The sequence below is a fragment of the Panicum hallii genome, chromosome 7 (assembly GCF_002211085.1).
Source record: "Panicum hallii strain FIL2 chromosome 7, PHallii_v3.1, whole genome shotgun sequence".
Classification (NCBI taxonomy): domain Eukaryota; kingdom Viridiplantae; phylum Streptophyta; class Magnoliopsida; order Poales; family Poaceae; genus Panicum; species Panicum hallii.
In genome coordinates, this window is record NC_038048.1 from 34141677 (window position 1) to 34252263 (window position 110587).

At 47.4% G+C, this 110587-nt stretch overlaps 13 protein-coding genes and 1 non-coding gene across 23 annotated transcripts; 9 read left to right on the forward strand and 5 right to left on the reverse strand.

Annotated features, from left to right (window-relative positions):
• Positions 1-13709: 13709 nt before the first annotated feature.
• On the forward strand, positions 13710-14920 carry LOC112901518 (protein LITTLE ZIPPER 3-like). Its single transcript, XM_025970448.1, has 2 exons — positions 13710-13790; positions 14312-14920. The coding sequence occupies exon 2, from the start codon at positions 14325-14327 to the stop codon at positions 14619-14621; it is 297 nt and encodes a 98-aa protein (XP_025826233.1). The 5' UTR covers positions 13710-13790; positions 14312-14324; the 3' UTR covers positions 14622-14920.
• Positions 14921-22097: 7177 nt separating this feature from the next.
• LOC112899926 (CEN-like protein 1) lies at positions 22098-23850 on the reverse strand. Its single transcript, XM_025968586.1, has 4 exons — positions 23544-23850; positions 23352-23413; positions 23058-23098; positions 22098-22938 (listed from the first exon to the last, which is right to left on the reverse strand). Exons 1-4 carry the CDS (start codon positions 23742-23744, stop codon positions 22721-22723), a joined length of 522 nt encoding a protein of 173 aa, XP_025824371.1. The 5' UTR covers positions 23745-23850; the 3' UTR covers positions 22098-22720.
• Positions 23851-34354: 10504 nt separating this feature from the next.
• On the forward strand, positions 34355-40339 carry LOC112901145. The gene is made up of 8 exons (XM_025969992.1): positions 34355-34539; positions 34638-34891; positions 35036-35509; positions 35600-35821; positions 38993-39154; positions 39249-39460; positions 39570-39831; positions 39926-40339. The coding sequence occupies exons 1-8, from the start codon at positions 34446-34448 to the stop codon at positions 40259-40261; spliced, it is 2016 nt and encodes a 671-aa protein (XP_025825777.1). The 5' UTR covers positions 34355-34445; the 3' UTR covers positions 40262-40339.
• A 2091-nt stretch (positions 40340-42430) lies between these two features.
• Positions 42431-43458, forward strand: LOC112900111 (cytochrome c1-like). Its single transcript, XM_025968853.1, has one exon. It carries the CDS (start codon positions 42650-42652, stop codon positions 43244-43246), a length of 597 nt encoding a protein of 198 aa, XP_025824638.1. The 5' UTR covers positions 42431-42649; the 3' UTR covers positions 43247-43458.
• A 3196-nt stretch (positions 43459-46654) lies between these two features.
• On the forward strand, positions 46655-49796 carry LOC112898857 (ferredoxin-1-like). Of its 2 annotated transcripts, none has more exons than XM_025967162.1 (2): positions 46655-46895; positions 49172-49796. In XM_025967162.1, exon 2 carries the CDS (start codon positions 49189-49191, stop codon positions 49642-49644), a length of 456 nt encoding a protein of 151 aa, XP_025822947.1. In that variant the 5' UTR covers positions 46655-46895; positions 49172-49188; the 3' UTR covers positions 49645-49796. The 2 variants fall into 2 exon arrangements, with proteins under 2 accessions (XP_025822947.1, XP_025822946.1); XM_025967161.1 differs by lacking the exon at positions 46655-46895 and adding an exon at positions 46910-49051.
• A 2022-nt stretch (positions 49797-51818) lies between these two features.
• Positions 51819-56554, forward strand: LOC112898777 (glucan endo-1,3-beta-glucosidase 14-like). Of its 7 annotated transcripts, XR_003229929.1 has the most exons (5): positions 51819-52214; positions 53421-54454; positions 54799-54955; positions 55038-55149; positions 55234-55535. XR_003229929.1 is itself a non-coding variant. In XM_025967066.1 (3 exons), exons 2-3 carry the CDS (start codon positions 53405-53407, stop codon positions 54859-54861), a joined length of 1113 nt encoding a protein of 370 aa, XP_025822851.1. In that variant the 5' UTR covers positions 51819-52214; positions 52394-53404; the 3' UTR covers positions 54862-55535. The 7 variants fall into 7 exon arrangements, 2 of the variants coding, with proteins under 2 accessions (XP_025822851.1, XP_025822849.1); XR_003229930.1 differs by lacking the exons at positions 55038-55149; positions 55234-55535 and adding an exon at positions 55794-56554; XR_003229927.1 differs by having other exon boundaries at positions 54799-55149.
• A 2070-nt stretch (positions 56555-58624) lies between these two features.
• On the forward strand, positions 58625-60733 carry LOC112900375 (alpha carbonic anhydrase 1, chloroplastic-like). Its single transcript, XM_025969206.1, has 7 exons — positions 58625-58781; positions 58879-58914; positions 59018-59115; positions 59324-59532; positions 59661-59870; positions 59993-60175; positions 60276-60733. Exons 3-7 carry the CDS (start codon positions 59034-59036, stop codon positions 60405-60407), a joined length of 816 nt encoding a protein of 271 aa, XP_025824991.1. The 5' UTR covers positions 58625-58781; positions 58879-58914; positions 59018-59033; the 3' UTR covers positions 60408-60733.
• A 1132-nt stretch (positions 60734-61865) lies between these two features.
• On the reverse strand, positions 61866-61937 carry TRNAC-GCA. The gene has a single exon. It is a non-coding gene; the product is annotated as a tRNA-Cys (tRNA).
• Positions 61938-62502: 565 nt separating this feature from the next.
• LOC112900684 lies at positions 62503-63627 on the forward strand. The gene has a single exon (XM_025969514.1). It carries the CDS (start codon positions 62503-62505, stop codon positions 63358-63360), a length of 858 nt encoding a protein of 285 aa, XP_025825299.1. The 3' UTR covers positions 63361-63627.
• Positions 63628-64067: 440 nt separating this feature from the next.
• LOC112901273 (translation initiation factor IF-2) lies at positions 64068-65716 on the forward strand. Its single transcript, XM_025970150.1, has one exon. The coding sequence runs from the start codon at positions 64159-64161 to the stop codon at positions 65488-65490; it is 1332 nt and encodes a 443-aa protein (XP_025825935.1). The 5' UTR covers positions 64068-64158; the 3' UTR covers positions 65491-65716.
• Positions 65717-68586: 2870 nt separating this feature from the next.
• LOC112900938 (protein transport protein Sec24C-like) lies at positions 68587-76073 on the forward strand. Its single transcript, XM_025969709.1, has 14 exons — positions 68587-69098; positions 69189-69254; positions 69869-69922; positions 70033-70205; positions 70322-70508; positions 70639-70778; positions 70850-71004; positions 71645-71726; positions 71817-71932; positions 73083-73175; positions 73474-73597; positions 74275-74546; positions 75163-75374; positions 75476-76073. The coding sequence occupies exons 1-14, from the start codon at positions 68765-68767 to the stop codon at positions 75685-75687; spliced, it is 2220 nt and encodes a 739-aa protein (XP_025825494.1). The 5' UTR covers positions 68587-68764; the 3' UTR covers positions 75688-76073.
• Positions 76074-76217: 144 nt separating this feature from the next.
• LOC112900939 (ABC transporter B family member 29, chloroplastic) lies at positions 76218-81050 on the reverse strand. Of its 2 annotated transcripts, XM_025969710.1 has the most exons (10): positions 80262-81050; positions 79720-79806; positions 79528-79635; positions 79167-79433; positions 78587-78670; positions 77987-78203; positions 77763-77848; positions 77026-77213; positions 76730-76865; positions 76218-76618 (listed from the first exon to the last, which is right to left on the reverse strand). In XM_025969710.1, the coding sequence occupies exons 1-10, from the start codon at positions 80871-80873 to the stop codon at positions 76469-76471; spliced, it is 1935 nt and encodes a 644-aa protein (XP_025825495.1). In that variant the 5' UTR covers positions 80874-81050; the 3' UTR covers positions 76218-76468. The 2 variants fall into 2 exon arrangements, with proteins under 2 accessions (XP_025825495.1, XP_025825496.1); XM_025969711.1 differs by lacking the exon at positions 79720-79806.
• A 2586-nt stretch (positions 81051-83636) lies between these two features.
• LOC112898809 lies at positions 83637-84073 on the reverse strand. The gene has a single exon (XM_025967107.1). The coding sequence runs from the start codon at positions 84071-84073 to the stop codon at positions 83687-83689; it is 387 nt and encodes a 128-aa protein (XP_025822892.1). The 3' UTR covers positions 83637-83686.
• Positions 84074-89124: 5051 nt separating this feature from the next.
• On the reverse strand, positions 89125-91725 carry LOC112900447 (beta-fructofuranosidase, insoluble isoenzyme 2-like). 2 transcript variants are annotated; one of them, XM_025969308.1, is made up of 6 exons: positions 91539-91725; positions 91253-91261; positions 90142-91010; positions 89598-90007; positions 89404-89494; positions 89125-89310 (listed from the first exon to the last, which is right to left on the reverse strand). In XM_025969308.1, the coding sequence occupies exons 1-6, from the start codon at positions 91723-91725 to the stop codon at positions 89125-89127; spliced, it is 1752 nt and encodes a 583-aa protein (XP_025825093.1). The 2 variants fall into 2 exon arrangements, with proteins under 2 accessions (XP_025825093.1, XP_025825094.1); XM_025969309.1 differs by lacking the exon at positions 91253-91261 and having other exon boundaries at positions 91539-91680.
• Between the last annotated feature and the right edge of the window lie 18862 nt (positions 91726-110587).

The following is a 110587-nucleotide window of genomic DNA, read 5'->3' on the forward strand; positions in this document are numbered from 1 at the left end:
GAGCAAGAAGAGTGACACTCCTCTGGTGAATGCAACTGAGTATAGAAGTCTAGTTGGAAGCCTTCGTTATCTGGTGAACACACGCCCTGATATTGCATACGCAGTGGGGTTTGTTGGTAGGTTTCTGGAACAGCCTCATGAAGAACACATCGCAGCAGTGAAGCACATATTGCGTTATGTTGCAGGAACACTTGGTCACGGTCTGTTCTACCGAAGGAAGCAGGAGGGAGGAGATGGAGGCTGTCTGATAGGCTTCAGTGACAGTGATTTTGCCGGCGATGTTGATGATCGGAAGAGCACCACAGGGGTGCTGTACTACCTGGGACACAGCCCCATCACCTGGCAGTCGAACAAGCAGAAGGTGGTGGCTCTCTCATCGTGTGAAGCTGAGTACATTGCAGCTGGGAGTGGAGCGTGTCAAGGTGTCTGGCTGGCTCGACTACTGAAAGAATTGCTCGGGTCAGAAACAAGTCTGCCATTGATCTTATCAAGAATCCCATCCATCACGACAGAAGCAAGCATATAGAGGTGAAATATCACTACATCAGATAGTGCGTGGAGGGCGGGAAGATTGTCCTAGAGCAGATCTCAACAAATGATCAGCTCGCGGACATTATGACGAAGTCACTCGGTCGCGTGTTGTTCCAGGAGCTGCGTGATCGTGTTGGAGTCGTCAATCTCAAGAATCAGCATCAGGATTAGGAGGAGAATTGTTGCGTGTAATCCTGGGCTGACTATGTTTTGTTTCTTCTGAATAAGCTCGCCACAGTGTGATGGTGGAGCAAGTCTTTAGGAAGCTTGATGCACGCTGCGTTCGTGCGGAGCAGGTCTTTAGGAAAGTGGACGACGAGTTCGTGGGGATGTGGGATGGCACGTTCTATTGATCGGCTTGCCGTCTGTTTAGGAGAGTCAGTTAGTTTTCTTAACCTGTATTTAGGGAGATCAATACATCAGAAAACGCTGCCGTTCTTTTGCAACACATATCTGTGTGTCCATCGTGTTCGCGTGCGTGCGTTTGCAACTCGCCGTAGTCCGGAGATCGCCGGAACAGCAACATCCCTAACTCTGAAAGTCGATTGAAATGTATTTAGCCATGGTTGGAGGTAATTCAAACTTTAGAAAAGGAATTTCCTCATGACTGATATACTTAATCATCTCGTCAGACAAACTTGGGGGTCAAATACAAAATGTTCTGCAGAAGGTTTCTTGAAGAGGGTGGCTTGGAATCTCTTTCTGGTAGAAGGATCAATTGTTGGGCAAGCATTAGCAATATGACCTCTTAGACTGCTAGTGCCAGATTTGGTGGTCAAATGTAATCCACAGTACTTACAAACGGCCTTTAGATCACCATCCACATCGACTAAGTTCTGTTCATAGTGTTCCCAAACACTAGACCTTGTACGACGTGGCATTTGAGATGTATAGGCGTCTATGGAATCATGAGTCCCTGAACTACAGGGAGCGTTGAAAGACATGTGTACCTAGTTAACATCCAACAGCAGCAAATTAAAACTCAAATATGATATGAAAACGGAAAGTGGGTAAGCACGGCACATTACAGAAAAAATAGTTGAACACAGTTCATTTAGGTTCAGACACCAAAAAATTGGGTGGACAATACATCAAAGAGATGCCATACTTTTGGAAATTAGTAAAACAGAGTGCTATCTACGTGCAAGTTCAGAGGCAGCAATGCTAAGTTAAAGCTTTCCCTCCTGCATATGGTGCTACCTACTAGATTCTTTCAATCCTTTGTGCACGCTTCTCTACTACAAACAAGGGAAAGGGACAGGGAGAGGGTAAGAGTGTACCTTCTGTCCAAGCTAGCTTCAATTCAAATTGCTGTTTTTCCAAGTCAGTACGTCACTAACAACAAGGATACCCCAAATTCAATTCAATATCTGTTTGACAAACCAAGCATCTTTGCCGGAATTCATGGATAATGACGACCTTTGCAGGCGCTCCAGGTGTTACCTTGAGGGTCACAAAAATCTGATACAAAATTTCGAGTGTCAGAATGATAAGTATGGCATCCTAGATTGTTAGTTTCTCAGGTAAACATGCAGAAATGTAACGGAGAATGATGCTTGCACTGAAGAGCAGAAATTCACGCGATAGATAACAAGAGGCGGTACTTAAGGAATTGCGTACTGCCTCGATCATCAGAAACGCAAAAACTGTAGTGGAACTTGCTGATAGAATTCACAGGATCTCTAGGAATAGATCCATCGGGTTTTCCATTTAATCTTGAGAATAAAGCATGGATTACATCAAGGATTCATATATACGGGAGAGAGAGAGATAGAGAGAGGTAGATCTTCGCGTTTGGTGGAGGAGCTTGCCATGACGACGGTGACGGTATTGTGGTGGCGGGGGCCGCGCAGGTGGTCAAGGTCGCCAACGTCGAGGACGCAGGAGTGGTGGTGTGGGCAACGTTGGTGTTCGAGGGCGCTGGTGTCGAGGCGCAGATGTGGTGTCGGTGAAGTAGTTGACGATGGAGGCGCGGTGCAAAAGGCGGCGGCACTTCCTGTCACTCACAGCACTCCCTAGATCGGATTAGGATTTTGTCGGTGGATTTAGGGGACACGCGAACTTTGGCATGCGTGCCCCTACGGCTCCCACCTCTTGTATATAGCGCCGCGCGACGGGGACCCACCAATCACATCTCAGTTGGGCGCCCCCGATCAGGGTGCGATCAAGGACTCCGACTCGGTCGTTGGACCGAGTCGGACGAGATCAATCCTAACATTCTCCCCCTTGATCTCATCTTACTTACTTACTTCTTACATTCTTAATTTAACCCATTTCATTATAGATAAGTGTATAGAGCATGCATCATCATAACAGTTAATTCCATTAGATTAACAACCACAATACAACATTTTTTTTGAAACAGCTTCTCAACTAGACCCTTACTATCCAGGGATCATAGGTTTTCCTGTAAATCCATACCGGCTAAGTGTTCTCTGAACATATTGGGTGGTAAGCTTTTTGTGAGCGGATCTTCAACATTTCCTTTGTTCTTACATGCTCAAGACTAATAGTGTGATCCTGGATTCTCTCTTTCACAACATAAAACGTTATGTCAATATGTTTGGCAGCACCGCTTGACTTGTTGTTGTGAGCATAAAACACTGCTGGTTCATTATCGCAGTACAATTTAAGTGATCTTTGAATGCAGTCTACCACTTTTAATCCGGGTACAAATTTCTTTAACCATTTTACTGCCTTGTGGCCTCATAACAAGCTACAAACTCAGCATACATCATTGATGATGCAGTGACAGTTTGCTTAGAGCTTTTCCACGATATTGCTTCTTTCGCGAGAGTGAATACATAACCTGACGTGCATTTTCTTTCATCTACATCTCCCGCAAAATCTGAATCCGAGTACCCTTCTATTTCCAGGGAATCAGATCTTCTGTACGTTAGCATGAGACCTTTTGTGCCTTGTACGTAGCACAAAGTTTTCTTTACCATTCTCCAGTGTTCTATTTCTGGATTATCCTGATATTTGCCAAGTATCCCGGTAGCAAATGTTAAGTCAGAGCGTATGCATACTTGAGTATAATGTAAGCTTCCGACAACTGAAGCATATGGAACCGCTTTCATTCGATGGATCTCGTACTGGTTCCTGGAACATTGGAATTTCCCAAAACTATCCGCCTTGACTATAGAAGCAAGTGTTGGCTTACTCGCATACATACTATATTTCTTTAGAATCTTTTCTAAGTATGTTTTCTGCGATAATCCTAATACCCTCTTTCTTCTATCTCGGAAAATTTCAATTCCTAATATGAATGAAGCTTCACCAAGATCTTTCATATCGAAATTCGAGGACAAAAACTTCTTCCTCTCCAATAGCAGACTGACATCACTATTAGCGAGTAAGATATCATCTACATATAGGATTAGGAAAATAAATTTTCCATTCTTGAACTTCGCATAAACGCAATTGTTCTTCTCATTCTCTTTAAACCCAAACTTCCTTATTGTTTCATCAAACTTTAAATACCACTGTCTAGAGGCTCGTTTCAATCCATAAATAAATTTCTTCAAGCGGCATCCCATACACTCTTTTTCTTCCATGACAAAACCTTTGGGTTATGCCATGTAAACATTTTCGTACAAGTCCCCATTAAGGAATGTTGTTTTCACATCCATCTGATTCAACTCTAAATCATAGTGTCCCACCAATGCCATTACGATTATAAAAGAATCTTTGCATGAGACTGGAGAAAATATCTCATTATAATCTATTCTTCTCATTGCGTGAAGCCCTTCTACATTTCTTCTAAAGTCATATTTTATTTTGTAGACCCATTTACAGCCTACTATCTTGGCTCCTTTAAGAATTTCTTCTAAGTCCCAAACTTTATTGGTACTCATTGATTTCATCTCATCCTGCATGGCTTCAAGCCACTTCGATGAGTGAGCGTTTCTCATGGCTTCTTCAAAATTAGTGGGATCACCTTCCATTTGAATTTCTCGCTAACAAAGACTTCATAGCCTTTAGAGATAACTGGTTTTCTATTTCTTTGAGACCTTCTGGGCCTTCACTAATCAGCACTTCTTCTACCTGGGGCTGTTGTAGCTCTTCCTCTTGTGTGACGACGGGTTCTATAGGATCCTGAACGACAGGTTCTTCATTTCCATTCATTGTTGCCATAGGAGAACTAACAACAGATGTTGTCACCGCAGTATCACGTACTATCGGTGCAGCAACAACAAGTGTCAAGAAGAATGGTTCCTGAATCATCGGAGTGGGTACATGCATCCGCTTCTCCACAAGGCTAATTTCTCGTGCTATCATGTTCCCCCTGATCATCTCGTCCTCCAAGAAGATAGCGTGCCTTGTTTGTACGAACTTCGTATGTCTGTTAGGACAATAAAAGCAATAACCTTTTGACTTGTCTAGATAGCCAATGAAATAGCAACTGACTGTTTTTGAATCTAGTTTTCCAATATTTTAGTTAAATACTTTTGCCTCAGCTGGACAGCTCCACACATGTAAATAATTTAATGTAGGTTTTCTTCCTGTCCATAACTCATACGGTATTTTTGGCACCGACTTGCTTGGTACTCGATTAAGAATGTGAGCGGTAGTTTTCAGTGCCTCCATCCACAAACTTTTCGGTAAAGTGGAGTAGCTTATCATACTTCTCACCTTATCCGTTAAGGTATGGTTGAGTCTTTCAGCTACTTCGTTCTGTTGAGACTCGCCCGGTGCAGAGTACTGAGCGACTATTCCATTTTCCTGTAAGAAGGTTGCAAAAAAGTCTAGGAACTTGACCATATGGGGTATGTTGACCGTAGTACTCCCCCCACGGTCAGATCTTACTATCTTAATCTTTAAACTGTGCAGATTTTCTACTTCAGTTTTGAATATCTTAAACTTATCCAACGCTTCCGATCGTTCTTTAATTGGATAAATATAGCCATAATACGAATAATCATCTGTAAACGTTATGAACGAATCCTAACCGTCCACAGTCTTTATGCGAAATGGACCACAAATGTCTGTATGTATTATTTCCAAAACCCGTGCACTTCGTTTGGCTCCTTTCTTAGTTTGTTTAACATACTTTCCTTTAATGCAATCGATGCAATATTCGGTGTCTGAAAAATCTAGACGACGCAGAATTTCCTCTTTGATTAATCGTTCAATTCTCCCATTCGAAATATGGCCTAAACGACAGTGCCATAATTTCGCTGATGTTTCGTTATCGCATCATTTGCGCTTGGATTGTACATTCGTAGTCGAGGAGGACTCATTCTTTTCTTCATTTCATACAACATTCACATTCTCATGCATTGATACCATATATAGCTTGTCTTGTCGGAAGGCAAGACCAACACACTTTTTATTGGACTTAATCAAACATTGTTCTTTGCCAAAATGGCAATCAAATCCATCATCAACTAAGCATGATACTGAAATCAAGTTTCTACTCAAAGAGGGTACATAGAGCACATTGTACAAATAAAGAATGAAGCTATTATTCAATTCTAATGGGAGTTCTCATATCGCTTTAACTTCAGCCTCAACGCTGTTGGCGACTCTAAGTTTTCTTTCTCCTCTTTGTAGGATCCTCCTCATACGGAATCCCTGTAAGGAATTAGCAACATGAATAGTTGCACCTGAATCAATCCACCAAGTAGATTTTGCATAATTTAAATACAAGGACTCATCCACGAATGTAATAGTGTCCTCACCCTTTCTGTTTAGATGCTTCAGGAACTCTGGACAGTCCTGCTGGTAGTGTCCTTTCTTCCTGCACCATCTACATTGGTCTCTTCCCACTACTTCTTGAGTGCCCTGTCTTGGATGGTGAATATTTTGTGGGGCCTTTCCATATGACTTGGAAGAGGAGCCTCTTTCCTACTGAGGTTTTTCTGGTGGTTTAGCATTCTTTTCATGGTAGCTCCTCTTCTTGTCTTGCTTCACATGGTTCACTGAATCACCATATGAGCCCTTAAGCCGTTCTTCTTCTTGCACACATATGGCAATGAGCTTCTCAATATCCCATTTCTCTATGTGTAAGTTATAGTTAACTTCAAAAGAATCATATTCTCTAGGCAAAGAAGTAAAATCCAAGTGAACTAGAAACTCAATTGGAAGCTCCATGTTCATAGGCTTAAGCTTGGATGCCATGTTGCTCATCCGAAGTATGTGCTCTCTTATCCCTCCACCATCATTGTATTTTTCAGTGACTAACCTCTTAATCAGAGTGCTTATATAAGCCTTTGAAGAGCCAGTAAACTGACTCTCCACCTTCCTGAGATATTCAATGGCGGTGGTATTTTCTGGGATTGCTCCCCTTATTGCCTCCACAATAGAGCTCTTAATCACCATCAGGCACTTGCGGTTTGACTGATCCCACTTTGCCTTATCAAGATCGTATTTCATTACTAACGGTGCATGTTCTCGCTGCGGAGCGGTCCATGCTGCCTCGGTCTCATTTTCTCCCCTCACCAAGTCCTCAGGTCTAGTGGGACAGGGTGAAGTCAGTGCTAGATCAATCTCAGACAGTGCAAGTGCCATCTCAAACTTTTCTCTCCATGAGCCATAGTTCCCTCCATTGAGGGGCTCGATGGACGAGATAAATAATATTGGGTTGTAGCCTGAAAACAATTAATTCAAAAGGAATTGAGGAGATTTAATAATAACACTTGCATGCTTTAATTTAACGTTGGTCAAAATTAAAACATACAATGTTTACTGCTACATTAATTCTATATCACCGTTGGGCAGAAATAGAAATAATGTATGAAAAAAAACTTATGAATAAAATTATAATATTGTTATTATCAACTTTGGTCAGAAAAATTACAATATCACAATTAACTTGAAAATTTAACTACTCTTCCAATTAAATTGTCCCGTTGGTTCTAATTTAATTAGAAGATGAACACAAATATAAAAGCAGTGGAAACGTAATAAAATACATTTTCAGAAGCATCATCTTTATATACTCATCTACTCTCTAAAGAATATCACGTTGGTGCAAATAAATTAGAGATGAAACTATACTAAAATTCATCAAAAGAGCTTCTAAAAATAATGATAATTAAAAGATCACTGTTCATGCAGCCCAGCCGGCAAATCCAGCCCGCGGCCCATCTTCGCGCGGCTTAGCCCACCATGCGAGCGGCCCAACAGCCAGTCGTCCCACGCGTGCGGCCTGTCTCAGCCTGCCCGCGTGCGCGCCCCCCGCGTCCCAGGCCGCAACCTGGGCCTGGGCCGGCGAAGAGGCCCACCGCGGCACCTCGCCCTTCCCCCTGCCTAGGCTGGGAGCCAGTCCGCGTAATGGGAGCCGTTCATCTGATCGGACGGCTGCCCGCGCACCTCGCCGGATCAAAACCGGCGGTGGCCAGCTCCCCCCGGCGGAAACCCTAGCTCTCATTTCCTCCTCCCCTTTCTCTGCTCAGCTCGTGACCGAGGCGGCGGCCGCTCGAGGCGGATCCGAGGAGAAGGTGGCGACGCTGCCGCCAGTCCCCTCGCCGGTGCGCGCGCTCACCGTGGGGTGGACGTGCCGCCATCGAGCGGTCTAGCGGTGGTGCCCTGGCCCCGAGCCCGTACGCCGGCGACATGGGTCAAGCCACAGCTTGTCTTCCCGCGCGGTGGCAGAGGAGCGCCGGCGGAACCGGCGGCTCGGGTGTGGCTGCCCGCATAGCAACTGCCGGCGGTGGTGGCGGCGGGAGCTAGGTAGGTCCCGCGGCCTCGTTTCTTGCTAGGGTTAGAGTTTCTTATTTTGCTCCTTCGATTCAAGATCGAATTTGGTTCTTCTTTCTTCTTCTTTTCTTCTAGTAACTCTGGAATTCGATTCACAGGATTGTCTAAAAATTTGATCTCATTGCTAGCTAATCAAACAGTTCATATATAAAAAGCAGTGTATAATTTTTGCAAATGATGTCAAATGCAGCAGTTTCAGAAAGTACTTGTTCTAGCAACAGGCCTATATATAGCTTCATAAAGCTAGTACATAGGATGATTACATTTCCAAAAATAAGAAAGGTAGCACGTGAAACATATAACTGCAACACAATCATAATTGGTTGAGTAACGTGTGTACCTCAATTACTAGTATGCCTAAAGCTAGCTTACACGCATGTTGCAACGAGCAGCCAGCCTTCCCCGCCTCTGTCGGGTGTTCTTTTTTTTTTAACACGGATTCTGTTGGGTTGGGATCATTTCGATCAGAGACCAGAGCTGAGGCTGGTAATGGTCGGCCGAGGCCGGAGGACCCCAACGCCTGGCCGCTTCTCTGGCGAGCTACGTGCCCCGGCCGCTCCCCCCTTTGTCCCCCTGCGTTCGTCGCCGCCTCCATGCCCAACGGCTCAACCTTCACGCGATTTTCTTCCTCCGGCCGTGCGAGCCAGCCGCCCAGTTAATTCCACGGCATCCAGGGCCTGAGGGCCATACTCGACCGCCTTTCGCCGTGTTTTCGTCGGGCGCCATCATGCGTGCGCGCGTGTCCAGCCAGCGGCGGGGCTCTGGCAGGACAAACTGAACCCCGGAAGGCCTCTGAACCTGCGGCCCATCACCAGCTCGGGATCGGGCTCGAGCCCGCGCGTCATCATCAGGTTCCATCGCCCGCGAGACGAGATCGATCTCAGCCGCGTCGCGGCGGGCTCGAATCGGAAGGCTTCTGGCGCGCGCTTGGATTGGATTGGATGCTCGAAGCAAGCACCTACGCGGCGTGAAATTATTGCCCGGCGCCGGCATCAGGGCGCGCGCGCGTGCACGCCCAAAGGAAAAGGAGATTCCGCGCCGCGCTCGTCGTCGCTCGTCCACACGCACCCGTGCGTGCTGCCCGCTGCTCAGGATCATGTCACGCACGCGACGCATGGGCATGGGCACGAGCTACGACCTGCCGCGATGCGATTCCCTCGTGCTAGCTAGGCCACTGTTGCGGCGCCGCGCACGGCCGAAGCCCCATGCATGCCAGGTCATGATGGGTTCAGCGGCAGCCCGAGCGAGCGAGCGACGCGCACGAGCAGTGCGGCGCAACGCGATTTCCATGCACGCAGCACGCCCCTCCCTAGACCCCAGAGTCCCTCCCCTGCCACCATCCAACCCGACAAATGCGTGCGGGGGGCAGGGTCCTTGCCCGTGTCTCGCAGTCGCAGCGGCGAGCGTCGCGGAACCATCCATCGATGGCCATCGGCGCGCCGCGCGTACGTGCACTGACCAGTGACCACCCCAGCGAACCCTCCGCCCTTGTTCACGCCCCTGGCAGTGGCCGGTGAGCAGGTGGCGTGTGCCGAGGTACCGACGCACGGGCCCCCACTGGTCGCGCCTCGTGCCCGGGCCCGACTGCCAGCCTCGTCCGGACTCAGCCGGCGAGAGCGAGTCCGTTTGAGCATGCGCGCGTCTAGGTTGCTTTGCTGCTCTCGGTCTCTTGCCTGTTTCGCCGGCCGGCGCCGGACCCGTACGTCCGCACGAGACTGCGGGCGTGTCTTCTATTTCCTCAGGCTCGGAGGCTCAGCCCAGCACCGCTCGTTCTGTCGCCCTTCCCGTTTACTTTACGACCCAGCGCCCATTGCACCGCCGCACCGGGGCTGGTAGGGCGTATGCCCACGACTCGCTCAACGTTCGGTTTGAAACGCTGTACGCGCCCTACTGGTACTACACCACAGCTGCCTCGCCGCTAGCTGCAACGTCTCTTGCATTGCGTCGCATCCCCACGTGATCGCCGCTCGACGGAGTTAGGCCGGCTGCGTCGCGCGCGCAGCCGAACTTATCCCCGGCCTCGCTCTCGAGTAGTCTGCGCCACGATAATTCCCCCCTGCCTGCCCGAGCCTGACACGCCCAACGTGACGACCGGGTCCGATCGGCCATGACCACCCTGAGCTCCCGCCGCCGGTATGTTTCGCTCGCTCGGCCACGGCCAACCCCGCCGGAAAAAAGTTTTCCGCGGGGCGAATCGATGCGCCGCATTGACCCTGCGCCCTTAGCTCCTGCTCCTGCGCGCGGCCCTTTTCGCCGAACCCCATTGATTGTGCCCATGCAGTATCCAACTTTGTGTCCATGCCCCGTGTGCTCCCCCTTCATTGCGATGCTCCTGCGTCCACCCGGTCTGCCTGCCTTCTTCCATCATGCGTTTCTAGAAACCGTGCAGCTCATTATTCGCCCCTGCCTGCAGGTCTGACCAGCCAGAGCCAGGCAGCAGCCAGCAGCTTCTTCTTCTTGGCACAGCCTTTCATTATTCGAATGATTCGGGCCTGTTTGCTTTGCTTGCCAAAATAAATCAGGGGAGCTTCACCGCAAGTACACGGTAGGAGACTAGGCGGTAGGAACCCATTGGGCGGGTGGCCTCTCTGAAGATGCAAGTGCTAATTGCTGACACCGTCACGAGCCTGTACACAAAGCACAAGCATCCTAGTTGGTTTGGCAGCGCCAGCAAACAGCATCTACCGGTTTACACCCTAATTGCACTACACATGCTGCCATTGCTGGCATGCATCCTCCTAGACAGGTTCCTTTCCTGCGAAACTTGGTTTTCCAGTCACAGTCTTGCTCTAACAAAAAAAATAAAAAACAAAAACAGATGGCCTCTGCTTAGGCCTTGCTAGCCCGGGCCCTAGGGAAAGAGACGCCCACCCAACCTTAGCCCGGTCGAGTAAGCGTGTGTGCTCTTTATCTTTCTCATGCGATCGAGTGCGCTACAGTGCTACTAGCATATGTGTTGGATGGGGGTAGCTAGCTGATGAGGCATCGATGAGGCTTTCGAGTGGTGCAATAAGTTGATGGGCCGAAACGGAGGCCGGTTGGAGACGGGGGGTGGCAAGAGCACACGGTCGAGAAGGGGAAACCCCAACCCCAAATGATGGCTTCGCTTTCAATTGGCTATCATGGCCGTGCACTTGCACTGCCCCCCTCCCCTCGCATCTCTTGAATTGCCTGTCTCCATGGCCTGCGAGCAAGAGGAACCAGAAGCAGTGCAGCTAGCTACATGGAGATGGTTATGGCAGCGGCAAGGATTGGATTGCGACTACTCTCTGTCACAGGGATCATAACTTTTTTCTTTATGAGGAGTCACAGCTGTCATTATTGCTCCTCTGTCTTGGGGTCATTAGGATTGCCGCAACGGATCGAGTTCAATCAGTACGACCATAATTCTCCTACCATGGACAAGATTTGCTTAAGATTCCTTTTTCCTTTTTTTTTTGTTCTCCTAGAAACCATGGCCAAGATTTGCTTAAGATTCCTTTTCCATTCCCTTTTTCACATGGATGCCTTTTCTGGTAGTACTCTGATCTATCCATTGCAAAACTGCACTGGGTTCTAGGAGAATTTGGACTCGACAAAAAAGTTTGTGACAGGGATCGGACAAAATTATCATGTGCCAGCCCATGGAGACATATTGCACAACTAAATTAAGAAAAGAATTCGCAAAAAAAAATTGAGAAAGTTGACATTTATGGGCTATCTTTTATTTATAGAATAGTTTTCAGCCTCTTACTTAACGATGTGGCAACCTAAACGTTGTTAACGCCATGGCCCATAAGCAATTGTTGGACTAACTTAACGATGCCATTTATCATACTTGTTGCTACGAAGTTGTCGGCTGTACTTTGCTAATCAGTCATGGCAAAAGTTACTATGACTAACTTAACCCCAATTACTCTCATATTTGCAGCCTAGGGAGCCCAGGCTGTCAAACATCATTAGTTCATTACCCCCTCTCTTCTTTTCCCCAATCTTCTTTCCATATCCCTGCACCACTTCTGCCGCCACATGGATTTCCTTCGAGGACTCTGTTTCATGCAACAATCACATTTCAGCAAGAGCCTTGCAAAAGGCAAGAGGGTGAACCGGGCCAAAAAGGAAAAGGGTAAAGAAGCAAGAACAAAGGAGAGAGCACGAGATGGCAGGCGTGCAGTAAAAATCGGGCCGGGCTTCTTCTTCAATCGTGAGGCATTCAATTGGTGGGAGAGGAGATCAGGATCACCGGATGGTGGTGTTAAAGGAACGAAGCAGGGGGCGGCGCAGTAAATAAAGCAATGATAATCCACCTGGCATACTGTAAAAAGAAGAAGAGGAGAGGAGAGGGGTAAATAAAGGGAGAAAAAGAAGAAGCGGTGTGGCGCGTGATGATGAGCGAGGACCCGGAGGCGAGCCATCATTACGAATCTTGGGCCGGCCGAGGCCCATCATCATCATCATTTGAAGGGGAAGCCCCCCCTCCTCCCTCCCTCGTCGTCCCCCTCTTGACCTCTTTCCACTAACCATTCTGGCCTGGCCAGCGGCTCCAAATCACTAAAAGCTAGTGCTCCCATGGACCATTAACGCCGAGGTTACTGCGCTTCCCCCGCTGTAAAAGTACAAGACTGTGAGTGTGCAATGGAAGCAGCTGCACGTTGGGGCTGCTCTTGAGATCTTGCTGACTTGACGCCGGTGGACGCATGCATGATCACCTGTTGACAAAACCAGGGCTTAAGCTATGATGGTCCAGGCAACCGTACCCTGTTACGCGAAATGTGGCATGCCGGTGGTTGAGCTGCAAGGAGCCTTTTTCCAGCACCTGCACCTGCAGCCGTAGCCACTGATTAAGCATATATATAAATATAATTTCACACGAAACAGTTCGATTTCTTCACACGCTTTCAACTAAAGAAAAGCAAGTCCTTTGTGCCAAAAATGAACTCGAAGAAAACATAGTAAGCTACCGGCATTACTCCGACCATCACTTCTCTGTAACCCCCCGGCCGGCGACGGCGAGGCACGGCCGGCCGTGCAGTCAGCGTTGCGGTGGCGCGGCCGTCACATGAGGCCAGGCGCCGCGCGCCCCGGCCTCATGATTAGCCACCATTTACGCCGCCCTGCCGCCGGCCGGCCGGCCCGTTCCGTCCGTCCGTCCCCCCACCTCCTCCTTTACGACCGCGCATCATACCATCCCCTCTGTCCCTCCGCTTCCAGTTCAAAGGGCTCATGAGTGGCAGACCCACCCCACACCCCCACCCCCCCCCCCCACCCGCCCCCGTACGTGCGACGCCGCGCGGGGCCCCGCGCGTCAGCGAGGCCGGCGAGGTCGCGGCCGCGCCTATAAATAAGCCCCACCACCCGCCCGGATGACCCAGCACAATCTCATCTCGCAGCAAAAAGCGGCGGTGGGCTTCGCCGACGAACCCAGCTGCCTCCAGCCGCCGCCTCCTCCGCTGCCCCACCAGCAATCTCCACTGCGCCCCCCCCCCCCCCTCCCCATTTGCTACTCGAGTGAGCGAGCTGCTTTAGGCCTCCACATCTCCCACCCCGGCAGGCAGCGAGCGGCGGCTTCCAACGAGGTGATGCTCTCAGTCTCGTCACTTTTTTCCCTTGGTGATGTGCTTGCTCGTCGCATCTTGCATGCATGCACAATCATGGACCTCCCTCTTGGTCTGGAACACTTGGCGCTTCTGCTTCCATACCTTTTTGTTCGTTTCTGCTTTATGCAATCTGCTCTGCCCCCAATGCCTTTGATTTGTTTATGTGTCTTGGCAGCCTTGCAAGTTGCATGTTCTAGTAGGAGTTGTACTGGCATGTGTTTAACAATGGTGTAACTGTAATGATGTGTTTAGAAGTTAGAATCAGGAAGACTTTGTGTCCTGATTTTTTTAAAAAAATATAGAGAGAAGCTTCAGAAGAGATATGCTTCAGTGTCTGCCGCTGCTCTGCTAGCACTCTGTTTCGTTTTGCAGTCTGCATGGCTTAGCTTCGGTCTCATGTCTGAAAATCTGGAGCATGCCCCCCCCCCCCCCCCCCCACAGGGTCCAAGTGTGCAACCACGTCTGCTGCTGCTAACTTCGTTCCCCCTGTTGTGCTGCAGAGGCCAGGCGAGGATGGACAGGCTGAACGCGAAGTTGTACCTGCAGAACTGCTACATCATGAAGGAGAACGAGCGGCTGCGCAAGAAGGCGCTGCTGCTCAACCAGGAGAACCAGGCCCTGCTCACCGAGCTCAAGCAGCGGCTCGCCAAGACGGCGGCGGCCAACACCAACAGCGCCAAGGCCAACGGGAACGCGGCGGCGGCAGGCAACCGCGCGGCCATCCCTGACCTCAACGCTGCCGCTCCAGGGGCGCACGGCGGCCACGAGAAGAAGGCGGCGCCCAAGCCCAAGAAGGCGGTCGCCAACTGATACGCGGCCGGTTACTGTCGTAGTGTCATGAGCTAGAGTTTGTAGTTCCTATTAATTGTTTACTTCCTGGATGTTAGGGCTGTGTGTTTGGTTTCAGCTGATGGAGATCGCATGCCTACTGATGTGTAGCAGAGTCCTCATGGATAGGATGGGTAGCTAGATCAGCTAGGGGTATATAGACATAGTTGGGGTCATTGTGTGCTGCATGGCAGTGATGCTTCAGCAGCTCTTGCTTTTCAGGGGTGTTTAGCACAACTTGCACCAGAGCATATGGCAAATGTTATCTGCTGCTTGTTTGATGATAATGTGCCAATCTAATGCATGATGTTACCCTATTTTTTCTTCAAAAGCCCAGTACAGTAGGTTGGCTAAGGGCAGTGCGAAAATACAAGTACTGTAATTTTTTTTAATACAAGTAGTGTAATGACAAAGCAATGAAAGGTGCTCATCAGGCTTGAGAATTCAGAAGGCTAATGTACATTTGAGATAGCCCTCTTAAACTGGGGACGCGACATGATTCTCATGCTGCTTTAGTACTACAAATGTACAAGTGGCATTCAAGTTACATGAGAGTATATGAGAAGTGCAGTAATTTAAAGAGACAGAAATCTAACCTCCAACATAAGCAGACCACTCTGTTGGCATATCCACAATGAGTCAAAAGCAAGCTCGAAGACAACAGTCACAACTCACCAGCACCATTCTCTGTGAAGCAAAAGGGAAGATCTGTTTGTCAGTGCACTACAATAGGTGAATTTCTCATGGTAAAAGATCGTAGCGTTCACCATTCGATTGGCTAGCTCATCAAGTTCAATCAGAACCAGAACCGAGAAAAAAACATGTATTATGACATGCACTCATCACTAGCTCTTCTTTCCCGTGCTGCACATGCAAGGAGCATCATGCCTATCATGGCCGTGCTTTGTCCCACATATCCAAGAATCCAGGAGCTATCTGACAGCTCCACCCTTCCTCGATCACATCACCCCGATCAGCTGTTCACTTACACAGTTGCAACCAAACATACGCCTGACAAGCCGAACCATCCATCCAGCATTCACTGTAATACTAGCCTAGCAGAGGACATGAACATAGAACTTGTTATATATGATCTGCAGACCTGTAGCTAGCTGTGCAAGATAATCGAATAAGTGTGCTTAAGGAGGGATTTAGATGACACAATGACACTCATGCAAGATGTCAAGATGCATGTTGATGTCAGTCTCAGCAAGTGGTTTGGACTTTCAACCCTTCTCAGAGGACTCAAAAGAATTCTCAAGAGACAAGATGACATATTACTTGACTCATATGTGGGCCCCATTGCTATCATGAGGAATTGTTTGAGCCTACGGTCCCACAAAATACCACATGACAACGTTTAAGAGTTCAGTTAGGGACCATCCGGGTAGCCTAAAGAAAAGGAAAAAAGAAGTATGCAGGCTGGCACCTAATTTCTTTCTTTTGTTCAATAAGAAAATGGTTGTATTTGTCAACACTACAACAGATGCACAGCATGAACAAGGACAAGTGGAATTGAGTACAGTTCTGCAAGATGATTGACACACAGCAATGCATCCCATCACCTAACTTGTTGAACTGTAGATACTAAAACTAACTCTACTGCAGTTATCTCGCAGTAGAAAAAAAAGACAAGTTGGAAACAACAGAGAGTAATAGATTGCAAATAAACAACAGAGGGTAACATATTTCAAATGATTGTGCTGTCTGTAATGACCAGAGTTCCATTTTTCTGGCAGATTATATTTGAACCTTGCTCCTGTTGGCATCCTAATATTGAGCGCAATCAATCCCCTGACTGTATCGTGAAATAGGAGGTATCAGTGTGTAATTTTTATCTACTGTACTAATCACATGCTCCATGATGAGATGTGGACCAACCATGGGAACCACATAACGTATTCACATCCATGTAGACAAGTTTGTGTTAAACTGTTAATTACTGTATGCTACCACTTTGGTCCTGATCAATGAGATCCACGGCAGAGTATGCATGGGGGAGAATAACAGTCAGTACAAAGATATAGCCATTCCGTCAAACCATATGTTAAAGATAGTTGGTTTTCACTGTTCAAGAATCAAAATGTGAAGCCAATTTATCCTGAGAGACGCTAGTCTATTACAAGCACATCTCAGTGAAAGAGCACTATATCAGACTTAGTATTCTGAAACAATAAGAGGTTTCCACAATGTGAGCACAGATCACACTGTCAGTTCTAAATCGGCACATATCAAAAGATCCCTAGTGCAGCAGGCCCAAGCGCCATCCATGTGCCCACTGGCCAGAACTCTAACTCGCCACAGGCCGACCGAGCACGAAGTCAGCACATGAAAGGCTCGCCGCGGGACCAGGAGAGCCTCTGCGGGGCGCGCGCAAGCAGCCAGGTAGACGCAGAAATCCGCATCGGCTGCGAAACCACCTGATTGCCTGTTTGAACGATCCCCGCCACCGCTCGCCCCCACACCGCGAACACAATTATCACCGTACCCGGCCGCGGGCGGGGCGGGGCGCGCACAACTTGAGCAACGGAACAAAAATGGCGGGAGGAGGGAGCGTCATTTATTTTTCTTTTCTGGTTATTGCTCCTCCGCGGCCACGCAGTCGTCCGGCGCGGCCGCGCGGCGGCATCCGGGAAGCGATTCTACTTCGTATCGCCGACAGGATCGCGTCTGGTAATCGGCGGCGCGGGGGGCAGGAGGAGCATACCGGGTAGGCAGGAGGTCCGGCTCGTCGCAGGGGATCGGGCGGCGGCAAACGGCGAGGAGCGATCTGCGATCTCGATCGTCGTCGCCGAGGAGTCCGAGCGCCTCCGCCGGTCCGCCCTTCGGCTTCTTCGACTCCGATTGGCTTCGTTCTCTTGCCGGCCACATCTAGATGGGCCGTTTAATCGCAAGGCTTCGAAGAATGGGCCGCACTAAAACATCGTTGTTCTAGTAGGCCGGGCTAAATACCGTCGCGATTTTATATAAAAAGATACTTATTGCGATGGGCCGATGGACTCTTAAGCGATGGGCTGTTAACTATTTGCCGCACTCAAAGCAGCGCTAGCGTCTCTTCTTGTCCAAAGTGCGATTTTCGTCGTTTGCTTCAGAAGCTCCAACTTTTTGAAACACATTGTTTCTCCAACTTGCGTTATCCTGATGAGAGGCCTCGATCTTCAGGTTTGCCCAGCCTATTGCAAAAATAATAATGCAAATTTTTCCAAAATGGTAACAACAGTATTCCATCTGTTCTAAAATATATGTTGTTTTAGTTTTGTCATAACTCAATTCCTTCTAATTTTGATAAAATTTATAGATAAGTACACCAACGTAATGAAGTAAAACAAGGGACTTTTGGACGAAAATGTTAATGATGAAGATCAAGGGCTCAAAATTCAGGTGTGGGTGGTAGAAACCACCTAAGTACGTACTTAGATAAAGAAAAAGAAACTAGTTTGTGATAACTTAGACCGCCAATGTGTTCTTCTCTTTATCTAATAATGAAAATAATATTGCACATAAACTCTTAATCTACAATTTTTATTACATGAGCCATGCTTTTTTATGATGATCCTGCAAAAAGAAATGGATTGGTAGTACATATCTTGACGTACCCTCTTTTTAGAAAATTGCGAACTGAACTTCCACTAGGTGAGTGGTCGCAGTCATCAGTTCTGCTGAATGCTGATGGGTGAGGAGATCCCCTGCCGTCTTGCCGGGATGCTATCCATAGCACGTGCAACTAGCTGCCGTATTCGCACATGTCCGCTGGAGATTATAATTTTTCAGAATAAAATATAAAATAAAAGATTGGAGGTAGCAATATTTCAAAATATTTTTATCTTTATTTAGTTCCGCGGATCCAAACATGCCTTAAATATTTGAACCGGAGCTTGGCGCCTGCGCCAAAGAGCTGAAAGAAGACGACGCCCGGCCTACATTTGACAAAGCAGGCAAACAGGTTGCCAGGTTGGCCTGTCGCCGATCGCCGTACGATCGAGACTTATCGACGGTACATATCTGCGAGCAATGATTCTTTTGCCTTGTTAGCCAGGTGCAATGGACCGGGATCCCTGCATGGGGCAGCAGCCTCGTCACACAGCATGCCTTAGAAATACTCATTGCATGCACACCTCGCTGCACCGTCTCTCGGAGCGACCAATCATCTATCGCCTGAACCCACAATTCTTTGCCGGGCCGGGGCTGTGCTAGATGCAAAGGCAAAGCCATGGATAATTGTTATCTCCTGTGCGCTGGTACTGGCCGTGTCTACGGGAGAGGACAAGGAACAGGGGAAAGGTATTCCCCGGATGGAGTCCGGTGGGCTGCGAGGGAGTGGGGTTAAAACCGCCGAGGTCAAGGCGGCCGCCGGGGTCCGACACGTCGGCGAGGCTAGCTAAGGCTAACTCCACCAGTGTCCTGTAAAAGGGCCGGTTCTCTAAATTGGAGGAGACTGTAGCTTCGGTAAAGCTCCAGCGGTACCCGCTAAAAGCATCGCTAAAATGGAGGACTCCCACTGCGTCCCGCACAGATGAAGGGGCGACCGGCGTCCTCCATGCCTGTCGCCCCTTCCGCGCGCGCGCGGGAGGAAACGGCCGGCCAGGGGAGGCGGCTCGCGCGGGAGGAGGGGCGGCGGGCCGCGGTCGGCGGGGCGCGGAGGAGGGGGCCGGCGCGGGCGGAGGGGCGGCGCGGGCCGGCGGGGCAGGGGCGGCGCGCGCGCGGGAGGGCGCGGTGGGGCGCGCGAGGCGCGGGAGCGGCGGCAGCGGGGCGCGGAGGGGCGGCGCGGGCGCGGAGGAGCGGCGGCGGCGGGCGCGGAGGGGCGGGCGGAGGCCGAGGGAGGAGGAGGGGGGCGGGCGGCGGCGGAGGAGGAGGGGGGTGGCGGGCGGAGGCCGAGGGAGGAGGAGGGGGGGCGGGCGGCGGCGGAGGAGGAGGGGGGCGGGCGGCGGCGGAGGAGGAGGAGGGGTGGCGGGCGGAGGCCGAGGGAGGAGGAGGGGGGCGGGCGGCGGCGGAGGGAGGAGGAGGGGGGCGGGCGGCGGCGGAGGAGGGGGGGCGGGGGCGGCGGAGGAGGAGGAGGGGGGGCGGGCGGCGGCCGAGGGAGGAGGAGGGGGGCGGGCGGCGGCGGAGGAGGAGGGGGGGCGGGCGGCGGCGGAGGAGGAGGAGGGGTGGCGGGCGGAGGCCGAGGGAGGAGGAGGGGGGGCGGGCGGCGGCCGAGGGAGGAGGAGGGGGGCGGGCGGCGGAGGAGGAGGGGGGGCGGGCGGCGGCGGAGGAGGAGGAGGGGTGGCGGGCGGAGGCCGAGGGAGGAGGAGGGGTGACGGGCGGAGGCAGAGGGGCGGGCGGAGGAGGAGGAGGGGAGGGGGGGCGGGCGGTTGGAAAAAAAAAAATTGAGATTGTGGGGGTACAGAGGATGGAAATAGAGGATATTGTTGGAGTAAAGTTTGGTATAGAGAATGAAGTTGATGTGGAGGAAAAGGATAGGGGATGAGATTTAGAGGACATCGCTGGAGATAGCCTAAGGGTCGCGGGTTTCTGGGCCGCCCAAAGCAAGCCTGGGGAATATGATCCGGCGTATGTGATGGGCTGCCTTTTATCTCCCACATCTTTGTTCCGTGTCAAGTCTGTCTACTATCTTGCACGCATGTTTATTAAAGACTGGCCACAACGAATGCTGCTGCCATGTTCCAAGTGTGACATTTCTACCACGTACCATGTCAATTTCTGCAAGTTGGCCGCCCTAGCATGCATATATATGAGGCTTGAGAGGGAGGAGAGATGGACCTCTGCTTTTGCAAGGTAAGGCATGCATGCTACTCAAGCACAGGAAGATCTTATTAATTAGCAACAATTCCTCGCCCTCCTCTCCAATATCTAGGACCATGCCATATAGTATCAAGTATCAACGGGGGGTATGTAATATAAACTCGATAATTCATACTCCCTCTGTTCTAAAATAAATGTAGTTCATTTTGGCTTTTCTAGATTCACAGTATTTGCTATGCATCTAGATATAATGTATATCTAGGTACGTATCAAAATCTATAAACCTAGAAAAGACAAAATGAACTATATTTTCGAAATGGAAGTAGTAGTATATAGCCATTTGCTTTAATGTCTATAATGGAACAGATGAAGAAAATATCATACATGTATTTCGTTATGTAATTGTATTATTATCACCTACTATCATTGGGATGTGAACTTAGAACAGCAATAACACTACATACATAACAAATGAAATTACCAAGGAATTATCAGAATTTTGGCAAAAAAAAGTAGAAAAACACTGTCTATTGAATTAAGTGAATACCGTCAAAATAAAGAAGAAACATTGCATTATGATCTGATTGCACTTCCAATCAAGTGTATGTCTCCCTTCAGGTTGCCCCATCAATTTTTATTAGGTTGACCGTGTGGCCATACTTAATTTCTAGTATGAGCAATCATGGCATATAGTTTTTTCATGATAATATTTTTTCTAATTTATGCTTTATTTTTCTTAATATTTCTTTAATCCATTATTTTCTACTAATAAACAAAATGTAACTGACCGTTCCTTGTTATGGAACCTGATAACCTGGGTTCAAGTCTCCGACTTAGTATGAGTGCGCTCGTATTTTTACACGAATGTTCTTCAATGGTAGGCGACATGCCCACCAATAGCAAGTGTTTGTATATATCGGGGCTTCTTCAATCTTAGAATCTGAGGGTCCAATCTCTTAGGTATTTATATGATAGCAAGACGCTTGCAGTGACTTTATCATCTTAAGATCTACTAGCCCAATTTCTCTTGAGGCATTCACAGGGGTGAGTGTGTATATATGAGCGTTTGTGTTTGTATTGTGTTTCGAGAAACTAAAAGTAGTATGTATAAATATGCATTGGAATCAAACTCCAGCTCTTTATTCATCCCCATTTTGCGTAGACTCCATTCACATTGTTCTTTTTCTTGTTTTTCTCTATAGAAAACTATTTGCACATTATATTCAAAACTTAGTTAACAGTCATCTCCAATTTTGTATCATAAACAACTCAAAACATGTAATTTAAATTAGTAATTCAATTTTGAGGGTACAGGTTTTAATCAGTTCTTCTGTTGGTTGTGTTGTAAACAAGATAGAGTCTTGCTGCTTAAGGCCGATATAATGTCTATCTTGATTGTTTATATATATGACTATTGCCCATAACCTTTTGTTGGTTCGGACTTGTTCATCTCTCTACTTAGCTAGCTTACATACACCGCGCGCATAATCAGGGGAGTATATTTGCAGGCACATATGCTGATGATCTAATATTACCAAATCAACCAAAAGGGACATCCGACATCCGAATGATGGGCAAAAGGGAGGTCAAGAATTTGATGCCACTTCTCACCAGCAGCCATGTTAATATTATCTTATACAAACACATACAGCAGATACGCCCATCCCTAATAAACATACATCCCCGAGAGATCATCGATCGTTCAAAAGCAGACAAATATATATATACTGTGTCTTGTCACAGGCAAATATATATATACGATCACAAGCAAATAACTTAATTACAGGTTAATTAAAGCAAGCGACAAAAAGATAAAGGATCAGGAGCAAGTACACTGACTGCTGCAAGTTGAGCTGCATGCAGCTAGCTAGCTAGCATCCCACACACACGCGTAACAGGAGGTAAACCGAGGAGAGCATCAGAGCCGAGGCTATAGCTAGAGCCGTGGCCACGGCACTTTCCTCCCTTAACACTCGACACGTTGTCGGCGGTCTTTCAGCTCTCAAACAGCTCCCGGCGACCCGGGCAACAAGGACGATGCCCGATCCTTTCACCTCTCCATGTGTAGGAGCTAGCTGAGCTGTACTGATCACACTAGTGCCGCAAGTACATCACACTACTGAAGAGCTGATGAACAGTCTCGGTGCGAGGCGAGCTATATTATTTGATGGCCAGAGAGATAGGCTAAATAGTAGTAGGAGTAGGCGAGTAGCTAGGTTTATAGCTAGTTTGATGATTTGATAAGCCCTGCATGCGCCACCAGGCATGCAAGAGGATGATGGTATCTCAGTACGTAGGGTTGCGTGGTGGTGCGCGTTTGCCGTGGACGATCTATCGATCGATCAGCGGCGGCGCGCGGCGGTCTCCCGCTGCGCGTTGAAGTAGACGGCGGCTACGGGGAGGCCGAGGTCGTTGTCGGCGGCGAAGCGGCGGGTGCTGAAGTAGTCCCTGGAGGAGGGGGCGCGCACCCCCTGGCGGCTCTTCTGCTTGAACAGCACGAAGACGAACCTGTGGATGCCGATGTAGGGCTTGGGGCTCTCGTACATCACCAGCTCCCTTCCTGCATGCATGCATGTAATCGCGCGTACATACTCTTCACTTAGACCTCTCCTAAAGTTGATTATTTGCGGAGTTAAAGCCGGTCGTGTAAGAAGATTAAGTCCATGCTGAAGGGCTTACCAAAAGAAGCATCAGTTGTTCCAGGAATATCAGTGACGATCCTGTGAGAGGCAGTGTGTCCACCAAAGATTACACTTGTCAGCTACTATATTTTATGCGCAACCATACTATATTTGTGCCCCTGAGTTCCTTCTTTTAGTAGAACTATTTGTGCATCGGCAAAGTACTAGTCGTACAACATGCTCGATATATTTAGTCTACTAATCATGCTTAACATGCTTGAATCATCATTGTCGTTTATACTTTGTTCTTTCTTAATTACTCTCAAACAAAAAACAAAGTGTCTGCGCTTACCAGTGGAGATGCTCTCTCAGGTATGGATCACTAGGCCCTGGCACATCCGGGTCAGTCATGACCTGATGAAGAACACAGAAACAACAACTTAACCACCACCTTTAAGCTGAAAAGCTACAGTACTTCGCACACCACCCTCATAAGCAGAAACCAACTGAATCACATCTTAGAATAGACCAGCAGGCCACGAACCAGTGTGAAGGAGGACCTCATGTCGTCGCCCTGGACCTCGACGCGAGGCGTGGATACGACCCCCGAGGGGAAGAACTCATGCCCGTTGAACACCTGCTTGTTGGAGCTGTAGGTCACCGTCATCTTCACCGTGGGGTTGAAGTTGTCGATGACCTCGCCGATCACCTTGCCCATGACGAGAGGCTCCAGCACCCTGGACATGGCTAATAAGCTTTGGAGCTAGTACTGAAGAGGGCGCCTGTGATGGCGAGAGTACGATGTCTGGAGGTAGCTAGAACTAGAAGTAATCACGAGATAGACAGTAGTCTTGACGGTTGTGGCTGATGAAGGGGAGATGCAGCCCTCTATTTATAGTCGTCTGGGGCTAGCAAGCTAGCTGGGCTGCTGGGGGAAAAAATGGAGTGTGTGTGAATAACTAATAGAATTTTTGTCCCGTCGTCGTTTTCGCCTGAATCATTGGCTTATTATTATTATTGTAAACTCAGGCACAAAACAAAAAGGCTCGGAATCTGATTAATTCCTAAAAGTTCGATAAGGACATACATGTGCTAGCTCCTTTTGATTCCCTTTATTTTACCTTTCTTTTTGTATATGCATTGACATTGTCTCCAATATATATACAGACACCTTCAACCATATATAGCGGCTGGACAATAATAATTATGTGACAAATGATAATGTTGATATCGTATATAGCCGCGGTAAAAAATGTAGGGTTTCATTGCACCAGTTCTGAAATGGCATATATTTGAGAATATATATGGAAAGGGTACGGAATATACGTTTGAAGTGTGACATTAATTTGGGTGAGAGAAGCTTGCTGAACTTATGCGTAGAATCCACATTTGTCAAAAGAAGAAAAGCCTATTGCCATACACGCGCCTACAAGGTCCCAAGTTGGGGTATCGTAGATCAAAGCGTGTGTCTTCATTCTTCAAACGGGTGATTGGTTCGCGGACCGGGGGAGCCTAACTCGCACCAGTACAGCCAGGCTGAGCTGGGACAGGCTCAAATCATGCACCAGCTTAGCTTGATATTTGGTTGTCTGAATTGATTTGTTCAAATTGAGCACAGCTCTTGTTTGGTTGGCAGCACTAGTAATCTAGTATACGTCGCACAAAATTGAAAAGAAGGAATAAGTACTAAAATAATATTTATTTTGTTTGAATTGACTACAAAGTACTTATTTGTAGCTATTTAAGATTTAATTTACTTTATAATGTACTAATATACCTTGAAATACACTAATTATTTGCTAATACCATCATTAGCCGGCTAATACCTGCATCCCAGGAGCCTGGCTCTGGAGAAACGGGTTTCATTCTTGCTTCGAGCGAGCTCGAGCCAGGCTTACTGTTTGCTTTTGCACGTCGTGGGACAGGCTTTAGCCTTCACCCAGGTAACCAAACACGCAACACTTGCACCTATCGAGTCTGGCCTGGGCATATCCAGCAAACCAAACGCGCCGCAGGTATCTTTCGTGTATATCGTTGCAGAAGTCGTTTTGCCCTCTGGAGATTTGATTTATTTGAGATGATGACAATAGCAACGACACCACACCAACTGAACTGTGTATGCCTGTTATTCTAATGCGAGTACTTTTTTAACTTGTAACTGCATGGATTTTTTTCTAAAGGAAAAGATATGGGCTAATTGCATATGCATTCATATAGGAATGTACTAGTTGATTAGCTAATTACTCTATTTAATTAAGAGAAAAGTCAATTTTACCCCTAAGTTGTCAGTGAATATGAAAAACAACCCCGAACTCGAAAATCAAAAATCTTTGCATACCTCAACTTTCAATACCGGTCAAATTTCTCCCCTCCCATTTCAAAGTAGTTTTCTATGGTAGTTTTGCTTATGTGGCACTAGGGTCCACATGTTGGAGCCCCCCTCATTGAACGCATGGCGGTGGACCCCACTTGTCATGAATTTATCCCCTTCCCTCCCCCCCCCCCTCTCTCCTTCCTCCCTCCCTTTCTCTCACTCCAGGACAACACCGGTCATGGCAGAGCCGACAGAAAATAGGCAGCAACACTGGTGAAATCGACAGTGGAGCAAACAAAATTGACCGCGAATTGCCGGTCAGTTGCGGCCGAGCTGGTCGCTGTCAGAGGGTGCGGCGGTCGTGGATGCGAAGGCGGAGAGATCGTCATCAGAGGAGGCGAGGCCGAGGTTGCGGAGGTGCAAGACGGGGCAGGCGAGCAGGGTGGGATGGGGCGGAGGGCGCCCACTTTTGCAGCCACGACACGCTGGTGCTGGGTGGGTAGGGCCACACGGTTGCCGCCGGAGGAGGAAGTGGAGGTGGTCGAGGCGGCGCGGTGGGAGGACGAGAGGAGGCGTTGGAGGTGAGGCCCGGAGGAGTGGTGGAGCAAGACCTCGGGGAGCGCCATGGAGGCGGGGAGCGGAGGGTGGAGTGGAGGTCTGGAGCAGGAGAGAAAGAGGGGGAGGGAAAGGGAAAAAAATTCTAACATGTGGACCCTACTGCCACATAAGCAAAATTACCATAGAAAAATCGCTGGTAATTTGAGCGGAAAGTTGAGGTACGCAAGATTTCTGATTTTTGAGTACAAGGTTGTTTTTCAGATTCAGCGACAAGTTCAGGAAGATGAAACATAACATTGTCTCTGAGCAGCATCGAGAGAAAGACTAGCTGCAAGGGCGTGCAATGTGTGTGTATTTTCTTCAAGATTATATTTGGCCAGAATTGGTTGGCCGATTCCCACGCGTTACTCAACCATTTGTCACTTTATTCTTAACTATTCCGATTCTACCAAATGGAGCCCGTTAGGTCCTGGTCGCCCTAGCTAATGGCACTTCCAAAGGTGGAGCTATTGCCTTTGACTATTAGAAAAACGGAGGGGTAGTTTTGAAGCAAGGGATGAGCATGAAACACATGCATATATATGATTTCTGTCTCTCGTGTAAAGCATAGTTTCATCACTCAATTAGTGTATCAGACATTGCTGGCGCATATTATGGTGTAATTTTGGTGATGATGTAGCAGTTTAGACCTGGCAGACAATGAGTGACAACAGCCAGCCTTTTTACCATCCCTGTAATGGTACCAAGAGGTACCGCTCATTATAATGTGAGAAATTACCCTACTTTCCAAATTTTTACTATCAACTATCAACCTTAGTTAAATCTTTGGTGCCTGTTACGTACACCAACACATACGCTCGATTAATATGTGGTGATCGAACAATGTATAGCTAAATAAATTCAATTATTCCACACTATATATATGGAATTTATTTTGGGAGTGAGTTTAACTGTGGTGATGAGATGTTGGTGAATCTTCACGATTAAGTCAAAGATGGCTGCCTGCCCCAGCTTAATTATGCCAATTGGCACACCCTTGTCATTCATCCTATTTATTTAGTCATATATGCGTACTCCTCTCTGCTGTACCATTTTGCTTTGGAATGCCACTAAGCATAAACAAATGAAACCAACCTAGGAACGACAACCATGAGAAGATTCCATCTAGAAATGATAAATAAATAATGCGGCATGCCGATTGGATGGTTGGGAAGATAGGCAACTCAGCAGGGGATCAAATGATAGGGTTGCTCTTTTGGCAGGTGGTTCTTTTTCTCTCAGTTTGGCCACCACCTATTTCAGCTCAACTTTTTATCTAACCCCAAGAACAAATTAAAGACCTAGATAGCAAGTAGTAAAATTGAGCAAGGGGATCAATAGTAGCAAGCGAAGACCATCTTGTAGTATTTGGTAGGAATTTAGCTCTTGAACAAATACTTTCTGTAAATATCGGCCTGCAAATAGCCTCCCCCCCCCCCCACCCCCCAAAAAAAAAAATAAACCTGGATAATGGATGTGTATGATCCATGACAAATCCATTTGGAACGCCATCTGGGTAACCTCCATCTCATGTGACAGGAGTTAAAACCCTACGAGAATAATATTTTGCTATAGGAATTCTTTGGAGTCGCATGGTCCTTCTTGGCTTGAGGCAAAGGAAATAAAACATCAAATGCAAACAATAATAAATCTAGGAGGCGCTAGGGAGATTTTAGGTCGCTTATCAAAAAAAACACGAGAACACCACTTCTTGCAGCCTTTATTTGGTATATATCTTGGTAGCTTAATTCACTATTATAATTCATCCATATTATATATTTTTTTAATATCTTTAGTCAAAATGATCGTAGAAGAGGGTACGGTGCAGTGTTGATTCATACATTGTGGTGGAAGTGGATGCATTTCTTCTTATGTTTAGTTAAAATACACTAGCAGACACAATGATTCATACAAGCAAACAAAATGGTCACCGTTTAGTATATAGACACTTATGGAAGTGAAAGCCGGGACTTCCCACAAGTGGAAGAAAGCAATACTTATATACTCAGTCTTGAACCACACACTGTCCATGCAGTGCCATGAGGTAACCCGAAGTGTTGTAATCAAATAACGCTTTGTATTATAAACAGAACGCATAGCTCCAAGATGGGCTACTAGGACTTGCTTGTCCACTGTATTGACAATTTTTGAGGTTCCCAAAAGAGCCCAGAAGGACTAGCTAGGTCTTTTTCCACAACTTCACAAAGTAGCCCCTATTGCTTGCAAGTGCTATATGTTCATAATTTAATGACCTCCAGAGAAACCTAACAGATCCCTAATGTGAGTAAAGCTAAGTGCTCTTCAGTTTCCATAAATGCTGGATACACCTTGGTCTTGTTCTTGCAGTGCATCAGCTGGACCAGCTGTCTAAGCAACGGGACTACAGGAGCCAATTTTATATAGCTAGGAATATAAATACAGCCGTTGATGTTAAAGGTGTGTGCCTCCATCCAATTGAGTACTAGAGAGATTGCTATTTTTCCGTGCCTAGGTTTTCTTTTACAAGCTTAGAGAAAAATAGAAGATCAGCACCTCTCATTTTGATAGAGCAAAATTATAATAGTGCAGCCAGGTCAAAATTTCCTTGAAGAAATGGTCATAGTTATTCAATTGTTTACCATGACGTACCGGAAAAGTTCCGCAACCATCCGCTCAATCATGCGACCAGTTCTTTTATTTCTCAATTACTCTCAGTGCTGATGTTGCGTGGTTTCTCTTATAAATAAAGCAGTCTGCACGCCGCAAAGTGTATGACAATATCCCCTCGTAATTAAAAAAAATTAAAAACGGGAAGTGTCAAAAATGTCTGTCCCTAAATGATTGCAGAAAAACTTTGTACTGCTTCCTGTGAAAAAGTTATGTTAATTAAATAATAATGCGTTAGGGGAGCTCCCAGCAAACAATGTCATGGTGTTCCAAGAGAGAGGAATATGTCTTCCTGGCACGCTGAACACGGCAGCAACGCATCTATTTGGAGGCTGTGCTACTGCCAAAGCATGCTCTGTCATTTCCGGACCGGGGCACAGCCAACTTCGCAGAATGTTCCCTTCGTTCCTAGAATGAAAAAGCCCACGCTTTCACTAGAACGAGAGGAAATCCTTTTGCCCGAAAGGAATGAGAAAAACCCCAAAAAAGCTTGGGCCATGCGAATAGTCAAATCAAATAGATTTATCTAGATAGAAGTGCATGCCAGGCGAATAATCTAATGTTCACTTCTGGCAGATTTTCTCTGCGCATGTGTGTAATATTCGGCTCTATCTAATATTCTTGATTTCGTAAATAATAAAGTAAAATAACGTCAGCTTATTATGGTATTTAATTCACTGGTTGCCACGTGTCGCTAAGAAAGTTTTGCCATGGAAAGCTATATAGAACATGGGTGAATTGCTATATTGATTTTTCCTCAAAAAAAAATTGCATATAGATCAAATGTTTATTTTTTTCCCCCGAGTTGGGTCTTATTTGGGCTGAGAACTGGAGCTGATTCGTTTTGGATTTGAGGAAGCTATGCAGCAGCCGTTGGATGGAGAATGAGTGGCATCTGAGAAGGGAAAAGTCACCCATGACTTGGCTCCAGCAAGTCAGACAATGCACGCCGAGCCTCGAGTTGGTTCGCCAGCCCCAGCGGCCCAGGCCCAGGAGGTGACAAAGGAGCCGCTAGTGACAGGCAGGCCGAGACAGGCACGCTTGTGAAGGCCGCCAACCCACGTGTGGCCAGCCCAGATACTGAACATGCGTATCTAAACTGCATCGACTTGTTTTCCATCGTTTAAGCAGGTGTTTCCCTTCCTTTTTTTTAGAAAAAGAAAGTGAGCTTCCCTTTTAATGACAGTCATTATTTTAGAAACAAGGACAAACACGCAAAAATTTATCATTTTAATGAAATTAAAACTTCAGAACCAGGAGATAAAGTGACAAATGGCCGATGCCATTTCGGTCGTTGTTCGGGGATCAGTGAGTGTTGTTGTCGTTACTAAGAATGGAAGCGGATTGGATACGTATGGAATCAAATTCAGATGTTTTAACTTAATTACGGATACGAATTTGAATATTCTCAAATACGAATACAAAACGGATGCTTCGGATTCAAATTCAATTCAGATATTTACTTGATATATAGGATAATGTTTAGTTATTGTCTTTATTGATAGTTTTAGATTATAAAATCGTTATATATGTACAAACTAAAGTATAACAATATAACAAAGATAGCTAGTCAAAATATCTTATTTATCAACAAATATTTTAATAAATAAATATATAAAAAATAAAACTAGAAATAAAAATATATTCTAATAAATATATAAATATTTTTAATTAATATATAATAAAAATTATAAAAATAATTTCACCCATAAATAGATAAAGCAAGAATATTTACGAGTAAACTTAATTTTCTTATAACTTTATTATAAAAAATAATAACATTGATTATGGAAAATAAATATAACTTCTTAAATAGTTCTACTTGAAATGGATACGGATAGTGTCAAATATTGTCGAATACGGATGTGGGATCGGATAGAGAAAAAAATAAAAATCGGATTCGAATATATCCACTTTACTACCACATTAAATTCGAATATGAATATGAATATCCATATTGATGTTTAAGCGGATACGGATATCGGATATTTCAGATATCCACATTCACATTCAGATATCTAGGGTGCTTTGCTCTGCCCTAGTGTGGTAATAAAGGTTTAGTACACACGGCAGAAATGATGTTTCTGTGATTTTTCTTCAGATGCTTACTTCACGGTTACGTCTTTACGTAAATAGAGTTACACCTCTTGCTTAAGCAATTCATCAAAATGTCTATGAAAAATTCCACTACTTGCCTAAGCAGCTCCACCAAGCCACCCGCATCTCTATTAAAAGTAGAAGCACATTGCCCAACTTATGTTATTACTGTATATATTTTTATGATCTGACCAGTAAATATTGCTTAATAGTCCCCCAGTCCTGACAGTAGTAGTTTTAACATCTCCAAATATAGCTATTCGAGTTCCCCTAAGGGTGCTTTGAGCCAATGAAAGGTCAGAACTAGCTCTCTCATCCGTCTGCATCCGCATGCGGCTATGTAGGCCTAATTTGATTGCTCTAGATAAATTTAGCAAGGTGCTTGCGTGCAAATAAATTCGGGCATCCAATCTTTTCTAAAACTAGCTATATTTTGAGATTGGGAAAGATACCACATTTATCTAGTATGGCCCTAGCCAAAAATCAAGCGGTCAGTAGTCAATATAGCTGATAGGGACAGTGACTCCAAAGGTGTCTTTATCAATATTGCCAAGAAAGATACCACATTTGTTTGCTCCCTTTTTATCAACCAGTAATGACTTTGATTGATAGCTATGCGGATGTCGGATGCACTAGAGGGATGGATGGAGATGTGAATATGTGATCAACAATCAGGGTATTCAATCAAACAAACTTGGATGCAGGGTCCTGCCCGAAAAATCTTTGATTGGTTACAACGGATGAACTCAGTTATACACTAATTTCCTTCTTTGGATTGACAAGTTAGTGTCTGTAAAAATGAATCCGTTAGCGACGTTTTGCACGTCCCTAACTCTTTAAAATTATGACCCTTACTGTAAAAAGAATATCCTCTTCTGGCTTTCTAAATTAAATGAAGATGTCCGTATGTACTACAGTAGAAGTTTAACATCGAATATAACAAAGGCCTTCTTGAAATATGAACCTTTTATGTAAGTCCAGTAAAGACTCTCCCTGATGAACATCTTGCATTTCTTTAGGAACTACGTGCATAATTAGAAACATTTAGTGCTGATCCCTACATGTAATTGTAAACAAAATTTCCAAGGACGATTGTCTTGGGATCAAGCTAATGATATGATTTCTTGGGATCAAGCTAATGATGTGATTTGCAGCCTTGATCCCTTCTTGTTGTGGCCTAGGTACCATTTTGCGACTCCATGATCCAGTTTGTGCAGGTTGCAAAACCTCACACATTCTCATGGTGCTGCATGCAAATATGCAAACCTCTTGCTTTTTCCGCCCTCTCCTATCCCATAAGTGGCAAGCCCCCAACAGAGTTGCAACTTACCTTTCAGTTGCCGCATCACCCAGTAGTGTGGAGGTCAACATCTCCCCCCTCCGGTATCTCCTTTGACGATGCTTCAACCATATACACACCAACTTAATTAACTTGTTCGTCCAGCACCGTTCCCTTCTACCACTAAGAAAACCTAGCAAAGGGGAAGCAGTGTTTACTTTCTTGGCGTTGAGTGATTTCCATGCCACCTCTGGACACAGCCTTCAACAATTTAATTATTCAAGTTAAATTTAGCATTACGTATATCCTATACATCAGTCTCCTGAAACTGAAAATGAGATTTCAGTTGATGGTATGGTGAGAAAAAGTGTAAACAGAAGAGGTTAGTGACCAAGAGCCAGCTAGAGCCAGCTATGTGGGATTTCAGCAATATCTAGGGGTGTTTGGATTCAAGTGCTAAACGCTAGTTCTTCAAACAGGAGTGTTAAAGGGTGAGCTAAACTTTAGTCAAGATTTTAAAATTTTAGCAACGGTATGAGTGCTAATATATGTTAAAGTTTAGTATTCAACTTTAATCCATCCAAATAGGTGCTAATCGATTCTCAATCTTAGAGGGAGAGTATGCCAACCCGGCAGAGGGTGCAGGCGCGGGGTAGTGGAGCAAGGCTGGACACTAGCGATGGTAGGCATTGTGACGATCAATCATGTGGGGTGATGAAAAGTGAAGGGAGCTTGTCGATACCCGTGGTGAAGTTGCATTCATAAAGGAGGGGTAGCAGGAGAGGATCATGGATCCTACAACGTTCTCATGCCAGAGATGATGGTTGAGGATGGGGGTGGGGAGCACAGCAAACCCGAAGAGATATCATCAAAATGAGCAAACGTTGGAAGACAACGACGGAAGGATGATGTCGATTTCGAACCGATCGGACACTATTAATCCCTACCTAAGTTTTAGCATCACCCTTAACAAAACAGTGAAATATAAAATCAATTTCCATTGGGAGAGATGTATGTTCATTGGAGAACTCAAGCTTAGAGCGCATCAATTTGAAGCTCTCTTACTTGATTGAGATACTATGGAAGGTATTAATAGAAGGTACTACCAGCCCACTGGCGGACCATAGGGGAGGCTAAACTGGGCTCCGCCCTCCCTGCTCGAAACAAATTACCAGCCTAATAGTGAATGGCTTATGATATCCAATGCTTAAGGCTGGAAAAAAGAAGCTAGCTAGTAGTTAAGCCTATCAACGCACACACCAGGCTCCCTTCAATTTACTTCACGATCCGCCACTGCTAGCAGCTTTTAGAGGCATGTCAAAGCTCAAAAGGTGGTGATTCTTCATTTTTAATTCCTTTTGTGGTATAAGCAAGGTCGCTAGTATTTCAAATTTTGTTTGGTAAGTGGCACCTCTGATCCAGTCACTCGTCCTTCCGGCCGTTGCGCTGTGACAGCGCTTGGGATTTGCGCTCTGGCAGCAGCCCGGGACGCCGCGTATCACGACGGCACATGGCGTCATGTCCAATGTGCCGGTGTGCCAGAGGCGACGCTTGGGAGGCCGGGGCGCTCGTGCCGTCGCGGCATCATGGCCTAACCTCATCCCGCGCACAAGACGGCAAGAGCCCGCCTCCCCGTGGTTGGCTGTTTTGTCCTCTCCCGTGGAGGATCGTGGAGGCTGGAAATGGACTGGATACGTTTGATATTGAATTTAATAATATTTTTTTATCAAAGTTTAATTGAATACGGATATAAATTTGGATATTTTGAATACGAATGCAAAACGCATGCCTTGAATTCGGATTCGAATTCGGATATTTAATTGATATATAGGGTAACATTTAGCTTTTTTTATTGGTAGTTTTAGAATATAAAATTATTATATATGCAGAAACTAAAGTATGACAATATAATAAAGAGAGCTAGTCAAAAATAGCTTATTTATCAAAAATTATTTTAATTAATAAATACATAAAAATAAAATTAGAAATAAAAATATATTTTCAATAAATATATAAAAAATTATTAATATATAATAAACATGTATAAAAATAATTTCACCTAAATAAAATATGAATATTTACGAGTAAATTTAATCTTCTTATAACTTTGTTATAAAAATTAATAATATTAATTATTAAAAATAAATATTTTTTAAATAATTTTACTGAAAAGTGTTGGATATTGTCGAATACAGATGTAGAGAGAAAAATAATAAAAATCGAATTCAGATATATCCACTTTACTATCATATTAAATTCGATATAAATATAAATAATTTTATTAATATTTAAACGGATACGGACATCGATATTTCAAATATCCACATTCAATTTCCTACCTCGTGCACGGCGACGGCAGCGCGCGGGGCGGGCGTCCGTCAACTACAAGGGGAGCCGGGGATCAGCGGCAGCGGCACACGTCCCTGTCTCGCGCGTCGCCCGCCGCTCCGCGTGCGTCCAGGCTCCAGAGAGTTCAAGAGCCCAGGCGACCCCCTTCGGCGCGCAGCTGGCAGATGGCAGGGCCGGGCGGCGCAGCCTCCGCCCGGCGTGAGGGCGCCACCGCGCCAGGCAAGAACGGCGCACCACCGGCCGCCGCTGCACTCTCTGGTAACTCCCGCCTTGTTCCCCCCCCCCCCCCCCCCCCCTCTCTCTTGTCCAACCCTCCGGCGTGTGTTCGCTTAAACACAGCGGCTCTTGTCTCGCAGGCGCACTCAGGAGGCTGGCGCTCGCTCTGCTCGTGTTCTTCTCGGCGCTGCTGTACGGTCAGATTCAGCCGCCGCCGTCCAAGATCCCCGGCGCGCCGGGCGGGCCTCCGGTCACGGCGCCCAGGATGAGGCTCAGGGACGGCAGGCACCTGGCGTACCTGGAATCCGGCGTCCCCAAGGAGGAGGCCAAGTACAAGATCATCTTTGTCCATGGCTTCGACTGCTGCAGATACGACGTGCTGAATGTCTCCCAGGTGCAGATGCAGATACGAGCAGTGTCTTTTGTCATTAACCGATAAATTAAATTACTCTGAAAAGACTCGAGCTCCTTTGCCGCGGCAATCTCTTATTTCCAGCGCTTTGACTTTGTGATGATGAACTGTTGGAAATTGGTGCAGGGGCTGTTTCAGGATCTGGGAATCTACCTGCTGTCCTTCGACCGGCCCGGGTACGCCGAGAGCGACGCCCACCCGGCCCGGACGGAGAAGAGCATCGCCCTCGACATCGAGGAGCTGGCCGACAACCTCCAGCTGGGGCCCAAGTTCCATCTCATCGGCTTCTCCATGGGCGGCGAGATCATGTGGAGCTGCCTCAAATACATCCCGCACAGGCTCGCCGGTGTGGCGATCCTCGCCCCGGTCGGCAACTACTGGTGGTCCGGCTTCCCGCCGGAGGTGTTCGAGGAGGCCTGGTACGTGCAGTTCCCGCAGGACCGACGCGCGGTCTGGGTCGCCCACCACCTGCCGTGGCTGACGCACTGGTGGAACACGCAGAACCTGTTCCCCAGCTCCAGCGTCAAGGGCAAGAACCCCATCATCCTATCCAAGGAGGACCTGCCCCTGTCCCAGAAGTTCATCGACCGAACCTACAAGGCGAGACGACCACGACCAGCGCCGCGCACTTCGTTCACCTCGGACCCTGATCTCTGACTCCTCGAATCGTGCTCTGGTTCTTGCTTGCAGGAGCAGGTCCGGCAGCTGGGGGAGCACGACTCACTGCACCGCGACATGATGGTCGGGTTCGGGAAGTGGAGCTGGAGCCCCCTGGAGATGGAGAACCCGTTCGCCGGCGCCGGGGACGGCGAGGTGAAGGTGCACCTGTGGCACGGCGTCGAAGACCTCTTCGTGCCGGTCCAGCTGTCGCGGTACATCAGCAAGAGGCTCCCTTGGGTCATCTACCATGAGCTCCCGACGGCCGGCCACCTGTTCCCGGTCGCCGACGGGATGCCGGACGTTATCGTCAGGTCGCTGATACTCGGAGACGAGTGACCAGTTTTTTTTTATGAGTAATCAGTATTAGTGCTGCAGCTGCAGGACGACATGTACACGCCATTTGCATCATCTGCAGCTCGATCGCTCGCACAAAAAAATTATGGCATGGGTTGATAGCTTCGTCGGTAATAAAAATACGTAATGCAGAGATTAGCATAAGCTGTTCGTCTTCATGATGGGATTTCTTTATTGGTGTTATCTGATGGTTTGGATACGAGAGCCTTCGACGGATTAGCTTGGCAGTTGACAATACATTATTTGCAGTCAGTGTCCAATCAATAAGGATGCAGTAAACTATTTCAACGGGTTAAGAAGAACGTTGTGTGCTGCAGAATGTTTGACCTATGGCTTGATTGCGATGCCTAATGATTTTTTTTATTAGTGTAATTGTCCAATTAATGCTCAACAGCAAATTGACTCATTACTAGCGAGGAGGAACAGCGGGGAGCTAGTTTTTTACCTCCGACACCACCAAATAGGTAAGGAGAGCTGAATTCGGGAGCTTCTTCATGAAGCCGTTTGGCTCCGCCGTGTTTATTAGTAGGGCTCCAGCAGGAGCCACTTCCCAAAGAGAGGCCCTCAAAGTTTACTTGTGTGCCAACCAACCGTCATTGAACGAGAACGAGCTGAATACCCAACCGCTTTCGCATTTACGCCCTTGAATCAAATAAAATCAGTATCTGCCCATCTTGACACCTCAATTCCGAACGTATGTTCAGTCGCTTGGCGAGCACCAGCACTTGGCGGCTCCTCTCTCTGAAAATACAGGTAACATGCAGGCGTCTTCAGTTCTGCCACTAGTAAAGTCATGCAGCAACACCAACGCTGCGTCAATGTCTGCCGTCACCTTATCTTATTTTCTTCAGAGCTGTGGGGCAACGCGATCCTTTTTAGGCTGCCTGGTATCAGCAAAAGACAGGGATCCCAGTGGACACTCGTGCGTGGCCGGCAGAAAGCGGCGCGTTTAAGACGCCGGGGTCCGGGTGTGGGCTTGCCTCCGGTTACTGCAGTGAGATCCTCGCCTCCTGGCTCCCGCGTACTGAAACTTTTGCTCACCCGCCGCCGCTGCTCTTGCCCCAAGCAAACGCCGGTCTGCCAAAGCTGTGAAGTTGTCTCTGCCGGGCGGCCGTCTAGCTTACCCATGGCCTTGTCCGGCGAGAAGCGGCCTCCGGGGCCGGCCCCTGCCTCCGGCGGTACGTATTCTCTCCTCTCCTTTTTTCGTGTGTGTATCCTCCATGCTTGGGCGATTCAGTGGGCGTATCTGTTTCTGACTTGCTGAGTTACTGTGGTGTTGTTACTTGGAGTTTGGTTCCTTTCTTTGTCTTGATCCGTGATTTAGAGTAGCGTTTGCTTGTGCCCGTGGTAAGACTTGATCTTTGAACTGGTTTATTGATTGGTACTAACAAAGACGCTGCTCTGATCATTGGGTCCGGGAATAATCCAGTGCCTCGTTTCCTTTAGCTGGATGCAAGAATGAAGCCAGGAACTCGTTGCCTTTGCGTTTATTCCTTTTTTTCTAGAGAGCAGTAATTCTGGTTCTTGGTTCGATCTGACTTGTATACAAAGTTGATCAACTTTCTATGTTCTTAGTAACAGTTTGTATCCATCTTTGCCGTGTCGCCTCAACCAGTGGCGGACCGCGACAAAAAAGCAAGGGGGTCAAATTGCCAAAAACTGTTTATCGAGAGGCTAATAGCTGAATAAATATTAGATTTCTCATGACCCTTTGTTGATTGCTTCAGAACTTCCATCAGGGAAGGGGAGGCCGGAACCCAGTTTCGCCTCCACTGGGTTCCGTGCCTGGCCTCAACCACTCCAAAGCGCAATATACATGTTTGTATATACATGTTCTGTCAGTATGAGAAATTCTGTTGGGAAACAAAGACTTATATTCACTTCAATGCAACAAAAAAATGTTCTGTCAGTATGAGAAATTCTGTTGGGAAACAAAGACTTATATTCACTTCAATGCAACAAAAAAATCGTAAAAAAATTTATGAAAGTATCCCTGCTTCACTTCAATACATCACCTTAATGTTTAAAACAGGAGGAAGTATCTGGTTTTGTTTCTAGAAGGACAGATACAGTTACATTTTGTTTTTTAACATTATCTCAGTTGCAGATCATTCTAGAGGTTTTTATCAGTTTTCTGGGAATGTTTTGTGCAATAATTCGATTTTTTAAAAGAATTAGTATAAACTGATTATCCAAGAAAACCTGTTCAAAGTATAAATTCAAGATCTTGTATTGCTCGTGACACCTTTATCCACTATTCTTTTAACTTTTTAAAAAACTATTCTTTAATCTATGTAAGGACAGAATTGACTATCGACGCGCGTGCGCTGAAGCTGACAGTCCTTATTGTTTTCGAAACGAGGGACAACACTCCCCAGTTTCTTACTGAAACTAGACTTTTGAGTACAAGACTGACAGCTTAAGGCTTAAGCTGACATATTCTGCTATCAAAGTCAATTATCTTCTTCGTGTGTGAAAGGTTCATCGTATACTTAATTGTTATTTGGGACATCGATCTTTAGCAGCTGTGGACCATTGTTTGTCTTGAATCCTGATCGGACTTTACTAGTCTGCAGATGGTTTGGGACATTTTCAACTCAGGCTGTTTGCTAGGATATTTCAGAGACGTCTCTCCCTTTGTTTGACGCCTCATGAGGACCGCAGCAGGGGTTTGAGAATGGCAGCACTTTGTCGAGTAGCTAGCATTCTAGCAAGATGTAAAAGGCGTCTAGTTGAGATGCCGTGCACTTCGTACATGTTGAAAGCTTCCTTCCATCTCTGATCTAGGTCAAAATTGAACAACAGAGAAGTCCGATATGAACAGAACGCCTTAAAAAACCAACTGCAGAAATGTTCACACCCTTTCTTCAAAAAAAAAAAGAAATGTTTGGACTAGTGCGTACTTTCAGTCATGCTATGACACCGTATCAGTGTAACGAGCTAATTTGTGCTCATTTGACTCTTATAGGGACGGCGAGGAAGCTTATCCTAGCACTGTTTGTGTCCTTGTCGGCGCTGTTGTACAAGCAGATTCAGCCGCCGCTGCCGAAGATCCCCGGCTCGCCGGGCGGCCCTCCGGTCACGGCAACCAGAACAAGGCTCAGTGACGGCAGGTACCTGGCCTACCTGGAATCCGGCGTCCCGAAGGAGGCGGCCAAGTACAAGATCATCTTTGTCCATGGATTCGACTCCTGCAGATACGACGCGCTCCCAATTTCCACGGCATGTTTTGTCACCTGCTGATTTCTTCATCTGAATTCTGACAGACTGTCGAAGTGATGAGTGGCTACTGACTGACTGTTCCATGGACTGAAAACCGGTGCAGGAGCTGGCACAGGAGCTGGGCATCTACCTGCTGTCCTTCGACCGGCCCGGGTACGCCGAGAGCGACCCGCACCCGGCCCGGACGGAGAAGAGCTCGGCCCTCGACATCGCAGAGCTCGCCGACAACCTGCAGCTGGGCCCCAAGTTCTACCTCGCCGGCTTCTCCATGGGCGGCGAGATCATGTGGAGCTGCCTCAAGTACATCCCGCACAGGTAGCGTACCGCGTACCAATTGCAGGGTCCTCATTTTCTCCTTTATTTACCTGAAGAAGAATCGATTCGGCGAACCTGAACATTTCTGCATCCATCATGGCGCATGCAGGCTCTCCGGCGTGGCCATCCTCGGCCCCGTGGGCAACTACTGGTGGCCCGGGCTGCCGGCGAACGTGTCGCGGGACGCCTGGTACCAGCAGCTCCCGCAGGACCGGTGGGCGGTCTGGGTCGCCCACCACCTGCCGTGGCTGACCTACTGGTGGAACAGCCAGAAGCTCTTCCCGGCCTCCAGCGTCATCGCCTACAACCCCGCCCTCCTGTCCGAGGAGGACAAGCTGGTCATCCCAAAGTTCGCCCACAGATCCTACATGGTAAGAACCAGCGACACATGCCCATGGCGTTCATCTTCGTAACCAGCGGTTTGTTCACATGGGGAGCCGTGCCCGTGTGCGTTTGTTTGTGCAGCCGCAGATCCGGCAGCAGGGTGAGCACGAGTGCCTGCACCGGGACATGATGGTCGGGTTCGGGAGGTGGAGCTGGAGCCCGCTGCAGCTGGAGGACCCGTTCGCCGGCGGGCGGGGGAAGGTGCACCTGTGGCACGGCGCCGAGGACCTGATCGTGCCAGTCAGCCTGTCGAGGCACATCAGCGGGAAGCTGCCGTGGGTCGTGTACCACGAGCTCCCAACGTCGGGGCACCTCTTCCCGATCGCCGACGGGATGGCCGACGCCATCGCCAGGTCCCTGCTGCTCGGGGACGACGACGGTCCGCGACCGGCCTGGGGCCCTGCTCGTGTGCGCTGAATAAGGCCTCAATGTAAGAACTTCGTGAGAAACAACGTTGTTTCATTTTGGCGGCCGATTACGGCCCATAGAACGTTTTGATGTGCGCCGGCCGGGGCCTTTTCGCCTGCATGGTGGGATGGGCCCACGACGGTAGGACGCGGTGTGTGAGCCCAGCCCATCGCTGCTGATCCGTGCGGCGGCGCCCTAGTAGTTTCCTTGCCGGGCCGGCTCACGGGTCGCCGCAGCGTCGCAACGCCAACACCTCGTCGCCTGGCGTGGGCGTCCTCGAGCTCGACCGCGCGTACGAGTCGCGCCTTTGTCCGCAACCTGCCAAACGAAAGAAGGGCGGGGACACGACCCCCCATCTGCGCGTCACCCGAGCCGAGAGGGCATCTGAATGGTGCGACGCCGCCGAGGACCGCGGGTGTGGTCGCACAATCATCCTACGCGACGGGGGCACGGGGACACGCGACGCCAGCAGCGAATCAGCGTGGGGAAGAAAAGCAGACCGTGTTGTCGGCTCGATCGGAGGGAAGCGTGGCCGCGTCGCCGTCCATGGAAAGTGGGGGCGAGGATGACGCTGAGAACGTGAGGGGGGGGGGGGGGGGGGGTGGGGGCTGGGGCCTGGCTACTACCAATACACTGAATCACGAGACATGAACGCCATTAGAATTGCTGTAGACAGGAACCTTCGCACACATACAGTAGCACTGCTGGCGTTTCTTATGAGCTCTCGTAGCAATTTGCCAATGTTGTTTGCGCATGTCAAAGCTTTCCTTCTCTCTCTCTCTCTCTCTCTCTCTCTCTCTCTCTCTCTCTCTCTCATTCGAGTACTTGTTGTATCACTTACATACAGAAAATTGATAAACGGCCTTTCTGCTTCCAATATAACCCTGGTGTCGACTTCTATCAGAACACCTAGCCCTTGAAGTGGTAAGGTCACATTCACATTGATTTGGACTAGTTAAACTTAACTATTAGCCAACTATATCCATGATTTTAAACCGGCGGGATTCAACTTGAACCACCAATTTTGAGACTTTAATTTGAAAAAGAAAAATGAATATTCAGTGTCCGGAAACCTGGACAGCGAACACTGATGAAAAAAAGATCTGTAGCAGCATATGAAAGTGTGGACAGGGGGGAAGCTTCAAACTCTCAATACTAATCCCAAACTTCGAACAATTCGACTTCCAATAGCAAATTTGACCCAAAAAAATGGATTGCTGTAGGTGAACGTGGAGCGTTGGTCATCGTAATATGGGGGCCAAAATAAGATGAAGAGGGAGACCAAGCAGTGAAGATGGAGGGAGAAAATGTCTCGGTCACAAAGTTTTGATACCTAAGGTTGGAACAGATTAAAGAGAGAGGAATGCAGTGACAAGTTTGTGGCACACAGCTAGCACGGCGCGCGTCGCGTTGGGGGATGCTGTCCCCGTCGTTGACAGGTTCTCCATGGGCCGCGAAGGCCATGCGCGCGCAGATGTGCAAACGGTGGGATACACCCGCAACCAGAAGAAAGTACGCTGTGTGTGTGAGAGAGAGAGTTGACAGATGGAGGGATCATCAAAGGAGAAAATATCACAAAACCGAGAACTAGCAGGACGGTTGAGAATTTTCAGTGTAAACATGTTCTCGAAAACGCAGGATAGCTACGTTTCTTTGTATTGAGAAAAGAAATACTTATCTTGTGCAAACACTGCACGGTCTCCAAAGACCAATTGGGTGCCCAACCGGAGGCGAACTTCCCACCGGTCGCACGGAGCCGGGTGAGATTCTTGGCGTTTAAGGGTGGTGGACGCCCACCCAGACCCAGCTCGCCGCGAGCGCTCACTGTCCCCGCAAAAAATCAAATCCGCCGCGCCCATTGGCCCTGGTGCGTCCAGCCCGCCCCGCGCTGCCGCCAGCCTCAGAAACGCGCGCGACCAGGACTTCGGCGGGGCCCCGCTCGCCGGCTGCCCACATCAACGACTGCTACGACGTACAGCGCGCGCCACCGCGGCTCGATCGAGTAACCAGCAGGCCTCCGTCCACGTCGCGCGGCACGGAGAGCCACATGTAAGCCGCCGCGGCGGCAGGCCACGCTCCCCTCGCGGCCACCATCCGTAGGCGCGCCCCGCCCGCGCTGGCGACGCTCGATCGCGCGTCTTCCCCCTCGCCTCCCCGCGGCCTCTCCGATCCTAACTCCTAACGTGTCCACCTCGCCCCCCACCCGTCCGTCCCCCACCTCCTCGCCCTCTCTGATGATCTTTTTTCCTTTCCACGCCCCTCGCATTATATCGCCGTGCTAGAAGCCAGCCGCGAACCGGCGGTGCTGCTCCACTGCGTACGGATCGATCATATCGGGCCACCGTACCGCGGGGGGTTCTTGGTCAAGTGCGCCGCTGCTCGATCGAGATCGGCTGCATGGCGTCCTCCGGCGACGTCATCGAAGCGGTCCCGGAGGCTGTGGAGGTGGAGCAGCAGCCGGCCAAGGCATGCGACAGTGGGAGCGGTTTGCCAGCGGCGGCGACCACGACGGAAGGGAGCCGGCCGATGCTGCAGGAGGACCAGCATCACGACGACGACACGGTGCCCGACGCCGATCGCCACGAGGCGGTGGGGCCTCCCGAGCAGGCGGCCGCGGAGGTGCCGGCGCCGGAGGAGGAGCCAGCGGCTGAGCCGCAGCAGGAGCCGCCGGTGGCGGCGGAGGAGGAGGTGGAGCCCGAGGCGGCGGCAGCGGCGGCCGCGGATGATCAGGAGATGAGCACGCGGGAGAGGCTGAAGCGGCACAGGCGGGAGATGGCCGGGAGGGTGTGGGTGCCCGAGATGTGGGGGCAGGAGAAGCTGCTCAAGGACTGGGTGGACTGCGCCGTCTTCGACCGCCCTCTGGTGCCGACGGGCCTGCTCACGGCCCGCCGGGCGCTCATCGCCGAGTGCTGCACTACGCGCCGCCCGGACCGGACGTCGCCGGCCTCCTCCGCCGGATCCAGCCCGCTGCGGGTGCCGAACGGCTGCTCCTGATCGAGTGACGATCCTCCTCCCTACCTTCCATTAGCTAGCGTGGATCAATAACCTTCTCTTTTCTTTTCTTTTTATTAGCTCAATAAGAGATCCTTCTTGTTTCTTGCGTTCTGAGAAGGTCTAGTCGTCTCTCGTTATAATTTCTGATCACCATGTAAATTACAAAACAAATTTGATTAGCTTACCAACACCGCTATAACTATCTGTTTAAAGTGATCGATGAATGCATAGTTCTGTTTGTTGCTTGTTTGACATTGTTTTTGACTTTTTTTTTATGCAGCGGCCATTGCTAACGGTTACTATCGTATGTACGCATGCGGCTTTGTTAGTTCATCGCGTTGATTGATTGGGCAGTACACACACTGTGTGCTAGCTGATCGAGTACGGCTAGCTAGTGAGGAAAAAAAATATCTATAGCCGTTAATGAGTCATCCGATCGGATTGCAGGTTAGGTTTAGATCGCCATCTTGGATTTAATTGTGCATGTTAGTAGTTGCAGGTACTCAGGTGAACACTTCTTGGAGTAGTAATGCAAGACGTGGTTTCTTGCCGTTCTTTCGTTTCCTCTCTCTACTGCAGAGATGAACATATTCTTGCCTTTTGCCTCTTTGTTTGTTGCTGTTCATTGTGCATTTGTCTTTTCAAGGAGAACGTGACCAAGCTGGGTACTTGCATATACCTTTGCTTCGAAAAGTTTTTAAGAATTGTCGATGTGATATTGCCGTTCATTCGCATTGAAGTTCAAGCTAGCTACTGCAGGAATCTTTGCTGACGGGGATATGTGGGTGCTGTGTTTCCAGAAGATCATGCGTGCATGGTCGATTCAATGTGATCGTGGACCAAGGTGTGCCACCAAATCCTGTCCACCACTGTACGTCTTTCAGAAGGTGGAAAGAAGCCATGACATCTCCTTTGTTCCAAATTAGTAAGAGTAACATGCTCTTTAGGTTATAAGCAGCCGGTAGTCTCTTAACTCTATAACTCCCATCCAGAGAGTAAAAACAAACAAAGTGCATAGTCTGTGAACATACTGATAGTAGAATTATCGACCATCAATATATGAGTCCACGGTAACAATAACATGTAGGATGTGAAAAGGAACCCTGATATATACCAGGAAGAAGATTCTCCAGTATTTTTTGTAACTTTCTAAATGACCATAGATGTCTGAAACATATCATTTTAGAACAAAAAGCAAGATAGCTAGCATCTAACTGTAACTAATTTTTATCCACATTAATCCTCACGAGACGTGCTAGGAAAAATGCTAGAAATAAACTCTTAAAATGCAGAAAGATTCTGCCATTAATTCGGTATATACCCTATCACCATTAACAAGTAACACTCATTGGATCTACCATTTTCTAAAAAATTACAATTTTTTCCATTATGATCCCAAAATTTCAGTCTAGATTACCTATCTGTGCTATTATGAAAGATCACCTAAAGTAACTCCTAATACAAATTTGCATCTAATAATTACCTAAGATTTTTTTAAAATAAACCTATAAAACTGCACTAAATTACACAGATATGCATCATAAAAAACAAAATCTAGAGTGGATTGAAACAAGAGCTAAGATAGCTCAAGCAAAGTTTTCAACTAATTGAACATATGTTAAACACAAATGGAGAAATATGAATGGGGATGAAAGTACATGTAGAGTAATTACATAGTACCTATATAGTGTTGGGTTAGGATATAAACAAATGAGGGAGATCAAAGATATATATAGACAATTTTAATTAGATTAGGTAAATATGTCCTTGCGTTGCTACGGACAAAGACTATACAAGTATCGGGTATGTATAGTTGCATTTGCGTTAATTTATAGGGGTTTACATGATCGAATCTTGGATGGAGGGCTGGTCCGACTTGCATACAGGATGGACCAAGGCCCACTATATCGATGATAGAAGTTGGACCAAACTAAAAATTAAGATGAAAATATTACGTGTTTTAGAAATAGGTAAAGATAAAGATATATGTCTCCAAATCCATCATCCACTAATTTGTAATGCTATATCTCTTTTATAATACATATGTCTCTTGAAATTGGAAGCCCATACAGGAGCCCCGGATTTACATACAATATATTGAGTAACTAGGGGTGCAACTATAGCGAAAAGACCCTATATATATTTTGGAAACAGTGAAATTCATCAACAACGCACTTTGAAGCTTTTTAAAAAAATGAGACCTGGCATATCCTTAACTCATGTCTTGAAATACTTTGTCGCAAAAGGCTGAGGTTCATACTACCCATTATCTATTCAGTTTCCCATTTGGGGGTTTTGAGGTTGAGGTTCAAAAGGTGGATATATTTTTCTACATTGCCCCAAGTATTGGAGGACGCCATTTTGATTCAGTTCCCTATTTCATCGCAGAGATGAAAAATATTATAATTTATCAAATTATGCGCTATTTCTTTGTTTGTTTTCCTTTTGAAAACAGGGAGATGATGGGGATTGGTATCGCGCCCGCCGCGTGGGGGGTGGGGGGGGGGGATAATTTGCTGTGCCAACAAGCAGAGGTGATTGGCTGATCGCCACTTGGTAACAGGTCCGACGTGGTGCCGTGGCAGGCAGCCAGCCGGATGCGGACCAGCCCATCTTTTCTCCTCCGATCCAACGGGCCGACTCCGCAAGCCGCACAGGATAGGTATAGGATGAAAACGGTTGGAAACATCGACCAAAGGTTCCATCACTTTCACTTTTATATTTTTCCATCGAAAATGAAAATGATGCGATATTATTGAAAATAAAAATGGTATCAGTATTAGGTAATTTTGGAAATGAAAATATACGAACAATAATGCATCGGTAACAATTGAGATACATCGAAATGATATTTTAGAAAATGATAAATATATCAAACCATGCAGCACAACACTAACCATATAACTTAACATATTTCATACACAAGTACTGATGGTTAAGATATTAATCCAAGTATCCATCCATCCATGACATGTATCTCATTTCATAGTACTAATAATTTAGATATTAATCATACCATCTACGAAACTATCCATGGTTCTATAAATTCAGGTCGCTAGATTATATTTAGGGTTAGAATAAATGAGCCATGACACTCTAAAAATATAGATAGTGGGGTTTGCTGGTATTTTACGTGAATACGATATTTTTATCAGTAAAATATGGTAGAATACCGTAAAAATACGATATTTCTCGAAAACGATCGGAAGACACTTAAATCATTTTCGTTTTCACTTGCATATTTTTTTAACTATTTTATTTTTTATTTTTCATTTTTTGATAATTTTTTATTTTTATTTAGCCTATAAAATCTCGAAAATGATTCTCGAGAATCGGAAATTTCCATTTCCATTATCATCCCTAGATAGATAGGGGCAGTGAGCTCCAGGTCCAACTTCACGGGTCCAGACTCTTTGCGGCGGCGGCACTGCGGCAGGGTGTGGCCGTGCTCCGGTGGCCCCAGGTGGGTGCGCCACGGTTAAAGCCGAGAACCACACCGCCCTCCTCGCCGGAGCGTTTTCCACCACTATCCGTATCCCAATCCCCCGTGACCGCTCCATTTCTGACCGAGACGCACCCATCCCTCGCTCCCCTCGTCGTCTCGACTGCCCCGGAGACAGTCCCATCCCAGCGCCCGCGCACCCGCGAGGTCAGCTCGCTCTCCTCTCCTCTCCTCTTATCGTCATCCATCTCTTATCCGATAACAATGCACCGCCTGCGGGGAACGGGAAGGAGGTTTTCCGGGCGAAGCGCCGGCGCCGCGCTGAATTTCTGGGCCAATGATTCTCGCGTTATCCATTTGCGTCTTTCAGTTAGGGAAGGAAGGACCTGACTCTTAACTCCTGAAGCGCCGCAGGTTTCGTGTTCCTGAATGCGTGCGCTTAGCTCTCTGCTGGCTTTGTTGAAACAATGTGAGCTTCCCTATAGTTTGAGTCCAAGTAGGTGGTTCGTGGGCATTCAGAGTAATCTTCAGAATGCATGCATTCTCCATCATCGCCCTCAACGGTGGATACCGGATAGTACCAATGTAGTCGGTCAGTTGTCCTGAATTGTTTTCTTGTGGTCTGTAGTGACCTCCACCCAAACCATCATCAAGGGGGAAATGGTCCGTTTCCATGCTTTCACCATCTCTTCTGTATGTCGGTATGCTTAACACACACAATGGGGGCGTCGATGTGGTCGGCACTCATCTTCATTTCTGGAGTTGCCTGATAACATTAAGAGTCAGTTAATCGAGGAACCTGACCTTCATAAAATAATTAATCCCCATGACTAGCAGTAGCGTCACCTAGAAGGTTACAAGGTACCAGCGCACCTTAATACCTTACCCTCGTAGTCTTTTTTTTTTGACCATTTTAGTCTTTGTTTTCCATCACACGCAGAAGTGGTGACTGTAATGTGGGGGAAAACTTGCTATGCTGCAGATTCCTATGGATGCAATATGTGCCGTGATAGTTGACTTGCTTACTCCTATTGCTATTGCTTATGCAAGCATTCTAGCTAGTAGTATTAGGCAGCCTTTTTAAAGTTCCATCTCACTCCAAAGTATCTTGAGATTATCGCGATTGGGTCATGGGAGTTCAGTGGGGATGACAACGATCCACATTGAGCCTTTCCCGCAGAAGTGGAAAGCTTGTTCCTTACGGTGGTTCTGAATCATGATGTGTCATGCGTGCACTTCTGATATCCACATCCATAACCAAAATAGAACATTTGGTAAACGTTATTGGTTGGAGCTTGCATACTCTTATTGCCTCATTGGTGTTGCTTATGCCAGAAGGATTTACTATTATTAGTCTGTCTTTTAAGGTTCTATTTTACTCCAAGGTACCTTTAGACTATTAGGATGGGGTCATGGGAATTCAAGTGGGGGTGACAAGGATCCACATAGAGCGCGGCTTTCCTGCGGAAATGGAAAAGCTTCTTCATTACTATGGTCCTGATGAATCATGATATGTGCCATGCACTTCTAATATCCACATCCATATCCAAATTAGAACAGCTGGTTAACGCCATTGGTTGGAACTTGAATCCTTTTCTTGATCAGGTGATTGACTGTGATACCACTATTTGTACTTTAAGGAAGTATAGGCCACAGATTTAGCTCATTGTTAGAAAGGCAAATCTGGTCTCCAACCACATCCTGCAGCTCCAAAACTTCCAGTGTCCACTTTTTATTGCTTATTTAATTTTACAAACATTGCTTTTAGCCATCATCAAAGTAGCCAGGGGATCGGGCATGGACAAGCCGTTCTCTCAGGAAAGATAGTTTTTGACAGACCTTCCAGAAAGGCTTTCTTCTCTTTTGTAGTGCTAACCGCTAACATTGCTAGAACCCACACAAGCAGATGCTATGCTTAATTCAGTAGCGCACTAGCGCTTGCCTTGAGCTGTACGAGTTAGCTAGAAGTACCTATTTGGTTGCTTAGCCGCACTGTATAGCTAACCAATTCAGCACCACATATGTATTACCAGAAATATTTATGTTGGCTAGTTGCTTAGAAGTCAGAACTTCACACTGTTTCGATTCATAGGATACTTTGTGGTCTGTAATTTTGCTGCTACCCATCCAGTTTTTCAGCTATTGCCTAGAAATAAACAATGAACAGTCTTAACGAAAAATGTACTCAGACATTCAGACAACGTTCGCGAAAAGAAACAATGAAACACGCGGGAAATTTTCTGGTAGTGAACGTGTTATATTTCTAGTTCTTTTTCTCAAAAGAAAACTGGAAGCTCAGTTCTGCTTGAAAGTTCATGTATTGCGAGTTCCCTTTCAAGAAAGAAAAAAGAAAGAAGATTCAGGTATTAGAATTTTTTACCTGACTTCAGTTCCCTGACTTGCACAGTTCTCTGAGATTCTCCAACTTCCATATGCATGCTGGATGTAATGTTCACCTCCTTTTCTGATTACGAAATTTACAGGTCCCAGACACCCAAAGATGGCAACTTTCACATCTCCGGTTCTCTGCAACTTCATGGCCATCGCACAGAACAACACGCTTCTGCTGAACAACTGCACAAAACGGCCCCTGCACCTGAGCTTCCCCAGGAGCACGCCGGCATTGCCGCGCTTCAGAGCGAGGCAAGACGTCCGCGCCGCCGCCGTCTACAAGGTGAAGCTCATCGGGCCGGAGGGGCAGGAGAGCGTGGTCGACGTGCCGGAGGACAGCTACATCCTGGACGCGGCCGAGGACGCCGGGCTCGACCTGCCCTACTCCTGCCGCGCCGGCGCCTGCTCCACGTGCGCCGGCAAGGTCCTGGAGGGCTCCGTCGACCAGTCGGACCAGTCGTTCCTCGACGACGCGCAGGTCGGCGCCGGGTACGCGCTCACCTGCGTCGCGTACCCGACCTCCGACTGCGTCATCCAGACGCACCGGGAGGCCGACCTGTACTAGTAGCACTGGTGTCACTTCGACAGCTCCATTCAGATTCGATCTTGAGTTCTCGATCTTGACATTGCGATTCGCATCTGTACTGGTCGTTGCATAGTTGCATCTTAGCTAGACTCCTTAATCAAAATCCTCCACGTAATTTCGGCACGAGCAAAGTGTAGGTTCTTGCCTGATGAGTGATATCTCCCCGTGTCTATTCTCTCTGGAGTCTGGATAACTCGGAATCTGCCAAGGCTGCTGTCTCGGATCGACGGCAGCCGGGCATCAGTTTTTCACGGCCGTTCCGGCGACGTCCACGGCGAAGAAACAGGCGGAGCTTTCAGGAACGTCGGCGCCGCGGCGACGCAGGCGGCAGGCGTTCACGTCGCCGAAAGGCCGGCCGGCCGGCGGGCCGAGGGCGCAATAATTCGGATGCTCTGGGATGCTAGTCGACAGGAACGGGAGGACGTGTCACATGGATACTGAAAAAAATAAAATAAAAAGGGCTCCTGCGATCTTGACAAATTGGGGAGATGCCGGTTGCTGCTGGAGCCAATTCCTTTTCTTCTTTTTTTTTTGAAAAGAGCTGTTGGAATGGAGACACGAGGATTCGCGCTTTTTGCCCTTCTGGACTCCGAATTTCGTTGCGATCTCTTCCTGGCTGGTATTTGTTGGTTGGTCGACGAGAAAGAAGTGGCGCCGGGATCCACAGAGGACGCATGTCCGCGTGTCCGAGTGCATTCCCTGAACCACACGTCCGATCAGCGTTAGGTGCGGCGAGCGACCGTCTGTCCGACCGGCGGCACCCAAACCCAAAAGATGATGAACTGGCTCGAAGGGCGATTTTGTAGCGTCGCGGTGCCGAATCGGCAAATGCGAAATGGGGGTGATGATTCAGGTGTCGTCCACTTGTAAACCTTTACCAGATCGCTCGGCCCCACGGGTCTCGTTAAGACGGGGTGCTCGTTCGGACTTCGGAGCACGGGCACTGTAGAAAGCCAACCATACGCCACATGCTCGTTACTATTTGAGCAGTAAGGGCTGTTTGGAGTGCCGGCTAACCCGTCACAGTGTACCTAACTTGTGACGCTCAAAACGGCCGCCACACTTACACTCCAAACAGCCCTTTACTTTATCTCCTCAAACTGCCGTTTCTATGAACAATTTGGTCCCTGATTTGACCGGTTTATTAGGTCTGCAAGCTCAATTCCTGTTCGGTCAGTTTGAAATCTGGGTGTGCCAAACTGCCAGTGCCGGAGTTCTCTGTGCGCGAACAATGGCGGAACAGTAGGAGGCGGCGGCGGCGAGATAGGGAGCTGGAGTTTGTCCAGGCCCCACGTGAAGCCGGATGGGAGTCTGACGCGCGCACAGCGCGGCCGGGCGCGGGCCCGGTCCACGTGCCGCCCCGTCGGAGCGGCGTCACGCGCGGGTCGCTCGCGGCCGCAGGGACACCGGACACCCACCCGACCCGAGTCGCGCCGATCGCCACCGCCCCATCATCCCCCGCACCGACGCGACGCCTGCCCGCCCGCCCGCCCGCTGCCATGCCCTGCCCTGCCTCTGCCTCCCCGCGTCGTGGTCCATCCCGCCCCGCCCCGTCTCAGAGCGAGCTTAGATTCCGGCTGCGGGCCAGGCGCGGGGCCGGCGGGGCCGCCGCCGCCGGGACCCTTCCGGGCGAGACAGACCATCCGGAGACCGCCCCGACGGCCGTCACTCAGGGACGGGGTACGCCTCGCGTTTGACTTTGCGTGAACGTAACCGCCTGCCGGCTGCCGCGTTGATGCCACCCGCACAGCGCAGCAGCAAGGCTCGCGCCGGCGCCGGCCGCGCCCCGTTCGAGGAAACCGGGACGCCGACGCGCAGCAACCGCCGGATCCTGCACGCCGGAAAGGGCACGGAGTGACGGGGAGGCACGACACCACGCACGCAATGCGATCCTGGTGGGCGTGCACACGCGACGGGTGTGGTGCAGGGGAGGGCGTGGTCGGTGGGGATCTTGCCGGGGCGGCCACGCGTCGACCTCCTGGGCGACGAGCTCGGGCTGCTCGCGGTTTCCCTTTCCGTTCCCGCCCGCCGGCCTGGCCTGGCCGCGCGCACGCGGGAGACGGACGCGGGCACGCGGCTCCGCGAACAGCTGTGGCTAGCTAGCTAGCCCGGGCACACGGCTTGTCAGTTGTCGCCTGCTCGGTCACTGCCCATGCCATGCCCGCCGCCGCGCCGCGGCTTAAATAGAGCCAAGCCGAGGCAGGGCGCCGTCCCGCCCGCCCGCTCCGGACTCCAGACTAGCACAAGCAAAGGCTAGCAGAGCGCGGCGACGCCCGCTACGCAGGCGCGCGACAGGGAGAAGGCACTCTTGTCGACCGAAGAGCGCGCCACTCCACCGACGCAAGCGAGCGCCCTCGGCTGGCCACTGGCGGCGTCGACTGGCCTCGGGCTCTCGGCTCTCTTCCCTCCTGCTGCTGATCATATCGGAGCGACCTGCTAGCTGCGTCGGTCTGCCGTCGCCGCGTTCATGGCCATGGCGGAGCGGTTCGGAACTCGGTGGCTGCCGTTCCGCCTCGCCGCCGCCGTCGTGCTCCTCGCCCTGATGACAGGTGAGGCTCGCAATCTCTCGTGCCTCTTTTCTCGTGTATGGTTTCCCTAGCTACCCGCCGTCAGCTCGGAGCTTGTGTTTCCGGCCCTTGGCCGGAAAATGCGTCGTGGTTCCATTTCAGCTCTCACATACACAGTGTATCCGAGATTAATACGCTCAAAAATGCTATTTTCTTCTCAGAATTGGAGTCTTGATTGAGCGACCAAACTCAGTCTCTGAGATTTTCTTCTGGGAGCATTTATGGCCTTTGATTTGCATGAAGCTCCCAGTGCTTGAGTTTGAACTACAGAGTTAACTGCCATTCACGCCCAATCAATTGTATTGTACGAGCATCATATTTTCTTCTTCATGTGCTATTTTTCCACTCCATTATTAGTACATATATCATTGATCTTGAAATGTATACTACCGCTGGTACTTATTAATGTTACCTGTTTTATTCCATTTAAAACTATTTTTGGGGGTATATTAGAGTTGTTTTCCCACCCTATATATGCTTTCACTCAGCAAGGAATAATTCATGACTCATGAGGAGCATCAATACTTAGTTTGTGGCAACGGTACTAGACTTCGCGTTATTGCGGAGTGGTGGTTATTAGGTGTACTTGCTGAGCTATTATCTTATCCGAGCTTTTAACTGATATCTAGTGAGATCACAAGGTCCCCAAGTGCTCCATGGCGTAACAAAGCAGGCCGCCCACTAAGACGGCATCTCCCAAACCCTGATTCTCGTCGGAGCTCTTTCATCGCCCTATTTTACCCAAGAAAATGGGCCAATTTGCCGCCTTTTCGCCGCAATTCGACGTGCGTCTGGTCTGGTTCCGAGCTGTCCTAGCTTTATTTTCCCCTAAAGTTTTGTCTGGAAGGATGCGCGGTTCGCTTAGTTCGTCCGCTGTCGCCGGCCAGCTAAATGTGATCAACTTTTTGATCAGTTGTGGCCACTGGAATGCAGATAAAATAAGAAGATGCGGATCGAAGTGGGTTTGAAAATGTACGTGGTTTTTTTATTGGGTTGATTCTCGGTAGGACGCCCCCGGTCACATGACCACATGTGGACCAGAACACTCTCGTTGGATCCTGTGATTAACTACGAATTTGTTGAGCAGAGATGCATGCAGCTGCCTAGTAGCTAGATTGATTGTTTATTTATTTTCAGTTTGAATAATGGTTGCTGAACGCTAACACAGTGTGATGCTAGCGGTTGCAGATCGAGCAGTGCTGAGGGCTGAAGCGACCCCGATCGGCATCAACTACGGCCAGATCGCCGACAACCTCCCCTCCCCGGCCCGGGTGTCCTGGCTGCTCCGGTCGATGCAGGTCAGCAAGGTGAAGCTCTACGACGCGGACCCGTACGTGCTGAGCGCGTTCCTCGACACCGGCGTGGAGTTCGTGGTGGGCATCGGCAACGAGAACGTGTCGGCGATGGTGGACCCGGCGGCGGCGCGGGCGTGGATCCAGCGCCACGTGCAGCCGTACCTCCCGAGCACGCGCATCACCTGCATCACCGTCGGCAACGAGGTGTTCAAGGGCAACGACACCGCGCTCAAGGCCAACCTCCTCCCCGCCATGCAGTCCGTGTACCAGGCGCTCGCCGCGCTGGGCCTGCAGGGCCGGGTGAACGTCACCACGGCGCACTCCCTGGACATCATGGGCAGCTCGTTCCCGCCCTCCGCCGGCGCATTCCGCGCCGACGTCGTGCCGTACATGCAGCCCATCCTGAGCTTCCTGTCCATGGCGAGGTCGCCGTTCCTCATCAACTGCTACCCCTACTTCGCCTACAAGGCCGACCCCGGCAACGTGCCGCTGGAGTACGTCCTGTTCCAGCCCAACGCCGGGGTCACCGACACCAACACCAAGCTCAACTACGACAACATGCTGTACGCCCAGGTGGACTCGGTGTACGCGGCGATCCAGGCGCTGGGGCACACCGACATCGACGTCAAGATCTCCGAGACCGGGTGGCCGTCCAGGGGCGACCCCGACGAGGCCGGCGCCACGCCGGAGTACGCCGGGACGTACATTGGCAACCTCCTGCAGCGGATCGAGATGAAGCAGGGCACGCCGCTGAGGCCGTCGGTGCCCATCGACGTCTACGTCTTCGCGCTGTTCAACGAGAACCTCAAGCCCGGGCCGGCCTCCGAGCGGAACTACGGGCTGTTCTACCCCGACGGCACGCCGGTGTACGACGTCGGCCTGCAGGGATACCTTCCACCCATGGATTACTCACGAGGCACGAGAAAGGTACGATCGTCTCCAGTCTTTCTTTGCTGATGAAGCCGGTAAATCGGTTGCAAACTTTCTGCTTCTGATGCGTAGATTAGTAACTGAATAAGTTACTAGCTAGTGTCTGAACGAAGGCAAGTTCAGTTCTTGCAAACCTCTACCTGCCCTTTCCTACCACGTTGCTCTCACACTTTTCACGTGATAGTGATGCCGGCAGTGAAACGGCAATAGAACTCTGCACTAACTGTCAAAAAGAGGTTGCATCGCCGGCAAAGTTTCCACACCATCACCCTCTCTTGCATTGCATCTCTACTTCAGATGAGACCTGACAAGAAACCGCGCATCGCTTTCGTCCTCTGCAGGCGGTTCATCTGCTTGCCCTCATCCTCATAGCCGTTGCATCGATCGCTCTCAGCTTATCCTGAGAGGATTTACTGTTGACAATTGCGTTAAAGGCGATGAAGAGAGCGTGGAGCCCAAGGATCTCTTGCTGCTGGGATTCCACCAGCAGACCACAAGGTAAGAGCCTTATCCTGAATTCCCACGATCCTCTTGAAATGAACTCCTGGCAGCTATGAACCTGCTCCTTTCGTGACTGCAGGAAAAAAACAATGCAAAATTGCCCTGTACGACACCACATGTTCTAGTGACTTATGGTTTTTAGCATCCACCGCACAAAATTGGCGATTCCTTTAAGCTTGGACAACCTTTTAGTAGGAGCATAAGCTTGTGCCCTTTTCTATTTCTTTTCTCCTACGCAGTCTTCAGAGAACTAACGAAGGGACTTGTTCCATCAGGGAAGCTCCAGAAGTAGAACACCATCAGCAATGATTTCGATTGGTGCAGACTCACACAGCCAGCCAGAACAGATGGATTGTTTTTTTAGCATCCAGGAGCCAAAACTGGCTCCACACTGACAGTGAAGTAGAACTGACTGAAGATCTGGGACGATACGTGGCCATTGCACGCATTGTTTTTTTTTTATAGAATTTTCTCTTCGATTTATATGGAGATGTCTTCTTTACGCAGCTGTACATTTGTATATGGGTCGAACAGACAGGACATTAATTCAGGTCAAGGCTGGCAGTTGTTATTGTTACCTCAGACGTAGCTGTCACTGTTTTTCTCTTCCAGCCTCTGCCCTCTGGCAGTAATCTGCATGCACTTAAAACACAGCTTCCTCACAAAAATAAAAATAAAAAAAACTTAAAAACAGCTTGTCACATGAGAACAGTGGCGGAACTAGAAATTTTCTAGAGCCCGGGCCCACGCAGCAACTCGACTGCATTAGCAAAATATATTGTGCATCTTTGCCATTGATCAAGTCTTTTTTGCCTGACCGAATTGTGCTGTGCAGGGTGCAAGTGCGTGCCCATTTGCTACGGAGCCCGGGCCGCTGCCTAGGGTCGCCGGGCCCTGGGACCGCCCCTGCATGAGAACACCAGCTATATTGTTTGAACATGGAGCTCCAGTTCAAATTTTCAGAAGACAACAAACGCGTCAACGTTGCCCTGGGGCATGGGCCATGGGGTCGTCGAGACAGACGTTAACCTTCACGAGACTTATAGCTTACTCGTCCTGCTGGAGAAGCGGGATCTGATAAGCTATCTGAATCCAATGCACACTATCCCCATTCAGGTGGTATCAGGTTAACAGAGTGGTAATCATGCGCCTAGTGCAACACGAGGTTATCAGAATCTTCTTTGTTTTTTTTTTAAAAAAAACTTGCAGGAGCACTGCATTGAGGTTATCAGAATCAATCGGCTGGGAAAAAAGCAGCTCAGCTGAAAAGTGAGACAAAAAGAAAAGATTGTTGGGCGATACGCCTCGTTGGTCCAGAGCCATCGCAACGACGCAGCCCGAAAAAACGAAGGAAACGGACTAGCAACCTGGGCCGAGACTTTACTGGAGTGACTCGGAGCAGCCTTCAGGCCCTCCCTGGTGGGCTGCAGCTCCCGGCACAAGTCCGTCAGCACACAAATTAGCTCAAGAGCATTCTCCAAATAGTGCCATATGTAGGGTGCCAGCAAGTTAAATAGCTTAATTTTCAGTTGACAAACAAGTCGTGTTCATTTAGTAGGAGTAGTTTTTAGAAAATAATAGCATACAAACTTTCAGGAAAAACTACCCCAAACAATTAAACAATCAAGGTAAAAGTAAAAATAATTGCAGTACAAATTTCACCAAACAGTTCCCAAAATTTGTAATGAGAAGATATTTGAAAGAAAGTCATTGCAAAGGCTAAAAATTATAAACCAAGATTTCTTTTTAGAAAAAAAGATATCTCCAGCCTCTGCGACAGAAACCCAAATTTGGAATATTTACGTTCAGACGTTCAGTGGTGGAGGTTCACAACGCTTATGGACGGCGGCTTCACCAGAAGCACCGACAGCTGATGTGTTTGGGGCGCAGTCATGGTTCGTCCACGATCGAAGGCGCAAAAACTCTTACGGTCCTGAAGGTCCACTCTCAGAGGCTCACCGCCGCGTCCAGTCCCCACGTCCGTTCCACAGTGCGCTCCATGAATTTGTTTTGCCGGCACGCTAGCTGATGGAACGTTTGTGGACGGCGTGCGCTCGTGTGCCTCGCACCTACTACCAGCTGAAAGAACGAGAGCATACGCGCACCTCTTGTCTCTCCCCCGTTACCTTTCTGGTCCGATCATGGGGCGGCCAGTACGAAAGCTGTGAGCCCGGAGTTCCCTTCTTGTTACTAACAGCCGAACTGCCGAAGTGGGCGCGCCACAGATCCGGCCTGCCATGCTGTCACGATGGCCCAACGGCACATTCTCTGTGCTGGCTGGACAGCATGACGTCGGTGGGGGTCAACCTACTTAGTTCTTTCCCCCGTTGGAGTGGTAGCCAATGGATCGTCGCTGGAAAACTGAGCTTGTGGCTAGGCGGCAACGCAGCAGGCAGGGCACGCACGGATGGAGCTCGTCAGTCTCAAGGCTCCCCAAGGCCGGCGCACCCACCATTACTCCGTCCCGTCCAGAATGTGCTATGGACACTGCAACCAGCTCTCGCGAAAAGAAAGCCAGAAAGGTTCCATGGGCGGTCCTGCACCCCGTCACCACACCACAGTGGCATAGTGGGACAGTGATGTGACACTGCGACGTGCCTACCCGCCAAGTGACGTGACTCGCCATTTTGAGGAGATCCATTCAGTACCGCCAGAAAGCAGCAGTGATGCTCGGATCGGATGTAGGCGAGGCCCTCCGGTCTGATCGTGCGGTGGACGGTGGGTCTCTGACAAAGAGATGACGGCACGAGGGTTTTCTCCGGTGGAGTTATTGAGGGTCTGTTTAGATCCCATGTAAACGTCAAAACGTGTAAATGCAAAATGGCGGCTGTAAACGCAAAAAAGCCGTAAACGCAAAAAAGCCGTAAACGCAAAATTTTTGAAGGAATCTTGCCAATTTAAAGTACTAAATGAAGTCTATTTACAAAACTTTTTGCATGGATGGGCTGTAAATCGCGAGACGAATCTAATGAGCCTACTTAATCCATGTTTGCAACAGTGATGCTACAGTAACCATCCGCTAATTATTGCTTAATCATGGATTAATTAGCATCATTAGATTCGTCTCGCGATTTACAGCCCATCTGTGCAAAAAGTTTTGTAAATAGACTTCATTTAGTACTTCAAATTGGCAAGATTCCGTCGCAAAAAAATTTTATGTTTACAAGGCCCAAATGCCAAAAAAAAAATACGCCGGTCCGTTTAGATGCGTAAAGACAAAAACGAAACGCAAAAAAAATTTTGCGTTTATGCGCCGATCTAAACAGGCCCTGAACAACACACTGATCTGAAACGCCTCTGACGGCGGTCAACGAGCAACTGACCCTGGTCCGTCGTGTGCCCAGGACTTTCATTCTCGGCGCGTAGCCCAGCCCAGCCTTGCGATGCCGAGGGTGTTTGGAGGGCGTGGAGCAACCGGTCCGGCGCGAGGCCTCGTTGACTCCTCTCCACGCGCGCATGACGCGAGACGTGCTCCTCTGGTTCCACCGTGAGGAGCACTACCCCCATGCCCTCGCGAATTCTGCGCGCAAGAATGCAAGATCGTCAGAAGCATTTGTGAAAAAGGATGGGGAAAAAGGAGCGGTTGCAAGAAGACGGACGGCATCGTCAAGCGGCGACCTGCCGTGCTGCTGGCCTATATATACACGGTCAGTTCGTCGCGTCCAAGCGCAACACCTTCACTCAGATCGCCAGCGCCGTCGTCCCCGCCCGGATCACTGAAGATTCCCGCCGCCCATCCCGTCCAGCCCGACGTCGATCGGGGGCTCCTTTCTTGTGAGGTGTGTGGCTGTCGGCGTCCCGTCCGCGAGCTCATCTTGATCAGGTCAGGTCACGGCGAGCTTTTGCATGATTGCCTCCTTTTGCGATGGATCCTCTGACGGATACGGGGAATAAGCCGTCTTGTGCGTGTCCTTTTGCAGGAAGCGAGATCGAAGCCGATCTGCACTCAGCAAAAGGTATGATGACGAGACACTTGCTACATCTATATGTTCGTGCATTCTGCCTTCGGCAAGTTTGTATGACTGCATCTGCATTCCTTTCTGGCTTGAGAGTTTTCAGGGCCAGGAGATCGAAGATGGCGGCTCCGGTTGGAAATGCAGCCTTCCTCCTGCTGTTGGCTGCCTGCTGCTGCGTCGCCACCCTTGCCTGCGACCCCAGTACGTGATTCTAATTTTCCTCCTGCATTCCCTGTAGTAGTGCCATGCTGCGTCTGTTAGTTCGTCTACAGTTCAGAGCTCTCGCTTGCTTTCATCTCTCCATTTCCATTTTCAGAACCTACTGTGTTTGAACAGTCAGTCGTTCCTTGACTTTCTCGTTGATCTGTGATACGCTATTTTACTTAATTTCTGGACTTGAAATAAGCAGATGGCGCCAAGTTCGGGTACGTCGGCTCCGTGGGCCCTGACCACTGGGGCGGCCTGAGCCCCAACTTCACGGAGTGCGCTGTGGGGACGAACCAGTCCCCGATCGACATCGCGACGGCCAGAGCGGTCTACAACCCGGCGCTGCAGCCCCTCCACCGGGACTACACCGTCGCCAACGGCACCCTCGTCGACAACGTCGTCAACCTCGCGGTGTGTTGCTTGTGTTTTCCAAACAGAAACTTACTGCTGTACTACTTAAATAAAACTGTACTGCAAATAAAGCCTGCTTCGGTCGTCATCTGGTATGATCTGAAAATATTGTCGATAAATGCATGCAGCTGCGGTTCGACGCCGGCGGCGGGAACGTGACCGTGGACGGGAAGCAGTACCGGCTGAAGCAGATGCACTGGCACTCGCCGTCCGAGCACACCATCAACGGGCAAAGGTTCCCCGTGGAGCTCCACATGGTCCACGCCAGCGACGACGGCAACGTCACCGTCGTGGCGATGCTCTACCGCTTCGGCAGGCCGGACCCGTTCCTAGCGCAGGTAACAAGTACTGGCATGTCTTTGAGACGTACCACGATTCTCACGCTCAGTGGCGGAGCCAGGATTACGACTGAATTCGATTGTGCTTGCTGTTTTGTTGTTCATCAACGAACGAACGGCAGCTGCAGGACAAGCTCGCCGCGCTCTATGCCGAGGGCTGCGACGCCGAGAAGGGCGCCCCGGTGCCCGCCGGCGTCGTGAGCCTGTGGCCGCTGCGGCTGCGCTCCCACACGTACTACCGGTACGTCGGGTCCTTCACCACGCCGCCCTGCACCGAGAACGTCGTCTGGAGCATCCTCGCCCAGGTACGCACGCGCGCCGCCCTCGCCTCGCCCTCGTGGGTTCCGAATAATCGGCTACCGGGATGAACAGGCTCTGAGGATTGTTGGCTCTTGCGGCTCGCAGGTGAGGGAGATGTCGGTGGACCAGGCCGCCGCCCTGACGGCGCCGCTGGAGCAGGACTACCGGCGCAACAACAGGCCCACGCAGCCGATGAACGGCCGCGTCGTCCAGGTCTACCGTACCGCGGTGCCATGAAGAGCCAAGAGGGCGCCGTAGGCGTACCCCGCCCGCATGGTCATCAGTTGTTTCTCTGCGTCCAAGTAGTTTGTGACTTTGGTGTTCTGCATGTGTTCGGTTCTAGGTCTGGTCTCTCGTTAGTCGCCGGCCATGTCCCCGGTTCGGGCAATCTGGAGTCTGAAGTTGGTCGGTAGGTCTAGGGTTTATAAGGCTAATCACAATGTGGGTTTTATGTCCATGTTTCTAAGAATGCCACGTCAACTTTGTAGAAGAATGAAACACCCTCTCTCAGTAGAGAGTTTCATCTCACTATTTCATATGCCAACATACTACTTAAATGCTACAAATAAATAACCAATAGGATTTACTCAATTGTGTGAAGATGAAACAAAACACTCTCAATGGAGGTTTCACACGGTTTCAAAGTTCTTGGAAATGGGTTAACATAGTTTCATCCTTATGAAACTCCATGAAACTCTTACTTCTTAAATGATGTACCATGTCATCCAAATTGCTGATGTGGCAGGCTAATTAATGCCATGAAACACCCCATGAAACTTCCATTGTGAATAGCCTAGTGTTACTAGTAGATGATACATGATAGGGCTTTGGTTTCTGCACAAGCTGGTGTTGATCCTCCTTATCTAAATATCTGTCGGATGGGATGTGGACGAATCGAAAAGTTTTAGTTTAACGAGTTATTGATGTCTTGATCATCATACAATCCTAGTATGCCACGGTGTTAACTGCCGTGCCGGCCGTCGGTGCCAAAAGCACGCGCTTAAATCGATCGATTGATTGATTGAGTCGGAATGGCGAATGAGATACACGAAACGCTGGGTGCTTATTGGCAGTTTTGGGGACAAAACCCCCCGCGGTCAGCATATGCTGCCGCTTCTCTTCTGCTCCTTCCAGGCTCCGGCTTTGTTCCGCGGCGCCCACGTGCCAGTCGCGCTCCTTGGTTTACCTCGGTACCGAGTGGTTCTTGCGCCCGGCTCAAAATAGCCGCGCTATTTTAGTACCGGGATTAAACACCAGTCAGTACTAAAATGCAACGTTTAGTACGGCATTAAAATAGCTCTGGCGCAAGTTTAGTACCGAACTAAAAATTAAAATTTAATCGGTACTAGCCGGTTAAATTTTATGAGCGGTGCTGCGCGAGCCGACCGGGAGGGCCGTTTCGTGCACGATCACCGGCAAGCTGCGCGCGCGTTGGGGTGGCAGGTGCTGCACTTCGCCCACACGCCGATACGTGCCGCTTTGCGCGCAGTTGTCCCCGGAAGACCTCACGTTCGCGGATAAGAAGCTGCCTGAGATTGGATCAGGTCGTCACGTTCACGTTCATTCGTTGGCTATCGTTACCGGCGATGTACCATTTTGAATCTTTTTCCTCTGTTGCAATGAACATCTATGTTGTTGACGGAAAAAAGACAGAGAGAGGCAGAAAAGTAAGCGTACATAAAAATTCCACAATTAAGGGCCCATCCGGGTTCGAACCGGAGACCTATTGATCTGCAGTCAATTGCTCTACCACTGAGCTATGGACCCTTGGATGTTAGTAGGTAACTGAAAACATACAAGTATGTCTACTAACTGACTTTGTTCATTGCAAGTTTATGGCAGATGGAATGAACCTGATAAGTGTCAGTGCGTGGAAACGGACAAGCCTTAATCTAAGCACGAGCGCGGCAGCTTAGCCCAGTGACTGGTTTGTTGCTTGCACCTTGCACGGTTAATAGAGCTGAACAGAGAGCGGGGAGCTGAGAAGCAGAAACCTCTTGTTTCGTCCAGGCGCCAACGGCATCTAGCAACTAGTAGGAGAGACTGTCCAGGGACGGTACGGCACTTGCACACTCTGTTCAGCAGTTGGCACAAGCCAAAGCACCGCAAGAAACCCGTCATTAGCCTCCAAAACTCCCTTGGCCTCAACGTGCACTCAAATAATCTACCTTCCAAATGCAACGGCACTTTCAACGCCCAACCTGTCCCCGAACCTTTTTCAAAACCTCCACGCCTTTGGCGCGTCGCCCACTTTCAAGACCAAGCCCGCTCCCGCTCTGCTCCTCGCTTGCCTGTCACTCGCACTCTGCACTCACTCGTGAGCAGCCAGCAAATGCCGCAGCTCGATCTGGACCACATCTTCTGCGTCGGCGCTCGCGGCCACGGCGACTCCGACAGCGCCGGCGCCGCCCAGCGCGGCGGCGATGCGAGCGCTAGCGCCCGTGCCGACGACGGGGACGCCCCGGCGGAGTCGGTCCTGATCCCGGTACGGGGCGGAACCGGCCTGGCCGAGCTGCTCTGCACGGCGCTGCGGCGGGACGGGTCCACCAAGGGCAGGTCCAACCCAAAGGCGGCCGCGGAGGCGGAGGCGGCGTCGCGCAAGCAGGGCGCGCCGAGGGCGGACTCGAGGCGGCTGGCGGCCGGCAGCAAGACCGCCGTGGCCATCGGCATCCTGCCCGCCGCGGGCAAGGTGGTTGCCAATTCCAAGGAGCGCCGCGCTCCCGGCCGCGTCGTCGCCCGCGCCTGGCGCCGGCCGGCGGCCGGGGCCAGGGTCTTCGCCAGCGAGGCCGTGGGGCCGGAGCCCGTGTCCCCGAAGGTGTCCTGCTTCGGGGCCGTACTGCCGGAGTCGCGCGCGGCCGCGGGGCCGCCCGGTAATAAGCAAGGGGAAGAAGAGGAACGCGGCGGGTGCTGGTCGCCCGGTAACAAGCAACGGGAAGAAGAAGAACGCGGCGGGTGCTGGTCAAGCGTGGCGGCCGAGCTGCGCGGCCTATGTTGCAGCAGCAATAATAGTCCTCGCGAAGGCGAGCCGGTTGCCAGCGAGTCGAGTCCGCAGGCTACCACGGCGCCGGAGCCACAGACAGTCCCCTTCCTGTCGTCGCCGCGGGCGGTGGCCGGGCTGGGAGACGTGAAGCGCCTCGCTTCGCGGCGGTGGCCGGAGACCATGGCGGCCGAAGGACGGGGCTCGGTTTGAATGCGTTCCGCGCTTCGAGAGGTTCTGCAGTTGTGCTACGTCCACGGACCACGGTCGCCGATGCAGCAGCCTCCTCCTCGGACCTGCTCCTGCCCGTTCTAGTGCCGTGTGTGGATGTGCGACTGACCTTTGTGCTTGTTTGCAAGCTGCACCTCGTGTCGTGTGCCTTGTGTGTTGTGCATTGACATTGGACTTCGGTCTCATTTCTTTGTCACTCGACTGGATGTAGACGTATATCCGTTGGAATTATCAAGATGAATGCACTGACCTGAAAAGTTCAACAACAAATGACAAACTGTTGGTGGAAAAGATTTTCCTCAAAAAACGACAACAAGAAAAGGTTGTGATAAGCTTTATGGGCTCGCACGCAAGATTTTTAGCCCAAGCAAGAAACCCAAAAGAAACCGGCCCACATATATCAGTTTGGGTGATGACGATACAATCATCACCCAACGGATGGATGGATGCGGATCAGCCTGACGCGGCCTTTTTTTTTTGGTTTCTGCGTCTCCCTCCGGCATCCCGCACCCACCGTCTGCCGGAGCCGACCGTTGGGATGAACCCACCCGCACGAGCAAAAAGAAAATCAAACTGGAAAAAGAAACCGACATCTCCAGCAGCCCTCCCCCCATGACCGTTGCACAGTTCAAACCCCTCAAAACGGCCACTCCCCCCAGCCGGTCAAGCGTACACCCCCAGGCTCGTCCCCCCGGCCGAGAAAGCGAAAGCGAACGCGAGAGCCGCCGCGGTTAGAAGAAAGAGCGAGAGCAGAGGCAGGCCGAGCGAGAGAGGGAGCCGATGGGGTGCATCTCCTCGAAGCTCCTCCCGCCGGGGCCCGGCGGCGACGGCAGGCGCGCCACGGTGCGCGGCCGCGTCGACCACGTCGTCTCCCTCACATCCACCACCTACGGCGTCCTCGACCTCCACCCCAAGCACGGCGCCGCTGCCGCCGCCGCGGCCGCACCTGCCGCTGCTCCCGAAGAGAAGGAGCAGCCGCCGCCGCCGGTGCCGCAGGACAAGCCGATAAGCAAGGAGTGGAAGCGCGCCAGCATGCGCCCGCCGCCGCTCGTCGTCCCGGCCGCTGAGAAGAAGCCGCCGGCGGCGGGGAAGCCGGAGTCTGGCCTGGAGGTGATCAACGCGTGGGAGATCATGGCCGGGCTGGAGGAGGACGCCGAGGCCGCCGCGGCCGGGTCGCCGGCGAAGAAGCCGTCCAAGCCGGGCCGGTGGTCGCCGGCCAGGGTCCTCGCCATGGCCCTGCCGTCGCCCAAGAGGTCGGCGGCGAGGCGGAAGAACACGCCGGGGAAGGAGAACAGCCCGCTCCAGCGCTGCTCGGGGAACAACAACGGTAACAAGGAAAAGCCCGGCGACGTCGACAGCGACAGGGTGCTCCGGCCGTACAATTCCATCGACAACTCCAAGCTGTCGATGGCGTCTAGGAAGTTCTCCCCGGGGAGCGCTCGGATCGTCCGCAAGCCCGGCGCCGCCGAGACCGGCGGTGGCGGCAATGGCATGTCGTCATCGCGGCGCAGCCTGAGCCCGCTGTTCGACCCGGAGCTGCTCGCGTCCATCGAGCGGGAGCTGTCGGAGGAAGGCGCCCACATCAAGCGGATGGTGGGGTCCGAGAAGCCCAAGCACCCGAAGGCGGCGCCGCCGGCGATTGTGGCCGAGGGCAAGTGCCCGCCGGGGGGCGCCGACGCGGTCGTCCTCTACACCACCACCCTCCGCGGCATCCGCAGGACCTTCGAGGAGTGCAACGCGGTGCGCGCGGCGATCGAGGCCCACGACGTGAAGGTGATCGAGCGCGACGTGTCCATGGACTCGGGCTACCGCGAGGAGCTGCGGCTGCTGCTGGGCGGGCGGGAGGTGCGCGTGCCCGCCGTGTTCGTCCGCGGCCGGCACGTCGGCGGCGCCGCGGAGGTGGCGAGGCTGGAGGAGGAGGGCAAGCTGAAGGCGCTGCTGGAGGGCCTGCCCCGGGCGCGGGTCTGGTGCGCGGGCTGCGCCGGCGTGCGCTTCGTCATGTGCCGCGACTGCAACGGCAGCCGCAAAGTGCTCGACGCCGAGCGCAGGGAGACGGTCCAGTGCGGCGAGTGCAACGAGAACGGCCTCGTCCGGTGCCCGATCTGCTCCTGAATCGCGGCGGGATTCTCTCTGCGAGATGGGTTTGGGGGTGGTGGATGCGGCGGCGATTGGTGGTGTGGAAGTCTGTTGTGGATTTGCTGTGTTGCATTGGGTTGATCTGCCTGTCTACCCCGCTGGTTTCGATTTTGCGATGCGAAGTGCTTGTTGCTCTCGTCAACAAGCTGCCGTTGTATTATGGACTGATTCATATTGTTACGTAGGTAGTTTAATTCCCTAATTTATTCACAAAATGTAACTTAATTGCTTCTCATTGATGCTGTGTTGATGATTTGAGATATAATTGCTCCCATGTCAATTCTCCTTTCATTTGAGCTGCCCGTTGTTAACTGAAACAGTACTGAAATGCAAAAAAATCCTTGCCATCGTTGTTCTGACTCACACACAAAGACAATAAACACAACCAAAGCAATTTTTTTGCAATCGTGTTCTGAAATTTGCTGAGAAAAGTGCTTGAGCACAAGTTTGCATACTGAACACTTGTGCATTTGAGGTTTATGCTCCTAACTTTCCGGCACTGGAACAGAACAAATAAATATGTCCGCAGCACAAATCTCCCTTCCATATCTGAGTCCATCTGAACATGGATAGGTGACGAATATCAGAAGTTCACATCCAAATATGAGATAGTTTGCATTATATCACAGTCCACTTTCCCAACCATCGAGACTTAACTACTGGGTTGAACTCCTTTGTTGCTTTCATCCCAGGATTAAACTCGTTTTTTGATTCTTCTAACGGAAAACTGAACACTGGCAAAGTTGTGAAAGTTTTGCATCATGACTTGGCGTCAAATGAGCATTATGGCACTTTCCTTTTCTTTTTCATATGGGGAATGTGGAGGATGGCAGTGTGATGCTTTCACCCCTGCAACACAACCAATACATTGTGTGTAGAAATGCAATTTTCGGAGTCATCTTAGCACAAAATAAACTGTCACCCATGCAACCAATAACACATTCATCTTAGATATATGTGGTGGGACTTTTCATGTAGACAAGCTGTTTTCCTGGAAACTACTAAGACATTCACCATGCCGACTTTTATTTTATATTTGGCACTTAAGCCACATGAGTGCACATAAGATGTTGCCCATACAATCAGTAAAACCAACTCTAACAGCCTAGCCAAATCTTACTCTCCATATTCCCATTTAGCTATCCATTTAGCCAAGATTCTCTCTTCATATTTCGATACACTCCAACAAACTAGCCAAATCAGACTCTTCGTATTGAAATCAGGTCCACCTGATCCCCTTTTTCCTCCTACGCGCGTCCTTTTCTCCTAGCGACGCCGCGACCATAGTGGCCATGACCTATGGTTGGACGTTCCCGGCGATGGGAAGGTCGCCGGCGGCGAAGGGGTATACCTACGGGTTCAGGCGATGAGTTGGTCACGGTGACGCAGATAGAGCAGCTGGCGGGGCAGTGGAGCGAGCGGGACACAGCGATGCCAACCGGCGGCACGGTCACCAGAACGCCGCGGCGGTGAAGTCGGCGTTCCCGTCGATTGGGCTGCAAACGCGAGAAACCGAGAGGAGCACCATGATGAGGGAGGTGAGACGAACCCATTTTGGTGGTTGTTTGGGCTGGAACCGAAAGTTGGTCGGGGGCTCACCTCGGAGGTCGACTATGGCTGTTCTGGGCGGCAGTTGCCCACCAGCGCGCGGCCTCCCCAGCGTGGGATTCGGCCGGCCGGTGCGAGGGATACGTAGAGGAGGTCGTGGGCTAGCTGCTGGTGCAAGGGATTTGATTTTGGCGGCATGTGTGGGGAGTATTTGAGATGGGGGTGGAGCTCGAGCTTGAGGTTGGCAATGGCGGTTGGCGCTCTGCCCTGAGCTGCGCGTTGGAGAAGATGAAGGTGCGGGTGCGAGGGCGCGGGAGCATGCGGGAAAGAGGAGGGGGAGGGCGCGGGAGCTCACGGGAGGAAGGGGGATGGCGAGGGCGACGGCCTTGGTACTTTTGGCTAGCGAGGGCGACGGATACCGAGCCAGATAGCGAGATAGCGAGGACAGGAAGATGGCTATTCAGTTGGATCGCGATTTCACCCCCTTTTCTTTATTATTTTTATCGATCAAATCTTTTTTACCTAATATTTTGGAGTTGTTCTAACAAATTCACCCTAGATATATATCTCAAAACTACTAGGTTTTATTATCTTTGCCACCTTAATCGCTTGTATGCATATGAGCTGTTTCCATTCAATTAGTAATGCAACTATTTGTTTGCCAACTTAGCCACACGCATGCACATCGAAGTTTCCCATGCAATCTTCGCTAAAATAAAAGTTTCTTATAGGACAGATCATATCTTGATGGATCTATCATGAGCACTATCTTTTTCCCTCACCATGATTATATTTTTCATTCTCACACACGTTAGGGGTGGATATAGGAAATTTATCCATTAGTATCATTAAGTAGCAATCTTGCAAGGTACTTGAGATTATCTACTATAATATGGTGGTTGTTTCTCAAGGTTATTGGTGTCATAGGATATCAATACATGTACTCTAGACCATATCTGCCCCTCCTCACTTGTATTCTCTTTTCATTTTGCCACAAGCAATTTAATATGAGCAATGCCCGCTCATAAGTTATCTTAGTAGGAGGCATAAGTTCCCACCATATATGGTATGATCACATCTCAATGGATTCATCCCGAGGATTATTTTTCCTCATCATGATTATATTTTTCCATTTTTCCATATCTTCTTTTCTTTTGCTACGTAACCACAATTGGCTGCTTTCCTAAATTGATACGCCAACTACAGAAAGATACAAAAATTCTGGTAACTCAATTTTAAGAATCACATTTAATTGTTCAAAAGTGTCAACTCGTTTGAGTTCAAAGTTGATAATCACAACTATGTGTAAATCCCCACTAACTCCTAGTAAGAGATATTTTTGGATTTACAGGTGTTCAAATTACCATTTAGTTGCTTCTTCATTACAAAAGAGGTAATTTATGTTGGCTTCCGGAGTTCAAACTTTAAGATTTAGGGAGGTTCTGAGAGTTCAAAGTCGATAATCAGATTTAACACGGGGCCCGTGTCATTAGAAGTTCAGTGGAACCCTCCATGCTACCACATCCTTTATTTCATCCCGGCCGTCAGGATAACAATGGACGCTCCTGATCCGTTGCAGCGGCCTGCAGCACTGCCAGTCCAGCACAAAGCCCACGGGTTAAACCACCCCCGTAGCACTCGACAGCCTGCCTGAGAACTCTCGTCACTCACCAGATCCGAGCCCTGAATCCGCGCGGCGGAAATGGCGGTGCGCGCGAGCCTCGGCTGCTTCCCCTCCGATCCCACTCTCCACGCCTCCTGCGGCATGCCGTGGGGCGTCGCCGTCACGCCCTTCTCCGCTGCCGACGAGCGCGGCTCCCCGCCGGCCACCGGCGACGAGGGCCACCTCCTCCCGCGCTGCCAGTCCTGCTTCGCCTACTTCAGCCTGCTCTGCCCGCTCGACCGCTGGTCGTGGACCTGCGCCGTCTGCGGCGGGGAGAACGACATGCCCGCCGACGCCGCCGCACGGTACGCCCGCGACGGAGTACACGACCCGCCCGAGATGCGCTCCGCGTTCGTCGACCTCCTACTCCAGGGTACGCGTCTCTCGCCGTTCTGATTGGATGCAGATCCGTGCGGTCCGGTGCGGTGTGCAATGAGTTGATGGTGGTGGTGGACTTTTGCAGGGGAGGAGGGCGAGGCGGCAGCGGCGGCTCCGACACCCGTGTATGTGGCGGCGATCGACTTGTCCTGTAAGATCTCTGGGTTCATCACGATCTGTTCATGTTTGGTTCTAGCATCAAATATTAGTGATAACTGATACGCGCACAGCCGCACACAACTTTGTCCCTGTAGAAAAATACGGCAATAGACCAGTAGTCATGCCTTGAATTTTGTCCAATGTGGTCCAACATGAATAGATTGCGTGTCTGAAGAGGGTCATCATACATTGGACACTAGTTGATTCCTACTGTGCTCATGCCTTCAACTCAGCCAATTAGTGATTGATATTATCATGGGCTTCCTGTTTATATTACTTACGGTTGTGTAATTGTTTGCTTTAATTGTAAGAAAAGAAAGCATCATTGCAGAACTATGGTGAACACAAGTTCCAGGATTCCCTTTGATTGATGGAATCTGTTTTCCATTGAGATACTGCTTAATTATTGGTGTTTGTAACCAATCAAATGTCTAACCTCAATTTGTTAAGCTAAGAGTCTTAAGCTGCATTTTTTTTATCTGATGAATGAGTCTTTAAGTTTGCTGTAAATATATATTCGAGAGTAGTCACCTGTGAGTTTATTCCCACGCCTTTCGTGCTTTCCTTTTAGTTTCTGATGCTTTGTTTGTTCATATTGCATTTTAGCTTCAGAGGAGTTTTTGGAGCTAGTCAAAAGTGCTCTACAAGCAGCTCTGGAAGGTGAGTTGCCATCCTTAAGTTTTTGAAGCTAATGTTTGTTGAATGCATAATACTCAGGATTTTCGTAAAGCTATATATACTATATCCACTGACCTTTTGATCCCATGCAGCTCTTTCGCCAGGATCATTATTTGGACTTTTGACATTTAGCAGCAAGATAGGATTGTATGATGTCCAAGGTCCAATACCTATTGTGAAGAATGTGTTCATCCCTCCTGATTCTGATGGTGCCTTACCAATTGACCTTGAAGATATCATGCCCCTTTGTTCATTTTTGGCTCCTGTATGTATATTGTGCTGTCAATTACAGTTTTCTCCTCATTTGTTTTTGTCTCTGGCTTGTGGTCCTAGAATGTTCATCTCTCTTGTATGTGCTAATGTGAAGTTACATCTCAACAGATTGATAGTTGCAAAGATCGCATAACTGAAGCACTTGAAACAATTAAACCAGTGTCTTCCTGGGACGTAGCAGCAAATGCAGCCGAAGGACAGGATCATGTATTACATCATACCCGTGGTTTTGGTGTAGCGTTGGATGTTCTTGTCAATTACCTAGGTTCAGAATATGGAAATGCATTTGAGCTTGGTAATGACTTGACCACACTAATGTTGTTTTGTTTTAAGACTTCTTTTTGAAGGCTATACTACTGTGTGGGTCTGCTGTACTTGATCTCGTCTTCCACAATAACTCATTATCCTGATAATTTCAAAAACAGCTAGGATATTTGCGTTTTTATCTGGTCCACCGAATTATGGGGCTGGCCAACTGGATACAAGTGAGGAACAAAATGCTGGTAAAGCAGGGGATGCTGATCATATATTGCTTCAGGAGCAGACAAGTTTCTACAAAAATCTGGTAACTCCGTGTAAAGATTAGTCAATATTCTACGAGAATATTTTAGAATATATCTGATTGGCATATCACAGGCTACTAGTGCTGTTCAAGCAGGTGTGTGCGTGGACCTTTTTGCAATTACAAATGAATACACTGATCTTACTTCCCTGAAAGCTCTTAGTGTCGAGAGTGGTGGATCATTGTTTCTGTATTCAAGTACAGATGAATCAACACTTCCACAAGATATGTAAGTAAAGCCACCATCTTTATGTTTCTTTATTCGTTCAGCTGTCAGACCATGACTTAAGTAGATTACATTTAGACGATTTATTGTTTCCTGTACATAGTCTAATCATATTTACTGGGTAGCTGAGGATATCCTTTTTTATGCCATAATGGACAGCTAACCCTAGTAACAGACTATAAAAAGTCTTACTGTGTCATCAATGTTTTAGTAATGGATTATGGTGGATTTCATAAACCCATATAGTCCAGTGAAAGTTGATGTTTGTTGTGCGGTAACCAAATGTTCATGCTATAAGATAGACACCCAAATGCATAAAATACAGAATATATTTTGCTATATTCATATTCCTTATGCGCACTGATTATTATATACTCCTTACATTTCATTGCATGTAAGGCTCCATTCCACTTTTATTAAGGAATGGTGAAACCAAGTTCAAAGGCTGACATACCTGCACCCATCAAAAAGATGTCATTAAATCACTTTGATGCTACTATGGATGGGAAACTCTTGATTCTCCTAGGTCCTTGTACTTTGAAACAAGAATAAGAGCAAATAATCTTTTATATCATGAAAAGAAGTAGGAGTAGCTACAAAGCAGTATCACAGCAGTCTGATCTTCATCTTCCTTTTTCTGCAGGTACAAGATGTTGAGCCGTCCATATGCGTTTGGATGCGTGATGCGATTGAGAACATCTTCACAATTCAAGATAGCTGATTCTGTAAATACTCTTAAGTGATATGTGAATTACTTACATCAGCTTTTGCATATATACCCGTGGCTGATATGTTTATATTTTTTATTTCAACAGTATGGTCATTTCTTCCCAGATCCTCAATACATGCATGTTCAGCACATAAATTGCTGCGACTCTTTTGCTACATACAGTTATGACTTTGAGTTTGAAAAGGATTCTCAATTTTCCAGGTAACAAGCATTCTATTTTCGAGCCTCATATGTTTTTTTTCCAACTACAATAGCATGTAATTTCACTCTGTGCTCCCAGGCATAGGGAATTATATTGTGCTGCTGCTTTGGTTGTTAGCAGTAATTCATGTGCCCAAGTTGTTTCTACTTTCTAGATTGTTGTATCAGAAAATCAGATTTTCCCCAACTAGCTAGCATGGCCTAGAAGGCTGGAACTGCCAATAGAACTAAGCCTATCTCAGTTCCAGTCCTAATTGATTTCATATGTCTAGCCTCTGTTGAGGCTATCAATGAGTTGAATTTAGGCCAAGGTGTCATGTTTAATCGTGCCATTGTTATCACCATAATGAACCATCATGAAGTCTGCATTACCCTTGTGGCCTTATCCATAGTTGAAATTGGGGAGGTTGAACTCTGTCTTGTATTTTGAATCTTATCAAATCATAAAAAGTTTTGGCAGGCAAACATTGCCATGTTTAACAATGGCACACCACACTTTCTTCTCCACATGTCCCACATACCATGCACATAATTTCTTGCATATTCTGGATATCTTTCTTTTTGTACACAATATTTCAAACAATTTCTCATTTTTTTGATTTCACTAATCTGAGGAGGATAAAAGTATAAATCATCTTAGGGAAAGAGAGAAAAGTAAAGACTCCATACTGATGAGTGGAATGAGAATAATATAGCATTTTATTTGATGTCTTGACATGATGACATCATTATTATAATTGAGATTTAAAAGGAGTCTACACAATAATAAAGACAGCATAATCGAGGTGCCAAAGCTTCCTGTCCATGTGGGTTCTTGGGAAAGACAGCCTGTTATCCCCAGAGTAACTTTACTCTGTTGAGGATATTTCCTACGAGGACCATAAGTAACTATACAATGCATATACATCTACCACAAACGAGACAATTGTCTAAGAAACATGTTGTAATGATTAATTGCAATTAATATTATTCTAGAAACAAATTTCAACAGTTAGCATATAAAAGTAAACAGCTAGCTGGGTAGGTATGGCTAGTAGCCCACTACATCTGTCACACAAGATAACTGTAAATCTTCATCTAGCTAAACAGTTTGAGTTGTTCTGTAAATGTGTTCTAAATTCTTAGGCCACCATTTTCTTTGTGCCTGCAGGAAGTCAAGCCCTCCTATTCTTCAAATCGCATTTAAGTACACAGTGCTTGTGCACAATGGTGATACATCAGATGCTCCAAATTCTGGTAGCAGGTACATTTGTTTACAGCCTGTTATCAGTCATTCAAGTATCTGTATTTTGTAATGTATACTTTATGGTGTCACCATTTCAGTGTCAATATTATTATGCTGCAATCTTCTCAATCTTATGTGAGAGATGCCCATCTTTCAGTGTAGACAAAGTAAAAGTTTCTGTGGTTTTTTGATGCTTGGTTCGCAACTTGCTTGTTAAACCTTTTCTAATTGTAGCTTGGGAGTTGAGATTCTAGCGGGAATTCTGTGTACGAAAATAGGGTGGTGTTATCTTTTGTAACCTAAATATATCTTGCAGATCTAGATACTCGTTGGAGAGGAGGCTAAGAGTCCGGACTATCCAGTACAACACAACCGCTAATATCTGGGACCTTTATGATTTTGTTGATCCAGATGTTGTTTTGACAATACTGGTACACCAGGTACAACCTTAATCTATATTTTGTTGATCCGGCACAAGTCTGATGCAAAACTTGTTTGTTGTTGTCACACAATTTTGATTAATGGGCATGCGGGCCATAGCTAGAAAGTTTGATGCATTTCTGTATTTAGCAAGCAGGTGTATTGTCAAAAGCTGTGAGCAAGTGACACCCATAGAAAAAACTTTGCCACCAAGGGCAGTCTGTAACCAAGTAATGCAGTGTAATTTCTTTGATCCACCAAATGTTGAATTTCCCTATTTAGAAAATGAATTGTCAGATTTTGTGTTAATGCAAGAGATTTGGATTTCATCGGATTTGGACTGTCATGGTAAAGACTAAAGAGTGTAAGTTATCCATAATTCAAGATAAGAAATCCTATCATGGTTCAAATCTCTCTAAAATCAGCTCATTTAGACATTTACCAAATGCAATCCTGAATGAGACATGCTATATCTTGTGGACAGCTTGATTTCACTTGGCATTCTGAACGTAGATATTCCGTTTCCAATACAATGTACAGCTTGGTGACTGAACAAACAAGAGGAAGGTGTTTATGATTACCATATGTATTCCATGTTGAGCTGTTTATAGCAAGATAATAATATATCTAAAATGCTAAAAGGGTTATTGCACAGAATATCATTCTGTTTCAGATCTGATCAGAGTCCATTTTTCAGGTTATTTTGTCTTCTTTAAGTGATGTGCTAGAAACAAGGCTGTGGCTCGAAGATTGGTTGGTGGCTGTCATTGCTCAGTACAACAAAGCATACAAGAATGTTACATCTGGAGGTGGTACTGGGATGTATGATATTGATGTTAATTTCTCACACTGCTCACAACTGCAGCCTCTATCACGATTTGTATTTGCTGTTCTATTAAGCCCCCTGCTTCAAGTCAGCAGCGAGCATATTAATCCAGACTATGTGACGTATTTGCAATGCCTCTTCAGGTAATGCGGGTCTTCTTCATACCATTGAATTGTTAGAACTGATCAATACGTAGAGTAAATTATGATGAAGTTTGTTGAGCTGAAAGATCTTTTAAAGACGAGAGCTTGTAATTGTTTCTAAGCAGAACAAGGCTCTTGAACCCATGATCAGATCCACCTGTGGACTGCATAATAATTAGGAGTATCTAAAATTGTGGTCGCTTGTTCTATTCTTATTGAGCTATGGAAGTATGCTGTTACATATCCCAATTTGGATAACCATGTTTTATCAAAAACATCTCATTGTAAATGTGGAGGCACATGATATAGGGCATTGCATGCAAGTTTGTATATGATACGACAGCATGCATGAAGCTTGAGTTAAGTCATGGGTTGTAGTTGAACCTGAGTGTACATACATTAGAATTTTCGTGGACCATAGTGTCTGATCTACTGACTTGACTAGAAATTGAATATTTCAAATTTAACTCCTTTTGTTTCCTAATATCCCCCCCCCCCCCCACCATCCCATCTTAGTTTTGGCTATCCAATTTCTGCTGGTTAGTTTGGGAACATCTAGCTTGATTTCAATTGACATTAGAGCATTCAGTATTATTTACATCTATTTTGTTGACAGTGCACTGGAGCCAGCTTCGCTTCGGCAGGCTATTTGGCCTACCTTGATTTCATACTCCTCCCCTGATGTAGAAGCAGAAGTGCACCAGTCACTAGGTCGTACAGTGTTCACCAGTGAGAGCCCAATATTTCTTCTTGATGCATACAAAGATCTTCTGGTGTATTACTCGCCTACAGCTAGTAGCGAAATCCCTTTTCCTCCTCCACGTGACTGTGAGTGCAGCATCATCCCTTTCTTTCATTCATCATGCACCTCACTAAGTCATTATCCAACCAATGTGCGTCCTAACAATGAAATGATCTGATGTTGGCAGGTCTACTGAGATCAACAATTGATAGATTAAAGCAAGAAAGGAATATAACACCCAAACTCATGTTCATTCACGGAGCCTGTGATGATACTACAGAACTCGAGACATACCTTGTTGAGGATCAGACCTTGGATGGCTCCCGTTTACCTGGCTCCACAGGTTTTAGCTCATTCCTTGACGAGGTTAGAAGCAAAGTGTCAGAGCATGGCATATAAAGGACCCATGTCACCTGTTTCATGATCAGCTGAACTGTGATGCTGTACGAGTGACAACCAAGGCAGGCCAGAGGTCGTTATCATCTTAACATGCACAGAAAGCGTTGGCACTGCAGTGCTTTGGTTGTCACCTAGAAGACATATTCGCGCCCATATTTGTGTCCTGGGAGGCCTTTTTTGTCAGATTTTCCAACGAGCTAGGTGAATTTAGGCTGCATGAACAAGGCTGGGCAACAATGCCATATGAACCGAAAGCACATGTTGATCCCCCCCGAGCCAGTCGTTTCAAATACTCATTATCTGTATTTAGTATCTTGCTCGAATATGGATACATTTTGATGTCATTTTCAGCGTTAGACAATGCAATTTACTGATTTTGTTTCTCAGGTATATTGCTTTTTACTACTTTGTTCCTGTCACTACTTAAGTTACATGTTTGCTACGTGAGATTCTGAATCACTCCAATCTGGATTGTATACGAGTTGCAGCATAAGCTAAAAAACAATCTAAATTGAATACATTTAGTTGGGGAGTAAGCTAAAAAATAATCTAAATTGAATATAGCTTGAATACATTCTGTTAGGATCTTGCACCAGGTGAATCTTGCGTCCAGCAGACTAGCTCTCTGATAATATTGACAGATTTGTTGGTCTTAACCATGGCTCGAAGTCATAAAAGCAGGGGTCAGAGAAGAATACGATCGTAGGCTGTTCTCTTCGACGGTGAAAGATATGCACATATCTTCTGGAGAGAACCTACCATTACCATATCAAACCTCACCCTAATTAGGACTGGTGATTTTCAGTACGCCAGAGTGCCCGTTTTGAGATAAGAAAGCCGACTTTGTGATCTCCCGCAATTTACCACCTTCTAGCGAAACAATTCTGTCGGCCATTAGCACCATTTCCTGTCGATGAGCAATGATGAGAACCTGCATTCAGTCACAACAAGAAAGCCACTTAGCAAAATATTTATAATGAAATGTATGATGAGATGTGTCCTGGAACGGCCAAACCACAAAACATAAACAAAAATAACTTACAGTTACTGTGTGGTTTGTCATTAGATTACTCAGTGCTTCTTTCAGCAGCAGCTCAGACCTGATATCCAAAGCAGAAGTTGCTTCATCCATTATCAGTATGGAAGAGTTCTGATAGACTGCCCTGGCAATAGATAACCTGTGGGTAAAAACATGCACTGTACAATTAAATGGACTTCATTAAATAGTAAGATAAACTGTCTTAGCACACAAGAAGCTACTAGATAGTGTGTATTCACAATGTTCATTTGTTTAGCTTGTGATACAAGGTAGTTTTCTCTGAGAATGGAGTATCTTACCTTTGCTTCTGCCCACCGCTCAAACTAGAACCTCTTTGTCCAACATTTGAACTATATCCTTCTGGCAACATCTTAATAAACTCGTCAGCATTCGCAATCTTAGCAGCATACTCAACCCTAGCCATATTAATATCTCCCAGAGGGTCTCTATAAGCAATATTTTCAGCAATTGTCCCAGAAAATAGCATCTATGCAATAAACAAGAAATGAATAATGCAGGAACATGACAGTGGACAATATACATAGTCCATTCGTGCAAAACTAATGACACTTAGTATTTAGAATCATATTTTGTGTTGACTACTTAGCACTACTCAACTAATTTTCATTGAAGTGCATAGGAAAGGTTAACAGAGTATCATACCAAACAGCATGAATGTATTGCTGCATATCAGCAATCACCAAATGGGAATTCCATGCTTGAATACACAATTTATGATCAAGACCATACTTAGTATAATGGGCTTATCCATCTGACACCAAATGACTTACTTTTGTTTTTGCACAAGAAGCACAAGCTCTGCTATTGACATGATAAAATGATCTAAACTCAGTCGCTGCTAGCCATGATAATACTGTTTAGCACATATAAAAAATCTAAAATGTAAAATATATGATCCTTATTCTAGTAGCCACGTGTGTGTACATGTAGCAAATGATCTGATCTGGGATGATAACAGCAGTTGAAGAGACAGCAGTAGAAGGGGACATCATGCATGCACCAGATAAGTACTTACAGCATCCTGTGAAACAAAAGCAATGTGTGTTCTCAAGCATTGCAATTGAATATCCTGAACATCATGATTGTCCAGAAGCATATATCCTAAAAGGAAAGAAAACTAATCCATATTATAAGAACATATGCAGTTTAAGTAACCAAGAAAAGGAAATGCGAGATCTTGAGCTGAAGGTAAAAGGTGGAGACATATACACAGTATTTTACTGGTGTTTAGTCCAATACCACTTTGTGGATGATAAAGACGGAGGAGTAATTTGGCAAGAGTAGTTTTTCCTCCACCAGAAGGTCCAACAAAAGCAATACTTTCTCCGGGTCTGATATGAAGATTCACACCATCTACTACTGGAGGCATGCCATCAACATATCTAAATGTGACATCATGGAACTTAATGTCCCCATTAACACGTTGTAAATGAGTTGCACTGGGCTTATCATTCACCTATAAAGATAGAGCTGGAAGTGAGTTATAACAGACAGAACCAACAACTATGCATTGCATTTTCTTGGTTAACTGTGGACCAAAATTTAAAAGTAAGCCCATTTTGCACAAAATTATATTTTCTCAGAAAATGAAGTGTTGAATTAATTTTAATAAAATCCCAGTAAGTTTCTGCGTCCTTCAAGCAGTTTCTCCGCTGCCAAAGGATATGTAAAGCCATTCATTCATCTTACCCAAATGAAAATAGTGAAATAGGACATGCATAATTTTTTTTTTTGAAAATAGTCTAGTATACTTATGACTTGCTCAAGACCCTTCTTGTAATTTAACCAAAATGGCAAAATCAAGCTGGTAAGAAACAACAGATAGTGATTAGTGATCACCTCAGGGTTGAACCTCATAAGATCAAATATCCGTTCCAATGCTGGTTCTCCTTGCTTATATTCATTGTATGCCTTCCCCAAATCCTATGAGTTCGAACAAATTGCGATCAGAACCAATCAAGATCATTCTTACATAAAAAAATGGTGAGTGACCACGTGAAAGAAAATAATAGAAATAAAGGTCAATATCATATTACATTTTCTAAATATTTCTAAAAAGTTTTCTTGGCACAAGAATAGTTTCTTCATCCTCCAATGCTAGAACCCTTTGATGATTCCTCCTCAGGAGAGGAAGTCTACGAGGGAAATATGCTAAATGACCCCAACGGGAAGGTAAAAGAAAATATGAAAGTATTTAGGACACCAAATTCCATGAATGTTGCCAATGATTGTCCAAAGGGTGCACTTCAAGTTTATTCCCATTTCTACAACTCAGGAAAATATCTTTATTGACATAAATAGTAGATGTGTATCCATTTTGTTTTGAAATAGCAAAGTCTAACTTGTCATACAAAGAAAAAAAAGGGTGAGGAACCATCCTACAGAGTAGGAGAGTAATTGACATAAATGCTGAACTGACCTGAATAGGCTCCACAACAAGAGCAAGCGCTGTCAGGAAAGACAGAAAGCCTTCAGCATGAAAGGACGTGCCTGAAACAACTATTGACCCAGCACAGAGCAGAAGCAGGCCTCCGATGTATGTTGCGCGAACAGCCTGAGGTATGAGAGTCTTCATTTTCTTCTTATCCAAATTATTTTTTAGATCGTCACGAGCTAACTTTTGGAATCTCAACATCTCCTTGAGTTCCCCATTGTTTGCCTTCACGGTGAGCATCGACGGAACTACCTAGAAAGAAGATCTGTAAAGTCAATAGAAGTCCCTGCACAGATGTGGATTTTCTTTTTTGGTATGTGAGCAAACAATTGCTACTAAACCAGACATCGTTGAGATAGGCTGTGAGCATGGCAAGGCTAAGATGCGCTTCCTTGGACATTTGACGAAGTCTTTTACCAAGACTTGCTATGACGACACACATGCATGGAATTACCTGTCCACACAATGAACAGAGAAAATTAGACAGTAAAGATGGAAGTGATTGTGAAACAACGATCTGAACTGTGAACTTGGCTACCGTTGCTGCAAGGAATGAGAGCATGGGATCGATTGTCACCATCTGAATACCCATTGTTATCAACTGCAAGCTTGTTGGCACAATTGTCTGTCAAAATTATTAGTCAGAATCCATGCATGTGTAGTGTATCATTCGTTGATACAACTGGCGTGAGCCTGCCTGTTACCATCATAGTAGCCAAAATGCGGTGTTATTTTGAGATGTTCTTGCACGCATGATTTTCAAACATAGTTGAAAGATATAGAATGTATCAATCAAATTTTGTGAAAAAACAGCAGATTACTGGTGAGGATCTCCGGAAAACACAAATCACGAAAGTTTGAATTCACGATCCATAAGGCCACATCTAATCAGAAATACTGACTGCTAAGTAGGCATTTCCTCGAACAGCTAACCTACATTCTATGGAACTGACACGCATCTAGCAACCTACTGCCTACCCAGATAAGCAGGAATTTCCACGAACGATTGTTGCTCTCTCAAGACAAGTGAGTCAATCGGCAACAAAACCAGGGAAGAATGCAGGGTCTCAGGAACCTCACATTGAGCACAGAGAACACAGCATCCGCGACGTCATCCGCCTCGTCGGCGATCCGGTGCGCGACGTCGCCCGCGGCCACCCCTTCTCTGCCCTCGAAGAACGCGAGGTCGCGCTCCAGGAGCAGCTCGAAGGCGCGCTCCCGCAGCCGCCCCGCCGCCCGCAGCGCCGCCTCCCAGAGCAACGCCTGCTGCGCGTACGCCGCGGCGGCGCGCGCGGACGCGAACGCCGCGAGGGCGAGCCCGCCCCTGGCCGCCACGTCAACCACCGCGCCAGCGCCCACGCCCCCTCCGGCGGCGGCGAGCACCCGCGGCAGGCGCCCCGCGGCGGGCACCGCGCGGGAGAGGCAGTACACGGCAGCGGCGGCGCACGCCCAGCCCTTCGCGATGGTCTCCCACTCGGCAGCGATGTAGGGGAAGACCTCGGCGAGAGGGTAAGGCGGAGGCGGCGGTAGCGGCGGCGAGGAGTCAGTAATGGCGGTGGCGCGGAGACGGAAGGCGCTCGCCGCCGCCGGTGCCGGGATCAGAGGGGCCACGCCACCACGGCTCCGCGGCCGCGAGAGGTGCGGGTTTAAGGTTAGGGTTCGGGAAACGAGGGCCGAGAGAGGCGGAGCCATGGCCACGGCGTGAGCTCGCGGTCGCGGCGCTGCGTGGGGCGCGCTGTGCAGCGTGGCATGCGGCGATGCGAAGGTGCGGGAAGAAGAGGTGACGCCGGCGGCACCGGGAAACAAACCGAACTGCTCGTGCTCGGTGCCACCACTGTCGATGCCATGTGGGCCCCGGGTGTTGCCGGGCAGCCGGGCCGGGCACACTGTGCGGACGGTTAGCCGTGTCATATATATGTTCCGATTAAAATTAGGAGGGTTAAATATAAATTAATTGCAAAATTAATTGTGGAAGTTTAGGACTAATTCTCGAGATGAATTTATTAAGCCTAATTAATTTATAATTAGCATATATTTACTGTAACATCACATGCGCTAATTATAAATTAATATAAATATGTGCTAATTATAAATTAATTAGATTTAATAAATTTATCTCATGAATAAGCTTACGGGATATGCGATTAGTTTTATTATTAGTCTACATTTAATATTTTTAACCAACTAAATATTCGATGTGACAGATCTAAAGTTTAGCCCCGCCAAATCTAATCAGGACATCAGGCTGGTGACGACTTTTATTGCGTCGTGGGATTGTTCTCGTTTATATTTTTAGATTGTTTTATGAGTGAAACTAACTGGCCTCTTTGGTTGGGCTACCGACCGGCCGTGGCTTTTAAAGAAAGCTAAAAACCAACCAAAAATTATGGTTGTAGCCGGAAGCAACCTCAAAAACAACTTTTCCTCTATTCAAAACTGAAAGTAGGTCTTGGTGCTTTTCTCTAGCTGTGACTGTGGAAACTTCGAAGAAATTACTAACTGCCGCTCATTATGTTGGTACCGGTTCGTTTTTCTTCCGATTTCCCTCTCCCTCGTACGCTCCACCGCCGTCGAGGGTGCGCTCGACCGCCGCAGGCGCGAGCGCTGCTACCCTCTCGCGTCGCTTCCCTCCCGCCGCCACCGGCACTCCGCCATGGGGACGCAACCCCGCCGTGCGCAAGCCTCCGCCGCCGCGGGCGCGAGCTGGCCGCTGCCCTCCCGCATCGCTTCCCTCCCGCCACCGCTAGCGCTCCGCGCGCGGGCCCCCAACCCCACCGCGTGCAAGCCTCCGCCGCCGCGGGCGCAAGCGCTGCTGCCCTCCCCCGCACTGCTTCTCTCCCGCCGCTGCCAGCGCACCCGCCGCGTGCGAGCCACCGCCGGCTCACGACCCCGCCGGTGAGCCACCGCCGCCTCGTGAACCCGCCACGCGAGCCACTGCGGCCCGTGAGCTCTGCCCCAGGCCTGCTCCGCCGTGCGCTTGGGAGGAAGAAGAAGATGCTGACGAGCGGGGCCCGCTCCTCAGTGAGAGAGGAAGAGAATTGAGTGAGAGGGGTGCGGATGATACATGTGGTCCGTTTATAAGTGAGAGAGCCAACGGTAATTTTTGTCAGAAGCGACAGCTGTTTCATCAAACGACTTTCAGTATTTTCATAACTTAAAATCTACAACAGTTTTTTCACAGCTCAAAACCTATAGCAATTTTTTTTACAGCCGCAGCTTAACCAAACACACCATATTTCTTGAATCGTTCTAGTAATAAAAATATTATTCCACTATATATTTTGTATTGCTCTAGTAAGTAAAAATTCAATGTTCTTGCACATTTTGGTTCTTTAGCGTTGAAAATATATTATATAGATATATTTGTATTATTCTAATAAGAAAGGTAATTGTTTCATCATATTTGGGTTACTCTTGCATTGAAAATTTATTGTTCTGTGGATTGGTATATTTGTACTTGTATACTCCCTTTATCCTAAATTATTAGTTATTTTGGCTTTCCTACGTACATAAATTTTGCTATGCATTTAGATATAACATATATCTAGATGCATAGCAAACACTATATATATAATATATATATAGAAATGCCAAAATGACTAATAATTTGGAACGGAGGGAGTAGTATTGAAAAATCATTGTTTAGTCGTACAAGTATGAATTGTTCTAATAATAAAATTTTAGTATTCCATATTCCATTTACAAACTTTTCTTACAAGCTGGACTTTTTTTCTTAAGAAGTTGGGGCATTTTCTTTAGCTGGAATATTTTTCTACTAAACCTAAAATATTTTTAGCTAGAGCAATTGTTTCCTGACCCGGACCAAATTTATGAATGTCGAACATTTGCTCCCCATGATAAAATGATATTCCAGTTTCATAAACAATATCATTATATATACTCAAGTGTGGTCTCACTGCGTTTTTATTTTAAAGATCTTGTCATATAAAAATTACAATGATGCAATTACAATTCAATTTGGATGTTCTGTTTGAATACTACATCTTTTTAAATTTGTATTTTTGTTGCACACAATCACATGCAAGGCAGTTGTTTCAGTCCCTTCTTCGAGATTAGTTCTTTGGTTGTTTAGCGCAGTAACATAAGAGGCGCAAGACGGTCTGCGATGCACGAGCTTCACGCGACAAAAAATTTTTCTCCGATTTCAAGTTCTGTATATAGTAAAAATATTTTTTTTATTGATTGCTACCTGATGTGATTGAGTGGTTGGTTCATGGTTGTGCATCATATTCCCATGCAATGCGAATATGCGATGATCTAAGTACTTTCCACCGTTCAGTGTTTTGAATGCGTTGGACAACACACGAATGCCTCAATGTTCCGACCATGTATTAACTTGCCGGAGGGCAAAGATCGTGGACAATGGTTGCAGGAAGCAAAAGCAAGGACTCGAGCGTTCTCAACAACTAAACAGGGAGATCTACCCGAATTTATCAACGAGCCAGCCCGTACACGACGTAGCGGCAGATCATCTGGTCAGCTGATCAGGAGCAGCTCTTATCCTTCCCCTGCCGCTCCTGCGGTGCCACCGCAGCCCGGCCGCCGGCCTCCGGGTGGATGAGGAGTTTGAACCTGCCGTCCTCCTTGCAGGGCTGCAGCAGCTCCTGCGACGGCAAGCGCATCTCCCGCAGCACGAGGCGGCCGCCCTCGCGGTGCGCCCGGAGGCTGAGCCACGGCCGCCCGCCCTTGCCGATCACGGAGATCGGCGGCGGGAACGCCCGCCCGCTCCTCGTCCGCCTCAGCATGATCACGTCGTGTTGGCGGTGGCCGCCGCAGCCGGCGTCGTCGTCGAGGTGCTGCTGCCTCCTGGACGACGGCGGGGCCGGGCGCGCGCAGGGACCGGCCGCTCCGGCGACGGCGTCGTCCGCCATATGGAGGTGGCGGGGGCGGCGGCGTCGTCGGAGCCGAGCGATCAGGCGAGGAGGCCGGGGAGCACGGGAATGGGAAGGACAGGGCGGCGGGGGAGAGGCGCGGCGATGGATAAGTAGCGGCTCAGGTGGAGCGGCGGGGGCGCCATGGGGGAATGGCGGACGGACTGACGGGCGTTGCGCGCGGAGGGTACGTGGTGGGTGCATGCGCGGCTGCGGTGCGGAGCGGCCGGGCTTTATACCTGTGACTCTGAGACGAGGCAGTGGGAGTGAGATGTTGCCGTGCTGGCGGCGAGGCAGGAGAGGGAGTCCGCCGGGGTGTGGGGCAGTGATCTAGCTACTAGCCTACTATAGAGTGGCGCGGTGCTTCAACTCTGCTCGGTCCTCGAATGAAATCTGCACAAGACTCGCTTCAGACTTCAGAATTGTGGATGCCATCATCCGCTTCGTACATACCTTGAGGTACCTTGGTTGCTCGTAACCTCCAAACCGCCTCATGAGAACACGCTAGGTAAGGGAAAATACTTGATATATATAAACGGATACACTCTCTCATAAAATTTAACATAAATTTTTGGGTACCAGTGTTCATACCCCTATTTTGAAGCGTAATTACCTCATTTTTTTAACTTTATAATTTTTCCCTTTACTATTCACAAGTCAATACGATTTTACCCCTAGTCAGGCTTTCTCCAACAAGAATAGCCATTTTTGGCTAGGCATTTCTAGGAATGGCCATCGTCTGGGAGTGGGTTACGCCATGCAAATTCTGCAGTCTCCAACACGGATAGGCATAAGCAAATGCATCTGTACTGAACAGGGCTCTCTTCCGCATCGAAGGGGGGAAGCTCTGGGTGCTGGCTGTTGGTCTGCGGCAGGATGCGTCGAGGAGAGAGGTTATCCATTTTTGCGTCGTCTCTCTCCTCCGAGCCAAAATGCCCTCTTCAAATGCACCCTCTGTTGGAGACGGATGCCTCTCGCTACAGTGCACCAGGACACGCATTTTTGCGTTTGCCTACCCGTTTGCCTCGCCTGTTGGAGAAAGCCTCAACGGTTAAAATATGGGCAAATAGGTAAAGACTAAGGGCAAATTCGCAATTACTCGTGAAAAATAGAGGGCAAAATGATAAGGTTAAAAAAATAAAGGTAAAACCACAATTGCACTTTAAAGCACGAGCAAGAACACCAAAAAACCTAGATTTTGTTATAACTTGGAGGAGTGAGATAAAGGTGAGAGAATAGGGTGGTTGCTTCGCGAACCAACGGGATTATAAGTTAAATTTACAACTTTTGACATGCTTAAGAGTTGTTGCTACTATGCAATCCATAATATTTTTTATATATATGCAGCAATTAAGATTGTACAATTACTAAACACAACCTGCTTGTGTACATATTATCTTGTTAAATCACCTCAAGCTTATATAACAACATATAATGATATCTATTATACAACACCAATGTACATATTCTAATATAACTCGAGAATGGGGATATTGCTCCCACTTGCACCAGCAGTGCTGTCGAAGTCCTCCTTTGCAAAACTAATGTCATAATTCGCATATAATAAAAATCACAATTCCAAAATCGAGAATTCAGATTTTTAATTCTATCACATCTTTCTCGGGACAAGAGTTTAATATGTTTGGATGATTTTTTTTCTTAACAACACTTGTTATGAAGGTGGAACTTTATTTTTGATGAATTTTGAACATATGGGTAAGGTTTAGGAGGAAAAATAGTTTAGATTTATGATAAATTGTTCTAGAAGGAAAAGAATATTACTTAAACAGCAACCATATAAGCTCTTGGAAAAGAAAAATGTTTGTTCATATGACTTTCTGAGAAGAAATATTGAACTAAAAATATTTTGAAGGACGAACAAGGCGACCAAGGGGGAGGATGAATGAGAGCCTTTAAACAAATCCGACTTACTTTCGAATCACCAAGATAACACAAGTTAACTAGTGACAAACTCACCTTAGGAATGATTAGCAAAGCCCGAAGCGGAAGCAAAGATTCATAGCTAGGAGCCACCCATCATCCTCCAACTTAAGATTAGGAGAACTAAACCTAGAGTAATCCTCTCAATTAAGCAAACCCTAACACCTGTCTTATAGAAAGCAAATGAAAGAAGGTAGTAGCGATAGCTGAGATTCTAGCCCCCCTCACATATATATGCATTTGGCCGAACGACCAAAATACCCCTAATACTATTATTACGATACATGCACACGTAAAAGCAGAACGGTCCAACTTTTTGTAGACTCATCAGATGGACATACCGCATTCACGACTTTACTATGCCTCGACACAAGCTTCGCGATGGCACCACGTGCCCACCACACCACCATCCGGCCACGCCGAACGTGCCCTTAGTTTTGAAGCTCAAATCGGGAAACCTGCCTCCGCAGTGTGGACTACCCGCGATAGGTGCCAGAGCTGAACTCATATTCTGAGATGGAGGAAATCAAGTCTCATGTTGCTCCTAAGAAAACTCGTAGAATAGTCTCATTGGCCATCGTTGATGGGACAAACGCGGAAGTGTATGCGTTACAAGGCAACTAGCATTTTGTCTTGTCATGGAAGTTCGTGTTCGTGTTCGAATGTTCGTTGGAAAAACCAACGCCCACCCCTATTCCACTCAGACTCCTCGGTCCCTCAGTACAAGGTTACTCATATCCATCCTTCACCGCCCTTGATCAATCGATATGGATCTTTCGCTCGATCTTCACCATACGCCATCGGCAATCATGTCGTGTCCTACACTTGCACATCAGAACCATGGAAGACATCACTTTCACACCATGTTGTCGATCACTCATGATCCAAGCGTGACCACCATTGGTCCTAATGTTTTTTGTGGAGCAAATGTATATCAGATGAAAGAACAAACATGAGCCGAAAGACATCCGAGTGCATTGTTTTCAATTTGTGAGAAAAAGAAAAATACTAGCATACAAGTAGAAGTAGCCTACCTAAAAAATTTTCCGACGTTTGGGTGGCAAATGACATTGATGGTTGAGAAGTAGGTACTATTATCACCATCAGCCTATAAGATCCATTTGAATCGGAGAATCGACATTCAGAAATCTATGACGCAAGGGCCATAAGATTGTAGTTCTTTGGTGTGCGAAAGATTTCCACTTGCTGCCATGGTTGGTAGGAGATCGCCTACCACGCATGCCAAGTTGCTAGTGTTACCACAGAAAAAGTAGAGGGAATGTTACGTGGAAGAACGTGCTTAGGGTGAGTTTAGAGCTCAAAAAAGAAACGGACACCACCGGCGAATCAAAGTCTACAACTCATGATAAAAATTGGGAGAAATGCAAGTGAAGGACAGCGAACGACAACAGGTACAATTGACGGTCTCGATTTCCTTTGTTGGTGCTGTGCCTTTTCGGCGTTTCTTTTCCCTTTTCACAGGATACAGTGGCAACGCCTTTAGCAATCTGTTTTAGCCACCTAATAAACATGCTACGTTTGATCAATGGCTTACTGACTTGGCACACAAATGGAGTGTTCCATCTCCATTGCCCGAATCCAGCTGATTGTGTGACGCTAACCCAATGGTACGAAAAAAAGAAGCTGCACAACAACAATTAACTATTGGGTTGGACCATCATCCAAATTCCTAGGTTGCAGAAAAATGTTTAAGCTCCATTTTGCTCTACAAAATCTACTACTATCTGTGTTCTGAAATATATGATACTATTAACTTTTTGCTCAAAATTTAACTAACAATATTTATTTAATAATTTTTTTAAATAAACTAAATGATTATCACTGCATCTATTATCAAAATAGATTTGACTTGTAAATTTATCTATTTATATAATATAGAAAAGATGAATAGTCAAACGAATAAAAAACTAATGGCATCGTGTATTTAAGAACGGAGATAGTAGTTATTGGTTGTACCGTCTTTAAAAAAAGGCGCATGTGAGAAAATTTTGGATCGAGTCATGGGAAAGCTGCATATATGTTATGTTAGAAATTAGTCGCTCCATCTCAAAAGACAAGCAATTGTGGGATACAACTTTTTTCTCAAAAACAAGTCATTGTTACCCTATTTAGTATGTGCGTATGCAAGCGGCAGTCAATTAACACCAAATATGCATTATAAATATAGGCAAATAAGATCTTTTTATTTTCTTGTTAATCAGTCTTATAATTCTTAAAATAACTTGTTTTTTTAGACGGGGTTTACTTGATGAATGGTGGATCTAGGGGTATTTATATAGGTCCTAGCCATCTGACATATGGGACCCACACACGGTCGTAAGGTAAAATCAGCCACCAACCTAACATGGTGGATGGTGAACCCATTTTGGTTGTCATTGCGAAACTGTTTTGACCTCGAATACAATGTGCTACTGACCCTATAAGTTAAATCCCCCTCAATCCCCCTTAGAGTGCGTGGATAAACTAAACAAACTCTTGTTAGGTACTGAAACGCTCCCAACATAAATCTTTTTTTTGTTAATGTTAATACGTTGATTTCTTGCGACCAAGTCAGTTGAACCGGTTAATAAACCGTCAATTTAACACTTTAGGATTTAGGAACATGACTAGCAGGCACTTGCTTTCAAAATTATTGATTCCTATTGGATGTTGGCGACAATCTTGTTTTTCTCTTAGCATTATATCCATTTTCGGCAATTATTCAACTTTATTAGTAAGGGAAAATTTTGAAACTAAAAATAGTTTAGGGGCTTTCCCCATCGTTTTCACCTTGAATTGTTGGAGGAGAAGATTAATTGTTTGCATTTGGGTGCCATGGAACCAAAATATATACGAGGATAATATGGTCAAGGACTTTGCTATTAAAAGATGCAACCAACGGAAGCAAATCCTCTGCAACATTGTCCTCTGACATTGAGCACGGATGCGCATATCAGTGGCGGATGTCTAAGGACACTACTGCAGAGGAGACTCATCCATAACCGAAAACATTATAGCATGCTAGGCCACGACAATCATTCTGAAATGACATCTGAAATACAAAAAAGGATTCTCAGGCGCCACTGCTATGATTGGTTCATCAAAGATTTTCAGGCGCCGTTCATGAGTGGTTTCTTCATCTGCCATGCCGTCAGAAGCGTCACCTTGACGTCCGCCTTCCCGTTGTTGAACACGTAGAGGTGGGCGTTCTTGTCGACGGCGAGCGACGGGTAGACCCTCGAGAGGATGCACGTCTTGCCTCCGGCTCCAAAGCTCTCAACAACCGACCGGTCGATCTGCACAGAAAATTAATGTGAGAACAACGATTAAGGAATGAAAAGAATTGTCAAGCTTGCGAATCTTTTTTTCTGTCGAATTGCAAAGCTTACCAAGCTTCTCAGAGATATCTTGCCGTCTGAAAGGTCTGTATCTACAAAACCTGCAAATGTCGGCAGGTACAAGTCTGGGTTGAGAGATGACCTGTCCATCCAAGAGAAAGTGAGAGAGAGAAAACTCAGTGTAGTTCTAGTTCAGTATGTGACGACTACGTGTAGCCAAGGCACCTGCTGCATCTCTCACTTACTTGGTCGGGTCGGTGCACATGAGCACGACGGGCTTGTCGCTGCCGGCGGCCTTGAACACCCTGAAGAACACCGCGGTCCTCTCCTCCAGGTTGGCGGAGGCGAGCACCCACAGCCCGAACGGCCCCACGCCGCCCTCCACGTCCGCGCCCCTGGCGCCGCACAGCCTCTCGGCGTCGTGCGCGAGCGCCGGGTCCAGCGGCTCGGCCCCCGCCAGCAGGCTCGACACCTCGAAGCTCACCTCCACGTCAGCCTGTGCTGTCTGTATCCCCGTCACCTCGACGTGTTCTCCTCGCTTGATCACCGTGTCCCTGAGAGTGACCGGCTGGTGCCGGAGGGCCTCGACCTCCTCGATCGGCCACTGGATCACCTGCTTCCCGCCGAAGTCGAGCCAAACCGTCCTTGGGATCGCCTGGCAACAACCAGCAACATCAACACTGATGTCATCGACACGCCTTTGTCATGATTTTTGACTTCTGAACACGAGCAAAATGCACGGACAGCTCAATCGGCACGGATGCGTGCACGTCGAAGACTGAAACGCACCTGGATTCCGGCCCACCCCTTGGCGACGTCGTCGGCGCGGGTGTCGGACTCGTTTGCCCATCCCCAGAGCACCCGGCGCTTCTTCGCCGGGTCGTAGAACGTCTTGGACGCGTAGAAGTTGCCGTAGTCGTAGCGCAGGTGGTGCTCGTCGCCGGCGGGGTCGTCCGGCACGTACCGCTCGGCCTTCTCGTCGTACGTGCCGACGGTGTAGTAGTCGTAGCGGCGCAGGTCGAGGCTGTTCTTGAGCACGTACTTCACCTGCGGGCGGCCGGGCGCGGACGAGGCGTCGAGCCCCACGGTGCGGCCCGGCGCGGCCGGGTAGAAGTCCGGGCACTCCCACATCCCCGTGGCCGCCGAGTGCAGCGGCCGCGGCACCCGCCTCCACTGCCGAAAGTCGCGGCTCCGGTACACGAACGCCGCGCCCCGGGCGCCGCCCCCGGCCGCGCTGCCGATGAGCAGCCGCCACTGGCCGTCGGAGGCGAGCCACGCGGTGGTCGGGTCCCGGAACTGCGTCGCGTTGATGTCGCTCTCGGGCACGATGATGGGGTTGTGCTCGGGCTTCACCCACTCCCGGAGCATCGGGTCCGACCTGTTCCGCGGGTACGCCACGTTCTGGACCTGGTAGTTGACGTCCGGGCGGTTGATGCCCGTGTACATGATCACCGGCGTGCCGTCAGGCAGCGTGGTCGCGGAGCCCGACCAGCAGCCGTACTGGTCGGCCGGGATGCTGGGCTCGATCGCCGTCTCTATGGCCTCCCAGTTGATGAGGTCGCGCGACACCGAGTGCGCCCACACGATGTTGCCCCACACGGCGCCCTTGGGGTTGTACTGGTAGAAGAAATGGTACCAGCCCTCGTAGTACATGGGCGCTGCAGTTTCATCAAACCCAAAATTGTATTAGAACATCTATCAGTCGAGATGGAACTAGTAAATTTAGAGGAAACAAAATCTGTTCAGCTAGCAACAGGACAGAGAGCAGATCGAGTTTCTCCACTTGCATGTTCAGTGTGCTGTAATCTACATAAATGAAGTTGCCAGGTATGCATGACACATACAATCCAGCAGATGCATAAGACAGGAATAATGAAGGTTGGAAAATAAAAGCACGTACCATTGGGATCTGAAGTTGCAAAGATACGCCGCCGATGCAATCAGAGAGCAGGCCGCCGGAAAAGATTACAAGATGGGAGTTAAACGCTGGCAACAAGTACAGTAAGCAGTAAAAATGGTATAGTTTTCTGTTCACTGTGACCTCTGAGGTACAAGACAAAGAGTTCTGAAACTTGTTCAGTTACGTTCGTGTTGGTTGCTACCAGATCGACTACAGCGGCCGGGCAAGATTCAGAACTTGCAAGTTCTACCTCGACCAAGACAGCCAGCCTGTAGGTTTACATTACCGTTTATCCAGTTCTTGGGGGGCTGGAAGTGGAACCCCGTCCTCAGGAGGGGGTCGACGATGGACGGCGGCACGTTCGCCGCGTCCGCCTCCGTCTCGACGTCCTTGTAGACGACATGGGACGCTCCGGCGAGCTGCAGCAGCAGCAACCACGCGCAAGCAACCCCTATTACTACCAGAGCTCCCATTGCCCTCGCTCACGTACAGCGCTAGCTAGCAAGAACAGGCGGAGGAGGAGGATGGAAGGAGCGGCGGAGGACGGAGGGGTGCTACTTATACTGGAGCAGGCGCAGGCCGGAGCGCTGTGCCTGCGCAGGCCATGTGCTATACCTTTTCCACGTGGAGATATTCAGATATATGACTGGAAATACCAGAAATCTGTGGGTCGACTTTACCAGCAGCAAAAATTGGATATATCGACACAGATTCTTATTCCCAGACGAGACTGCCAAGAGTCAACGCTCAGATTTCTTTTTTTGTTTGGATCTATAGAGATTATAGAAATCGGTTAAAGATCCCAACGAGATCTACACTACTCCAGATTCTTGTGTGGATCGTAAGAATCAAATGGTCAACATTATAAGAATCACGCTACCCTTCCCAACCTTACTATTTGAAGATTATTTGAAGGGCTCGTTTGGATCCCTTTGCTAAAGTTTAGCAACTTTGGATCCAAACAGGTCCAACTAAAATTATGCTAAACTTTAGTTGGAGCCCCAAAAGTGCTTTAGCTTTTAGCAAGCCAAGGGTCGCTAAGGGCCTGTTTGTTTGGGCTTATAGATTATACTATCCAGCTTATTAGGTAGCTTATATAATCTAGCTTATTTTTTCTGGATTAAATAAGCTGAGTCTTGCTGTTTGTTTGCGTAGCTTATTTGGGCCCAGCTTATTTGTCCTAGACATGTAAAGACAACAATGCCCTTAGGTACTAGACTTATTCATTTGCTTACTATTTTCACAACATTAGCAGTTTTAAATCACCACCACGCGTGGGGAGGGGAGGAGGGAGCGAGCCAGAGAGAGGGGCGCGTGGGGAGCCAGCCAGGGAGAGGGGCGCGTGGGGAGGGGAGGAGGGAGTGGGCTGGTGGGATCTAATGGCAATTGCGGGTAATTTGCTCCTCTTTGCCATGGGTAGTGGGTCTTTTGGTAGAAATAAGTTGAAATAAGCTCCACTTGACTAGCTTATGAGATTATGGTGTTTTTGACTCTAGATTATATAATCTGAGCAAATAAGCTGCCTGTTTGTTTCCTTTACAGATTATTTAAGTTGGTTTGTATAATCTACAGCTTATTTAAGCTCAAACAAACAGCCCCTAAAACATGCTAAAAGTGATGAAAGTCCAAATTACCCTCGAGGGTGGGGGTGGAGCAAAGAATTAAATGAAGGGTATCACAGTCACTCAGAAGAGTTTAGCAAAGAGATCCAAACAGCCCCGGCTAAAGTTTAGCATCCTAACCTTTAGTTTGCTAAATTTTTTTTCAAACTTTAGTAAGGTAAACTTTAGTTGGAGAGAATCCAAACAGAGCCCGAGAGAGAGGGGAGATAGAGAGAGAGAGTACATTTACTATGGGTAGATTCAGATTATAATCCAGATATCTATACTCACTATTTTGATTCTCATAATCACTATGAGGTCCAAACAAGCCATAAGCTGCTGTGTGCACCTTAATGAACCAAATCGTGAAAAGGGGAAAAAATCAAGCAATTAAATGGCCATGCATCTATTGAACGAAAAAACCAAGCAATTAAATGGGCATGCATCCTCGGAAGGGAATATTTATATTTTGGACGCTATAACGACATCTATTTTAGAATTTTTTTTGGAAGGGGGTTTACCTATCTATCTATCTATCGTATTAGAAACGAAGTTATACAATGCCATATCTTTCATTCTTTAGCCTTAGGAATCTGTCTACTCCATCTGATTATAAATACAAGTATGGTATAGGAAATATTATTCATGATTAATCGACTCACCTTAATCCTTTTTGGATAATGCCACTCACCTTATCCTACATTTTTAATATATAATCTTTACATTCAATGTCAAGAGTTCCATGATGTTCGGCTCTGGCTGGCGCCACTGTGGACATACTCTGCGGACATCTGCAGTCTCTTATGGGGTTATCCGTACTCTAAGCTATCATAATTATGGTACCCACATCTTTTTTAAGATAATCCTAGGCACTCACATCTACGCATAGAGCTATCAAAACAACAATACTCTTTACCTATTTGTAAAGCACATAACCTTTCCAACTTAATTTTTGATTTGGTCCAACTTCTATCATCGTCATGAAAGCCTTGAAGCATCCCATAAGCGAGTCGGACCAGCCCTCCATCCACGTGATCACGTAAGTCTGCAAATTAATATGCGGGCAATGTCCGATACCTATACGTTTTGTGTCTGTAGCAACCCATGAGCATATTTGCCTATAATTATCAATATAACAAACAAAACAACTAGAGTAAGCAATGAAGATTAAGATTACAAACTAGTAGAGGAATCTATAGAAATTAGTTTACCCAATCATAAATGGTATATAATTAGAAATGAATGAAAAAAATGGAATTATCAGACCACAAGAAGAGGAGTCGACTGCTTGTAGAGAAGAACTTCCTAAATATGCTAATGTATGTTCCTTGGAGGTGAACAAGAGCCTACATTGCAACTTGGTTCAGCGATTGTCGGTGTTTAATCTCCAAACTCACCGAGGGATATTTCTGATATGGTAGATTGTAGGTGGGTTGTCGCCGAGATCAGAAACTGGAAGGCGTAATACCCTACATCCTATGTGGTGGTTTGTATTGCCTTAAGTGTTGATGTGTTTCGAGGGGGTCCCTACCTGCCCTTATGTTATCTGGGACAACCTATTTGATACAATCCATTTTAATCATCAATTCGAACTCTTACTTTTTTACACAACCCATGCCACGACCTTTTGGATCCTTTTTTTCAAAACTGGAAATTTGGATTAAAAGCTCAAGGGTTGTGGGGCACGTGTCATCGATGGCTTATTTTTCAAATTTTTTGGAAGATAAGGACGGAAGACTCAAGACTAATTTGACCCTCAGCCTGATTCTTCGATTCAACCTAAGGCTCGGGGGCTACTCCACATGGAGTGCGAGTTTAATCGCACCTCGTATAAAAGAAGATTTGAAAACTACTCGGGGCATGAGCACTCACAACCTTTATGCAGCTAAGGAAATACTCGGAAGACACTTTGAAGATGAAGTTTAGAAGAACTCGAAGACGCCTTCAGAAGTATTCTGAAGCCTACAGTGCTCGACTACGAAGAGCTCGGGGGCTTATCAGATCCGGAGCCACGGGACTGTGCATATGGCGTACATATTCTAGGATAAAGGATGGGACATGGCCCACGCCCTACATCAGTTGTAACTACTCATACCGTAGTAGGACTAGTCGGTAACTACTGAGTAGTATTCTGATAGGACTCCTAAGCTCGTATCTAGCTAGTATTTTCATGTAACTCTGTCCCCCCAGACTATATAAGGGTGGGTAGGGACCCTCTCGAAACACATCAACAACTAAAGCAATACAAACCACCACATAGGATGTAGGGTATTATGCTCTCGGTGGTCTGAACCTGTCTAAATCTTGTGTTCCTTATACCCTCGAGTTCCTGATCTCGGCGACAGTCCACCTACAATCTACCACCTCAGGGATATCCCTCGAGGCTTAGAGGTTAAACACCGACTTTGATTGTTTGGAGGGGGTCCATGCCCGCCCTTATATAGTCTGGGGGGACAGAGTTACATGGAAATCCTAGCCCGATACTAGCTTAGAGTCTTATCCGAGTACTACTCGGTTAGTTTTCTTTTATTCTGACTAGTCCTACTATTGTACGAGTAGTTACAATTGGTGTAGGGTGTGGATCATGTCCCATCCCTTATCCTAGAATATGTACGCCATGTGTGCAATCCCGTGGCCCCGGGTCTGACAAGCCTCTGAGCTCTTCGTAGTCGAATACTACAGGATTCCGAGTACTTCTGAAGGCGTCTTCGAGTTCTTTCGAACTCCGTCTTGAATGTTTTCTTGAATACTTTCTTAGCTACATCGAGGCTGTGAGGTGCTCATGCCCTGATTAGTTGTCGAGTCTTTTTTATATGGGATGCCATGAAACTCGCACTCCATATGTAGTAGCCCCCCGAGCCTTAGGTTGAATTGAAAAATCAGGCTGAGGGTCAAATTAATCTTGAATCCTCTGCTCTCATCTTCGAAAAGTTTGAAAAATAAGTCATCGGTGACACGTGTCCTGTAGCCCTCGAGTCTTGAGTCCAAATCCCAAGGTTTGGAAAAATGATCCAAAGAATCATGGCATGGGTTGTGTAAAATATTAAGAATTTGAATTGATGGTTAAAATAGGTAAATTGGTCCAGAAATTCGAAAACCCCTTTTTTTGGAACGGTAATCTTGAAAAAATGGTTAAGCAAATAACTTTCCCAAAGAATTCCTGAAATTACCGCTCAAAATAAATCTTATTCCTGATTTAATGGCTAGAAAGACCTTTGGGTTAAAAATTTTAAAAATCCCTTATTTCAGAATAAAATTCTTGAAATAATTGTTAAACAATTATCTTCCCGAGATAAATCCTCAAAAGCCACTTAAATCGGGTTCTTTTGCGAGTCTTCCAAGTAGTTTTGTGGCGTCCAGCCCCGAGCGTATGAGCCAGGTGAGCCGTAGCAACCGTTTCGAGTAGTTGTTAGTGTCCCGCCCCCGAGCCAAGGAGCTGGACAACTTGCTGAAAGCACGCCGAGTGGTATGTGTTGACGAAGTGATGGCCACGTAAGGCAGTTCTCGGGAGCATACCTCACTCAGCGGCGATGGTCCAAGTCTGATCCCTTAGCTTGATTCATGGGCGATTGTCAACGAAGCCGCAGCAGTTGTTGATGAAGCCAACTAGTCGGAGTCGATTGATGAAGCCACATGTTGACCGCACAGCCTTCTTGAGCAGATGCCATCGGGCATTGGATGGGACTCAAATTGCATGGACTCGTGGTATACAACAGCCATGTTTCGTAACCCGAATAGGAGTCGGGGTACACTCTTCCCCCAGATCGGATTTCATCCAACTCGAGAAGTCCTGGTGCAGCACGAGTCGAAGTTGCACCGAGAGCGGACTCCTCCTTGATCTTCTTGGCTAGGTCAGGGAGTTTGGGAGCAAGACCCCTTCAGTAACATAGAGTATTAGTCAGGAACTAGTAAACGGAGCGTTACTGGAAGTATAGGAGTGAGACCCCTTCAGTAACATAGAGTACTAGTCGGGAACTAGTAAATTGAGCGTTACTGGAAGTATGGGAGCGAGGCTCCTTCAGTAACATAGAGTCCTAGTCAGAAACTAGTAAACTAAGCATTACTATAGGAGCGAAGCCCCTTTATTAATATAGAGTACTAGTTGGGAACTGTCAGTGTTTAACCTCAATGGCGCTACGCTCATAGAATTCCCAGAATTCGTGCGAGTGGAAATTAGATCCCAAATCCGTAATGATAGTGTTGGGAAAGATAAATCGGTGCACGATGTCGCAGATGAATCTGACCACTCGATCTGTGGAGAGCTTTGTAATTGGCTTGTACTTGATCCACTTTGTAAACTTGTCGATGGCCACCAACACGTGAGTAAAACTTCTTGGTGCAGCTGCCAAGGGTCCTATCATGTGCTGGCCCCAGCATGCGAAAGGCCATGAAGGTAGTATGGTGATGAGATTATGAGCCGGGATGTGGGGCTGCCTAATGAAAATTGGCAGTTTGTACACTAGCGGACGAGTTCTTCAGCATTTGCCAAAGCCGTCGGCCAGTAGAACCCAGATCTGAAAGCCTTCCAGACCAACGTGCGAGAAGCGGCATGCTTCCCACATGCCTTCATGGATCTCCTCTAGTATTTCTCTACCTTCCTCCGCGCGGACACACTTTATGAGTATGCCTAATGCTGATCCACGCTTGTATAGGTTATCTCCGACTAGGACATACCCTTTGCTCCACCTTAAGATGCGTGCAGCCTTTGGCGCTCTTCTTGTCGATGCCAAGGGTAGTTTGTGCTTCTTGATGAAGTTGATAAAAGTCACCGCCAGTCACCCTCAATCATCATGACCTCTCGGTTGGGTTCTGTTGGACCCTGAATGACGGTGCTTTGATCTGGTATCTTGATGGATGGGTGATGTAGCTCGTGGACAAAAACTCATGGTGGGACATTTGCTCGATTGGAGCTCAGTATTTAAAGTACATCCGCCCCCATGTTGTTGTCGCGAATCACATGATGAATTTCCAGGTCCGAGAACTTGTTCTCGAGCTTGCGTATCTCTGCGACGTACTTGTTCACGGTGTCCTTGTTGATATCCCACTCCTTGTTGACTTGTTGGACCACCAGCAAGAAGTCGTTGTAGACAAGTAGTCGCTTGATGCCTAGAGAGACTGCCACGCGTTGCCCGTGCAGTAGTGTCTCGTACTCGGCTTCGTTGTTTGAGACCTCATCTAGTATCTGAAATAATATTTAAGTTGTTCTCCTGTTGGATTGATGAAGAGTACTCCGGCACCACCGCCTCTGAGCTTGATTGAACCGTCGAAGTACATCACTCAATGCGATGGCAGGTTGGCTGGAGCGTCCACCTTGGTTTTCTTGCCATTCTGCCATGAAATCGATTAGTGCTTATGACTTGATGGCGGTGCGAGACTTGAAGTCAAGAGTAAGAGCCACCAGTTCCACTGCCCACTTGGAGATACGTCTAGTGGCATCCCGATTGTGGAGTATATCCGCCAATGGGAAATCAGTGACAACTGAGATCTTGTATTCATCGAAGTAGTGGTGAAACTTTCTGGAGGTATTGAGTATAGCGTAGAGTAATTTCTGAATTGACGGGTAACGAACCTTGGATTCAGAAAGAACTTCGCTGATGAAGTAGATTGGCCGCTGCACACCAAAGGCATGGCCTTCCTCCTGGCGTTCCACCACTATTGCCGTGCTGATGATGTGAGTAGTCGCGGTGATGTAGAGTAGCAGGTTCTCGCCTGGTTGTGGAGCTGTGAGGATGGGAGGCGACTGCAGATGATGCTTGAGGTCTTCCAGTGCCTGGTCCAGCTCCTCGGTCCAATGGAACTTGTCCTGTCATTTTAGCAACTTGAAGAAGGGTAATTCCCGTTCTCCAAGTCGCGAGATGAATCTGTTCAGGGCTGCCATACAGCCTGTGAGCTTCTAGATATCCTTGATCATCCGCGGAGCCCCATGTCTATAATGGCGGTGATCTTCTCCGGGTTTGCTTCAATTCCTCGGTGTCTGATGATGAAACCGAGTAGTTTCCCTTGCGGTACGCGAAGACGCACTTAGTCAGGTTAAGCTTCCACCAGAACTTGCGCAATCTACTGAAGGTTTCTTCGAGTCGGAGATGAACTCGTCATGGGTTCTAGTCTTAATGACAACGTCGTCCATGTAGGCTTCCACATTGCGATGTAGCTGATCAACGAGGCAAAATTAGATAGCCCGCTGATAGGTGGATCCTGCGTTCCTCAGCCCAAAGGACATTGTTGTGTAGGTGTATGCACCGAATGGGGTGATGAATGTCATCTTGATCTGAGCTTCTTCCTTGAGTGCAATCTAATGGTAGCTCGAGTAGCAATCAAGGAAAGAGAGCAGGACACAGCCAGGCGTGGAGTCAATGACTTGGTCAATGTGTGGGATCGTGAAGGGGTCCTTCGGGCAGTGTCTATTAAGATCAGTGTAATCCACATACATCCTCCATTTGTTATTATTCTTTTTCAAAGCTAGTATAGGGCTAGCTAGCCACTCTGGGTGGTAGAGTTCTTTAATAAAATCAGCCGTGAGTAGTTTTGCTAACTCGTTTTTGATGGCCTCCCTCTTGTCTGGACCGAAATATCGTAGTCGTTGCTTCTTTGGAGTGTCTTTGGGGTCGATTTTTCAAGCAGTGCTCAATCAACTCCTTGGGCACGCCCGGCATATCCGCTGATTTCCACACGAATATGTCACGGTTGGCCCTAAGAAAATTGATGAGCGCGCTTTCCTATTTGTCACTCAAACTGCCTCCGATCAAAACTATCTTGGATGGGTCGCCTTGAAAGTACGCCTAGAGGGGGGGGTGAATAGGCGATCGTTGCTTAAAACCTGCACACAAAAATTCAGTCCGAGGCTGCCTGGCGGACCGTCCGCTGGGACTGTCCGCTGGGCACTTCCAATGTCCGCTGGGACGTCTCGGGTAAGAAATGTGACCGATTGAAAACTAAAACTTGTATACAAAATCTATTTGAATAGAAATGCTCTAATACTAGTTAGAAACACTAAATGCGGAAGCAATCTAGCACAAGATAGGTATACAAGTAGATCGGGCAAGAATACTACACGAAGGTACAAAAAGCAAGTATAACAAATGTGCAAGAGATGAAGTGATGTAATCAAACACAAGAGACACAAGATTTTTCACCCGAGGTTCGAATCCACTCAAGGATTCTACGTCCCCGTTGAGGAGTCCACAAAGGACCGGGTTCCTCTCAACCCTTTCCTCTCTCAAGCAACCACAAAGGTCAAACTTAAGCTTTTCACTAGCAACAAGGGTAATACAAACTTCTCAATCCAACCACACCACGAGTTGGTTGTTCTTGAGCACCTCTAACCGTCTAGGAGCCAAGCTCCAAGAGTAATAGATGTGGAAAGGGATGGAGAATGCCAAGAGATGCCCAAGAGAGGTGGATCTCTTGGGAAGAACACGAATCTTGCTTGTATCTTGCTCAAATCCAACCCTAGACCAAAGATTTGGAGTGGAGAAGCTAGGGTTTCACTTTGGGGAGCTTTGGAGTGCTTAGAATGTGCTTGAGGCTCAGCTTATACAGTTTGACCGGTTGGATTTCCCGTTGGGGTCGAAGGGGTATATATAGAGCCTCACTAAAAACTAGCCGTTAGGCTGTTTTTAGTGTCCTGGCGGACTGTCCGCCAGGCGTGGCGGACTGTCCGCCAGGACCACTCGGGTTTGCAATTTTCTGTTCAAGGCATGGGTTCCGAATTTGGTTTATTTGTGTTCTACCACACACTTTCCACATCCCCCTTGATAGTACGGTATACCTAGACTCAAGAAAATATAAAACAAACAATTATCTTCGCTTGAATCACATTTCTTGAACCGGTACCGTTCTCCAATTTTAACAAATCGTCGGAATTGGTTCTTCTTCTTTTCTCCTTTTTGGTTTCTTTGACCCCTGCTCATTATTCTCAATTGAAACATTAGATACACATTTAGGTTGTTATTAATCACCAAAATAGGTCATTAGGCCTAGATGCACTTTCAATCTCCCCCTTTTTGGTGATTGATGACAACCAAAATGAAACTATAAAAACAATAAATTCAAAAAACCTTGAGGATGTAAATATGTGATGAGCTCCCCCTAAATCCATGCATCCACAAGATATTCATGAACTCCATTTCATAATGAGCATACCAAATAAAGTTATAGCACCATGATGAGATATAACCAAGATTAGATAAACAAGGATAAGCAATAGGTTCACAATCATAGCATAGCATCATCCATAAATAAGTTATTACAACCCAACTTAGTTCAAATACGAGATAAGCAATAAACACATAGTCTCACATACATCCAAATATCCAAATAAGTTTTTGACGGCACTCAAGCTCACCGTGACCAAGCTCACCGTGACTCTAAGAACACACTAGGATACAATCTTTTCTCCCCCTTTGGCATCAAGCACCAAAAAGAGAAAAGACAAATGGAAGCTAGGAGCAGCAATCACTCATCATCCGCATCATCACCTACGTTATAATGCTCCCACTCAGCACCTTACCCCGGATAAGAGACAAAAGGGCCCACAAGAGAATCACGAAAGATACAAGAAATCGGTCAGCTCGGTTGACTGGACCCGAAGCCTCCTGGCGGACTGTCCGCCAGGAGCCTTCAGCCAGCAACATTCCTCTCTCATGTAACCTATCCAATTATTCAAATAACTTAGAGAGTATATTGGATGTATATGATGTAGGACATTTGGAATATAATACATGTTTTTTCAAGAGAACATCATATAAAAATGATCATGTTAACCAATTCGATCCAAACGATCAAGAGAATTCAACATTTTCACAAACAAGGCATACATTATTTTGAAAATCATTTTGTTTCAAAAAGAAATTCTCCACTAGGCAAGCAGGTGTGTAACATTTCATTCAACACTCCTAGAGTCAATAATGTTTAGCTCATTTCTTAACTCACAAAATCTTTTCTCATCTAAGGGTTTGGTGAATATATCGGCAACTTGGTCGTTTGTTCTCACATGAGAGATCTCTATGTCTCCTTTAAGATTATGATCTCCCAAGAAATGATGCCGGATATCTATGTGTTTGGTTCTAGAATGCTCACATGGATTTTCGGCTATTTTAATGGCGCTCTCATTGTCACATAGGAGAGGAACACGGTTAAAAGTATAACCGTAATCCTTTAGAGTTTGTCGCATCCACAAAAGTTGAGCACAACAATGTGCGGCCGCGACATACTCCGCTTCGGCCGTGGAAAGAGCTACGGAATTTTGTTTCTTGGATGCCCATGATACAAGGGACTTACCCAAAAATTGGCAAGTCCCGGATATGCTTTTCCTATCAATTTTACATCCGGCATAATCCGCATCGGAGTAGCCAACTAGTTTGAAATTTGAACCTTTTGGATACCAAAGACCTAGGTGGGATGTATGAACTAAATATCTCATGATTCTTTTAACAGCTCTTAAATGGCATTCCTTAGGATTGGATTGAAATCCTGCACACAAACAAACGCTAAGCATAATATCGGACCTAGATGCACAAAGGTAAAGTAATGAGCCAATCATGGATCGATATACCTTTTGATCCATGGATTTACCTCCAATGTCAAGATCAAGATGTCCATTTATGCCCATTGGGGTCTTGATTGGCTTTGCATTCTCCATGTTAAACTTCTTGAGTATGTCATAAATATACTTGGTTTGGCATAGGAACGTCCCTTCCTTGAGTTGCTTGACTTGAAATCCTAGGAAGAAGTTCAACTCTCCCATCATAGACATCTCAAATCGCTTGATCATTGTTTGACCAAACTCATCACAACAAGCTTTGTTAGTAGAACCAAATATAATGTCATCAACATATATTTGGCAAACAAATAAATCATTACCAACTTTTCTAGTGAATAAGGTAGAGTCGGCTTTACCAATTTTAAAACCATTTTCAATGAGAAAATCCCTAAGACATTCATACCATGCTCTAGGTGCTTGCTTAAGCCCATAGAGCGCCTTATGGAGTTTGTAAACATGGTTAGGATACGCTTCTTCCTCAAACCCTGGTGGTTGCTCTACATATACCTCTTCCTTGATTGGGCCATTCAAGAATGCACTTTTGACATACATTTGATAGAGCTTAAAATTATGGTGAGTAGCATAGGCAACAAGAATACGAATTGACTCAAGCCTAGCTACGGGAGCAAAAGTTTGATCAAAATCCAAACCTTCAACTTGAGAGTAACCTTTTGCCACAAGTCGTGCTTTATTTCTTGTCACCACACCATTTTCATCTTGTTTGTTGCGGAACACCCATTTGGTTCCAACAACATTTTGCTTGGGTCGCTCCACCAATGACCACACTTCATTTCTTTTAAAGTTGTTGAGTTCCTCTTGCATGGCCATAACCCAATCCGCATCTTGTAGAGCATCTTCCACTTTAAGAGGTTCAAAAGAAGAGACAAAAGAGTAATATTCATAAAAATTAGCAACTCGAGAACGAGTAGTTACTCCCTTTGCAATGTCACCAAGGATGTTGTCCACGGGGTGATCTCGTTGAATACTTTGATGCACTCTAGGATGTGGCACTTGATTTCTTGACTCCTCTTGTTCGTCATCCTTTTCTTCTTCATTTTGTTCAACACCTCCCCCTTGATTATTGCCATCTTCTTGATGATCGTTATCTTGAGTTGGAGGAGATGCCTTGTTTGAAGATTGTTGATCTTGATCATTGCTTAATTCTTGAGGACGTACATCTCCAATTGACATGTTCCTTACGGCTGCGCTTGGAGCTTCTTCATCATCTAATTCATCAAGATCAACTTGCTCTCCTTGAGAGCCATTAGTCTCATCAAATACCACATCACATGAGATTTCAACACATCCGGAGATTTTGTTGAATACTCGATATGCATGTGAGTTTGAATCATAACCAAGTAAATAACCTTCCATAGCTTTAGGAGCAAACTTAGAACTCTTAGCTTTCTTATTGAGAATATAACATTTGCTCCCAAAAACTCTAAAGTATGAAACATTAGGTTTGTTACCGGTGAGAAGCTCATAGGGAGTTTTCTTTAGTAGACGATGAAGATATAGTCGGTTGATGGCGTGATAAGTGGTGTTAACCGCTTCCGCCCAAAACCGGTCGGAAGTCTTGTACTCGTCAAGCATTGTCCTTGCCATCTCAATGAGCGTTCGATTCTTCCTCTCCGCCACCCCATTTTGTTGAGGTGCATAGGGAGCGGAGAACTCATGCTTGATTTCTTCTTCATCCAAGAACTCATCTACTTGAGTGTTCTTGAACTCGCTCCCGTTGTCGCTTCTAATCTTCTTGATTCTTAAGTTGAACTCATTTTGAGCTCTCCTTAAGAATTTCTTGAGGACCCCTTGAGTTTTGCTTTTATCATGCAAAAAGAATACCCAGGTGAAACGTGTATAATCATCAACAATGACTAAGCCATATTTATTACCGCCGATGCTTATGTAGGCAATAGGACCAAACAAGTCCATATGAAGTAGTTCCAATGATCTACTTGTTGTCATGATGTTATTGGTGGGATGGCTTGACCCAACTTGCTTTTTCGCTTGACATGCTCCACAAGGTCTATCTTTCTCAAACACAACGTTGGTTAGTCCAATGACATGATCACCTTTTAGAAGCTTGTGAAGATTTTTCATACCAACATGGGCTAGGCGGCGATGCCACAACCAACCCATGTTGGACTTTGCAATTAAGCATGTATCAAGTTGAGCTTTATCTTTAGTGAAGTCCACTATATAAAGCTTTCCCTTTAATACACCCTTACACGCAATTGAACCATCACTCCTTCTAGAGACGGTCACACCCTCATCAGTAAAAATACAATTGTAGCCCATTTTACAAAGTTGTGATACGGATAGCAAGTTGTAGTCCAAGGTTTCAACAAGAAAAACTTTTGAAATGAAATGTTCGGAAGATATAGCAATGTTACCGATACCCAATACTCTTCCTTGGCTGTTGTCACCAAAGGAGATTAGGTCGGTTGGATCGTCATTTTCTTCAAAAGTTGAGAACATGCTTCTTTCTCCGGTCATATGATTGGTGCATCCACTATCAATGATCCACTTCGATCCACCGGAGGCATAGTCCTGCAAAACAGATTTAGACTTTGTTTTTAGGTACCCAAACTTGCTTGGGTCCTCTTACATTAGTCACAAGTGATTTGGGCACCCACACACAAGTCTTTGGACTCTTGTGGTGTGGCCCAACATATTTAGCAAATACTCTTCCAAACTTGTTTCTCATAATCACATAAGATGCATTAAAGTCATAGAAATGATTAGTAGGAAGCTTTGACGCATTGGAAGAAGTGGGGCGGAAGACTGAAAATCTACCACCCGAGGGCTCCTGGCGGACTGTCCGCTGGGTCCTGGCGGACTGTCCGCCAGGCACTCTCGGGTGCCCAGTTCCGGGAGCCACTCTCCCACTTGCTTCTTCCTTCACAAACTTAGGGAACTCATGCCCATTGATCTTGACTCTTGCATTATGCTTTTCAAAATATTGAAAACCAATACCATCCTTGATGTTGGGGCGTCTTGAGTTCAAATATGCACCTCTTGCATATTTGAGTTTTTCCTCCTCAAGTTCCTTCTTCTTTTGTTGTGCCTCACCTTCTAAGGATGTGATCTTAACTTTCAAGCTTTCAATCAACTTTACATTAGTAGCACAAGCATCAACATCAATATCCTTGCATCTAATGCATGATTGTGCTATGGAGAGGCTAATTGATGGATCATGTTGAGATGTTGAGGCATTGGACAAGAGAGTGTCAAATTGCAATTCAAGGCTTTTGTTTAAGCAAATAAGTTCATCTTGAAGTGCAACATTTGCACTTTTGAGACTAGTGTTAGTCTCCTTGCTTTCCGCAAGTTGCTTGTCCAAGGCCTTACATTTTTCTTCTTGCTTAGTTATAAGCTCCTTGAGTTCAAGGTTTCTCTTATTTTCAAGAATGAGCAAGTCCTCTTATTTCTCAAGGAGGTTATTCTTCTCATTTAACTCTTCTATGAGTTCATTAAACTTAGCAATGGCATTTTTATCTAGATTCCTGAGCATGGCAATCATATCAATATCATTATCATTTCCACTAGAGCTACTAAATGAACTTTCATCATCACTAGTGGTGTATTTAGGAGAAGAACATGGGATGGTTTTTACCTTTCTTTTACCTCCCCTTGCCATAAGACAAGTGTGAGTGATGTTTTTCCCATCCTTAAGATTTGGGAAGAGAGAGATCTTGTTGAGAGCAAGTGTGGCTACTTCTTCTTCATCCGAGTCGGAGCTCTCATCATCGGAGTCCCACTCCTTGCCAAGATGTGCTTCACCACTTTATTTCTTCTTGAAGAACTTCTTGTCCTTGGTGAAGTATTTCTTTTCCTTGTCTTCTTTCTTCTCATATGGACAATTTGCAATGAAATGCCCACTCTTGCCACAATTGTAGCAATTTCTCTTTGTCCTTCTCTTGGAGCTCTCATGCCTCTTGTTGCTATTGTAGTTGCGGTTTCTCATCAATTTGTTAAAGTTCTTCATGAGAAGAGCCATGTCATCATCATCAAGACTTGAACTATCGCTATCATTGTCACTTGATGAGGATTCTTGCACTACTTTCTTGCTCTTCTCCTTCTTGTTTGCCTTGAGGGCAATGTCTTGCCCTTTTAAGGTTGAGGTTCCCTTGGATAAGCTCTTCACATACTTGGTTTCACTTTCCATCATCTCATGGTTGATGATTTTGCCAAGTACTTCTTCCGGTGTCATCCCCTTATAGTTGGGACTCTCCCTTATCAAGGTATATAAAGTTATGTTCCTTACCGAAAAAGCCCTAATCATCCTCTTGACCACTTCATGGTCGGTCCACTTCTTGCTTCCAAGACTCCTCGCTTGATTGATCATCTTCTTGAGCCTTGTGTACATTTCTTGAGGGGTTTCATCATCTAACATGGCAAACCTCCCAAGTTCTCCTTCAATCATCTCAATTCTTGCTTTCCGAATAGTCTTGGTGCCTTCATGTGCCACCTTGAGAGTATCCCATATCTTCTTGGCACTTTGCAATCCATACACTTTATCAAATTCCTCTCTACTCAAGGATGAGAGGAGGATGGTTGCGGCTTGAGCATTGCGGTGGAACAATTGTTGCATAGTCGGTCCAAAGCTTTCATCGTCACTATCCGCCTGCTCAATACCTACACAAACAATCTCCCAAAGACTAGGGTGAAGAGAAAACAAGTGCCATCTCATGTTAGTCCTCCATTGAGAGTAGTTAGTTCCATCAAAGTGTGGGGGTTTTCCAAGAGAGACGGAAAGAAAATTATTGTTGGAACTCATGTTATCATAGTTAAAAGGAGTGCGAGAGTAGTTAGAAGTAACCGATTTCTTCTTCTTTCTTCTCTTGATGTAGATGGACCCTTCATCACTACTTGATGTTGAGGATGAGGATGACTCAATCACTATCCTCTTGCTCTTGCTCTTGCTCTTACTCTTACTCTTTTTCTTGTGATCTCCACTCTTCTTGGAGCAATCAGATACATCAAACTTGGCGTTGTCGTCTTCCTTGTGCATCTCATCTTCTTTGCCCTTATTCTTCTCAAGACTCTTGTGTGAATCTTCTCCGGCCATGATCTCCTCGAGTTGTTAGACTCAAATTTGAGGAACCACGCTCTGATACCACTTGAAAGTACGCCTAGAGGGGGGTGAATAGGCGATCGTTGCTTAAAACCTGCACACAAGAATTCAGTCCGAGGCTGCCTGGCGGACCGTCCGCTGGGACTGTCCGCTGGGCACTTCCAATGTCCGCTGGGACGTCTCGGGTAAGAAATGTAACCGATTGAAAATTAAAACTTGTATACAAAATCTATTTGAATAGAAATGCTCTAATACTAGTTAGAAACACTAAATGCGGAAGCAATCTAGCACAAGATAGGTATACAAGTAGATCGGGCAAGAATACTACACGAAGGTACAAAAAGCAAGTATAACAAATGTGCAAGAGATGAAGTGATGTAATCAAACACAAGAGACACAAGATTTTTCACCCGAGGTTCGAATCCACTCAAGGATTCTACGTCCCCGTTGAGGAGTCCACAAAGGACCGGGTTCCTCTCAACCCTTTCCTCTCTCAAGCAACCACAAAGGTCAAACTTAAGCTTTTCACTAGCAACAAGGGTAATACAAACTTCTCAATCCAACCACACCACGAGTTGGTTGTTCTTGAGCACCTCTAACCGTCTAGGAGCCAAGCTCCAAGACTAATAGATGTGGAAAGGGATGGAGAATGCCAAGAGATGCCCAAGAGAGGTGGATCTCTTGGGAAGAACAAGAATCTTGCTTGTATCTTGCTCAAATCCAACCCTAGACCAAAGATTTGGAGTGGAGAAGCTAGGGTTTCACTTTGGGGAGCTTTGGAGTGCTTAGAATGTGCTTGAGGCTCAGCTTATGCAGTTTGACCGGTTGGATTTCCCGTTGGGGTCGAAGGGGTATGTATAGAGCCTCACTAAAAACTAGCCGTTAGACTGTTTTTAGTGTCCTGGCGGACTGTCCGCCAGGCGTGGCGGACTGTCCGCCAGGACCACTCGGGTTTGCAATTTTCTGTTCAAGGCATGGGTTCCGAATTTGGTTTATTTGTGTTCTACCACACACTTTCCACATCCCCCTTGATAGTACGGTATACCTAGACTCAAGAAAATATAAAACAAAGAATTATCTTCGCTTGAATCACATTTCTTGAACCGGTACCGTTCTCCAATTTTAACGAATCGTCGGAATTGGTTCTTCTTCTTTTCTCCTTTTTGGTTTCTTTGACCCCTGCTCATTATTCTCAATTAAAACATTAGATACACATTTAGGTTGTTATTAATCACCAAAATAGGTCATTAGACCTAGATGCACTTTCACGCATTCTCGCAGCTGGATGGTCTTGATGCCGATGTCGCTGGGGTTGGGTTTCACCCTGGACTGGCTGGATCTCTGATTGGAGACCTCCATCTCTATGTCGGTGAGCTTTTGTGCAGCCATGAAGACTTCTGCCGAAGGTTCTAGCACGCGTGATGTCACGATGTACTCGATCGCCTCTTGGTTGCGGAGGAAAACCATGTAGACTTGGCGATCCGGCGAGGTCTTAGCCGTATGGGTGTACTCGACTAGCTCTGTATTGCCCTCTTCCTCTTCAGTAATGCAAGAAAGAGGCTTGCCTTCCTGGAAAGGTAGTTCCTGCGTGAAGGCCACAAGGTGGGAGTCGTATTCAAGTAGCTCACAGGGCTCCATGCCCTTCCAGTACATGAATCGGCCTTGCGGCATAGTAGTTATGGTCAGACCCAGGTGACTGCCTAAAAAGGATTCAGGGTTGTTGTCTGAATTCGAGTAGTTGTCGAAAATAGGGGGCCCCTGGCAAGCGGTGGCTCCCTCATCTCCAACCTTGAGTAGATGATCTAAGTCCTCCTCCAGGTCGAAGAGGGACTCAAACCGCATAGCCTCCTGGTAGACCGAGACGGCATTGCGTAACCCAAACAGGAATCGAGTACGGGCCTCCTCAGATCAGGTTGAGTCCGATCTAGGAAGTCCTGGTGAAACACGAATTGAAGTCGCGTCGAGAACAGACATCTTCTTGATCTCCCCGGCGAGATCTGCGAGCAGCATCTCATCGAGGTTGTTGATGAATTTGTCGAGATCGCTGCATCAGGTTGCTGCAGAGGCCTCCGGCCCGCTGGTGTCGGCTAGGTGGCTGTTGAAGCCACCTCAGTCGTTGGCGATGCAGATCCAGGAGCTGAAGATGAATGTAGTGCCCTCGTCGAGCACGGCGCTGGTGAAGTCGAAATATATCATCGAGTTCTCCAACGGATGCTCAATGATCACCCCTACCTAGCGCGCCAGCTGTCGGTGTTTAACCTATAAGCCCACCGAGGGATACCCCCGAGGTGGTATATTGTAGGTGGGATGTCGCGGAGATCAGGAACTCGAAAGTGCAAGGAACACAAGATTTAGATAAGTTCGAGCCGCCGAGAGCGTAATACCCTACGTCTTGTGTGGTGGTTTGTATTGCCTTGGATGTTGATGTGTTTCGAGGGGGTCCCTGCCCGCCCTCATATAGTCTGGGGATAGCGTTACGTGAAAATCCTAGCAAGATACGAGCTTAGAAGTCCTACCCGAGTATTATTCAGCTAGTTTTCTTCTATCCCGACAAGTCCTACTACGGTACAAGTAGTTACAACTGATGTAGGGCGTGAGCCATGTCCCATCCCTTATCCTAGAATATGTACGCTATGTGCGCAATCCCGTGGCCCCGGATCTAACAGGAACTAGTAAACTGAGCGTTACTAAAAGTACGGGAGCGAGGCCATTTCAGTAACATAGAGTACTAGTCATGAAGTAGTAACTGAGTGTTACTGGAAGTATTTGATAGATAATCACGTAGATGCTTTATGTAGCTAATTAACGGGTTCCATTAGTCATTGCCAAACGAGGCGATCACTTTTGGCAGTTCCATGGCTCGGCTTTGATAGGGTTCCCTGAGCTCAGCATTGAAGAAATTAAATCATTTTCTTCTTTCCTTAGCCCATCCTTGCTGGCCCTATCCTTAGCCCCCGAGCGTTGGTAAAAAAGGCTCATGACATGAGCAATAGGTGACAAGAGATCGGCTGGAAAATGTTGCACTAATTAGGCTAGACATTCATTGGGCACTTCTGAGAGTAGTATAGCGAGGAAGTCATGATTAACCCGAATAATAACCATAAATGGCGACCCTG

Bases quoted from the DNA above. Each gene is read 5' to 3' on its own strand.
- LOC112901518 (XM_025970448.1), top strand. From the start codon at position 14,325: ATGGACAGGCTGAACGCGAAGTTGTACCTGCAGAACTGCTACATCATG.
- LOC112899926 (XM_025968586.1), bottom strand. From the start codon at position 23,744: ATGTCCAGGGTGCTGGAGCCTCTCGTCATGGGCAAGGTGATCGGCGAG. The intron at 23,099-23,351 runs GTAAGCGCAGAC...TGCCTCTCACAG, and splicing joins CTGAGAGAGCATCTCCACTG to GATCGTCACTGATATTCCTG. The intron at 22,939-23,057 runs GTAAGCCCTTCA...GCATGCATGCAG, and splicing joins AACAACTGATGCTTCTTTTG to GAAGGGAGCTGGTGATGTAC.
- LOC112901145 (XM_025969992.1), top strand. From the start codon at position 34,446: ATGGCAGGGCCGGGCGGCGCAGCCTCCGCCCGGCGTGAGGGCGCCACC. The intron at 34,540-34,637 runs GTAACTCCCGCC...CTTGTCTCGCAG, and splicing joins GGCCGCCGCTGCACTCTCTG to GCGCACTCAGGAGGCTGGCG. The intron at 39,155-39,248 runs GTCACCTGCTGA...AAACCGGTGCAG, and splicing joins CAATTTCCACGGCATGTTTT to GAGCTGGCACAGGAGCTGGG.
- LOC112900111 (XM_025968853.1), top strand. From the start codon at position 42,650: ATGGCGTCCTCCGGCGACGTCATCGAAGCGGTCCCGGAGGCTGTGGAG.
- LOC112898857 (XM_025967161.1), top strand. From the start codon at position 48,868: ATGTACTCAGACATTCAGACAACGTTCGCGAAAAGAAACAATGAAACA. The intron at 49,052-49,171 runs GTATTAGAATTT...CGAAATTTACAG, and splicing joins AAAAAAGAAAGAAGATTCAG to GTCCCAGACACCCAAAGATG.
- LOC112898777 (XM_025967064.1), top strand. From the start codon at position 52,133: ATGGCCATGGCGGAGCGGTTCGGAACTCGGTGGCTGCCGTTCCGCCTC. The intron at 52,215-53,420 runs GTGAGGCTCGCA...TAGCGGTTGCAG, and splicing joins GCTCCTCGCCCTGATGACAG to ATCGAGCAGTGCTGAGGGCT. The intron at 54,455-54,798 runs GTACGATCGTCT...CGTCCTCTGCAG, and splicing joins ACTCACGAGGCACGAGAAAG to GCGGTTCATCTGCTTGCCCT.
- LOC112900375 (XM_025969206.1), top strand. From the start codon at position 59,034: ATGGCGGCTCCGGTTGGAAATGCAGCCTTCCTCCTGCTGTTGGCTGCC. The intron at 59,533-59,660 runs GTGTGTTGCTTG...AAATGCATGCAG, and splicing joins ACAACGTCGTCAACCTCGCG to CTGCGGTTCGACGCCGGCGG. The intron at 59,871-59,992 runs GTAACAAGTACT...AACGAACGGCAG, and splicing joins CGGACCCGTTCCTAGCGCAG to CTGCAGGACAAGCTCGCCGC.
- LOC112900684 (XM_025969514.1), top strand. From the start codon at position 62,503: ATGCCGCAGCTCGATCTGGACCACATCTTCTGCGTCGGCGCTCGCGGC.
- LOC112901273 (XM_025970150.1), top strand. From the start codon at position 64,159: ATGGGGTGCATCTCCTCGAAGCTCCTCCCGCCGGGGCCCGGCGGCGAC.
- LOC112900938 (XM_025969709.1), top strand. From the start codon at position 68,765: ATGGCGGTGCGCGCGAGCCTCGGCTGCTTCCCCTCCGATCCCACTCTC. The intron at 69,099-69,188 runs GTACGCGTCTCT...GGACTTTTGCAG, and splicing joins CGTCGACCTCCTACTCCAGG to GGGAGGAGGGCGAGGCGGCA. The intron at 73,176-73,473 runs GTACATTTGTTT...TATATCTTGCAG, and splicing joins GCTCCAAATTCTGGTAGCAG to ATCTAGATACTCGTTGGAGA.
- LOC112900939 (XM_025969710.1), bottom strand. From the start codon at position 80,873: ATGGCTCCGCCTCTCTCGGCCCTCGTTTCCCGAACCCTAACCTTAAAC. The intron at 78,671-79,166 runs GTCAGTTCAGCA...TCGAACTCATAG, and splicing joins TTGTTGTGGAGCCTATTCAG to GATTTGGGGAAGGCATACAA. The intron at 76,619-76,729 runs GTAAGTTATTTT...GACTGAATGCAG, and splicing joins TGACAAACCACACAGTAACT to GTTCTCATCATTGCTCATCG.
- LOC112898809 (XM_025967107.1), bottom strand. From the start codon at position 84,073: ATGGCGGACGACGCCGTCGCCGGAGCGGCCGGTCCCTGCGCGCGCCCG.
- LOC112900447 (XM_025969308.1), bottom strand. From the start codon at position 91,725: ATGGGAGCTCTGGTAGTAATAGGGGTTGCTTGCGCGTGGTTGCTGCTG. The intron at 90,008-90,141 runs GTGCGTTTCAGT...GGTTGTTGCCAG, and splicing joins AGGGGTGGGCCGGAATCCAG to GCGATCCCAAGGACGGTTTG. The intron at 89,495-89,597 runs GTAAGTGAGAGA...TTGGATGGACAG, and splicing joins ATGTGCACCGACCCGACCAA to GTCATCTCTCAACCCAGACT.